The sequence below is a fragment of the Vipera berus genome (genome assembly GCF_964194415.1).
Source record: "Vipera berus genome assembly, chromosome: 2".
Lineage (NCBI taxonomy): Eukaryota > Metazoa > Chordata > Lepidosauria > Squamata > Viperidae > Vipera > Vipera berus.
In genome coordinates, this window is record NC_138203.1 from 122,169,207 (window position 1) to 122,313,385 (window position 144,179).

The window sequence follows — 144,179 nt, forward strand, 5'->3', positions numbered from 1 at the left end:
CCCAAGCAAAATGCCCTGGTCCATTCATACTGTTTTGTTTAGGAAACTCTCAATTGGTCTCTTTAAACATTAGTTTTCAGGCCTATTAGGCAGCACTGATAACATGCAAAGAATAAAAGAGGAGAGAATAGTAATTGCTTGCCAAGAACTAGGAGGGGACTCCATTTTTTAAAAAACTGTATAAAGGAAACAAATACAGTAGGATACCATTCCATGTGTTGCCTTGACAACAGAATTAAAAGGTGAATCATTTCTTATTAGACAAGTGGGGTTTGTACGATTCTGCATTTAACCATTATAACTTCCAGGGTCAAATATTGTATAGTTGCTTCTGCTATTTTGTAAGTCCAAATGAGTGTGGCAAATACAACCCCACATAAATCTGTATCGTCTTCTCTTGTCCGCTAGGCAGAGTTTGCTACGTTTATAGCAACATAAAGCCCAAGGTGACATATATAACTGTTCCTCTTTCCATTTTTTTTTCTCTCCAATCACCCTGCGAGGTGAACTGGGCTGGTTCAGTCATTCAGTCAGCTTCTGCTTCTGAGCAGGGACTAGAATCTTGGTCTCCCCGATGTGAATCTAACACCTTAACCGTTATAATATGCCAGCTCTCAACTCATTGCTTATGAGCAGTAAGACTATCAGTGGCTACTTATGATGGTTGTTTGTTGCCTCTTCATAGACTCATTGCCTATGAATGTCAGTTGCTAGGAAACAAAAGCAGGCGCTTGCTGTGTATTTGTTCCTAAATATGGACTCCCCACTGGTATCTAGATAATTGCTCAGGGAAGTGAATCCTGTCCTAGTTAGATTCCTTGTCTGATCTAACGTGGGTTTTCTTACCTTAATACCCAGACTTTAATACATTCTAGACTTCTTCCCAGAACAAGGTCCAAGGCAAGTTGGAATCTTCCATATTTGATAAATGTCTATTGTGACATTTTCTCTGCTAGATTGGTTAAAGGCCCGCGCCTAGTATATGTTTTCATGGGCAAATGTGACTGCAAGAATTCAATTCAGTCTGACAGAGAACAGTCCTAGGTATTCAAAGGTTGAGTCAGTATCTACTGTTTGCTCAAGGCAAAGAAATCTCAAAACAATTTCCAGCTTATAGAAAACTATTTGCTTCAGAGTAAAGCAATTATGATTCCTAGTAATCTCTGAGCCGCCTCAGAAAGTTCAAGAAGACTTCTCCGATACAGATTGTCTACCAGCTTTCCCTTGTAACTGTGGAACTACTGAGAGATGATGGTTACAAGAGTAAGCTGATCTGAACAAGGAGGATTAGCAATTTCAATGAACTAAGTAGGAGATCACTGGGCATGACCCAGAATCTCAACAGACAATGGCTGAATAGGGCACAGAATATGAAAAGGGGAAAAAAAACAGTCAGAGACCACCAACCGGCATTTGAAGCAGAACTTTTAATTCCCTTCCCTTGTCAAAGAGAAGTACTGGCAGTTGTGCACAACCACAATTTAAATCTTGAAAGGACTAAACAAGGATTTGGCTATAAACTGGCAAAGCAAGGAGTAGCGCCTGCCACTGGTTATTGGTTACCCACAGAGCTTCCATCTCAAGCCCTTCAAGGGGAAGGACAGAGAGACGAAAGAGACTGCCTGCCCTCCAGGAGAAGCAGCGGTTTCTCAAGCAGTGGATGGCAACAATATGCACTGGCAGTATCCACGTGCCGTATCTTGTTGATGGAGAAGAGGGCTTTTCTGGCAACCCTGGGGGAGGGCACGTTCAGTTCATGGGCATGAAGCTGGCATGCTGGTGAGAAAAATCAGTCGAGCCTCCAGCCAAGGAAAGAAAAAGACATTTGGTGGTGGTGGGGGGAAATGGTTGGAAATAATTACTGCTGCATGTAAACAGATCCACAGGAATCTCTTCCTTCCGAGGGCAACCCACCCACACTCATCCCTCCCACCCCATAAGACAGCCTCCTTGGCACCACCCCTGCCAACTAGTAAGTAAGAGGCAGAAGCATTACAAAGGGAGTTCAGGAGGGGCAGTGTTACACTCAGGCAGAGGGAAGAGCTTTAAGGTACAGAGATATGGAAGGGGCTGCCGGGGATGTGCTCATCTCCCCATTTCACCACCAGGATGTAGTCGCCTCTGTCCTTCAACAGGTAGGTGACGTTGTACAACCGGTTGCCCAAGTGCTTCACCACGATCTCCTCACATGGAGTCTTGGGGCCATGTACACCCACCAGCAGCATGTTGTTCCCTGGAGAGGAAGGAGGAGAGAACAAGTAGTCCTTACAAAGGTCATTTGCAACGGTTGGGCTGAGGGGATCATCCACTTGATTAGAGGGTTTAAAACAATTGGCTGGGTGAATCTACCTGGCTGCATTCACACATTATGAATAAACTTATATCCCACATAAACATGGTCCACAAATTACAGTAACTAGGTTCACACAAACCATTCAGCTAAAACCAAACCAATTACATAATAGCCCAGTACAATAACCAAGCTTGCTTGCAGGCCTTCCCATCCCAGTCTCTACTCAACTGAGCCTTCAAAAGCTAACCATACAAAAAATTGGGGTGTGGCTTTCTAAGAAGACCTAAAATATCAGTATACCTAATTGGAGCTATGGGATTTTCTACGCAGCTTCCCCACCCTACCGAGGCATTTACACCCACCTGCTTTGCTGCAATCGACGGTGAAAGAGTTCTTTTGGCCAAGAAAACCCTTGTTGAGGCCCAGCCCCTTGGCAACCACTTTGCTGGCATCTGAAGCAAATTTGGGTGCTGCTCCATCAGGTTTGGCTACTCCATCCATAAAGACTGAGGAAGTCTCATGGAGGCTGTGGCTGGGAACAAGGCGGGCCCCTACCAGGAAGAAGAGAAGAATTTAACCTTGGGATTTACAGCATATCCAGTCATATCAAGGCAATACGTTCTGCATCATCATTTTGATGGAAGCTCTAGTCTTTAGCAGAATGCAATAAGGTGACGCTACTGTTGTATTTCTACAAAAATTGGCTAGCTTCCCCAGCCTATGTCCCTTCGGATGGTTTAGGGCTTCCTCTAGAGACGATGGGAATTCAACAAGAAGTTAAAAAGTTGAAAAATACAGACATAAAATTAGTATTAAAAAGACTCTCTAAATAGATCACAGGCAACTTTTTTCCTCCCATTGTGCGATTACCTGTAATTTTAGCTTTGAAAGGACTGCCAGCAATGTGATATGGACCACCGAATTTGATGGAGATGAGGTAGCTGCCAGGTGCCATGGGTGTGTAGATGACTTTGTAGCCCTCTGAGCACTCTTGGCAGTCCATCTTCACCTTTGAGGGACCGTCAATAGTGACAGACAGTGCCCCAGGCCCAGCGTTTGTAGTGTTGACTATGAATTCAGCAGGGTGTCCTACAGATGAGAGGGAGAGAGAAAAAGAACAAATGAAACCAGATAGTTAGCTTTTACCAAAATCTCACGGTAGTCTTTGGCATTAGTCCAGGTTCCTTTTTACCTGTCACACCACCTTCCAAGCCAGGGCCATAGGCGGATACCATCCCTGGGTCTCCAGCTTGACCTATTTCCCCAACACGAATCTTGAAGGGACTGCCAGGTATGTGGCTTCCATTGAACTTGACATCAACCGAGTAGATGCCATTCTCACGGGGAATGAACCGCACTGCGTACTTATCTGCAGCAAGACAAGGGTGGAGAAATGGGCATCTTTAAAGGAGAGGAATGTTAATATGAGTACCATATACAGGAAAAGGAAAGGAGAGCTATCTAAATTTTTGCCTTTTCGTCTGTATCTGATGATACACTATGCTCCGTGTGAAGATCTTGCAATATATTCGAGTATATTAAATCAAACCTGAGTAGTATTTTAAGACAGTATAAAGCAGACATGTCAAACACAAGGCCCAGATCCGGCCTGCGAGGTGGTTTCATGTGGGCCGCAAAGCCATCCTGGAAACAGTGAGGGAACGGCCCCCACTGCCTTGTCCCTGGCCCAGAGACCCTCAGATCTGTCCCACTCCTGCCCAGGCCTCCATAGGCACCCTTGATGCGAACGACGTAGAGCTGGCCATGCCCACCCAGTAGGCCATACGCACTCTAGCCATGCCCACCCAGTAGGCCACGCCCACCCTGGCCATACCCACCCGGCCCCCTGAGGGCAACCGCAATGCTGATGCGGCCCTCAATGAAATTGAGTTTGACACCCCTGGTATAAAGGAAGATGCGCATATGTACTGTATGTGTAAAAATCCTTAAAATGCTAATTTAAAAGCAAGACAGAACAAACATGCTTGGAACAGGTTCAGGCTTTCACAAGTAAATTAACAAACTAGATGTGTTTACTGATTAGAAATAAAAGGGGCTTATAGGCAATTAAGCTTTCTCCATTCTCTGTCTTTGCAGGTCCCCAACCTGGGTTATTTGCAAAAAGACTACTTGCTTAATATGCAAATAGAACTGACAAAATTTAAACTGATGTCTTCCTGACCACAAAATTGTAAGAACTATAGCTCTAATATTTCTGAAGGGCACCAGTTGATCCAATTTGTTCTCATCAACTGCTTCTTTGGAGGTGCCACTTATTGGGAGTGGACGTTCATTCAGTGGAAATGTAGGTTGGATCAGAGGTGAAAGCTCTTCTTTCATGGCCATGAAAGTAATCTGCAGAGAAGGCAGGGACTTCACACAAAAGCCACGATTGTCAGATTTTAGCACTGCTTTGCAATTGTAGTTGTGTCTCCACATGTAGTCATAATATTCAACAATAGATTCTCAACCACTTGCAGCTTGCAGGTTACACGGCAGAAAATTCTGTACAGGCGAAGTACCAAGTCCTACGTCTCCTCACTTTAAAAGATGGGTAGATTCAACAGCATTTGACGTAAGAATCCACAAAACTGAAAATGAGTGTTAGTAGGTCGCAATTCACCCCTCGTTAGTTAACGTGGCAAAAAAAAAAGATCATGTATAGTTCACACAATCTTCTCAGTAAAAGTAATGACTGTGGAGTGGAGTTTGTCTCCCAATGTTGTTGAAGGCCAAGTATGATGAACTTACAGCTCAATATCTACACAGCAAGGAATCAAGAACAAAGCTTTGGTTTGAGAGGTTGTTTCGGGTTGCAAAAGCCACAGTTCAGCACTGGCTAAATCAGTGCTTGGACAGCTAGCATGATTTCTCACCTAGTGGCCATCGGTTATAGCAAGTATAGAAATCAGTGATATACAGCTGGGCATTAACTTTTAGCAACCACATAAATGCACTTGTAATGGCTACTATCTTACAAAATCTCCATATCCTTTTGTAAGTTCTTACAAAATTTCAGCCATTTCCTTTTAAATTTGGGGGATTGGCAGTTAGCTATTTGTGTTGTGAGTACTCACTTTACACTGCCATGAGTGAGCTGACCTATGTTGTCTTATAATTTGTAGGTAGTTGTGAGATGTGCTTGCTGCTTAAAATAATTAAGTCTTAGTAAGCGTACTCAGGGAATGCTCACCAGATGGGAATTGTGACAGATGGAGTTGGAGTTACCCCATAATTAGAGTTGGGACAGAAGCATTTTTTCTTATCCTGGATAGTTCAGGCCCTGGAAAGGAGATCTGTCTGCTAAAATCCTTAAGTAAGTGGCAGGGAGCCAAGAATCTGCCTTTGCTTTGGCTCTGGGCCCGTTTCTGTTCTTGCCTCCTGAAGCAGCCAATGTGAACTGGAGAACTAACAGCGTGGGAGACATTTTGTTGCCTTATCTGTGCGAAGCCCATCACGGGACCTTAGTAAAGTAGCTTGAAGATTACAAGTATTGCCAGTTGTTTTGTCTGCCTCTCTGTAGGGCTGGGTCAGCCCAACTCTATCACCACTCTTGCTCCAGCTGAGCTACTAGTGTTACAGACTGGAGGAAGGTAAACAAGTGCCTTTTCTCTGGATCTGAGTTGTGGCCTTCAGACTCAGAAAATGTCTGAGGGGACCTTGGACTGTAACAGTGGGCAGGAGTCCCTTTATCAGAGCAAGTTTTAAAGAGCCTTGGTGGAGCAGTGGGCTAATGCCTCCTTAAGTAACACCAGCTGCCTGCAATTAGTGCAGGTTCGAGTCCCACCAGGCTCAAGGTTGACTCAGCCTTCCATCCTTCCAAGGTAGGTAAAATGAGGACCCAGATTGTTGGGGGCAATAAGCTGACTTTGTAATAATGCCTCTTGGGGGGGGGGCTAATAAGCAGGCGTATACATAGAATGAAGGCTATTGCTAAGCACATTGATTTGTGCTTTAGATTGTAAGCCGCTCTGAGTCTTCGGAGAAGGGCGGGATATAAATGGGATTTTTTAAAAAAGGGGGTACAGCTGTTTTTTAACATCTACAGTGTGACAACAACTGATTAGAGCAACCTGTTTTTGACAGAACTAACCATAAAGACTGTGGTGACTCCAGTGTAACTTAGCTGGGTGAAGGGTTACATTACAGCAACTCTCATTCACTTACAAAGCTCTCCATCTGCTTCCAAGCCTTATTCAATGCAGACTGTTTCCTCTGAAAGTCTGTAATGGTGCAGGCTGAGCTACAACGGAGCACAATTACTTTGCGGCGCTGCTACAGCACCCCACACTGCAATACGCAGTTGTTTTCACCAGGATGCAGTTTACTTTTTTCCAAGTACATGGAAAAGTACTTTCAGCGTTAATCAAGTAGGCAATTTAGGTTTAAAAATGCTTCTACATTAATATTGTAGCACGTTTCAAAAGGCAACTGGATTTTCCTTGGTTTTTTTTTCTTTCCTTTGAAAATGTTTTGCTTCTCATCCAAAAAGCTTCTTCAGTTCAGAAGAAGAAATTCCAGGTGTCTTTTGGAAACAGCACCTTTGGGACAACCATGACCCAAACCTTATCGGCTTTTTAATAACAAGAATGGAACCTGGGATCTGGTCATGGAATGGTTCAACTTCTAACACAAACAAACATTTCTAGACTCCACTTTCTGGAGCTGGAGAAAAAGGCTTTGGTAGCCTTATCCTTTGCTTTAGAACTGGAGGCGAGATAAATGGGTCAGCCAGCCTTTTGTTCCAGCACGCTTAACCGGTCACTTTGCCAACACATAGGACACCAGAGCTCTTACCTTCATCAATTTCGGTGACATGGCATTCCTCCAAAGCCCCCGAGGGGCTATGCACCTTGGCATCAATCACACCCTTGGCCCCGTTCAAGCTGACAGCGAATGAGGCTGGCTGGTTCACTTTTAACCCTGACTCCTGGAAGCACAGAGCACATGAGACAGCAGAAAGGGCAAAGAGGGCCGTGGCATCCAGCTCCAAAGCCCTGCATTCCCCCTCCCCCACCCCTTCCCAGCAAACACAAGACAGGCTTCCACTTACCTGAGCCAGGTGGCTTAGAGAGGGAGAGCTCCCCTGGAAACTGGACATGGCACAAGCGGCAGGCAGGCAAGCAAAAGGGGGACAGTTTAGACAAGGGGAAGGCTGGGTAGCCTTTCAATATGGCAGATCAGCAGATGCAGCATGCCCAGGGGAGCTCTCCATCTTTAAACCTTGGCACGGAGCGCAGGACTGTTAGCAGCCTTTAAACGAGACACGAGAAAAACCCCAGAGCAGATCCCTGTGTGGCCAGGAAGTTGGCACCGTGACTATTCTGAGTGAGGCTGCCTTGAGGACCTCCTTCCCCCTGCAACTGACCAGACATTCAAGCCAGCTACCCCTCCGCCCCCAGGGCTGCAGGACAGATCCCTGGACACTTTCTCATCAGCCTGGATCTACTCTCTCTTCCTTTTTTTGTGGTGAAGGAACACCAACTCAGGAGAGCAACAGTGCCAACTCTACCCAACCAGCAGGGGGAGCAAGTGGGCGGTTTCTCCCAGTGCCTCACCTGAAGACTAGAAACAGTGAGTCGGCGGGCATCATCGGAGGTGGAGGTGGCGGGTACTATAAAGGGGCTGTCTGGGATGTGCTCGTCATTGAACTTCACTGAAACCTCATAGTCACCTGTCAGGAAAGGAGAACACAGAGGGGGGGAAAAAACCCCGTCAGGCACTAATTCAAAAGGGTGCAAGCTCCTGAAGGTGAATTAAACAGAATGTCTAGTTTAGCCAGTAGGAAGAAAAAGAAAGCTTGTGCCCCCAATGGCTGCTGCATGAAGACTTGTTTTGGAAAACGTTTAAATTCTAACACTTTAAAGATGTTGCATTTTAACTCTTTTAACTCGTCATCCTTTTTTAAATCAACAGGTTTTTTTTTTAAAAAAACACACTTTAGTAAAACAGAACAAAGTAAATGCTTCAGAGGGAAGAGTGGCTTGAGTTTTTGGGAAGCTGGGAATTGAAATTCCCTCCCAGATTCGCTCCGTGTGTCCATATGGAGAAGCTGTCACATATGTATTATTTGGCAGCCCTGGGTGCACAACTTGCAGCAGCATTTGGCATTTAATGGTTTGATTGAGATGACGCATTTTGACCGCTGCCAAAAAAATGTCAACACAAGGTCTCCAACAAGTTAGATCTCTCTATTTAAAAGGCATTTTTGAAGCTTTAGCATATGGTAGATCCCAACCATGGTATCTTCTTCAGCGCTACCTTGACAAGATTTATAGTAGGGTTAGAACAATGCTGCTTCCAGATAGAATATTTTGATTTAAGGCAAGCTCTTTGGTGTTTGTGGGGGGTGGGTGTGTCACCCTCTTTGGGATTCTTCCCCTCAGCAAGTCTTCCAGATGGTTGCTGCGCTGAACAGCTGCCAGTCTCTCTACCAAACAGAAAGTTCTTTTCAACTTTGGATGAAATGCTGCTCTGTTGGACTGCATTTGCCTGCTCTGCAGTTCACTGAGGGGTTTGCCAGAGCCTATTCCAAGGGAAGGTGCTAGAAAGGGCTCCCACATTCTCCCTTCTCCAGCCCCGACCTGGGAATATGCTGCATCACGAGATACAGTCAACCTAGACACCACTTCCTCCCATGAACTCTAGAACATCTCGGTTTTCACGTCCTACAAAAGCGAGAGAACATGCTATGACAGGGGTGACAATCTGTGGTCCTAGGGTTGGGTGGGGCTCCTCGTTTCCATTTTCAGGACCTTCTGGACATTGTTTTGGAACACAGCTTCCTGCGATTTGAAGTAGAGGCACTTGAAAAAATACAGTGTAATTTCTAAAATTAAAAAAGGAGACTTAAGACCCTCGAAACCTCTCTGACAAGTGTGCTATGACACTACTACCTTAAAAAAAATAAAGGCAGCCATCCCTGTACTATAGTGAGAATTAATACTGATTTCCTTTGCCCCAATAAACTTTTCCATTTGTTCAGCCTTTATTTTTCTACCACTTGAAAAGAATAGGATTTTCCTATCCTGCTTCTACAGATTCACAATCCCTTTTTTTTCCCCATCTTTAAGAGAAGAGGTCAACGCTTCACAATAAACTTGCCAGAAACCGTGATTATAATCTGCCAGAAGATCTTTAACTTTTCGCCTCCTCTCCATAAATGCACAAATCAGACCCTGGCCCGACTGAAGTTGCAGCTGACTTTAATCTATATTTAAATATTTAGCTCTATTGCAATCGTTTCTAGCTGAAGGCATGACTGTTCCACTTCCCCCACAATCACTTACCAGGCTCTTGCACAATATATGAAACTCCACATGAACCATCTTTCCGGTCCTCAAAAGCAATCTCTGCCTTACTAGGACCCTCCACAGCAATGGATAGACCACCGGCTCCTGCCTCCCTTGTCCAGATGCTAAAGTCAGCTGGGGAACAAGGCACACAGTTTTTATTACAAAACCATTACGGATCTGTAAATCCATGAAGTAGATGTGCTCCAAATACATTATGCAGTCTTTGCAAAGGGCAACCAAAATAATTCAAAAAACTTGAGTTGTCTGGAACTTCTTCATCAGATCTGAAGTTCCTATATGGCAATCCCACCAACTGGCAGTTTCCCCTTCCATGCTTCCTGTAATGGGATGTGAGAATCACTCTGAGGAACAGGAGGAAAAGCCGCAGCCAAAACAAAGATCATATAAAAGAAATCCCAATTCAAAACAGAAAATGTAGTTTGACAAAACATTCAAACTCAACCCTTCCTGGTTCTCGTTAGAATAAAGGCAGGGAGGGGGAAAGGAACATTTAGACTGGCAAGATTCCGTTGCTGTAACCCTATAATAAAAATTATGTTAGCATTTATAACTTTGGCTTCTTTCTGGCTTCCTCCTCTGGTCTATCTCAAAGAGCCGACAGTTCCTCACTGGAAAATGAGTTCCGGTAACTGTTGTATATCCTGCATAGCTTTGCATCTATTTGAAGCCTGACCCCTTTATCTGTGAGTTCAGGGATAAAGTCAAAGGAACTATGCTAGATAGAATGCAGTTCTGGGAAATTGCTTTCCGGCTGTTTCAATACCACCAGCATGATCGAAGCTCCATTCATGGACATGGATTTTTATACACTACACATAGGCCTTAAGCATTAATACCATCAGGAAAAGCAGAACAGAGCAATTTCTGCTAATCTGGAAACAACGCAGAGATCCTCCACTAACCCACCATCCATCACCATGTGACGCATTAGCTACGATGTAAAGGTGAGCATTACATTAACCTGCTTTCCTGCTCCCAAGATACTCACAATTTAAGCTCTTCCCCCAGTTGATAACCATACCTGGCACACCAGCTTCAGCTCTCTCCAAGCCTGGGCCACCTGCCCGGACTTTGTGTGCACCACCTTCACCAAGAGGGCCCACTGTGAACTGGAAGGGGCTTCCTGGCACGTGCTGTCCTTTATACTTGACGCTGACTGAGTGGATGCCCTTCTCAGTGGGCACAAAGCGGATGCAGTAGGTGTTGTTTTCTGCCTCCAAGATCTCTGCATCATGGGATTTGCCTGATGGGCTGGTCACCTGGGCAGTCATGTCCCTGATGTTGATTTCTGGGGAACACAGCACAAGAATCACATGGATGCAGAGTTGCACGGCTACCATTTTCCTACATGAAATATTGGTTCTAGCTAGTAAGGCTCCTTCCCACTATAGAACATGGAACGTATGCTGGATATACATTAAGCCAGAGTTTATTAAATTGGCCACATTAAATCAATCAATTGGCTAGTTAATGCTCATCATAAACCAGGGTTTGGAAATCAGAACTGTTGAATCCATTCAATATGCTCAGTCTTTTGCTGCTAAGACTTTTTGACGCCTGTCTGAAACTATCCAGGACTGAGCACTTAGTTCCGTACCAAATTCAGCATTTGCTCAAGCAAGCAGGAATATGTGGAACGGTTACAATGCTTCCTTTTGTCCTCAGAGGAGGTGTGGTGCCTTTGCAATAGCTCTCCATTCTCCCTGGATTAGTCTCCTGCGTAAACAGCCGTTCAGCCCTCTGCTTAGATGACTTCTCCTCCTTGACTTGCTTACCTGGGATTTTCAGACTCAGGTCACATTGGCTGCCAATATTGGAGACGGATGGGGCTTTGCGGCAGCGCGTGATCATTTGTTTCATTCTTCCCTCTCCTGTCACCTTCACAGAAAATGGGCTCCCTGCATCAGAAAACCAGACCTTTTGGTCACAAAAGAAGGGAAGCAAAACCTACCTGCTAATGGTAGTTTTAAATAGCCCCAAACTCTTCACAATCCAGTCAGTTCTTATGTAGCCTTTCAGGGGAGAAATTGATAATAAGATTTGGGCAGAAGCAGGATGGTATCAAGGCTATACTGCACAGAAGCATTAGCTGTCTTGCAACAACCTAGGACAGGAGTAGGCAACTTTGGCTCTTTTATGACTCATGGACTTCAACTCCCAGAATTCCTGAGTCAGCTACGCTGACTCAGGAATTCTGGGAGTTGAAGTCCATGAGTCATAAAAGAGCCGAGGTTGCCTACCCCTGACCTAGGAGATGTCGGTTAATATCCTGCTCTCCAGGATAGCAACAGCTTTTCTTTCAGCACTCAGCCTTGCTAAGTTGAATCATCATGCGCAAGTTGCCATATTTATTAGGTTATCAGTCCTGGAAGTGAAGAACTGAATAGGTCAACAAACCCCACAAAAAACCTTGTGACATAAAAGAATGTCCTTAAGGAAGCTAGCTATGCTACTTTTCACAATGTGGAATCTCAACTATATGCCTAGCTCTGCTTAAAGCATTCTCCAATCTGGTGCCTCCAAAGGATTTGGTTTGTGACTCTGTGGCATGACAAATTTAATGGTCAGGGGAGATGGGAGTTAATTTGACCTAAATCTAAAAAGCAGCAGATTGAGAAGAAGAACTAGAATTATACAAATTGTGGAGTCCTTGGTGCTCTCTGAGCTTGGTTGTTTTCTTGCAGACATTTCATTAGGAAGCCAGGTAACACTAGTTTGGTAATGAAATCTCTGCCAGAAAACCACCAAGCTCAGAGAACACCAAGGACTCCACAGTTTAACACTCTCTTAGTATCATACAAACTGACAAACCCCGAGGCATACAATCCCACTTGCTCATGCAACTCTTGCATGCAACTGTTCAAAACTAGATGTGTTTTGTAGGTAAGGATGTCCCATCATTTTGAATTCCTATTTCTCTACTTAATCCAAAAGCAAGCACTGGAAAATAATGTCCACTTTGACTTTCAGCTACTGCCTTTTACAGTATAGCAGAAGTCCTGGAATGGATTGGCGCTGTCTAAATGAGCTAGACTACAACCCCCCCCCCCCTAATTCAGCTAGTCTGGGAAATGCTGATTTGAGGAAAGTGCCTGGGAGACAAAGAGGAAGAATGATATTGGCAGGTATATGAATCTGTGGCAGCTTCATAAACCAGGGGTCCCCAGCCACCAGGCCATGGCCCTTTTGGAACCAGGCCGAACAAGCAGTGGGCAAGTGGATGAGCATACGCAGCTCTGTTGGTGTGAGAGGTATGTGCAAATGGCACAGGTGAGCACATGAGCCCAATGCTTGCGCTGAGCCATCCCCTCTCCCCACACACTCCTGCTGCTGCCACTGCCGGCGGTCTACAAAGCTGGAAAGTTGGGGACCGCTGGCATAAACTAAGTGATAATTTTCCAAGTAATGTTTTTGCACTCCCTTGACAATGGGAAATTTCACTGTTGACTTTTACAAACAGTTTATCTATTTGGAATCCAACTCTTACAACAACTTGTACAACAATCCAGATTTTAAAGATATTTCTGTCCGATCCTTATTGGAACCATCTTTCAGGGCACCCTGAGCCCGTTTTTGGACCCACTTTTGCTCCCTTGGTCCCATGTAACTCAACAAGGACAGATGGCGAACTCACCTGGCACGTGCTGATCTGCAAATTTAATGTTGATGATGTAGTTGCCAGGCTCTGTTGGGCAATAGGTGACTTTGCAAGTCCCATCTTCCAGGTCTTCTGTATTGATATCAACCTTACTGGGACCTTCAATGGATAAGCTCAGACCACCATAGCCTAAAGAAAGATCCATTTATTACGAGAAGCTATTGGATACATCTGAGCACCTCGTTATTGTGGTATAAATATGCATGTTTAAGAACAATACGGCAAGTGGTATGTACAATTTATGCTAATGCTGCATAATTTCCATTTAATTACTCACAAAAGTGAAGCGTATAGGTCACTTCAGTCTTGTCTGCATGAAACCTTTCCTTTCCTGGAGACACTTCACTGAGAAAATCTTATTTTTTTTACTTTTCAGACGTTAGCACTTAATTCTAGCAACAGAACACTAAGCTAGGGTTGTTCTTAGTTCAATCTAAGCCTTCTTTTAAATCAGGTAGTTGGAATGCCATACAAGTAGTCCCCAACTGACAACAGTTCATTTAGTGGCGGTTCTAAGTTACAACGGCACTGAACAAAGTGACTTATGACGGTTTTTCACTTATGACTGTTGCAGCATCCCCGTGGTCATGTGATCAAAATTCAGATGCTTGGCAACTGGTTCATATTTATGATGGTTGCAGTGTCCCAGGGCAATGTGATCACCTTTTGCAACTGTCTGACAAGCAGTCAGTGCAGAAGCCAGATTCAATTAACGACTGTGTTACTAACAACTGTAGAGATTTACTTAACAACTGTGGCAAGAAAAGTCATGAAATGGGGCAAAATTCACTTAACTAATGTTTTTTTTTTATTTTTTTATTTTAATTCCATTTATATCCCGCCCTTCTCCGAAGACTCAGGGCGGCTTACAAGCTTAGCAGTAGCCTTCATTCTATGTATATGCCTGCTTATTAGGGCTTTCGCACACACCCCAAGCGGCATTATTACAAAGTCAGCTTAATTGCCCCCAACAATCTGGGTCCTCATGTCTTGCTAAGCAACAGAAATTTTGGGCTCAATTGCGGTGGTAAGTTGAGGACCACCTTTATAAGACCTTCTTAACCATTCCAAGCCGGCTAGTATCCTGATAGAGCTAAAGGAAGGAAAATGGCACAAGAGCTTTCCAGAACCTTCTGTCTTAGCTTAGCAAGCTCCAAAAATGAAATCTGCCCCGCGTGGATCAGGAACTCCATGTTCTGTACCAGCCTACTACCGGCCCTGCAGAAAAGGCAGGGACAACCCCTTTACAAGAAGGCAAGAGGCTGGAACTAAGCCTGCCAAATTTATGGACACAAAACAGAGCAAACAGAGCAAAACAAAACACAAACCATGAAACAGGAGCTATTCAAACGGTTGCCTTCAGCAAACCAGCCCTCCCACACATTCCCCTTTTAAACAGTTCAGGGCGTGGCTTCTCTCTGCCTCCTTCCGAGGTGCCCCATTGCCTTCCTCTGTTTACTCCTGCTTGACTGCCTCCTGCATCGGGCGTCCTGGAACAGGGCCAGCTGTGGGTCATCTTCATCCACACTGTCAGGCTCACACAGCTGGGTCTGCGTCGTAACCAGATGGGAGGGGCCTAGATGAGGGCTCTGCGGAGCCTCAAGGCTATCCTCAGCAAGCTCTCCAACACCCCCTCCTCCTCCTCTGAATCGTCCGACCCAACTGCCGAACACACAGGCTGACCCTGAATCACAACACTCCATCCTATTTGCTTTTCCTCTGTAGGTTGCTTTTTAGATTAGCCTACCTCAACGTGGCACCCTTCAAATGTGCTGGATTACCATCTGCTACCATTTCCAGCCAACACAGTGACAATAAAAGTTGTGAACGTCAAATTAAAAAAAAAACCTAACAATGTAACTTAAGACATTTCACAGGCTGTAATTAAAACTTCCTTTGTGTACCTGCATCCCTGGTATCAATGATGAACTCTGAAGGTTCAAAGGTCCGGCCCTCACTGAGTCCTGGGCCAGAGACCCTGACACGGCTGGCATCTCCAATTTCTGACTGGCTGATCATCACTGTGATAGGGCTGTTGGGGATGTGCAGCCCATTTTTCTTGATGTTCACAATGTGCTCCCCGATTTCCTTGGGGACGAATGAAATTCCTACAGAGACATTTGCAAGAGATAGAAGAAGGAGATAATCCGTTAAGCCTCTCCAACTATCTTTTTCTACCCACGAATTCTGCCAATTGGCTCAGAGATAGGGTAAAAAGGGGCAGTTCTGGGCACTCACCAACATGTCCATTGCGTAGGCGTTTGAGCAGACAAGGCTCCTCACGACCAGAAGGTGGGATCACTGTGGCTGTCAGCTGGCTCAAGTCTGTCTCGGTGATGTTCAAGGGAATATCAGCTGATGAGCCCACTTTGAGATGGGACATGCGCATTGTATCATCACCTGTTGAAGCAGAAGCAGACAAAAGAGCCTTCAGTGTAAGCCAGCTAGCTGCCTAGCCCACCTCACACCAGAGCAGTCTCAGATCTCACCAGTAATCTTGGCGGTGAAAGGACTTCCTGGGATATGCTTGTCATTGTATTTCACCAGGATGTTGTAGTCTCCGGGCAGAACTGGGAGATAGGACACTGTACAGGTGCCATCCTGGTTATCAGTGCATCCAATCTCTGCCTTAGAGGGGCCTTCAATGGCCAAAGAGAGGCCCCCTGCAAACATCAGAAGGTCAAATACCGAAGACAGATTAGCCCTGACAAGCTCAATACCCAAGTTGTCTGAAGGAATCCCAATAAGTGATTTGTACAATGTAGGTATATATTTGTTGCATTAAGTCCTCCCAAGGAAAAGATACAGACAGAAGTAGGAACAGTTCTGGTGGGGGGAGCATATGTCAGAGCTTACCTTCTCCAGCATCTTTTGTGTTGACTGTGAAGACAGCTGGCTTGTTGACCACACCATGGGTGAGTCCGGGACCGTAAGCTGTCACATGGCCACTGTTAACAAAATCCACATAGAACTGAAGGGGACTACCTATTGAAACAGAAAGTGGTCATATCATTTAGCTATCACTCAGAACTCACAAATCCCACTCCTCCAGGATAACTGGGAACTCCACAGTCAGCAGTTTTACCTGGGATATGCATATTGTCGTAACGGATGTCCATCTCATGCAATCCAGCCTCAGTGGGGGCATAACGCACTGTCACTGTGCCATCCTTATTGTCAGTAATATCTGGCTTTGCCACCTTACCAGAGGGCATGCGTACCTCTCCTTTGGAAGGGGGATGGGAATAAAAACAAAAACAGTTTGGTGGCTTCAATTAGTCTGAATAGGAAACCATAGGGCCAGCATTGCATACTATTCTATTAGTATGGAATCAGTAAGACATTTGAACAAAACCTGACTTCTGTAGTCTAATGTAGCAACTCACAGGATATGAGCTAGGGCATTTGTCTGCACTAGACTAGAATTCCCTAGGAATTTTGCACGGACATTTTTGGACAGTGATGGTTTCAGAGGCCTAAAGCTAAACACTAAAATCCCCCTTCCATTCCCTGGGGATGTACAGGTACTCTGGACTGCAATTTCTGTTGTATCAGTTGGGAATGATGGCGACTGCATTCCAATATATCTGGAAGAGACAGGAAAAGCTGTGCTATTTGTGCTTGAAGTGATATCCTTAGCATCTCCCCTGCAGCTCCCAACAGATGGTTAGTCACTCAGCTTATTCAGTAGATACCAATGAAGTGAAAATTCTGGCTAAAGATGGGGACACAATTTTGGTGTCAAATCCAGGTCAGAGATGACACTTAACAACAGTTGCAATAAGCAGACCACTTTTCTGCAAAGTTCTAGGAGAAAAGTTAAGAACACCTGCAATTCCCTTAAAATAAAAGCTAACAATTGCCCGTATAATAGTAAATAACAGTTTGACCGAAGCATGTAATATTGAAAAGGGCACAAGGCAGGGGTGTCCGTTATCACCTCTATTATTTGTTTTAACATTGGAGATATTATTGATTAAAATACGGGATTCGGAAAAAATTAAGGGAATTCAAATAAGAGATCAGGATTACAGATTGAGGGCGTTTGCAGATGATCTGGTTGTCACGGTGACCCAGCCAGAAAAGTCTGTTGTAGGATTGATGGAGATAATAATGCAATATGGGAAAGTTTCCGGATTCAAGGTTAATATACAAAAAACTAAAATGTTGTCTAAGAACATGACAGTATCACAAAAGGCTGTTTTAGAAGGGTTAACTGGATTTGAAATTGTTAAAAGGGTTAAATATTTGGGGGTATATTTGTCACCCTCAAATGCAAAGTTATATAAAAATAATTATGAAAAGCTATGGGGAAAAGTTCAAAAAGAATTGGATAGCTGGAAAAAATTACAATTGTCTTTATTGGGAAGAATTGCAGCAGTGAAAATGAATGTCTTGCCGAAATTTTTATTTTTATTTCAAATGATACCTATTCTTAAAAAGGATTCAAACTTGGAGGAATGGCAAAAGGGTATTAATAAATTTGTCTGGGCAGGGAAAAGGCCACGAGTTAAATTTAAGATTATGCAGGACAAGCGTGAAAGAGGTGGTCTCAAAATGCCCAACTTTAAATTATACTATGAAGCTGCTGCTTTGTCAGCGATAAGTGATTGGATTAATTTAACACAAGGAAGATTATTAAATCTTGAAGGTCATGATTTGTTATTTGGCTGGCATGCATATTTACTGTATGATAAGAAGGTAGATAATGTGTTTAAGGTGCATATTTTAAGACATGCTCTGTTGCGAGTTTGGAAAAAGTATAGACATAAGTTAAACTATAAGATACCTTTATGGGCAATACCGAAACACGCAATAGAAAACATAAATGTTGGGTTTAAACATGATGTGACTACATATAAGGAAATTTTAAGTTTGGAAAGGAATGTATGGCATTTGAAGCCGTATAACCTTTTACGAGGAGAAAAGATTGTTCAAACCTGGTTTCAGTATGGGCAACTACAGGCCAGGTGGAAAGATGATCAGAAAATTGGTTTTTCAATGACTGATGGAAATGTGGTAAAGCAAATTAGAAATCAGGGTCAAGCACATATCAAACGGATATATCTTGCATTGATAGAAATTGATTCAGAGACAGAACTTGTTAAAGATTGCATGATAAAGTGGGCTCAGAATATTCAAGAAGTCATTACAATGGATACTTGGGAAAGGATTTGGGTGAGAAATGTAAAATTTACGCAAGCCCAAAATTTAAGAGAGAATTTTTATAAAATGTTTTATAGATGGCATTTAGATCCCAAAAAATTAGCAAGTATGTATCCGAACTACCAGCCTAAATGTTGGAGGTGTGGTGGTGAAGATGCAACGTATTTTCATATATGGTGGACCTGTAAAAAGGTTAAAGCTTTTTGGATTAAAATTTGGTGGAATATGCAGAAGATATTTAAGAGAAGGATAAAGTTTTCTCCGCAACTGTTCTTACTGGGTATTATTACTGATACTACTGTTGTGGACATTAAATTGATGTTGAATTTAATTACGGCAGCAAGACTTTTAGTAGGGCAATATTGGAAGAAGGAAGAACTGCCGACTATAGAAGAATGGACTTTAAAAGTTTCCAACCTGGCGGAAATGGCAAAGATTTCGGCGTACTTGAAGGACCATTCGCAACAGAGATATATTGTGGAGTGGAAAAAATGGATTGATTACATCCAGAATAAATATGGGACTAAAAAGTTTCATTTAGCATTTGAATAAGTATTGATGTGATATTTATATTGCTTGTAGTCATTTTACAAGAGCTAAAGTGCGGTAGATCTAATAGTTCATTGTTGTTAGCATATGGTAGTTTATGATTGTTTCTACTATTATACCTTGTATTTAGCTCTGGGAAGTCGGGGAGGGGGGAAGGGGAGGGGGGAGGGTTGGGTTGGGTTGGGAAGGGGGGTAGGTGGGTGGGGAGGGGTTGTTTTGTTAAAGATAAAATGTATTGAAAAACTTTTCAATAAAAAAAGCTAACAATTCTTTTCTGCATCTTTTAGTTATGAGGAATGCGAAAAAGAAAGTCGGACTTAAAACCTTCAACCCACCCATCTCCATAAATCTTCAACTTTTTCACAACTTTCAGCAGACATTGCCCATCAACATGTTAGCTGTAAAAGACAAGTTATTTAAAATAAAAATAGGGATGGGGAAGCTGAATTCTGCCTCATATTACATGTTGCATTCCCAGGCTGTTAATGCACACAACTTCCTTTAAGTCACATTTCCACATTACCTGTTATCTCTCCTTTTTTGATAGTGAAAGGAATAACCAAGTCGAAAGGCCGCAGTCCAGCATCCAGCCCGTTCACAGGACGATCTGTTGCCTGGAAAACAGAGGTGACCCACCATCCCAACAAGAGGAGTGAGAAACATGGAGAGCATGTTGAAAGAGAAAGGGCACTTACAAGATGACAAGACGGGATGAGAAGAAAAGGCAAGAATCCATAAAAAAGCAATGGAACATAGCTGACAAAGACAGACTCTGAAAAGCCCCTAGTCCCTCCTAAAATATCCTAAATGCTAGAATATGGTGGCTGGTAAACCAGGTGCACTGCTGAACACAAGTGAGCTGGACAATTTCTCTTTTCTTTAAAGTTCAGGGTTGCAAAGTCTGGATTTTGCAAGAGTGGGACCCTCATCACTTTTGGATGCAGGCTTCGAACCCAAGACATGACAAGCTTTTGCTATGGAGCTGAATGTTCTCTCTCCATAGCTTTCTATACCAATAGCTAATGAAACAATTAATTGGAAATCTTCAAAGACTTCAAAAGCTGGCAAGAACTAGAACTCGAAAGTCAGAACGGGATTTAGGATTTTTCCCCCAAATCAGAATTTCAGGCAACTGCATTACTTATTTCCCCTTTTGTTTTAAAAAAAGCACTGGAGCAAAGAGAAATTAATTCAGCTGTCTTGTCCATAGTTCGTTTCAAGACGCACCTGGCAATAGCATCCCCCAAGAGCATGACTATTCCTGCCCAGCTTTCTTTATGTACCCCCCCAAATTCTACTTCTCCTGCTCTTAGAGGAGTTAAGAGACCTCAGATTTTCCAAACCCCCGTGCTTTTAGCTGCCAGATTAGATACTCCTCAGAAGGGTTTAGCTTAGCTGCTGCTTATTCATGCTATACTCCTGTCCCTTTCTGCTATCTTGCTCTGTTTGGCTGGCATGCTTGCCTATGTCTGGCTTATATTCAGTTGGAATGCTAAGTACTGGGATCCAACCAGTGGACAACCAGACAGACACCAGCCATCAGCAAGCTTCCCCCCCCGACCCCCCCACCCCCACCCCAAAAAAGCCAGACCAGCATTTACTTATAGCTAGCCAGACTCCCAGCAGACACCCTAAACCAGGGATAGGCAACCTTGGCTCTTTTATGACTCGTGGACTTCAATTCCCAGAATTCCTGAGCCAGCATAACATAGCATAGCATAGCATAGCTGGCTCAGGAATTCTGGGAGTTGAAGTCCACGAGTCATAAAAGAGCCAAGGTTGCCTACCCCTGCCCTAAACAAAGAGGTGAATCACATTCATTCATATCCTGGAATAAGGATGATACCTAGCCTGACAGGGTAGGACCTGGAAGCCCTCCCTAGCAGAGGCCTTGACAAGAACGACACACAAAGCATGGATGGCATCTAGAGATGGAGGGATGTGACCTCAGACAAAGACACCCTGGGAAAAGCACCAAACCTGCCACATTCTGGAAGTTCTCCTACCCACTCTGGAATTCAAGCAGAGCAGAGCAGATATAGTGAAGGGGGAGTATGCTTGGGTGTGTGTGTGTGTGTGTGTGTGTGTGTGTGATGGTGCAAAGAAAAGTGTCCTCAAAGCCAATGTTTTGAGTTTCTTGCAAGCCACATGAGAAAGCCCCACTCCAAGAATACCACAGCTGCAGCACTGCCCTCTGTGTAAGCTCTTAAAGGAGTTTATGATAGGCAAAGCGTCTCCATTTCACTTCCACTTCTCATCACACCTTGCAGAATTAATAAATAAATAAATAGCTAGCTAGCTGGCCGTGTCTGTGGAGACAGACTGCTGGAAGAATGTTTCACGTTTGCAGAGACTGCCAAGAGAAATTAGCCAAGCCAGCAAACAAGCAGCAGCTACCCAAGAGGAAGTGACCCTAAATTATTCAACCGTTAGTTGAAAAGTTTAGGCCTCTCTAAAAGCAGCCCCATTTCTCCAAGGTTCATTAAAGCTTGGCAGAGGGGAAAAATAAGGAACGTTCAGCAGTTCGCTGGTTTTCTGAGGGTCACTGTTTTTATAGTTGCATTTAAAAGAAAAGAAAGCCCTATCTGTGCAATTGGTATTATAACCATATCCGGTTTGATTCTGGCTGTCGCTTGTGCTATGGAGGGAGACCATGATTCAGTGAAGGAGTGCCTGCTCTGCATGGTGAAGGTCCCACATTCAAGCCCCAATATCTCCAGGTAGAGGATCAGATAGCTACCAATAGGAAAGCCCAACCAACAGTGGCTCTCAAAAGATCTCAAACAAGATCGCAAGTGGACAATTTCATTCTTCTAAGTAACACGCAGAACAAATACATCCTGCACTTCGAATTTCAAGATTGTCTGTTTCTAGCTTCCCGGTGGAAAAAAATGAATTTCAAAAACAAATTCATCTGCTCTTGATGGCTGTATCTTCCCTGCGTCGTAACAGGGAGATACTGAATTCTACCCCACACCTTCTGCAGCTTGGTGGTGTTTCAAGGGACAATAGCTAATGCAGCTCCACATAGCATCTGCCCATATTCCCCATAACAGGACCATAATCTTTGGGTCTGAGTAATTCAGTTGTGCCGGTCTTGGGGAAAGGGCTGGCTCCTGACGCCATGATTTGAAGCAGCAACGTCAGCCCCAAGCAGTGCCAAGGCAAGCAAAGCAGCCATCTGAATTCCACGGGGCGGTTTCTCCACCCTCAGAATGCGCTGGGCTAGCTTTTCCTCTATGAAACTGAACTGTTACTGCCGGTCCCCAGGGCTGCTGTGCGCCAGGTGCGTATGCGTAGGGTGGGGCACGCATCGGCTGGGCCATCTGCTGGGGGGTCGTGCGCTCACCATCCAGGGCCTGTGGCAGGAACGGGGCAAGATGGTTAGAACAGATCGACGGAAAAGCCAGGTCCAAGCCACGCTGTCATTGTTGCACTTCCGTTTCAGAGCTCAGACACAGAAAATGGACAACGGTTCTTCTTTGGAGTTGGAGAACCATCCCCAAGGAAGATACCTTAATCGCTCGCTGCTTAGGAGACCTTGTTTGCAAAGGGCAAAATGACTCAGTGCTTGCCGTTTGATCACAGGGTTTGGACTTGTCTCAATTGATGCTAATCTCTGAGATTCCACTCTTCCCAACAGCCAACAGCCCCCATGCCAAAACATAATACTGCTCTTCAAAAGAAAGAAAGGGGGGGAGGGAAGAAGGAAAGAACTCATCGCAAAGGACTCGGGTTTGATCTTGCCGCTACCCAAGTGAGAGCTAGAAGCTGGTTTTTAAAAGAACTATCCCACTACCTGCAATAGCAAATGGCATACAGAATGAGGACAGCCAAGGAACGTGAGGGAGGACATGAGAAAGGAGCAGTCACTCGGCTCTGCCCCCTGAAGCCACACGCTTCAATCCTTTTTATTTAAAGAGGAGGACAACCCAAACTGTCCAAAGTGTTGTGATTCAGGGTCAGCCTGTGGGTTCGGCAGTTGGGTTGGACGACTCAGAGGAGGAGGAGGGGGGTGTTGAAGAGCTTGCTGAGGGGGTTGGAGAGCTTGCTGATGAGAGCCCTCAGCCAGGCCCCTCCCACCTGGTCACGACGCAGACCCAGCTGTGTGAGCCTGACAGCGTGGATGAAGATGACCCACAGCTGGCCCTGTTCAAGGACACCCGACGCAGGAGGCAGTCAATCAGGAGTAAACAGAGGAAGGCAATGGGGCACCTCGGAAGGAGGCAGAGAGAAGCCACGGCCTGAACTGTATAAAAGGGGAATGCGTGGGAGGGCTGGTTTGCTGAAGGCAACCATTTGAATAGCTCCTGTTTCATAGCTCCTGTTTCATGGTTGGTGTCTTGTTTTGCTCTGTTTTATGTTAATAAATTTGGCAGGCTTAGTTCTAGACTCTTGCCTTCTTGTAAAGGGGTTGTCCCTGCTTTTTCTGCAGGGCCGGTAGCAGGCTGGTACAGAACACAAAGTTGATGGCAGCACCTGGCTGACCTTGGCAGATCTCTGAATCCCAAGTAGGGCCAAGCTCGGTTAGCACTTGTATGGGGGACCACTAGGAAATTCCAGTGCTGTATGTTAGATCGTAAATTGGAAAAAATGGGAAGAAACTAATGGCAAGCAAATTTGGTATTGTCGCCAAAAGAGGGGGGAAAAAAGTCTACTGGGACATGTCCAGGAAGTCATCAGGCATCCAGTTTGATTTAAGGGAGGCTTTACTTTTCCTAAGACCTAGATCCTTAAAAAAAAACCTTCATTGATTGCCAGCCCAAAATAATGATCTCACCGCAACATGTGTTATATAACAAAGTACCAATTTACATTTGGAGAAGAGGTGGCTGCCTGAAATTACATAGTATAAACTTAGCAGGAAAGTTTCTCCATTTGCTCACGCACTGAGAGAGATTAAAATAGAAAAGTTAAGTTTTCTTTCTTTTTAAAGATTTTCAGTGCTGCTCCTGAATTTTGAGGGTTGACAAGAAACGTCTGGGCATCTTTTCTGTGCAGATGGGTTTAATATTCAGATTTGTTTTTTCTCAGAGGACTGCACCACCTGTTTGTTGGATCCGTGCCCCTCCTGGCTAGCTTATGCGGCTCGGGAGGGAACACGAGGCTGGTTCCATGCAGTAATAACTGCTTCTTTGAAGGAGGGTGTCTTCCCTGCCGCCCTGAAGGAGGCGGTGGTGAGACCCCTCCTCAAGAAGCCTGCTTTGGACCCGGCTGTTTTAAACAACTATCGTCCAGTCTCCAACCTTCGCTTTCTGGCGAAGGTTGTTGAGAGTGTGGTGGCGCATCAGCTCCCTATGTTCCTGGAGGAAACTGATTATCTGGACCCGTACCAATCGGGCTTCAGGCCCGGACACAGCACGGAGACGGCATTGGTCGCACTGGTGAATGATCTCTGGAGGGCTAGGGACAGGGGCTGCTCCTCTGTCCTGGTCCTATTAGATCTCTCAGCGGCTTTTGATACCATCGACCATGGTATCCTGCTGCGACGTCTCAGGGGGTTGGGAGTGGGAGGCACCGTTTTACGGTGGTTCTCCTCCTACCTCCAGGGCCGCTCGCAGTCGGTGTTGACAGGAGGGCAGAGATCCGCCCCGAGGTCTCTCGTTTGTGGAGTTCCTCAGGGGTCGGTTCTCTCGCCTCTCCTGTTCAACATCTACATGAAGCCGCTGGGTGAGATCATTCGTGGTTTTGGGGTGGGGTATCACCAGTACGCTGATGATACCCAACTTTTTCTTTCCACCCCAAACCAACCCAGTGATGCCCTCTCCGTGATGTCCCGGTGCCTGGAGGCGGTTCGGGTCTGGATGGGGAGAAACAGGCTTCGTCTCAATCCCGCCAAGACTGAGTGGCTCTGCATATTGGCGTCTCGGGTTAACCATGTTATTCCACCTCTAACGATGGGGGGTGAGGTGTTGCCCCCCGTTGATAGGGCTCGCAACTTAGGCGTCCTCCTGGATTCACGGCTCAATTTTGAAGATCATATAGGAGCCGTGACCAGGGGGGCTTTTGCACAGGTTCGCCTGGTGCGCCAGTTGCGTCCCTATTTGGACCGAGACGCCCTACGCACAGTCACTCATGCGCTTGTGACCTCCCGTTTGGACTACTGTAACGCTCTCTACATGGGGCTGCCCTTGAAGACCACTCGGAGGCTTCAACTGGTGCAGAATGCGGCCGCGCGAGTTGTAATGGGGGTTTCCCGATACTCCCATGTAACACCTCTACTCCGCGAGCTGCATTGGCTTCCGGTTGCCCTCCGGGTGAAATTCAAGGTGCTGGTTATCACCTATAAAGCCCTACATGGCCTGGGTCCGGGTTATTTGAGGGAACACCTGCTGCCGGCATCAAACGCCCTTCGCCCAGTGCGCTCCCACAGGGAGGGTCTGCTCAGGGTTCCGCCGGTGAGAGATTGCCGGCGGGTGACACCCAGGGATAGGGCCTTCTCTGTGGGAGCGCCTGCCCTCTGGAACCAGCTGCCGGTGGAGCTGAGGACTGCCCCCGACCTCCGATCATTCCGCCGGGGCCTGAAGACCTGGCTCTTCGAGCTCTCGGGCCCAGACTGAGGAGGAATTTTTAATTTGGGGTTCTTTTTTAACTGACTACAGGGTTAATTTAATTTCTTTTTTAATTTGGTTCTTAATTTTTGTATTTTGGATTTTTAATTCCCTGTAAACCGCCCTGAGTCCTCAGGGAATAGGGCGGTATATAAATACAATTAAATAAATAAATAAATAAATAAATAAATCCAAAATGCATAGCTATAGACAGACATGAAAAGAGGTGGGATTTTTTTTTTTGCGGGGAGAGGGGGGGGATGGCGAGGCAATAGTGGGTCAACGAAATCACACTGTAATTGGGATAACCAAGTTGGGATAATGAACTGCTGGTTGTCATCACAGTAAAGAGCTCCCTTGGCAACTGGGAATCAATTGGCCAAGTAGAAAACATGGAGAGGTCACTGTGTGTCCTTCGGTAAGTCTTCTCCCCACCTGCCAGATGCCTTCAACCACTTCCATCACCCCTACCATGCGCCATGCTGGCTGGAAATGAGCGGAGCTGTTGGCCAGCAAATCTGTTGGCCAGCCAATCTGTGAGCATCAGCTTGGGAGAAGGCTACCTCGGGTCAGCTGGCCTCATTCTGGCACCACAAGTTGGCAGTAAGATGCAGATCATGGACCAGCAGGGAGGGAGTGGCTGAGAGCTAACACGCGACACTTAAAAGTTTGTGTTGGAGGAAGCTTGCAAAGGGAGGTGCTGCAAATGCAACACCAAAGGGAAAAATTAACAATTAAGTCCCTAGGTTTCTGTATCCGTGAAATGGAAAATCTGTGCTCCAAAGGGGACCCTCCGGCTTGCTGAGCAAGGTGGGGAAGGAAAAGGAAAAGAGTTTATGGCTTTCCACCAAATCCAAACTTCCTTGAGTCAGGGACTCTTGGCTTGTTTGTTTCTAGACACACGAGAAAGGAGGAGGAGGAGGAGGAGGAGGAGGAGGAGGCGGAGGAGGAGGAGGAAAGGCCCTGCCTGCTTCAACACCCCTCCCTTTCCCCTCCTTTCATTGAGATGAGCCAGGAGGCTCCTTTTGTATTGGAACCTGGAAAGCCTGACAAACATTTGAACAGGAAGACACGGTGTCCAAAAGTCAAACAATGAGTCATTGGTTAAAGGCGGATAAATTGCGGATTACAGTTTTGAGTTACTGACTTGCTTTTAACTGTCAGATGCCACTTCAAAAGGGGGGAAAAGCTGGGGGGAAACTCTCTTCTTCACCCACCCCTTTGTCAGGTGTTTCCAAGAGAAAACATTCTGAAATGCCATCCCTAAACCTAGAAACTGAAGCAATGCGCTTGCCAACGTGGATCTGCCGTCTTGATATATATATATATATTTTAAAAAAGTTTCTAGCCCTCAGATATGTGGTGTAGCAAAATTGGATGAGTTTAAGTAACCTTTTCAGAAACCAGCTGCAAAGAACATAGATACTGCATTAATTTATAGCTCCTCCCTTTTTAATTAAGTAGAATCACATCTCAAGATGTCCTGCTGTTTTTTGCATAGAAAATACATTCTCTTTGGATCTTGTGAATACAAAAGAAAACCAAAGGGAGCCAGGAGGTTCAGTGGCTGCACTGCAGCTGGAGGGCAGTCTTTGTGGAAGGGAAAACACCTTCCCTCTGACCACTTATCCCCCACCCCCAGCCAACAGCAAGAAAACAGGCTTAGCAGCAGCCAGAGGTTCATCCAGCTGAAACGCACCCCGGGATTCAGATCTGAGCTCAGCGCTGGGAAGGAAGGGAGAGCCGTTTGTCTAAGATGTCAGATTTAAAGAGAAATGCCTGATCTTCACAGTGTGAACAAGTAGCTTTGTCTCTATCGTACCGCCCTCTTTTCCAATAATCACCCAATAATTTGATTATTTATTGCACGATTATACTGTTCAGAAACAAGAGTTGATTTGTACCAGTTTTACTTGTTAACCAATTAGCTTTACATACTCCCCCCACCTCCCACTCAGTTTTTAAATGCAGGCACCAGCTGCTTCCTACTTTTATTTACGGGAGGGGGTGAAAAGGAAGGGGGAGAAGGAAACAGGGGCAGCCATTTCATCAGAGATTTTGGACGGATTTGCACACAACTTGCTTCTGCTTGTACAGCATCTTTCAGGTGACTCTTTGGCCACCAGAGACACCAGTCTGTTGGAAGCACCTGAAAGATGATTGCACTTTGTCTGCACAGGAGGCAGCGTATTCCCCACAAAAGCTACCACAGTAGAGTCTATGGAGGCCACCGATAAGATGATTTCTCCCACATCGGGGTAAAACTCACCGTAACCTGGAACGGGCTGTTGGGAATATGCTCTCCTCCAAAGCGTACACAGATGACGTATTTGCCTGGCTGAGGTGCCGTGTAGAAGATGTCAAAGGTCCCGTCCTCATTTTCTACCACGTCAACATCTACCTCTGTGCCATCTGGTGTGCACACCGTGCAGGTCACCTTGCCTTTTCCAGCAGCCTTGGCGTCCACAGTGATGACAGTTTCTTCACCAATCTGGATGGTGGGACCGATGCCAGCTCCTAGCAAAAGAAAGAATCGTGGGAAATGGAGAACTTGATCCCAACCCACACCCAAACCTTTCTTCCCTTCGTCCACTCCAAATCTGCTAACTCTAAGCCTCTTCAGCAAACGGGGGCCCTTCAAATTGTGCTTGGAGGCCAACTCTGGAAGCTCTTATCACCATCTGTCTGAAATATAATCTGCTGAGGAAGTTTGGATCAACCTGTAATTAAAGGGCCGGTTCACAAATAGATAAAAAAGAATAATGAATTATCAGACTGGGATAACTCAGTGCAGGTCAGATGAGAACACCTTCAATGGAGTGCTCCCTAATATTCACAACAGAATAACTTCTGCGTAAGCAGAACTAGAAGTAATTCCTTCACCGCTTGGCTGTTACAACCATGGCCATGTCAGCAAACACATCTAATGGTATACCAGAAACTCTTTTAGTAAAACCGCTACGTTTAGAAGGGAACACGAACCAAATGGCTGAAACTGGGCCCAACCTCAACTCAGTTCTATATAAATGAAGATTGCTTCCCATTCCTTACTGCCAGAAGCTTTGGCCCAGTCCTCTCTTTATGCATCTCACTAGCTTGCTCCCAGTTCTCCATGCGCTTCATGCAAGGAGGAAGCTGTTGAGGTGTCAAAGAAGAGCTACTGTAAGGCGTCAATTGCTATTTGCGTAGGGGTGGAGGGAAAATAGAAGTTAAGAACCCTACCAAACTCACAGAAGAGGCTGAAAGCTAGATCAGAAACACACTTGATACTTCATATCAGCCCCCAGGACTAAATCAGACAACTTAACATTGAGAAATAGAGCAAATAGTTAAGAGTTATTATAGTAATCAAAGCTATGGTCAGTCCCCATCAGTAGCAGATTCTTGAAGCAAGGGAACAGTTTTGCATGACTGGGATCTATCAAAGTTTTTGGGAGAATCCATTTGCCCTGGAAAATAAGCCCCAACTTAACATGGGAAGTATGAGGAGTACCATAGATAAAAAGTGCTTTTCTGAATTCTGGATAATAACTTCTACATGGCGATTAGCTTTTTTATTAAGAGAAAACCTTAGCTGAAATTCCAGTTGGCAGCCCACTCTCTATGAACTTCAATTCTCAAGGTGCTGAAGTGAGGTGAATGAAATGAGGAAGTTCCGTTACTACTAACATCCCTTGATCTATTGTTTTAGCTGTTTTTATATATTTTTAATGTTTTTAATATTTGTTAATAATACCGTAAAGATTTTGGATATTTACTGTTTTAGGTTTGTGCCCAGAGTCACTTGCTCATGAAATAGAGGGGTTATATAAATTAGATAAATTGCTTCAATTTTCAGCTATTTTCTTTTCAATCTGTTGCTTTCTGCTAGAACAGGAGTCTTCAAACTTGGCCCTTTGATGACTTGTGGACTTCAACTCCCAGAATTCCTCAGCCAGCATGCCTGGCTGAGGAATTCTGGGAGTTGAAGTCCACAAGTCATCAAAGGGCGAAGTTTGAAGACCCCTGTAGCTAGAACACTGAATTCACAAGTTAAGCAAAGTCATCAAGACTTCCATAGCGGTCTGTGCTTCTTTTTTGGGAATCCAGAATTAATCTTATTTGGCAGGGTAAACATTTTTCAGTATTGGCAAGGGATGTTGACAAGGAAAATGCCTGAATTCATGTACTGCCAGTTTGGCATGCACAAGCGAAGCTACGGGAGTGCTTTCCCTGCTCAGATTACTTGGTGAAGTCCATCAGTTATAGAAATGCCAAAAAGATGTGTGTCACTATCTGGCAAAATAGGTCCATGCTAAAGACCTGTGCATCCCTGGCAATTTATACCTCTTCTTCGGATTTCAAGATCAGCAACTTTTTCTCTCGTATTAAGAGAATCCAATAATTTACCTGTTTTAAATTTTTAGGCTTCCACACATGTCACTGAAGTACAATTCCCAGTATCTATTGGCCAAACTGGTAGAAATTGTAGTTCAGAAGCATCTGGAACACCACACTTTCCCCTGCCCCTGGAGATCTATGTTCCTATGCTTGATGAAGTAAAGGAATGTATAGTTTAACATGTCCAACTAGTTGCCTCTGGAAAGCTACAGAATGGACAAGAAGAGAAGAAGCAACCTCTGCTTCATGTCACCTAGTGATGACTACTTCAGGCAGTCCTTGACTTACAATCAGTCGCTTAGTGACCACAACTGACCCAAGAGGGGACTTACAATCTAGATTCAAAGTTCTAACAATTGGGACCCTCCACGGTCATGTGGCCAAACTTTGGGCACTCAGCAACATGGTCGCTTGCAGCATCCAGTGGTCATGTAACCATATTCTACAATGTTTCTGCAGAAAACCAGCACATATTTCCTTAACTGCAGTGATTTATTTAATGACCGTTGCAAAAAAGGTCATAAAATTGGGATAGTCACAACATACGACTGTAATGGGCAGGCTCCATTACAGTCATATGTCAAGGACTTACTTACATACAGCTGTCATTATTAGCATATATGACAGCCTTATCTTTCAGGAATTACCATAATACTTTTTCTGAGCCACCGAAGTTGGAGGTTGCCACTACATATTATGCAAACTACTACTATAATTTTGAATTATGTGCTCTGTGAAGGACTACTGTGGTTGCTTTTAAGCATCTTCACCCAGCTAGCTTCATTTCAGGAACTTAAAATTCTTGTATTTGCAGAAAGAGAGGAAAGAAACTTTCCTGGTATGAAAACAAATCTCCAGCAGTTCTTCAATTAACATGGGAAATCTTGTTAGCCACTTCTATAAATACAGTCTGTTCCCTGCTTCAAGACTTCTGCACCTTGACAATAGGCATCTTCCAGGACAAGGTGGTCCCACCAGCCACCCCAAAGCTTGCAACATCCCTGTCTATAGAGAGGAAACCTTCCCCCGAAAGGTTAGGAAACATGCATGGTGCCAATCCATTTATTTCTGATTACAAAGACACACCCTTCATGGAGCAAGCAAGAGGGTGACTTCAAGAGCACAGGGAAGGGAGGGGGGGATTACCTGGGGAATGGGAGGAGGGAGTTCCAGGACCACCATGCTGCAACATTACCCTGACATTTAGATCCACCTGCTTGTTTCTCAGCAGTTCACTAAGTTGGACACAGTCCAAGGCGTTTTTACACCTCACAAGGAAAGGTACGGTTGCCAACCAGGCAGAGCTGCTTGCCAGAGTTATAAGTAACCCTTAGTTGAACTCAGTGGTGGGATTCAAATATGCGAACAACCGGTTCGCTGTGTGGATGCCGCTTCCAGAAGTCCATTCTGGGCCTGGGCAACAAAAAAATTAGCTACCAGCTCTGCCGAAGTGGTGCAAACCAGCTGAATCCTACCACTGGTTGAACTACTGGAGGAAAACATCAGTAATCTCTGCTCAATATTTGTGACACATCTGGGCTAAGTGAAAAATATGATATAATCAGAGGTAGGGCTGATAGCTCAGATGTTCATGCAGTGCAGGATCCCTGGCTCAGTCCCTCATGTGTGAAGAGAGAAACAAACCCTGCATCAGGACACGAAGGTTATCTGCTCTGCTCAAGGCTTGAGAGTTACAACTGATTGCAGATAAAACGCTGTATTGGGAGCCCTTCTTACAGACTGGCATTTTCATAATATAGTAAAACCATTTATTTTCCCATTAATCCACCAGAGCTATGTCTATAAAAAAATACTCTTAACTGTTGACTGACTGATCAGTAGGACTGCAATTGAAGAGCCTACTTTTTTACGTTTCCAAGTCATACCATCCTAATGTTTTACTTAAGATGCTCCTTTACATGGCAAGGGAATCAATAAACGGCAGCTCTGTATTATTTCTGGCAAATGGCGCACCGACATTAATAGATTGATTGGACTGGTACTTTAAAACAGCCTCTTCCAGTTCAAACGGTGTCCTGCTGCCCAATCTCAAGCCAAGGTGGAGTCTAATGCAGGGGAGGGGGAAACCATGCTAGGAGGGAAAAACTGCAGAGGGAGCAAGCAGACGGAGGGGATGGGGGAGCCATCAGCAAGCTGCTTACCTAGCCCATGACCTCCAATCGACACTGAGGTGAAAGGGCAAAGAGCAAGGGTAATCAGAGTGAGACAAAAATCACACAAAACAGTGCACAATTAAAAAACACAGAAGAAACATGAATCCCGTTCCCCACGGTGATGAGCAGTGGAGCCGGAGGTGCCCGGCAAAAAGCAGTCTGTGTGGGGTGTGGCATTGATTCAGCGTGGCTTGCCCGCCCTCCAGCACCTTCCCTCGCCCTGAGACCCCTGGTCCGGATGAGCTCTCACCTGTCACCGTACACTTGCTGGCATCACCAGTTGGTAAAGCACGGATACGGTAGGGGGAGTAGGGAATCTCATCTCCACCATACTTGATGAGAATGGTGTAGCGGCCAGTCATGTCAGGAACATAAGACACTGTGTAGGTGCCATCTTGGTTGTCCCGGATGGTGGCCTTTTTGGGTTTGCCTTCAGGATCCTGAGCAAAGCACAAGGCAAGTAAGTGGGTTGATGTAGAGCAGGGGTGTCAAATTGCCGGCCCGCGGGCCAGACACGTCATCGGGAAACTGCGCCCATCCCATTGCCGGCAATGGTGAAAAAGCTCTGATACGTTGCGCGACGTCATGTGACATTGCAAGTTTGACATGTCTGATGTAGAGCCAGTGAAAGGCACTCAAGCTGTAGGTAAGGGTTCCCCAAAGTGGTCAGTATCGACTCATAAGGGTCAGTGAAACTACTGAAGGGGTCAATGTTACTACAAAACAGTGTGAAATCACAGCTGCCAATTCTTTAGCTGGTGTTGGCCTTCATATGCATGAAATTCTTGCCAAGAACCTAGGATATTGGTATAGTATTTGCAATACTATTGGTATAGTATTTGTGCAGATCCAAGAAGCAGGACCTTTTGTAAACGACAGATGGACATTTTGTCAATGTGCAGATTTTCTAAGTGCTATCCAAGATATTTTGGTATGGTACCCACTGTGCCGATAACCACTGGGATCACCATTATTATTATTATTTAAGATTTAATTTTTAATTCGATTCAGAGTCTGGGACTGGTAAAAACATGGTCACACAGTTAACCAGATATCTAGATTGGAACTAACATTTTTATCCACTTATCAAGTTCTTCCCAAGGATCTGGGATAGGGAGATGATGTTGTTTGATGGTATTAAAGGTGCTGTTGCAGGAGGCAAGTTGTTCCATGTAAAGCTGCCTTTTGCAATGGATTAATAATGATTTTGTCAGAGCCCATGGTATTATTACTATTATTACTATACTCATAGCTCTATTATTTATTATTTGAAGTAGTATTTATTATGTTATTTTCATATAGACTAAATGTCTAGGAGTCAATGAACAATCTGAAACTTCAAGAAGGGGTTGATGAGCTGAAGAGTTTGGGCACTCCTACTCTAGGTTGTTATCCTAAGCCTGAAATTACTAGATACTGCTATTAAATCAGCTGTTCTTTTTAAAGAGACAAGCACTAAAAACTCATTCACTTATTTGGGTTTAAGGAAATATCGGATTGTAATAAATAAATCAGGATGATTGTGTAGGAGCTGTGGTCATAACTAATTGAATCATACAACAGAGACCAACAAACATTTTGCAGAGCTCAGAGTCATCACTTTATAGTTTATGGTCCTTAGTTCAGGACTTGGAATAAAAATGGATAGTGTCAGACTCTCAATCTCATAAATATCATTTCTGATCAACAGCTTCAGATCTAGAAGTTGAAGTTGAACAAGGAAACATTAAAACTTAAGATTCTCAAACCCCCCCCCCAAAAAAAATCCCCAAACCCCAACATTCATGATATGTCCCAAGTATAAAACAGCATTTGCATCTTCTTAGGAGAGGTATCATTGGCAATATGAAACAGAAGATCATTGCAGGAGGCTGCAGCAAGGGATTTATGTCTTTGCCACCATTCAACTGGACAACCCTTTAGATGGGATTGCCTGGGAACCTCACAGTGCAGAATGCAGTTAGTTGTCTGCCTACTGGTGGGTGAGAACTGCTATTCATTCTGAAGGACACAGTTGTGCACATCTAGCAACAGCAATAACCCCCATCAAGAACTCTGTTTTTCTCTGTTTAGTCTCCCTGCAACCCCATCTCTGTGGCCTATTTCCACTTACCGTGATCTGTACAGCCAGCAAACCTTCTCCAGCATCCTTAGCGTCAATTGTAAACTCTACTGGCAAACTAGCTGGAACACCTGTAGTGTTGAGTCCGGGACCACTGGCCTTTACCTTGCTAGCATCATGAGTAGGTAGAACCTTAACCTTGAATGGGCTGGAGAAATACAAGAAAGAAGAAATGTGAGGGCTAAGTAGATATACGAGTTTATCAAAAAGTCTAAGGACGTCTGCTCTTCTAAGCTGCACAAATGCTCTTCAGCATCAGAAAGGACTGTAATTGTCCTATTTTACAATACAGTGTAAGTCTTCCCAAACTGACACCCATCCGAGAAGTCAGAATGGTACCCTCAGAATTTCAGCCATGTTGAATCAAGTTAGGAGAAGTTCACTCTGAATATATTGAGAATGCATCAGGTTGGAAAAAAAGCTGAAACTGGGACTGACTAAGGGCTGCCCTTTTCAAGGTAGAGGGAAGGACAAGATTCAGTGGGAGACCTTTTGGTCCAGCTTCAGCAGAAGCAACTGAGGACCCAGATTGTTGGGGGCAATTAAGCTGACTTTGTAATAATGCCGCTTGGGGTGTGTGTGAAAGCCCTAATAAGCAGGCATATACATAGAATGAAGGCTACTGCTAAGCTTGTAAGCCGCCCTGAGTCTTTGGAGAAGGGCGGGATATAAATGGAATTAAAATAAAATAAAATAAAATAAAAAATAAACAGGGGAAGCATTCCCCTGAGTATCTTTTGCCCTTAAAAAGATGGATGATGCAAACTGTTTTGGCTTTTTTCTTACATTACAAACCAAGGTAATGAAGGAATATGGAGCACTAGCTCAAGCAAACACCCTAGCGACTCTTCAGAGTTGCTAACTAGGCAATTTCTATTTTCTATGAGTTCTGTTACTATGGAATAAAACCCAGTTGATATTGTGTTATCACCAGGTCTGCCCTTTCTTCATGGTTGATTCCAAAGGCCTCAAAAACAACTGTTCACAGACTGTTCGCTATGTCACCCTAGAGTAAGTGTAAGCCACCATGTAAGGTATCCCAAAGGGTACAGAAGTTCTGCTCAGGCTCTCTGAGCTTCCACTTTTCAAATATGGTTCTTTGGGAGAAGAGAGGTCTGTTAATCGTTAAGCATCAGTAGTCTGTCCACGAAGGCCATGTTTCTGCATTTCTGCCACAGAGGCTTCTGTTCTTTGCCATCCACTAATCCACTCCTACCTGTGAGGCACCTCGTCGTCTCCATAGCGCACAGCAATGCTATACGGTCCTTCACGACTTGGTACGTAACTTGCAGTCTGAGTACCATCAGCATTATCCACTACATCTACAGGCTCAACTACTCCTGTAGGACAAGGGCAAGAGGTGAGGGATGAACCAAGCTCAAAGAAGATACTATATCTGTCCAGTCAGGAACAGATTTACTTACCCTTTGGACCTTGAACTTTAACCTCGAGGGGTGCCACACCTGCCTTGCTGGAGTCCACAGTAAAGGACTGAGGAACATTGGCTCTGACGACACCAGGAGTCAGGCCAGGGCCTGAACATTTTACCTTGGATGAATCCACCACGTCATGCACAGGCACTTTGAATGGGCTTCCTACAGAGAAGAAAGAAACCTAACCTGAGTCAAGGAGCTGCAACTTGGGAGTAAGCCTATGCTTCCTCTTATTTTTTTTAAAAAATGGTTGAGTTATCACCATCCATTGCTTACTGTGAAAGAGACACATTTGTAATCCTTATCTTCACAGCCTCCCTGCTATCCTTTATGCTTATCCCTCTGGCCTTTAAGGAAGGTTGGGAAATGTAGGCTTTAGCAAGTGACCAACCAATTTGGTGAATCTGAACATGTTCCAGCCATAGGGTGACAATACCTGCTACTAGTGACCAGCACCAAGATGTTACAGTAACTTGGATAGATGGCTTGTATTCAGCCCAGGATACCCCACACTGTACCCTCCTAATGCTATGCCAGGAATTAGAACCTCTTGCTCCACCCTTCCTGGTTTGCTAATTATTGCTTAGATAAGAGCAGCTGAAGTGCTCCAAAACCTAAACACAACTTATGGGCTGCTTTTTGCAGAAGCAACCAAGCTAAAGACACCCATGTTGTTAACCTTTTGGTCATGACTAGCTATCCCATAGTAGTGGCTTATACCTCTAGAAAGGATGGGAAACTAGTGGTGTAGTGCAGAGATTAAGTTGGAGGTTCTGAATTAGGGGAGTCCGGAGCCAACTCCCCATTCATCCACAAACACTGGGCCAACCACTGTTTTTCAACCCAATGGACCTCACAGGATTGTTGTTGTACAAATAAAATTAGGGAGATTCCCCACAAGTTGAATCTTCAGCTCCCAGAGAAGCAGCACGATATTAATGCAATAAATAACGAGGCAATAATCTTTAGGCCAAAGGCTAGATAGGGCCCACACGGCTTCTTCGTCCAGACTAAGATTTGGGTGGAATCTACATGCCCAGAATGGCGGAAGAGGAGACCTGGCTGCTTCTTCCATCATTGTTCATCACTACCTTTCTGCCCATATTGCAAGGATAGTGATTTCTTCTTTCTTTATACCAGGGTCATCCAACAACACTCAAAGGAATCGAGTCGCCTTCTCCACAGAGAGATTACTACTCCGTAGGGGCATAAAGCTTCAAGAGGGGAAGACTATTACTCAAGTAGTTATCAGATCATCCTACCAAAAGGCCCCCTTCTATCTCAGAATCGTTTCCCCAAACTAATCTGAGGATAGCCTAAAAAACTGCCAAGCTACAGCAGTGAATATGATGAGCTGTCAATAGCATTTAAGCCATGTTGCCCTCATGGCCCAGCTAGGTTCCCTATTGAATTTTTAGGGATTGCCACCACCAAGCCAGTTCAGTTAACCAAATTCTAACTTCTAATAAGCACTGCCAGCCCCAGCCTATTATCACTACATCCAACTCAAGTCATACCTGGCACTTGGTGGCCACCATATGTGACATTAAGGTTGTAGGTGCCAGGCTCATAGGGGATGTACTCCACAGAACAGCTGCCATCTTTGTTGTCAGTGCAGGACATTTTTGCTTCAGAGGGACCTTCAACTGCGAGGCCCAGACCACCAGTACCAGCACCCCTGTGGCAGAAAGATGGAACAATTGGGTCATGCATTCCAAAGAGGCCTCTGAGCTTTGAACCCAGCCTGCCATTATGGGGAGCGGGGAATTGCAGCTGCTATGAAAGGGAGAGGGAGGGGGGGAATGTAAAAGTTAAAACATTTCAGTAAGACTACATCAATCTGGGGGGATGGGTAGCCCCAACTTTCTATGTTCCAATTTGGAGCTAATGTAAAGTTTAGTGTGTCAGAAACCATGGACACCTGAAGGGTGTAGCTGTATCTTACTTGGATTTCATATATATATATATGTAGCTCTGCACCCCCCTTCATGGATTACTGCCTTGTCGTGGCGAAGGGGCTTGCGTAATTCAATGAAGCTATGAGCTATGCCGTGGAGGGCCACCCAAGACGGACAGGTCATAGCAGAGAGTTCTGACAAAACGTGATCCACTGGAGAAGGAAATGGCAACCCACTCCAGTATCTTTGCCATGAAAACCCTATGGACAGTACCAAAAGGCAAAACGATATGACGCTGGAAGATGAGCCCCTCAGGTCGGAAGGCGTCCAATATGCTACTGGGGAAGAGCAGAGGGCTAGTACTAGTAGCGCCAGAAAGAATGAAGCGACTGGGCCAAAGCCGAAAGGACGCTCAGCTGTGGATATGTCTGGTGGTGAAAGGAAAGTCCGATGCTGTAAAGATTTTTTCTCCATAGGAACCTGGAATGTAAGATCCATGAATCAAGGCAAGCTGGACGTGGTCAAACAAGAGATGACAAGACTGAACATCGACATCTTAGGTATCAGCGAACTAAAATGGACAGGAATGGGTGAATTTAATTCAGATGACCATCAGGTATACTACTGCGGGCAAGAATCCCTCAGAAGAAATGGAGTAGCCTTCATAGTCAATAAAAGAGTAGGAAAAGCAATACTGGGATACAATCCTCAAAATGACAGAATGATCTCAGTTCGAATCCAAGGCAAACCATTCAATATCACAGTAGTCCAAGTCTATGCCCCAACCACCGGTGCTGAAGAGGATGAAATTGATCGGTTCTATGAAGCCCTACAGCACCTTATAGAACTAACACCAAAAAATGATGTCCTTATCATCATGGGGGATTGGAATGCTAAAGTAGGAAGCCAAAAGATAACCGGAATAACAGGCAAGTTTGGCCTTGGAGTACAAAATGAAGCAGGGCACAGGCTGATAGAATTTTGTCAAGAGAATACGATGGTCATAGCAAACACTCTTTTCCAACAACCCAAGAGACGGCTCTACACATGGACATCACCAGACGGTCAACACAGAAATCAGATTGACTATATGCTCTGCAGCCAAAGATGGAGAACCTCTATACAGTCAGTAAAAACAAGACCAGGAGCTGACTGTGGCTCAGACCATGAGCTTCTTGTTGCAAAGTTTAGGCTTAAACTGAAGAAAGTTGGGAAAAGCACCAGGCCAGTCAGGTATGAATTAAATCATATCCCTGTTGAATATACAGTAGAGGTGACAAATAGATTTAAGGAATTAGATCTGATAGACAGGGTGCCTGAAGAACTATGGACAGAGGTTCGCAACATTGTACAAGAGGTAGCAACCAAAAACATCCCAAAGAAAAAGAAATGCAAGAAAGCAAAATGGCTGTCTGAGGAAGCTTTGCAAATAGCTGAGGAAAGGAGGGAAGCAAAAGGCAAGGGAGAAAAAGAAAGATACGCCCAATTGAATGCAGAATTCCAGAGAATAGCTAGAAGAGATAAGAATGCCTTCTTAAATGAACAGTGCAAAGAAATAGAAGAAAACAATAGAATAGGGAGGACCAGAGATCTTTTCAAGAAAATTGGAGAGATGAAGGGAACGTTCAATGCAAAAATGGGCATGATAAAGGACCAAAATGGCAGGGACCTAACAGAGGCAGAAGAGATTAAGAAGAGATGGCAAAATTACACAGAAGAACTATACAAGAATGAGCTTAACGTCCCTGATAATCACAATGAGGTGGTCACTGACCTCGAGCCAGACATCCTAGAATGTGAAGTGAAGTGGGCCTTAGAAAAGCTGAGCAACAACAAAGCTAGTGGAGGTGACAGTATTCCAGCTGAGCTATTCAAAATCTTAAAAGACGATGCAGTAAAAGTGCTACACTCAATTTGCCAGCAAATTTGGAAAACTCAACAGTGGCCACAGGATTGGAAAAGATCAGTTTACATTCCAATTCCAAAGAAAGGCAGTGCCAAAGAATGTTCAAACTATCGCACCATTGCACTCATTTCTCATGCTAGTAAAGTTATGCTTAAAATCCTACAAGCTAGACTCCAGCAGTATGTGGATCGAGAACTACCAGAAGTACAGGCAGGATTTCGAAGAGGCAGAGGAACTAGAGATCAAATAGCCAACATACGCTGGATCATGGAGAAAGCTAGAGAGTTCCAGAAAAACATCTACTTCTGCTTCATTGACTATGCTAAAGCCTTTGATTGTGTGGATCATAACAAACTGTGGCAAGTTCTTAAAGAGATGGGAGTACCAGAACATCTTATTTGTCTCTTGAGAAACCTATATGCGGGCCAAGAAGCAACAGTGAGAACTGGACACGGAACCACTGATTGGTTCCAAATTGGGAAAGGAGTCCGGCAAGGCTGTATACTGTCGCCTTGCCTATTTAACTTATATGCAGAGCACATCGTGAGAAAGGCAGGGCTAGATGAATCAAAAGTTGGAATTAAGATTGCTGGAAGAAATATCAACAACCTAAGATATGCAGATGATACCACTCTAATGGCAGAAAGTGAAGAGGAACTGAAGAGTCTCTTGTTGCGAGTGAAGAAGGAGAGTGCAAAAGTTGGGTTGAAACTAAACATTAAGAAAACCAAGATCATGGCATCCGGCCCTCTCAATTCCTGGCAAATAGATGGGGAAGAAATGGAGGTAGTGACAGATTTTATTTTCCTGGGCTCCAAGATCACTGCAGATGGGGACTGTAGTCAAGAAATTAAAAGACGCTTGCTCCTCGGGAGGAAAGCCATGGCAAATCTAGACAGCACACTAAAAAGCAGAGACATCACCCTGTCAACAAAAGTGCGTATAGTCAAGGCTATGGTCTTCCCAGTTGCAATGTATGGCAGTGAAAGTTGGACCATAAGAAAGGCTGAGCGCAAAAGAATTGAGGCCTTTGAACTCTGGTGCTGGAGAAGACTCCTGCGAGTCCCTTGGACTGCAAGGCGATCAAACCGGTCAGTCCTAGAGGAGATCAACCCTGACTGCTCTTTAGAAGGCCAGATCCTGAAGCTAAAACTCAAATACTTTGGCCACCTAATGAGGAGGAAGGACTCACTGGAGAAGAGCCTAATGCTGGGAAAGATTGAGGGCAATAGAAGAAGGGGACGACAGAGAATGAGGTGGCTGGATGGAGTCACTGAAGCAGTAGGCGTGAGCTTAAATGGACTCCAGAAGATGGTAGAGGACAGGAAAGCCTGGAGGAACATTGTCCATAGGGTCGCGATGGGTCGGACACGACTTCGCAACTAACAACAAGCTCTGCACCTCTGTTCAAAGCCTACTTGGGCTTATCTCTTATGGTTTTATTATTTGTCTTCTCAGCAATAGTATGTGCTTTCGAGCCTTCCAAATCCCACCACAAACTTGCATTTTAGTCTAAAGTGCTGTGCAATAATTTCAGGGGGAAGCATCAAAGTAGGTCAGACATGTCAAACACAAGGCCCGGGGGCCGGATCCGGCCCGCGAAGTGGTTTCATGTGGCCCGCGTAGCCATCCTGGAAACAGTGAGGGAACGGCCCCCACTGCCTTGGCCCTGGCCCAGAGACCCTTCTCCTGCCAGAGACCCTCAGATCTGTCCCACTCCTGCCCAGGCCCCCATAGGCACCCTCGATGCAAACGATGTAGAGCTGGCCACGCCCACCCAGTAGGCCATACGCACTCTAGCCACGCCCACCCAGTAGGCCACGCCCACCCTGGCCATACCCACCCGGCCCCTTGAGGGCAACCGTAATGCTGATGCGGCCCTCAATGAAATTGAGTTTGACACCCCTGAAGTAGGTGGTTTACGAAGAGCGTACAATCGTACTTCCAACACCATATATATAGTGCCCCAAGGCCTTTGGTATGGCTCCTAGAGCAAATCCAAAAACTTGATGCCAAACTGTAATTTTGGGGGAGATTACAGGGGAAAATTTTGCAAATCGCAAAATACAGAGAAGGGAGCGATGGTGCTATCTGTACTTGACTAATCGGATTCCCTCAGTGCCTGCCTTTCCTACCCACCTCACCCCTCCTCAGCCACATTCCACTGAAAGGCTAGATGCAACAAAAAAAAACGCACACACATTCTTGATCAACTTTACCATATGTCTTTTTGAAAGATGGGTAAAAGCAGCTAGCCGATACTAAGAGCTACCCTTGTCCATTCCTCCTTTTCAAATACTGCTGCATTCTCTCTTTCTAATTTTTACCTGGTCTCCACCGTGAATTTGTTGGGCTTGTTAGTAGTCCCACTTTGGATGCCGGGCCCATGCACTCTCACCCTTGCAGGGTTACACCCTTCGGTTACCGGTACCCGGAAAGGGCTACTTGGCACAGGGCTGCCATCATAGGTCACATCGACCGAGTGGACACCTAAAGGGGGACAAGAAAGGGTATATGGAAGGTTACGCCCCTAAGCACTTTGGGAGGTTACAAAACTGGATGCGCTTCCTTCATCTAACACCGAAGCACCCGATGTTGGTTCTCTGAGGTAGTCCAGGCAAGAGGCTGAGACTACTAACACTACTTTTATTCTAGGATTTCAATAACAGAATCTGGCAAGTCTGAAAGTATCTTTCCCCTCCTTTATTCCTGAAAAGTAAGGAGGGTCCCTTCTTGAGATGTTCGCTCTACCTCCTCTGCTCCTTCAGACTGTTGTCTAGGCTGTGACTCTTACTCCTGTCTCCCAAAATTATTCCTATATACTATTGCATCCTCTCATCTTCTTAAACGAAGCAACGAAGAAACGAGTTCCTTCTGCCCCAACCCATGTCAACCAGGACCTCACCCAACACCCTTAGAGATCTCTTTCCCTTAACTCACCGTCTTCATAGGGTGTATACTCCACTTTGTAGGTACCATCGCCATTGTCACGCACATAGCTCTCGGTAAGGTTTCCTGAAGGATTGGATACTCTTGTTTTGATGTGAGGGCCCCCGGTCTTAGTCAAGGCTCGAGCATCCACATTGAACTCAGTTGTGGCTTCGCGGAATACACCTGGAGAGAGCATCAGCAGCATCAATAAGGAAGGCCTTAAACCAAGGGTAGGCAACCTCGGCTCTTTTATGACTCATGGACTTCAACTCCCAGAATTCCAGCATAGCTGACTCAGGAATTCTGGGAGTTGAAGTCCATGAGTCATAAAAGAGCCGAGGTTGCCTACCCCTGCCTTAAACTCTCTACCCTGCCTGCTCAAACTCGTACCTCACTTGCATCTGACTTATGAACACTTTGGATCCCGTGTGACATCAGTACCACCAGGCAATCTATTTTAAGTTAGTACTCGTGGATCCAAACTGAAACTGACGTCACCCATAGCCTATTCTGTTTATCATTAAACATGATTAATCATCATTATCCTGCAGCTGAGAGTCAGTTTGATATAGTAGTTAAAAGGCTCGGTTACAAATTGGGAGACTCTGAATCGTAGTCCCATATTATTAGGCATGAAGCAAACTGGGAGACTCCGAATCGTAGTCCCATATTAGGCATGAAGCAAATTGGGTGACCTTGAGCCAGACACTCTCCCTCAGCCCTAGGAATCAGGCAAGGGCAAACCACTTCCCAAAATCTTTCTTTGAAAACTTCAGGGACTAATCTAGGCAGTTTCCAGCAGTCAAGACAAACTTGAAGGCATAATAATAATGATGAAAAATAATCCTGCAGCCAGGAAACACCAAGGATAGAGGATTCCCACACACGACAGCTTTCGTCCTCATATGCCAACTTTGCAGTACATTCTCAAGTCCTCTTATAATAAAACCTTAGGCTTATTTAAAAGGACTTGCCAACACCCAGTGTAACTAGCAACAAGCACATATATATCATGCATTTTAGTTTCTGGTCCATATGTGAATATGTTTTAGGAAAACAGCTAAAGTTTCCTGATATCCTTCTCTATGTAGGCAAGAAAGAGAATTAGTGCAACAATCAATGGCAGAAAACCATTAAGTGGTGCTCAAGATTATTAAGTGGTGCTCAAGAATTTGCTTTTACGGGTATTCTTCAATTAACCAAACACTCGATCAGCAACGATTCAAAGTTACAATGATGTTGAACAAGTAGTATTTATTTATTTATTTATTTACAAGTGGTCCTTTAAGTTCTGGTCAAGGCAATGTCCCCACAGTCGCGTGATTGTGATCCATGTTACAATGACGACATTGCACCATCCCATGGTCATACGGTCACAATTTGTGATCTTCACTGCCGGCATCCCGTAAGCAGTCAGTAGGGAAGCTGGCAGGAAGGAGTAAATGGTGACCATCAGTAAGTAGCATGGTTGTGTAATGTTGCACTTTGGGACCACATTCCTTAGCAATGGAAAGTACAATCCCAATTATTGTTGTTAACCAAAGACTAGCTATATTCTGCAGCCACAGGAAGTCAGGGGACACATTCATGAGATTCTCTATTCTGGCCTTAACCTAAAAACAACTCAGTATCTGAGTCCCAGTGCTTTGGATTATCCCCTGCCATCCTTACCTTTGCCTTCCACTCCGGGACCATAGACTTTCACGCCAGATGTATCCACCGCTGGCTCCACATTGAGCTTACTGGGGAAGTTTGGTATAGGCTGCCCCCCGTATTTAATGGTGATGGTGTAGATACCAGGGCAGAGCGGGATGTAAGTGATGGTGTAAGTGCCGTCGCCATTGTCCCGCACGTGGACTTCCGCCTGCGTGCCACTTTCAGAGATGATCTCAATGGTGAGCTCAGCGCTCCCAGCACTAGAGCAGTCCACACTGAACTCTCCCGCCTGCCCCACTGTGGCATGCTCCAGCCCTGGTCCAGAGCACTTCACTTTGGACGCGTCAAAGCCAGGCCCCACTTGGGCTTTGAAAGGAGAGCCTGGCACATGGGCGTCTGCAAAGAGGATATTGATGTTGTACTCCCCTGGTTCTGTGGGCAAGTAGGAGACTGAACAAGTGCCATCTCCATTGTCCAGGCATTCTATTTTGGCCTCGCAGGGGCCTTCCACGGTCAGGCCGAGGCCTCCGTTCCCAGCCCCCTTGGTATCAATGGTAAAAGGGGCAGGAATGCCAGCCAAGCCGCCCTTCAAGCCTGGTCCATAGGCCTTCACCTGGAGGGGAGGATGGGGAAGAGAAGACAAGTTGACTTAATTTGTAAGCAAAACCTTCTTCAACCCCCCCCCACAAACATTGGACTGTATCCCCTTCCAAAGACGATCCTTTGCTGCTATGCTATACCCAGAGAGAGAAATGCTTTATTACTTATAATTAATCCGTATATATAAATCCGAGCTGTGACATTTTGTATGTTGTTGCCCACCAACTGCAGTAATTTATTTATTTAAAACATTTACATAACTACCCATCTTGCACCAAACTCTGGGCAGTATCCCTCCCCACTCGCCATGCTGGCTGGGACTGCCACGAGCTGTAATTAAGCAACATTTGGCGGGGACACACATTTCTCACATCTGAAGGAGGTCATTGTAACGAGCAGGGGAAAATTCAAGTGCACGAAGCCTCTAAGTCTCCATCTACTTTCCAGGCTACATTTTGAGTTCCAAAGACAAGATTTTCTTGTCTGAAAATTACGCCTGTAAAAATCCATGAGACCCAGTCTGTGAATTGACCCAGCATCAAACCCTCACATACAGTGAGAGTCAAACACTGGCCTGAACCTCCAAATGATCGTTTGTGACATTACAGCTGCCTCTCCCATGTGTGTGACATACTCATACACGGAACTAGACCCAGGTTTATTCATCTGAATCCCACCCTTGCCTTTCCTAGGAATGGCTCAGGGCAATAAGCAGGGTCTGATCCCTCGACGCTGAGGATCATATTCCTCCCTAGGCTAGAATTCTATTGGCTGAATTCGGGTGAGACTGTATAATCTAATTTAGCAGAACAGGAGGTGCTTTAAATGAGGAGGAGAGAATGGACAACATCACCCATCGAGAACTGGGGCTCTCACCTTGGATGGATTGGTGGGAGGTACCGCCTCCACAGGGAAGGGACTGCCTGGGACAGGGACTCCATCATAGGTGACATCCACTTCATAGGGTCCTTCTTCTCGTGGAATGAACTTCACCACACTGTTGTCTGGGCTCAACCCTGGCTCTACCTTACAGGGCACAGGCTTACTGGATGGGCCTGTGATTTTGGCAGCCACCTTGCCTTGGCCTCCAGCGCCTTTAGATTTCACAGTGAACTCCTGGTCTTTGCCCACTTCCACTTCTGCAAGAAACAAGTGCACATCCTTGAAGATCAAATCTTGAACCGATAAAGGGCATCTTTTGCCCCGTTTTCCCCAGAACAAAGAGAGGATTCCGCCCACCTATCTCCTATCTTTTACAAATGCTTTGCCAAGACATCCGAGGCGACCCTTCTCTTCCTAGACAGTCATTTAGATACGCCTCTGTAGACCAAGGCATGGGGAAGGTGACTGTACTTTGCAGCTGGAGTTAAGCTGAGAGGAGGGAATGCTATTGTTGGCATGACTAATATTTCCTGGAGGGAAAAAAAACCCAACAAGGCAGCCTTGGAGCGCTTCCAGTCATTTTGCCCTGGCAAATGTCCAAGAAGGGAAAAGTTTTATTTAGGAACCACTAGGGAGGTTTCTAAAGGCATGCCTGTTCTTTAAGTATGTTTTCCATCACCCCATGGAACACTGGAACTATAGCTGAAGGAGGGGGTAGGCTGGAAACTGTAATCAATGTGTATGAGGATATAGAGTTTTGCTTTGGGCTAGGAGTCATCCCAATTCAAACTTACATTGATAGTGAACAGACCCAGAAGGAGGCAAATTGTTTGGATATACAATCATGCTGTACATCAGGGTTTCTCCACCTTTCCGGCTTTGTGGCTGAGTGGGGGGAGGGGGAAGGGAGGGAGAGGGGATGGTTCTGTGCAAGTGGCGGCACCCACGCACCACAGTTCCATCTGAGCAAACGGTGGGCACGCACACCTCTTGCACAAACGGAGCATGTGCACTACTCGCAGAAGTGGAGATGTGCGGTCACACTCTCACCCGCCGCTTCCGTGGCCTGGTTCCGAACGGCTCAAGGCCTGGTAGAGGGCCACGGCCCGGGGTTTGGGGACCCCTGCTGTATATGCATGCCCTCATAGCAAACACAGTGTGACTGGTGGAAGATGAAGGGATAATAATGGAACTTGACGGTGCCCATTATCACAATCATGTTCAGTTCACCCATACAATTCAACGGTGTATTCAAATATGTTTTAAGAGATGGTTCACAACTCTGGACTGGTCTGGAGCAAGAAGGTCTGGATGGCTAGGATGAAAATCACCATCACAGTTCAGGATAAATCTGATGGAAACTGACAGATGGGGTATGTACAAGAGAAACAGTTGAGTTAAACATATTGGCCACAATTTTGTATAATGTAATTTGGCCTTGAGAATCTCAAGCTTTCACTGATGGCAAAACCCCAAGGATGACTGCGTACCCACAGTCTATATTCTAGCAGAACTGCACCTTTTATGTAAAGCCATAAATATACTAGATTCTATTTTGTCGTTTGAATCGTGTCCTATGCAAACTTCCCAGAGGCCATCTGGTCCTGACAGAAAGCTGGAACAGGCAGGCTTCTTGGTCCAGTCCCAAAAGACAACTGTTAGCAGATGCTAGACAGCTGTGCACACTGGCTTTTTTTTGAACTCTCAATTCAGGCATGGTCTAAAAATGGATGTGGAACCCAAAGCCCTCCAGATGTTGTGAGGTGCAATTCTCATCCATGCTGTATCGGCAACAGTGTTAGACTTTCTGAAAATCATTGTGTTTTTTTCTTTTTTTAAAAAGAAACAACAAATGTCCAGCTTCCACAGCAGCTAAAAAAATCTTAGCCACATGCAGCACAATATTTCCAGAACTTGAGAGTACTCAGTTAAAAAAAAATCACAGCATCCAGAGAGTCGTGCTTGGTGTTACTCAGCACCCTTCCCTGTGATCAGGAGGCAAAAGCAAGCATAGAATTGAAGCAACTGGGATACGTACTGTCTCCAAGTCCAGAGATCTTGATCTTGCCGAGGTCCAGGGTGGGAGCTACTCCCACATTGAAAGGACTTTTGGGAATTTGGTCTCCCCCATATGTTACATTTACTCCAAGGTTACCCTGAAATACAAGAGGTACACTTATTACTGTGTGCATGGGCACCCTAGCCTGCTGTGCATTCTTCCCATTCTACGAGCCCGCATCCTTCCTACTGACTTCCCATCAAGACTCTTCCCAGAAGCCACTTTCCCCATTATTTAAGGCAGACATGTCAAACACAAGGCCCGGGGGCCGGATCCGGCCCGCGAAGTGGTTTCATGTGGCCCGCGAAGCCATCCTGGAAACAGTGAGGGAACAGCCCCCATTGCCTTGGCCCTGGCCCAGAGACCCTCCTTCTGCCAGAGACCCTCAGATCTGTCCCACTCCTGCCCAGGCCCCCATAGGCACTCTCGATGCCAACGATGTAGAGCTGGCCACGCCCACCCAGCAGGCCACACACACTCTAGCCACGCCCACCCAGTAGGCCATGCCCACCCGGCCCCTTGAGGGCAACCGCAATGCTGATGCGGCCCTCAATGAAATTGAGTTTGACACCCCTGATTTAAGGGAAGAAGGGACTAAGGCTGCCAAGTCCCACCCCCTGGCTGACTAGCGAGGTTTCACTAAAAAGCCTGGCTTTCCTAAGGTGGCAAATCTGTAGAAAGCTTCTAGTAGTTCGCTATTTAAGAAGACATCAGGTTTCAGATGAATCTCAAGAAAACCACCCTCTCCTTCTCATAACTTACCTGCTGCACAGGGGTGTATCTGACAGTATAGGTGTTATCGTGGTGATCAATTATTTCAGAGTCTCTTACGGCGTCTCCCTTGGCAGGGCCAGTGAACTGCACATCCAGCTTGGCCTTGCCTGCCGGCTTGGTGTTAACTGTGAAGTGGGTTGGCTTCCCCATCTCCACACCTGAGGAAGCAGGAGAAACTTTCAGAAGGGCAGGTAAACTTTCCAGGTTGGTAGGCATGCTTTCTGCTTTATTGATTTTTGCATCAAGAACTGCCACAGGGTAGAATACAGTTTTATTTTTTTCCCGGGCACTTTGGAAGATTAGATTAGATTAGATTAGATTAGATGATTATATTAGATGATTATATTATATTATAATATTATATTATATTATAATATTATATTATATTATAATATTATATGACGATTTTAAGCTCACAAGATTAAAAATCGTTCTAAAACTAGCACCCACCCACCTTGATCTATTTCAGTATTGCATGAGATGTTGCGTGAGAACCTCAGGAAGCTCATCCAACCACTGACAGGGAAATTATGCATCTTATCAAAATAAATTAAGAGTTTCTCTGGGACATTGCTGCTTAATACCAACATTTACAAAGCCCTTTGGTTTTTATCCACATTCAATAGGGTTGAGTTCTTTTCTTTCTGCAAGTCGTTGGATCAGGAGTTCCACACACAACCTCTATGGTCCCAGCTCCTATTTTGTAATGTACAACCTCTTGCAAAGCATATCCCCAACTCACCAGTCCTGTTGAGGCCAGGTCCCTCAGCTTTGACTTTGCTGGCATCATGCGAGGGTTCCACTTTGACTCTGATGGGGCTGGTGGGGGTGGCCTAGAGATCAAGAGGAAGCAGATGAAAAAGGGGAACAATCTCCAGGTGACTCTCCCACACCTCGCAATTTTGCAGTGGTTCCCTCTGAGAAATGGTCTCACCTGGTCAGCAAACAGCACCAAGATTGTGTAGCTTCCAGCACCCTGGGGGGTATACTTGACCGTGAAGGTGTCATTATCATTCCGAATAATGTCAAAATTGATGTCAGCCTCAGCTGGGCCCACCACACCAGGGGCACACTTGATGCCAATGCTCACATCACCTTTAAGAAGAGACAAGTCAGCACACGTGAGAGGCATCTAGGTGCGCTATTAAAACCTGCTCCTACAATTGTGACACAAATCCCAAATCCTGAAAGTGGACCAAAATATGCCCACATAGTTCTGCCCCTGAAATCTATCAACCTCCAGCTTCAATCTTTCATTCTAAAGGTTAGTTGAGGAGGATTGTTTCTCCAATGGCCAATCCTGGTCTTTTCTGGAGTGGCCATGAGGTAGGCCAATAAAGGCAAAGATGCAGGCCATCAATCCACACATGAAGTGTGCATAAAACTCAGGGTACCTTTTATAACATGCCTCTAAATCCTTATAGCTTTAGAAGAAATCAAGGATGAAGAAAAGCAAAGTTCTAGGGCGTGGGGAAGAAAACAAAGCAAGCCAAGAATTGTCTTGATGCTAATTCCTTTCTGTAACTTGTTCAAAGACACACAGTACACTATGAAAAGAGCAGCACAATTAAGGCATTATGCCAAGCAATTGGGGAGGAAGTTTAGTTACTGTTTGCCACAGAATACAAGTCAGGCACTGCTCTATCTCTGTACTCCACTGCACTTAGCAGTGAGAAAGGACAAATATTTTCCAGCCATGGGTTGCTTGTCCATTTGGAAGTTCTGAAACTGTCCTCCAGATGCTATGGGATTAAATCCCGGTATATCCATGGCTGGCCACGGTGGTCAGAGCCGATGGGAGCTATATCTTGGCAACATCTGAAGCAGCACAGCTTTCTCTCTCCCCTTCTCATTTTCATCACCTCCATCACTGGCTTTGTGAGACACCTAACCATGGGAGGGAGCAGGGGAGAGGAAAGCTAATTAAAGGGATTCCAAAGACACAACCTTCTCAGCACAAATAAGGCGATGAGCCGCAGCTGTTAGGATACAAAAGTCTTCAGAACTGGGCATCAGAAGTGGAGAAGCCAGTCTAAATGAAAGGGCTAGAAAGATTGTACAGCCTTGTCTTTTGTTCCCTTGGCTGCCAGAAGGAGAAAGGGAGGGGGAGCAGGAAACAAAAGTCATTTTTTACGTGCTGTCCTTCAGCCTTAAGTGCTTCTTAGAGCATTTTACAACACAAGCATTTATTCTTGGTTCCCCAATTAAGAATGAGCCGAAAATGTCCCTGCCCCCAATGCTTAATCAGGCCAATGTTGGTGTTCTTCAGAAGGCTAGCTTCTCAGAGCTAACTCTCGATCTGGCTTATGCTGGACTGGAAGGTGGGGTGGGCTGGGAGGGGGACGGGGGTGGCCCACTCCTCCTCTTCCTCCATTCCAGCAATACCAGACATTCCAAGGCATCCAGGATGGAAACGGCTCAACTCACCCTGCCCAGCCTCTGTGCAATCGACTGTAAAGTAGGTCGGTTCGTGAGCCTTTAAGCCCGTCTTTGCCACACCGGGACCATACACTTTCACTTTGTGGGGATGGCTGCCGGCTCCAACATTTACCTAGAGACACAAGAGTGCAAAATTTTGTCTTTGAACTTGGGGCTGGAGAAGGTGGGAGAAGATAAGTGCTCTCCCTAAAACTGGAATATGTATCTTAGAAAAGTTCCTGGAGTCCTCACAGCAAGAAGGTAACTTCTTTAGTGTTGGTGTTTGGGGATTTGTCTTAAACATCTCAAGAGGGTGAGCGTGCAGGCCATCAATAGAAAAAAAGGCGGGAAGCCCAGCATGTTGCAGCTGAAACAGATTTGTTTACAAGGGAAAACTGCTTTCTGTTCCTTGCCCAAAGTTTACTGCATTGGGTGGCTACATTACATCTAAATAATAGCAATGGCTTACAACTGGAACATTAAAAAAAAGAAACTGAAGGTTTATTTTGACTACTCAAGAAGCAGCTATTTGAACTAATGCAAGCAAGGCCAAAATTGGGGGGGGGGGGGGAAATCATCAAATGGTTCAAAGTGCAGATGATTCAAAGAAGAAGAAAGAATAGATCGTATACTAAGCTCATGCAAGAACATCACACAAAGTGATTATAAACAATGACCTAACACAATTCCAAAAATGATTCACTGGAATATCTGTACAAATTATGCATCAGTAATGAAAAATTGGTGGGCATATAGAAAAGGTACTTGAAAATGTACCAGTTAAAATATTGCAAGATTTCAGAATACAAACTGCTAATATCTTGGCACATAACACCGCAGATTTAATTATTGTTGAAACAAAGAAAGGGTGGATAATTGATGTGGCAATACCAGAGAATAGTAGAATAGAAGGCAAAGAATTGAAGAGCTCAAAGTACCAAGATCTGAAAAAATAATTTGAAAGATTATAGCAATACTAACTGTGGAGGTCCCAGTGGTTATCAGGACATTGGGTGCCATACCAAAAAAACGTGGATGACACTTAGAAAATCTGCATATTGCCAAGTACTTGGATACACACACATATTATCCTGATACACTATAACATCCTAGGTTCTTGGGAAGAACTTAATGCATATGAAGGCCAATGCTAGCTAAAGAACTGGCAGCTATGATGTCACATCGCTGTGTATAATAATGTATATAAAGCCATAACTGAAAAGGCAGCAACAGATCACAAATGAAGAAATGGTGGACCGCTGTGCAGAATCAATACAAAATCAAGTCGACTCATTACAAACAATGGCATTGACAGAGTAGTAGCAAGGCTGCACTGGAATATCTGCAAGAAATACTATTTGCCTGCAAGCAAGAAGTGGTGAAACCACAAAATAGACAAAATAATAGAAAATAAAGAAGCTAAAGCTCTGGGACTTTAGAATTCAAACATGCAAACATCTGGCATACAACACCCCAAACTTAATAACTATTGATAAGACAGACAAAAAAAAAGTCTGGATAGTGGACTTTGCAATACTTGGACACAGCAGAGTAGAAAGAGAAAGAACTGGAGGAAATCACAAAACATAAAGCCTGGCTAATAGAACTGTAGCAAAAGAAAGCAAAGACAGAACCAATAGTAACATTGAGTACAATTCCAAAACATCTGTAGTACCACCTGAACACCATCGGCATTGACAAAATCACCATCAGTCAATTGCAAAGGGCAGCTTTCCTTAAAACAGTTTACATCCTGCGACGATACCTTTTAAACAACATCTACCAGGTCCTTGGGAAGGACTCAATGGGTGGACAGAAATGCCAGATCCAGTCTAAACATCTGACTGACTTTGTGACTGATCATAATAATAAAGTAGTAGTAGTTAGTTGTTGTTTGGGAGGTAAACCTACAAGTGAAAAGACATATCTGGCTTCAGAGGGTTTTGTAGGGCACTCTGGGGCAGCCTTTTGCTTCCTGGGACCAAGATTAATGAAGTCCCATTTTGCCCTAATAATGTTGCTTATTAGTGCAAGGAACACTAACCCTGTAAGGACTGTTGGGAATATTGACTCCTCCCCATGACACCATCGCAGTGTGCTTCATTGGCTTCTTGGGCAAGTAGGAACAGTTATAGGTGCCATTGCCATTATCCTTCACTGAGACATCTACCGGCGATCCTTCGGAGTCCTGAGATAGAGAAATCAAAAATCATCTTTTCTGCAGGCCGATGTCTTTTACCACAATTTCTTTACCCTCCCCATCACAGAGAAAGCACTTCTCCAATTCCTTTTAAAGCAACTTTCCAAACAGGTACCCTCCAGATCCACTGGGGCTAACATTGGCAGAATTCCCAAATAGTTCTCATTTTCTTGTTACTTCCCACTCTTGTCTAAGAGTTAAAATCCCAATCTAGCCAGATACACTGGTTAGACACCAGGCTGGGGAAGGCATCTGTCAGCAATGGGGAATCCCGTGCCCATTGGCTATGTAAGCTATATCTCACCTGTACTTGCACTTTGAGAGGTGCCTTTCCACCACTCCTTGCATCTACCGTGAACTCTGCAGGCTTGTTGACTGCAACACCAGTCTTCTCCAGGCCTGGGCCCTGCGCTTTCACCTTGAGAGGAGTTGAAAGAGAACTGTTAACTGAAAAACCTTTGCTGACCGTCACAAGACACGCCCCCTTCCCCCCATACACATAAAAAAAGTCAATCAATTTTGCTGGGAGATTTTGGAAGATAGGATCAGCCAGAGAAGCAGAATTAAAAGTTGGATAAAGTCCTGAACAACTGGCATAAAAGACCTTCTGTTTCATTGTTTTCATTTGGAAGACCTGCTCAAGATTCCCTTCACAGATTTCCCCAACCAAGATGGCAAGAAACCTTGACTTATATATTATTTTTCCAAGGAAACAGTGACTTTAAACCTCATGTGCAGACACAGCTTTAAAAATACGTTCTTAAAGATGCATCTGCAAACCACACACACACACACAAACACACACACACCAGCCAGCCACAGATGTCCAAATGCCTGGCTATTAACTCTTCTCCTGCCACAGAAGCATCTGCATACAAAACTAAAGCCAGGATGCACAAAATGCAAACATAACCCTTATTCAGCACACCTCTCCGGCAAAGAAGTACTTGCCTTCTCAGGGTAGAAGTCCTTGGGAGCAGCCTTGATTTCTGCCATGAAGGGACTGAGTTTGATGTCTTCATTGTTGCAGAGCACATGGACTGCATATTCCCCTGGCTCCTGGGGCCAGTAGCGCACATCGCAGGAGCCATCTCCCTTGTCATCACACTCAATCTTTGCCTGGGAGGGACCCTCCACTGAGAAGCCTTCAAGGGATAGAGGGAGAGGATGAACCAGGTGCTTACACAGAACAGAGAAGGAAGATGACTTATGAGATACACCACCTCTAAGCAACAAGCAAAGCATACCAGGAACAAAGTTTTGAAGACAACGTATTTCCTGTGATATTCTTCTACTAATACAGCCATCCCCGATGCCTTCTGGGGGTTTTAGGCTAAGATTTCTCTAGTTTCACAGCACTACTGAAATTCAACATGCCTAGAAACCATGAGGTTGGGAAAAGTTGGGTCATACAAACCAAGATTCTCAAAATCGTCTATAAACTAATGACAAAAAAAAATAATCTACAAGCCTCCTGTCCTTAGAAGGAAATGTGATGAAATGAAATGCTTTGCAACAAAGAAAGTAAAGGGTTAGTTGGACACTTCCATGTAAATAAGGCAGGACAGATAGCTAAGGGAGAGGTAAGGGATGGATTAAAAATGAGAAAGGGAAAGGATCATTCTCTAGAAAAGAGAGAACGAGGGAGACAGAGATGGTCCAGTCCTTAGGAAAAAATATTGTGTGATAAGCACAGACAGAAATCTCAAGAGAAACCAATTTTATCCATATAACCTGTTTATACAAAATGATTTCATAAACAATCTCTAAATACAGATCATAGACACATAACCACTTATGGCTTAGGAGCCCCTAGTTAAAGCGGTGATCGTATCAATATAAAAATTCCAAATGTATTATTCTGGTATAGTGGCAGCGATGTATTAAAATTGTTGATTGATTCCCAAAATAAGCTAAGAAGGTATCCCCTCTGAACAAAAAAGTTCAGGTAGTCCCAAGACCAGGATGGTTTTGAAGGCTTCCTTCTGAATGGGATGGAGAAAGGAAAAAAAAAGTGCCCTCAAGTGCTTGCTTCCCCAAGAGTGGCAGCTGTGACACAAGTTAAATACTTATCTGAAAAGAAGCTTGGTCGGGGAGAGACACCCCCCCCAAGTTAGCAGCACTGCAAAATGCCAGTTTTGATAGCCATTGCTCTCTCCATATAATATCCAGTAAGGCCATGGATTACCTCAGTTAGTGGGAAAGCATTAAGGCAGAGAAAAGTCTGATCTCTCTGCAAAGATATTTTAAAGAGGTGAATTTTAAGTCATGTCCAGATAGCCACAGGAAGCCCACAGAATTCTTTATAGAGCAGCTGTGATTCTCATGAAAATCAACCATCCTCAAGGCAACTCATTATGTAGAATAACATAAGATGACAGCCCCCAATACTGAAATTATCCAATCATGCCTGTTGCAGAGAGACTGAATGAAGCAAAACTATTGCGGAGGGTAGAAAACAAGGAATTCTGCTACTGTAAAAACATAGGCCAAAGCAGTTACTTTTCCCTTACAAGGGAGGAAAGCTTTCAAATGATATTTGGATGAATTCCCTAGATTAAGGATGTATTGGATTTTTTAAATCCTTATAGCTAACCAGACACACTTGTGGGAAGTGAGAGGGAGAGGATGTAAGTCATATAAATAAATTGAACATGTAAATGCAAGATAGTAATGCAACACGGAAGACCACTTACCTAATGTGCCAACATCATCCCCAATGGCCTCTACTACGAAATCTGCCGACTTGCCCACGACACCACCTTCCAAACCTGGGCCCCAGGCTCGCACCTTCTGGTTTGTGCATTCTGTCCCAACTCTCACCTCAAATGGGCTACAAGTTAAAGAGGTAACTTTTTACGTTCTGCTTCATAATAAGTTATCCTGTAAAGAGACCCTACAGCAGTCTTTCCTAACCAGACTTCTCCTTTCTAGGAACTGAAGCTCAATACACCTGAACGCTGTCTGTTCAGACTTGCTCTAGTATAGTCTCAGTGGAAACTTATCTACCACAGTCTTCCATCAAGATGTAGAGCAAATGAATTACTGAATACTTCTGTCTGCCTCATTTTGGTCAGCAAATTCCAAAACTGAACACAAAGGTGCTTCCCCCCCCCCAAAAAAAAGGCAGCTGAACTTTGTTTTTCCTTGAAGACATTTCACTTCTCATCCAAGAAGAGAAACGTCTTCAAGGAAAACGAAGTCCAGTTGCCTTTGGAAAAAAAGCACCTTTGCGACAACCTGGATGACTGAGAATCTCAATAGACAAAACCGAACATAGTACTTACACCCTAAGTACCTTCACCAAAATCATGGTTATGTTCCATATAAGCAACCTTGCATACCCTGCTTGGCCCAGTTGTATATCACAGAACTTTATACCTTTCCTCTCTATAATCTCAGGAACCTGAACAGACACTTTTCAATAATAGTCGTATCTTTCTTGCCCCCATCTGGGTTTTTGCTTTCCATCTCACCTGCGGGGGATGTGGTGCCCTCCCCAAGTTATTGTGATAGTATAATTGCCAGGTACAGTTGGGTAGTATTCAAAACCATATACTCCATCACCCAGGTCCTTCTGCTTGACACGTTCTTCTAATCCTTCTGCAAAGAAAAGAGAGAGTATTGCCATGATCAAGTCAAGCCAGCCCTATAATTAGACACCATGAGGCAGCTTCCTCAGAGAGCTAATTTGTAGTGGCTGGAAAAAAAATCCCCAAGGGATTGTTGTCGGGTTTTTGTAGAAAGTGAGAAGCATTTCTGCATTTTTCTGATTTTTAGTTCTTATAAATTTGACTTCGGAGGAGGGGGAGAATTTGACAATGCACACCGCATAGGAGAAAGCCCAGTACAGTACTTGGAGATTTGGATCTGAATGCCCATGTGACCATGAAGTTGATTTAGTTGTGTTGACAACTGGCCTTGCATTTCTCAAGTTTGCCCTGAAACCTTCTCATTTCTTTGGAAAGAAAGAGTGGAATGTAAAAGAAGGAAGCATTCAGGTAATCGTCATTTAATGCCCAGTTACTTAGCAACTATGGAAAATTACAATAGGCCTTCTCCCAGACCTACTGTTTTTAGGCTGTGCTTCACCCCACCCCCACCCCCAAAGTCACATAATCGCATTCTAGGCGCTTAGCAACCATCTCACATTTACAGCTGTTTAGCATGTCCCATGGTCATGTGTCAACAATTTTTGGCATTTTTTACTAGTTTTCAGTTTTTACTACCAAAAAATGCCCAATGGGGAAAACAAACTCATTTAATGACTACAGTGTTTGCTTAACAACTGCTGCAAAAAAGGTAATTCACTGCTTAATGACCATCACAATTGTAATTCCAGACTCAATTATGTTCATAAGTCAAGGACTAACTGTACTACAAGTTGTCATTGAACAATACTATCATCTTACCCTTATTTATTTATTTAGCATATGGCATATTATACATACATATATTATAGCAATTTATATTAACATTTCATCTAGATTAATAAAACACAATAAAATATAAATGTTAAAAAGACCTATGTTCAAACACCAATGTCTAGGCCAGGGGTAGGCAACCTCGGCTCTTTTATGACTCATGGACTTCAACTCCCAGAATTCCTGAGTCAGCAATGCTGACTCAGGAATTCTGGGAGTTGAAGTCCATGAGTCATAAAAGGGCCGAGGTTGCCTACCCCTGGTCTAGGCCATCTAACCACTGAAGCACAGCATTGTTTATATTAAAAAAATCAGATACTGGACTGGTATGTGCCCTCAGCTTACAGCCGATCACGATGTGATCTACAGTTTGACATGGGATCCCAGTCACACTGAGGGCGGATACTGTGCCCCATTTATACAGTGTGTCCTGGCAGACGTCATGTGATATGAATCCTATTCAGGATTGTCCACTGCTGATGTGACAGTTCAAAGAGCTTGGCACCTTTTTTGTGAGGTCATCTCACCCTAACAGAAGGCGAAATTGGTGAGCATAAAACCCATCCTATCTTTCAATGCTGAAGAGGTATTTCATTAAATACCCTTATTTTTCTTACCCTAACTGAAGTAACTGAAGTCCTAGCTCTTTCTCCAGCCTCACAAATGGGCCTAGATCAAACAGGCCTGGCCCAGCTCACCTTCAGACACCAAAAGTGTAATCTACTATTTGGCAACAGCAACATTCCGGATGTCATTAACATTCCCCAATGTATCTTTGGGATCTTTGTAGGTAGGAGCCCCCAAGGGAAAAAAAACTGAAGCAGCCACACTCTCAAGATTTTTTTATCTTCCTGGATCAGGCTTTTCAAGGTTGCCTTAGGCAAAGTTGCCCAACCCTGCTTTGAATGCTTATGGTTTGAACTGAGGGTTACCGCTGTCAAATCCCGCATATCTCCAATGTGCAGGCCAATTACACTTGCCTTGTAGAAGGCCCAAGAATTTAACAAGTCCATAGACAAAAAACAATGAGGCTCCCTGACACTGTAGTTTTAGAAGAGATATATGGATTTATTGAGACTGGGTATTAATGACAAAAAAAACCCGAAAACACCCCCCACCTCAAGAAGCAAATTTCAAGTACTAATGTTCAATAGCTACATCTTACTTCATTCTCTAAAAGCTATTTTTTGCCTTCACTGGGTCTTTTTTGTAATAAATTAGCCTGTCTCCTTGTCTATCCTCTGCACCCACTCCACAACATGCAATGGCCAGGCTGAGACCTGTTTAAGGTATGTTGACATTAGACATTTTGTCTTTTGTTTCCTGGGTCCAAGCTGACTCACTAATTTTGAAACATTTCAGGATTAGAAGCATCCTGCCGGGAAGTGTGTTTTAAAGGGATACTCTACTTACAAGGGATAAAGGTTTAAGTTTCCTCTCCCGTGGGTCTTCCAGACATGCCAGGAGAGAATTAGGATCGTCAGAATCAATGCCCAATGTCAAGACGACACCAGACAACACACAAGTGAATTAAGCTTCGGTCAGCCATTCTTTCAGGATATAAAGTTTATTCCTCTATTTTGGATACTCATTTATACTAGCCTGCCCATGTTTAAAAAAAAGGGACTACTAGACACAGAAATTGAAAGCCTAGATAAGAACCAGAAATTTTATATACCTATCAAACCGCAACAACAAAACACAACAGATTCTCATCTGATTAATGTTTCATGGGCAACAACTCTTGTGCAGTAGTTCCATTGTGGACACATACCAGCTATTCAGTGTGATGAGTACCAAACATCAACCAAAGAGACAAGAAAGTACAACTCTTTGAACAAAAACAGCTCCAGCATTCCTTTGAACACTGGGAAAGTGCAATAAGGAGCTAACATCAGACATAGGATGAAATTGAACAGGTTTGTTTATACAGAATCTAAATCCATCCCCCCACACCAACCAACCCCCCCTCCTCATTCTTGTGAAATGCAAGCCACAATGGGAAAGAATACCTCTAGGGGACTTACTTGGGCCTTTGACTGTGACCTTGAGCTCACCGCTGCCAGCGCCCTTGGTGTACACCTTGAAGTCTGCAGTCTCTTTTACTCGGACCCCCTTGGGTTGCAGACCTCGACCTACCGCTCGGCAAGCATTGGGGTTGCATGCTGCAGCAGCAGCAGCAGCAGCAGCAGCAAAAGAAACGAGGAGGAACAAGAGTCAGTGGAATGCAATTCTCTAGAATCGAGTACCCTTCTACTAAATATATGCAGGTCCTTTCCATCATTAATATGCTGGGTACCCACATGAAAACGTGGGATTTTAAAGTTATAGGCTGCCCCCACAGACACAACAGGACGTGCCCTTCTGCCACATTTCCTCCACCCTCGTTTGCCATGTGAAATACCATTAGCCCCGGCTCCAGGCGTGCAGCAGCTGGGAGGAGATGAGGGTCAGCAGAGATCCAGGAAGATGGCTCTTCAGAGAAGAGAGGACAGAAGAGAGGAGAGCTGGCCAGCACAGGAGAAGGTAGGCAGAAAGGAGAGGACAGAGGTTAGCATAGAGTAGAGCTTTACCCTCTTCTGGCCAGAAAGAGGAACCCAAGCAGAGGCAGTGATGATAAGGACACAGTAAGGCCCACTATCAAGCCCAGGAGACTCACCTTGCCCCACAGTGACTGTGTACGGGCTGCGAGGGATGGGAATCCCACCAAAGGTAATGTAGATGGTGTAAGTGCCCTCCAAAGTGGGCTTGTAGGAGCAGCGATATGTGCTATTGCCTTTGTCTTCCAGTAGCTGTTCAACTGTTCCTTTCTTGCCAGCAGGATCTTGAATGATTACCTCAAGTTCTCCAACCCCAGCACCTGAGGCAGTAATAAGACAACTTACTGTAAATATCACGTGCACTGTACCTTGTTTAATCCTTCAATGCTGCATTGCATGGTGGGGGGAAAAAACCCGTTTATCAGTGGCACCTTGACAAAGCAAACTGGCCTGAACAATATAAGCTAATAGACCAACTCTAAAGGCACTTTCATTCTTTCCATATGAATGATTTCTATGTCCCTGGAAAACCCAGCTCCTAAAAGTAGACTTCCTTGCCTCCCACAGCCATTTGCATCTGAAATCACAGAAATGGGAAATATTCCGGTTTCCATTCTCTACGGAGCAATGTTTCATCAAGTATTATCGCTTGAACTTTTTCACCAACATACCCAAGCCTGCAGTTCTTTAAACCATCAAAATTACATAAATGCTTTCTCCATTAGCAATTATTACTTCAGGAAAACAGAATTTTCATCATTCTGCTCCCTCGTTACAAAACCATTTTGCCCTTTTAAATTAGTCTTCCTTAAGTGGTGCCCCCAGATCTATTGGGACTACAGTGCATTGCCCAGAATTCTCAACCAAGCACGGCAGTTATATTGCCAGCTCATCTAGAGGGCACTCAGTTGGGGAAGGCGATCTTAAAATCTCAACATCATCAATTTGGAGGAAGATGACAGCTGGAACTGCTAATTGACGCAAAGCATAGTTTAAATTTGAATTCTAGCAACTGAACAAACTATCAAACCCTATTCATGTGGGTGGAAGATCAAACTTCTTAGAACAGAGTTCAATTTATAGTACTCACACTGCTTCCTCTGCACACAATATGGCATTCTTATGTAAGTTATCTAGTAAAAACCTTTTGTTCTCCCTCTCTGTATATTTTGCTACAGACTTGGCTCTGGGCTTGTAGATACAAACCAAAAAGGGAAATAAGTGGGAAGAGTCCTGATAAATTTAGAATGTAAATGCTCTAGGGGTGTCAAAATGGCGGCCAATGCCCACTCTAGCTTCGCAAAGGCAAAAACGTCGCAATACGTTGTAACATGTCACGTGATGCGATCGAGTTTGACATCCGTGCTCTAAAAGAACCTTCAACTGGGATTTCCAAAGAATTTTATGAGCACTAGATACAACAAGCAATACACGTAAACTACTTACCAGCAGCTGTTAAAAGCTAGTCATCTTTAATGTCTGAAGACTTAAAGCTACTCGCTTCCTAACTATATGTAGAAAAAGCAACAATGAGAGATCTCTCATTTTGCGAAGGGCAACTAGGACAACAAATATTTTTTGTACAAGAAGAACAATGTGTTTCAAGATGGGCAAGTGAAAGAAAAAAACCTTTCCAAGAAGCTGATATTTTTGGATTGAGTTGAGAGTTTCAGAGCAACTGATATCATCCAAGCCCTGAATCACTGTTTGATTTTATATCATGCCAAGTTCAATAAGAACAGGCTGAGCAGTGTAAGATACTCAGCAACTTAAATGCTACAATAATTCATATTCTTTACTCTTTACAATGAAGATAGTGAGCTATTCTAGAGGCATCATGTTTCCCAATGGGAAGCCCCAGATTTGGATCTACACGACAAGAAATTCACTCGTGATATACTTGCTGGCATTCTCTGCAAATTCATGAAAGGACACTAAAATCCTTGAGCAGAGTCCTTTTTAACTGTTTCATCAGTATCAACTATTAAAACTTTCCTAGCTTGAGACTAGGAAACATTTGGTATTCCCTTTGGTAGTCAAGTTCTGAAACCGCATGGAAACCTGAGAGAGATACAGAATCATTATCTTCTTATAAACTTTCAACAAAGTACATTTTCACTGGTACAATTTCCTATCCAGGCTGCTATCTGCCTAGGATCCACCCCCTTCACTGACCAGCGGTAAAGATTTCAAAGTAGGTAGTCTTGTTGGCTATGTTGCCAGTGGGTTCGAGGCCAGGGCCTTGAGCAGTGACCTTGCTGGCATCACCATGGGATTTGTCCACATTCACCTCAAAAGGACTCTTGGCAATGTGCTGCCCAGCAAACAATACCGTCACCTGGAAGAAAAAGGAAGGAAGTCAGAGGAGGGGGCATTCAGAACGCTTTCAAGTGTTCTTTCATTTACTGCCACCATACTCATGATCCTCACCTTGTGGACACCTGTCACTTTAGGCACATACCACACTGAGAATGTCCGATTCTTGTCATTGTTAGCGATGACCTTAGCCTAGGAGATAAATATGACAAAGTTGAGTAGCCATTACATAGACCAGGGGTAGGCAACCTTTGCTCTTTTATGACTTGTGAACTTCAACTCCCAGAATTCCTGAGTCAATATGGCTGGTTGAGGAATTCTGGGTGTTGAAGTCCATAATTCATAAAAGAGCCAAGGTTGCCTACCCCTGACATAGACCAAACCGTTTCAACTTCCCACCTCAACTTCCCATGTCCACTCTTCCCAATATGCTTCTAAAAATACTTACTTCTTCACGATGGCCAGCTGGATCCTCTACATAAACCAGCACTTCTCCCTGACCAGCACTGATGGTTTCCACTGTGAACTCGGCCTTCCTCTTCACCATGTTTCCCGTGGGTTCAATACCTAAAATTAACAAGGATATAGAGAATGTGTGATCTGTCCTGGTTTTCTGCTTTCAATGGTGCCAGGGTAGCACTCTGGCCGAGACAGGAAGCGCTCCTGCAAAAAATTTTCCTGTGCATTTTCAAGTTATCTATGTCAGCTATCTCTACTTAGCTGCTTACCAGCTATGTACAGCTACATTTCCTATCCACCCCAACACTTCCAGAAGACAACATTAAAGAGGTCTGATCACTGTGTTAGCCTAAAGTCATAAACCATTGCTCACAGATGACAGTGGTTGAGTCCTTATAGACCATATAAGGCGAATGGAATGACTTACCGGGTACGTCTTAGTGTGATGTAAAAGCAACCAATTAGTCATCCAAAATTCCTACTTTAACAGCCAACCTATTTACTCACCAGTCTCCAAGATACGCAAGCAACACACACACACACACACACACAAAGTCCTTATCTTTGATTTGTGACTCACCTGGCCCATAGGCTCTGGCTTTCTTGGGATTGAGCTTTGGTCTGAGAGGAGCTCCTGGCTTTAGCTTGGCTTTAGGGAACTGAGAGAGGTATGTCATCACTGAGTGCTCATCCACGTTGGGATCTACAATCTCTTCTGGAGTGATCACCTACAGGAAACACAGAATTGCTGCAGAGATCTAACCCAAGGGTGTGCACCTCAAGGTGCAGCAGTTTATTTTTGGAATAAATACCAGAAATACACACCAACAGCCCTATCAACATTATCCACTGTCAAGCCCTGCTTCATGCAGAATCCTGTAGGGGACAGAATAAGTATTCTTTCCTTACCTGTGGGATGCCCAGCCAATCATCAGCCTGTTGCATAGCTTCACGAGCATTGTTGACAGGTTTGCTAGCATCCCATGAATCCCAGTCAGGGCACAAACCTGTTTTGAGAGATGCCCCAGGACTTCATTAGCCAGAAACAGTAAAAATATTTTCCTACAGAGACTTACAGCAGGGTGAATTATTTTATCTGTTCCTCTATTTTAGCAAACAGGCCAGTCTCAAGTCAGAAAATTCCCAGAGAGATGAGCACAAGCCACATGATGTACTATATACAAACATGGCATTTATCATATTTATATGGCTGCCCATCTCACAAGAGCTGCAAATTATGCAAAGTAATCAGCTAGCTCCATACTTTACTGTTAAGAACAACAATATCCGAACTCTGAGAAACATACAGTATAGTGCATTCATCTTGCTCAGAAGTATTCATGAATTATTATATTCCGAGCTAAAAAGCCTCTTGCCAGTAATAGGTTCCTATTCCTCCTTGAAAGGCAGATTTTAAATGATATTGGCCAAAATCGGTCTTCCTCATCCCAGGACTCTCCAAGAGGAGCATTGCTACATTTCCCATCATCTCCAACATTCATTGCCGAACCAGCAGTGTTAGGCCAGCAAATGTCCCAACTGGGAAAAGCTAAACTTGTTAGTAGTTTTACATATCAGTAGTACAATAAATATAGAAGTGATAGCCCGAGTGAAAAGTAACATGTAGACATCATTCATTTGCATTCTCTAAGCACCAAATAGGACAGACCCCTTCCCTACCTGGGGCACAGCTGTCAACCAGGGCTCCAAGAGCCCGCCCACTCTGCCAATCCTTGCTGAAGTTTGTGATAGGCAACTGGGGCAGTTTGTTTTGGATCCAGCCTAGCAATCGCTGTTTGGGAGTTTGTTTCTTGGTTTCTTCATCATCTTCCTCATCCCACATGGGCATGGAGATGGAATAATGCAGGATCAATGTCCAAATCAAGCCCAGAATCAGCTTCAGGTTCCCATCCACGATAGCTTTGCTGTCTGAGAAATTCAGAAATATAGATCAGCATTCACAGCAGAAGAGATTCGCCCAGATTTCCACCTCTAGAGTGCTAGCCACAGAAAATCCAAGTTCCACCACTATCCTGCCCCATATCAAGGAAATCTAATTTTTGTTTCATTTAAACTGCAGTTCTTGTTTAATAATAGAGTAAGGGAAAGACCAGTCTAGCCTCCCAGGTGTGGTGGGCTTCACAATTCTTTTTGGTTCCCCGCACAATAGAACTGCTGCCTATAAACAGATCATAGTTAAAAGATAACCTTTATTGTCATTTTTTATTGTGGGCACATTGGCACACATTAAAAATGAAATTAGATGATTGCTCTCAAAGTGTACACACACATAACACACATTTAAACGTGCTATGTACAACTGTATAAACCTCACATATAAATAACATATAAAAATAATCACTGTCCATCCACCACTAAGCCATGTTTAATGAAATACATTTGGAAGATTCACACAACCTACTAAATCATAGGTCGTGTTTACAAAACACAGTAGCTAGATTTTCACATCATATGCAATACCCAAGTGGCTTGGGCAAACAGAGTTGCCCAGACAATTCACATGCTCAGATGAATGTCATTTTCTAGAATATTGGCCTGTTTTGGAACACTTCCTATTTGTTTGCTTTTGCAAGTGGGGTCAACTAAATTAGCAAGAACAAAGATCTTGTTATCTGTGGCTTCATTATTATGTCTGATCCTCTAACCAGAAACGATATATTGAGCTATATAGTTTGCTTAGGGGAGTGATGGCAAACCTTTTAGAGACCGAGTGCCTGAACTGCAACCCAAACCCTACTTATGTATCATCGGGTGCCGAGTGGGCGTGGCCCATTGGATGGGCGTGTCTGTGGTGGTAACGACAGACTGGGTGGGGCTAAAAAGTTCAATCCATCAATTCCAACTTGCGTGCCCACAGAGGGCTCTGCGTGCCACCTGTGGCACCCGTGCCATAGGTTCGCCCCCACGGGCTTAGGCGATGCTCTAAACCAGGGGTCTTCAAACTTGGCCCTTTTATGATGTGTGGACTTCAACTCCCAGAATTCCTCAGCCAGCGACTGGGAGTTGAAGTCCACACATCATAAAAGGGCTAAGTTTGAAGACCCCTGCTCTAAACATTTAAGAAAGAGACAAAAATGGAAAATATAGATGAAGAAGTGGCTACCAGTAGCTTCTTAACAAAACTATAAACAAATGAATGCAACCTTTCAAATATGCAACAAAGCAGAATGAAACCTGGAAAGAAGTCTCTCCAGTACTGTGAGCAATAAGATTTGGAGAAAACACATACTGGTTCTCATTGCGGTGAAAAACCAAGGTCTTGAATGCATTGTTTCACTCATTCAAGACCTTGGTTTTTCACCCTAATGATCCAAGAGATAAAAATCAACCGCCAGTCAGTGCTTAATGTTGCCAAGGTTGAGAAACGCTGGTGTACACCATTCAGTACAGGAATATTTTAAAAAAGGGAAGAAGAAAAACTTTTAAGTTGGGTTCAGTAAAGGGATGGCTTTTTAGTAGACTCTCGAAACACCATAGCATAGAATATTGGGAAGAGAATATTCCAAAGAGAGACTGCATAGTATTCATAGAACCGCATTCATCTACATGCAGTTCCCATGCTATAGAACAGGGGTCTTCAAACTTGGCCCTTTTATGACTTGTGGACTTTCAACTCCCAGAATTCCTCAGTGTGCCTGGCTGAAGAAAGTTTAAAAGACCCCTGCTTTAGAACCTCCTCCAATAACAATCAGTGATTTGCCAGGTCTTTATGACTGAAGGGCTACCTGTCTTTCAAGTGACAATGATGTTTTTATTTCCAGAAATGTTTAGAACACCCTTCTGCTGATCCGTTAGGCAAAGCCGTTTTAAAAGCAAAATTGCACTGCTTATTGACATGGCTGTCTATATGCAAAATAATAGTATAGGTCAGACATGTCAAACCCACGATGTCACATGACGTTGCACGACGTATTGGAGCTTTTTCTCCATTGCCGGCAATGGGGTGGGCGTGGTTTCCTGGTGATGCGTCCGGCCTGCGGGCTGGCAGTTTGACACCCCTGGTATAGGTAGTTTTTGACTTACAATCATTCATATAGTGACTGTTCAAAGTTAAAACGGCACTGAAAATAGTAACTTATGACTGTTTTTCACACTTGCAGCATCCCCATCCATAGTCACATGATCAAAACTTGGATACTTGGCACATCGGCACATTTATGACAGTTGCACTGTCCTGGGTCATATGATCACCATTTGTAACTTTCTCAAACTCACTTAACAACTGCCTCACTTAGGAATGGAGATTTTGAGCTCAATTGTGATCGTAAGTTGAGGACTACCTGTATTGTAGGGATGCCTATTCTTTTCTCTTTTTTCTTTGTAAATCTTCATTTTGGAATAGGAGGTTTTTCCAAATCTAATTAAATAACCTAATACATATACAGAGTCCTTGAGTTATGATCGTAATGAGGTCTGCCCATCACGACTGTAACTCATTGATACATCATCAAAAGGGTCAATTACATTTTATGACCTTATCTGCAACAATCAAGTGAATCACTATGGTCATCAAGCAAATCGCCATAGTCATTAAGCATTTATAATGGGCACGGTTTTGCTGAAAACTAAGTCAATGCTGGGTTTTGGCAAAAACTGCCGTAAAATATGGTCGTGTGACCACGGGACACTGCTAATGGCTGTAAATGTGGCCCAGTTGCCAAGTGCCTGAAATGTGGTCATGTGATCATGGACGGGGCCTGTCAAAACTTTGAATCCAGGTCATAACTACTCCCAGGTAGGTCCATCAGTAATCCATGTTTAACCACCATTTGCAGTTGTGACAATGATAAAAGAGTATGTTTGTGACAATCCTCACATTTATAGCCTTCACATGATGGGTAAAGCAAAGGAGAGCTGAAGTAAGATCATTAACACGATCATGATTTCACTTAGCGACCAGTTTAACGACTGACAGTTCCAATTGTGGTCACTAAATGATGACTACCTGTATAGCATATTAATTTTCTGCCACATATTTTTATGCATAAAGAGCTAATTAGAGGAAGCACGTCTCATGTCCTGATTCTGGCGTACAGAATAACAGCTACATCCTAGATGCATCATGAAGGAAATAGTGCCTTAGAGACAAAGCAAGCGATGGAACTGCTAAGTTCATTTGGAAGGCTTGCACTATTTTTTAACCTGGACTCAGAGAAGCACTGCAGCTGTTTTTAAGCACCTCATGGAAAGAGTAAAGAGCTACCTCAGCACACCATTTTTCTTGATTGCTATCACTCAACAGCCCTGATCTGGCAATGCAACACAAGCTTGAGGCTGCTGTTACTGGCAGATCTTAAGAGAAAGAACAATAAATGGCACAAAATCTGCAGAATTAAGTCATGAATCAGTTTAATTTTGCAGAATTAAATGCATAAAGGGGAGACCTTCCTAACTCTCACCGAGCTTCTGAATTAATCATTTGCTTAGAGGGCTTGATTTTCTTTTAGCCAACTCCGTTTTGTTTTATGGTTTTTGAGGGTATCACAGATCTCACATTCCACATGTATTCCATGAAGTACAAGAGGCCTGGACTTAGATCAGGCATATATATATTCCTAGTTGATGTGACAAAAATCTTACAGAGTATCCACATATGTATATGGTGTAGCAATAGTATTGGGTCCAACATGAATAGTATTATACTTCAGCAAGCCCGACCTTCAGTACCCACTCAGAATACATTTTCCATCATTTTCATTTAGTAGGTTTTTTTTATGAATGTGTGCTGAGCAGAGTCACCAAGTTGGGGCAACTATTTAAATTGAATAAGTAACAACCCAGTCATTGACTAGGGATGGTGGGAATTTGCGGTCTGACATATCTTAAGGATGCTCATTGGGGAAGTATGGCCAAGGTCCATGCAGAAGCCTTCAATTAAAAACAGAATGTCATCCCATCCTTGTAAGGACCATTTCCAGCAACAGTTATTCTCTTCAAGGAGTCTTGTGGCACAATGAAATTTTAATGGATTCTGGCTTTCTTCATCCGTGTTCTCAGTGCCTTGAACTAAAATCCAGCTAATTAGTGTAAAAAAACCACGTGTTTGTCCCTACAATTCACTATTTTGGATCAGCAGAAACTATATAAGAACTATATGTATAACACTCTCGTATTATTCTTGGAAAATATGTAAATAAGCCCCCTGGCCAAATTGAGCTTTCCCTCCCAGCCACCCCAACCCATGCAGCCTTATGTGCTGCTGTTTAAGTGTCAGGGAATCAAGAGTTTGAATGTACTCAAGAGAACACCCAGCACTACTACGTCAAATAAGCATTTAACAAAAGGGCAGGAGGACAGAGAAGACTCAGGATTCAGAAGTCAGCATCCAAAGGAAAGGACAGTGAGATTTGCAAGCCCAACATCACTTTCCCAAATATAATAAATCCTCCACAGGTGTAAAGTCCCAAGCATCTCATTCTGCCCTGCCCAGAGAAGAGCTTGGATGGGAACCCCCCCACCCCCACAGAGATGTCCAGGAGATGCATGGCCATAGCTTTGACTTCTGCTGCAGATTCACACACACATTGGGCAGGGCTAAACAACCCATGCCTTCCTTCTTCACTAGTTCAGGGGAGAGGGGGACTAGATAGGAAGAAGGCAAGCGAAGAAACCCGTCTCCCCACCCAGCACTGCACCGCCCACCCAGCCACACACACTATCCTGCGCAGGCTGCTCCAGCATTTTTTAGCCTTATATGGAATGGCCGGCGGCTTCTCCATCCCAACAGGATCCTCCTTCCAGGGGGAGGGGAAAGAATAACCCTTCTGCAGGCTAGATTCAGCCCCTCCCTTCTGGCTGGTTCCCCTCCCCCCCATGCTTCCTGCCTCCCAAAGAGGAGGAGGAAAGGGCTTCCTAGCCCACCCACCTGTGTCTCCAAATCCAAACGGGAGAAAATGGACTAGCCAGCCTACATGCACTAATAGGGAAGGATGAAGGCCAATCCTGCATGCTCGTTCACTGCTTCCTTCCTTCCTATCCACCCTACCCACCAGCAGAGAGACATGCATACGTGCACCCACATGTACACCAGACCTAAGCTTCACTTTTATACAGCCTGCAGACACCCTTTCTGCCTCCACTTCTCAGCCACTGTGAGGCTGAGTCAGCGTCTGCAGTCCAGTGATTCAGTACATCAAAGTGCAAGGCTCAACTTCCCTTAATTCCCAGTTTACAACTTGTAGCAGGACCAGGGCCAGTTAGTAACAGAAAGGTTTCCCCGTTAAGTATCCCCATTCCTAATTTGGGAGAGAAGACAGTTTTCCTTCCCCCTCCCTATTCGAGCAGAAGACAACTTTAGAGCTGCTGACCCTGTTATGTTGCTTCATACAGTACATAGCAAATTGACTACAACAGCCCTCCAGAATGGTGGTGTTGGGCAAGCTCAAATGCAGATATAAACTGCTTCAGAGTGGTCTACCAAGGGTGTTCTTTCAACAGTGCTTTGTATATTTGTCACAAGGCTTCAAATTGCAAGTTTCACCTTCTCCCACCAGCAGCCACGACTAGTTCATCCATGCAAGCCTAATTGCCTGGTTTTGTTCTTCTTTATATTATTTCTTCAGTCTCATGAATTACAAATCAGTCTCTTTCAGAGCTAATCCTATATTACCCAATTTCATATATTTGCAAAGTCAGGGTCTTAATCAAATAGGGAATTAGCCTATTGTTTTAAAATTATATATTTAAAGTTATATTGTAAAATAGAGAGGTTTTAAAAAAAATAGGAACAGGAAAAGCACGAAGAAAAAACAACAACAACTCAGGAGGCATCCCAGACTCGAACCATTACAAAAATAGCACTTAACAACTCAACTTTCATCACTTATCAGGGGTGTCAAACTGCTGCCCGCGGGCCAGATGTATCACGCCAAAACCGCACCCACCCCATTGCCAGCAATGGGGAAAAAGTTGCGATACATCATGTCACGTGACATTGAAAGTTTTACACCCGTGACTTATGCTACATCCACACAATTTCACCATGAACTTCAAAAATCTGTGAAGAGTCATAGATTGAGCAGATATATGTGGCCCAGTTTCCGTCTCCTGCAGAACTAGGGTTGTGAACAGAGAATCGTTGGATAGATTATGGTCCTAACTTGCTGAGATAAGGTGCATTGTAGAACTGAGATTGTAACAGTACGGCTAAGCCGTGTCAAGAGAAGCCTTACAAAATCAAGCTCTCCTTAAGCAATGTATGGGAAGCTCGAGGTTTCCCAGAAATATTGCAGAGCCCTTTTCCTATACTAGACATTAAACCCACCCCTTCTTTGGCCCCAGCTATATTGAACTACACTAACTCAAGGGTGTCAAACTCAATTTCATTAAGGGCCACATCAGCATTGTGGTTGCCCTCGGGGGGGGGGGGGGTGGGTATGGCCAGGGTGCGTGGCCTACTGGGTGGGCATAGCCAGCTCTACATCATTGGCATCAAGGGTGCCTATGGGGGTCTGGGCAGGAGTGGGACAGATCTGGGGATCTCTGGCAGGAGGGTCTCTGGGCCAGGGCCAAGGCAGCGGGGACCGTTCCCTCACTGTTTCCAGGATGGCTTCGGGGGCCACATGAAACCACTTTGCGGGCCGGATCTGGCCCCGGGGCCTTGTGTTTGACATGTCTGATCTAACTGGTATGGACTTTGGAAAATATGGGTGGTATACTCCCATCACACTTCGGGTTAGGCTGCTCTAGAGTAGAAATGGAAAACAATGATCTCCCAAAAAGATATTGAACTTCCAGCCTTCCTAACCAATATGGTCACGAGTTGGAAATGTGGTCCAAGAGCCCCTATAAGCCACATTAAGCACCTTCCTCTATGTCATGGTGAAGAGGAAGCTCTATGGACCTTGCTCAGCATTAAATCTAGACAAGGGTAATATTTGATAAAGCGTTGTGTGTTAAGGGCACTTTCAGCAATCCTCCATATTCCTTTTCTCAGAATAGAGAGCAGTAGCCAAGGAGAACATTGATCATCTTGACTTAAAAAAACACTGGGGACATAGAAGGAAGCATAGCATATAGATAACAAGCCAGTTTCTTTTGGAGAAACAGAATATTCAAGGGCATTTATGCCAATAAGCTGTTCATTAGCTCTTTTGTCCAACTAAGTTCAGAATCTCCTGTACATCTTTTACAGCCTGGGCCAGAGCAAAGCTGCTCAGGATACACCTCCTCCACATTGCCGATCATGGGCACAGCCCAAACATTAAATGACTAATGAGTCAAATACTGCCTCCTTTTAATTGCTTGGAAAAATTCAGCATCATCCAGAAGCCAACTCCAGCAGAAGATAGAGGAGATGTAGCCACCTGCAGATGGCAGAGAGCAGCAGCAACCCCTTTTAATATCAATTTTTACATACAAGTCACCATAAACTAGTTTCCCCCCCCCCCATGTAGTCTAGAAGTGCAAGGCAAAACAGGCAGCCTGAGTGCAGTTTAGCCCGACTTCCTTCCACATATAAGGTTTATGGGAAGCTGCCAGTATTTTTAGGCATAGTCTTTCTCCCAGTGGCCCAGAGTAGTTGGGGGATCTATTTTAAGCTACAGCTTCTAGCCTCTTTGATATGACAAGATAGGAAATCTTGCCAAATATTAGTGGGCAGAAGAGTCGTCATTCTTTCCCACACTAGCTAAGACTCAATGGAATTGCAGCCCAGCAAGCATAGGATGGACCACAGACTTCCCACCCTGCAGTAAGGTCCAATGGTAAAGAAAGGGGGGAAAAAACATGCTTCAAGCCAATTCATTCCTTCTCTGGAATGCAGCCATGCCAATATTACAGGCTGAGATCCTATTGTGGCTGCAAGAGAGCAGCGTCAGGCCTCCAAGGGCTGCGTCAGGCCAAACTGGAGTACTGACCTTGTAGAAACACACCGAAAAAAGGCATTGCAGGTCTGACTAAAGGCTTTCCAGAGGCTATCAAGGCAGCCTCCAAACCTAGAGGCTCAGGCACATCTTTTCGCCCTGACCCGCCCTCTCTCTGTGGCTGCAAGTTTCTAACTTTGTTCCCCCCCCCCAGTCTGGCAGGAGGGAAGATCAAAGGGAAGTGGAGTGGGGGGGGGAAGGGGACTGGAAAAGAAAGGAGGGGGCAGCGCAAGGGGAAATCGACCATGGTTCTGGAATCAAAAGCAGATGAAGCGTGGAGCCCTCCTCCCAAACCTCACTCCGCCCGCCTCCACCAAGAAGTTAACGGGCCTTTCCCTAGCCCAGGGGTAGGCAACCTTGGCTCTTTTATGACTCGTGGACTTCAACTCCCAGAATTCCTGAGCCAGCAAGGCTGGCTCAGGAATTCTGGGAGTTGAAGTCCACGAGTCATAAAAGAGCCAAGGTTGCCTACCCCTGCCCTAGCCAAACGAGAGAGCCGAGGTGTGTGCCAGGCCAGAAAGGTTTAGAAACACAGGGATGAATTACTAAGACTGTCCGAGGAACCCAAGGCAAAGGGAGGCCGGCCCGGGAAGAAACTCATTATCTTCGGGGGTAATGAGGCTTGGGGGGGGGGGTTGATTGTGGGGTGGGGTGGGGCGGGAGGAAGGAGGAGGAAAAAGGCCTTCCCCTTAAAAAAAAGAAGAGAAAGGCAGAAACGGGAGTGGGCCACTGCCTTCTCACCACGCCCAGATGCGCCGTCGTAAGGCCAACCCCACCCCTTAAAAACAGGCCCCGGCCGAGCGAGTCCACTTCTCCAGAAAGCAGCAGCACCCCGTTTAGCAAGCCCCACGACACACACACACGCACACACACACACACACACCCCGGTAACATCCCGCCAGGCTGAGGATCACACACACACACACACACACACCCCGGTAACATCCCGCCAGGCTGAGGATCACACACACACACACACACACACACCCTAAGCGGGAGGGGCTCCAAAGCGCGCCCCTCCCCTCCGCACCTGGGCCTCGCCAACTGAGAACAACGCGATCCCTCCCCCCTCCGGGCCCGCCCCTCCCCACTTTTCCAGTCTTCACCGCGCTTCTAATGGGAAAACTTTTCCCGATGCTTCCAATGTCCTTTTCCCTGTCGCCGTATTTAATTCAGGGCCGGCTTACTCCCCACCCGTGACCGTCCCAAATACGTACGACCTCCCGGGCAAAAAAACCCCAAAACACACCTTTCCATCCCCCCTCCTCCCGCCCCCCCCTCCCTCAGGACTTACCGATAGAGACCAGCTTGATGTTCTCCCTCTCCAGGAACTCCAGAGCCACCGACACGTTCTCCAGCTGCATCTGCCGGAAGGTGGGACGCGTGTTGTATTTGCGCCCCATCTTCTTCTGGCTCAGCACTTCGAGCAGGGCAATGAGGCGCAGCCCGTCGCCCAGGTCCGCCTGCAAGTTGGCGATGCGCTTGTTGACGCATTTCAGGTGCTCGTTGCACCAACGCGTGAAGGTGTTCTGTTGGATTTTCTTCCAGGGCGCATCCTCTGCCAGGTCCTTCTCGGTGGCCGGCATCTCGGCAGCCGCCTCCCCCTGGGCACCGCCGGCACCACCTCCTCCTCCGCCGCCGCCGCCGCCGCCGCTGACTGCACCCGCTCCTGCGGCCTGATGGAGTCGCGCTTGAGACCCGCTCATTTTAACTGGGGCTTGAGGGTGGGTGGGACCCCGGCGCTTGGGTGGGTTGGGTCCGGGTTTAAAGGCGCAGGATCCTGCAGATTGGAAACAGAGGAGCGGGAGATCTTTAAGCCAGGCGGGGTCAGGAGCGGAAGGCGAGATTGATGGATGGGAGGGAGGTGTGGGGGGGCGTGTGCTGGGAAGGTACGGCCCCCTCCTCGAACAAGTAACTGCCCCGAGGCGAGCAAAGACAAAGAGGAACAAGGCTGGAAAGTTCATACACCTAGAGCTGCGAAGGAGGAAAAAAAAAGATGATTATCTCGAAATCAAATCACCACCCAGCAGCGTACAAAAAAAAAAAAAGCTGCAAGCCTGTGTCCCTACTACAGCGACCGACTTGGGATGCAGAGGAAAAAGTCGAAAGCAAAGATATTTTCCAATCCTGTACGCGCTCACATGCGAGTCAATTCTATGATAACCAAGCGGGTACTTTTGGTTAAACGTCATATCAGCCTTTCCCATGTTGTTATCTTCCCTTTAGCGCCAGACCGCTCTGGATGGGGATTTTGGGAAAGCGCCTGATTAGGCAAGAAGCTGGACGGGGTAACTTAAGATGTACCTACTGAAAAAACAGGAGTGGGCGGGACAGCCAGCGAGAGTATAGATTAGGAAGGACAATGCTGCAAAGGTTTTGGGAGAAGCCCAAACAGCCCCTTCTGTAACACTAAGGTTTGAAGGATGGTACACGCTGGGGTAGTGGGGGATGAGGAAGTAGGGGAGGAGAGGAAAAAAAGAGGCGGGAATTCCAGCCTGAGCTAGACAAGGTGACTCACGAGCCAGACGCTGATCCAGCCACCCCACCTTCGCTTTTTCTTCCACTCTGGGGAAACAGATGAAAGGGCAGGGGGAAAGAGGGTGGGATGGGGAAGGAATGGTAAATTTAGTCCTCCCCTCTCACCCTTCAAAGCAAATGATTCAGGGACTTTTGAAGGCCGGGAGATAGGGGGGAGGGGGAGGGAGAGAGAGAAGAGGGGGTCAAATTCTGAGGAATATGGCAGAACAGCCTGCCAGAAAAGCTTATTTTACTGTTCAGCTACAAAGCAGAGGTGAAATACAGCATCTACTGCCCTGCAATCTGTGGCTATGGTACACAGAGATACCCAAACTTGTCAGCTAGGGAAACAGGCTTGACACCAAGAGATCAAGCATTTAGGTGGGTTTGAGGCAGACCATTTCCTACCCCAAACCAGGAAAAGTGCTTGGGGGAACCCTTCTGGGCTAGTGCCTCTCCCAAATTCCTATACTAACTGACCAAATAGGAGCTACCTCATTTTTCTCTCTCTCATGAAACACCATTCCTGTCCTCACCTATCCCGCCCCCAGCAATGGAAACCCAATTCAGGTGTGAGCTGAAGAATCTACCTGTCTCAGTCTGGCTGTGTCTCCTTCAGCTGAGTCGAATATACCTAAGAAGAAGCAGCTGTCTTTCTTTCTGCCTTGCCCTCCCCTCCCTCTTTCCACAAGACTGCAATAGGGCCAGTCTCGTCTTGTCATCACCACCCTTCTCGCGGCTTTCTCTCACTTAGACACACAAATACATGCAATTAATCTCCAGGCAGGCAGACTAGCATAGCTAAGGGCAATGACTAAGGAACCTCACAGAAGAAGTATCTGGTTTTGTTCAGAGCTCTAATTGTGCAATAGGGTGCCTCTGAAAGTGTGTAGTCCTTTCAAGCACACACCCACGCATGCACAGATTAGTACAGCCTGCACATGCTGATCCCCCTCCAGATGTGATGAATGATAAGCTCCTGCATTCTCAAAAATCAGGGCCAATGGAATTCTGATATTTGTAGTTTTAACACATTTGAAGGTACCAACTTTTTTTTTGGGGGGGGGAGAGGACTGGATTGGAACATCCAGACTGTAACAGTGTCTTGACTTGCATGTTCAGTCACTATTGCTTGCAAAAAAACAACAACCCTGCAGCTCTGTGGCTAATGGTTGGCGCCTGAGGCCTGTCACTTATTTCCATGCCGCAAAAGATGAAAGCTTTTCTGGTAGATTGTATCCATTTAATTTGTTAAACATTTGGAGGGATTAGCATTTCCCACCAAAACATGTCTGAACCTGTGCCCACCAGAATGGAATAATGTTCTTTGGAGAGCAAAAATAAAAATGCCCAGGAGATACTAGCTTCAACCCAACGTTTTATTCTGATAAGAGCATTTCCAGGACTTTGGCAGGATTTTGACAGCCAACAAATTGTTAGTTGGCAAGAAAGTACAAGAACTGATTGTTGACTCAGCGACATTTTTGAAGAAAGAATGAAGTGCTGCCCAGGAATGCCCTCTATTGGTGTATATTTGGTTCTTCTACTTATTCTTTATATAGTCATGATTCAGCAAAGTGGCTGCGATGGGTTCATAGAAACCACACCCAACTTTCTGAGATCAGTTTTGAAATGTTTCATTTGGTGCAGCTTCTTTTTTCATCATTTCATCCTGGCACTTCCTTTAAGTGAAAGGACTGTATTGAAGGGTGGGTGGTGGTGGGCAAAGCAGACAAATTAATATATGGATTGGAAGCTAGAAAAATCATTAAATATATATTCCAGACTCAAAAGTGAGATCTTGTAAAGTAGGGAGACTGTCTAGCCTTCCAATTCTTCCAGATACCAGCTATATATTAGCTGGAGCTGACAAGATAGATTTGTTTTAGTCCAAGACATCTCTGCTTTAAAATTTGGATTTTTTTGCCTCCTGACATTAGAGATGTTACTCAGTGGAAACAGACACAGAAATCAGTGCACATCTAGTGGCATTTTTTTAATTATAATTTTCAAATGTCTGGTTACTAGAAAACTAAACTAACACCAGCATACTGCCATTGAAACAAATAGACCCTGGCAAACTTTGCTCTCCCTTCAGTCTTAGACTGATAATAATACTAATACTAACCAAGTGTAGAATAATAATCATTTGCTAGATGAAGTAATGCTAGGATTGAGGAAAAAAATTACAAAATACTGGGAATTGCAGATAAAGCTGAACGTTTTGGAAAAAAAGAAATCCGTTATTACACCAATTGCGACTAGAAACCTCAGAGCAATATCTAAATGACTCCCAGTATCTGGAAATGTTGCATTTGTCAGAACTGAACATTCTAATTTTACAAAAAAATTCATCCTGCTCAGATCTGCCTATATTCTTAGATGCTATCTTAATAATTAATTCTTGGGTCCTTGTCTTGAATTAAGTTTCCACCAGTCTTAGGCTGCGAATGTAATTATAGATTGCCCACACAATAGCTCAAGGCAACATACATACCTAATAGTCTTTTCTCCTTCTACTTTCCCCACAACAACAACCTTGTGGGCTGAGAGAAAGTGACTGGCCTAAAGTCACCCAGCCAGCTTTCTTGCCTAAGGAGGGACTAGAACTCAGTCTCTCAGTTTCTAAACTGGTGCCTTAACTACTAGACCAAATTAATAAACAATAATAAAGCAGTGGCAAACAAGGAATGGAGGCATCCGTTCCAGTTTTGCAGAAAAAGAACAAAACGTATTCATTTTTGAAGCCATTACATTTCCTGTCAAAATAATAATGGGGATGAATGAGTGAGCTCTGTCTTTGAGCCCAGAATAAACTAAGTTTCAAGCAAATAATTCATTCTTATCTTCTATAGTGCAGGAAAATCTAACATTAGTCATTATACAAGGTTGTTATCAATTATATTGAAATAATACAAAGCACATGGTATTTGCAATACAGTAGCAGCCTAAAGGCTCCTCTGTGTACTTACACATTATTATTTTTCCCCAACAGTAGAGAAGAAAATTAATCAAGGCAGGGAAAGCATCTGAAAACACTCCCTTTTGGTATTTATTATACCAAACAGGGAATTATTATACAGTACTTTGCTCACCTTTGTCTTTTATTCTCAACCTCTCTGAATACTTAGTGACTCTATGCATGCCTTCCCCACCCCCCACCCCCCTCAAAGGCCTGAGATAAAATCCACGCAGAGCTGATTTCTTGGCAGACAATAATTGCATTCAGGTCTTTCATTACTGCTAAGTGCTTATTGAGCATATTAAGTAATCAAGTGTTAATGTTTTCACATGATTGCAGGCCTATAAGATACTATTCCTATCCTGCAACTATGTATGGATATACATGTGCGTGCATGGGATGGAAGTGACATTAAAGTATTAGTGATTTGCTTGTTAGCTTTGTGTGAAGCCTGAAACAATGCTTGACAACTTTAAGACAAGTGGACTTCAAATCCCAGAATTGGCTAGCTGAGAAAATCTGGGAGTTGAAGCCCACCTGTTTTAAAGTTGCTATGGTTGGGAAATCCTGGGTTAGCCAAAACTTTTTTTTTGAAGTGCTCCTTTATTGTGGTTTCTCCTTCTAGACACCATAATGGAGTCACTCTCCTGCACTTAATCAACGAATTTACTGACTTTGCATGCTCAGAAGATATTCCTCTTGATATGAGGCAGCTGAACAAGGTGTTTTGACACTCCAACTGGAGGCATAGAGGCTGAGCATCTTGCTTCTCTAGGTGACAATGCCTCCTGACTCCAGCTACAGGTAGTCCTCAACTTACAACCACAACTGAGCCCAAAATTTCTGTTGTTAAAGCGAGATGTACAACCATTTTACAACCTTGCTTGCCACTTTTGTTAAGTGCATCTTTGCAGTTGTTAAGTTAGTAACACAGTTGTTAAGCGAATCTGGCTTTCCCACTGACTTTGCATGTCATGAAGGTCGCAAAAGGTGATCACATGACCCCGGGACATGGCAACCGTCATAAAGATGAGTCAGTTGCCAAGCGTCTGAATTTTGATCATGTGACCGCAGGGATGCTGCAATGGTCGTAAATATGAAAAATGGTCATGAGTCACTTTTTTTTAGTGCCATTGTAATTTTGAACGGTCACTAGATGAACTGTTAAGTCAAGGACTACCTGTATTGGAGTCAAGATGGCTTCAGAAAGGGCAGTGACACAGCTCCGCACAGGATACTATTGCCCAATAAGAAATGCTGAATTTCTGGTTGTAAATCAAAGATAAATATAGAGTAATATTATTAGTAAGATTATTGATAAGATACAATTATGTATAAATAATTGAATGCTTACCTCTGTTCAATCAGTTAATCATACTATAGGTAAAGGTAAAGGTTCCCCCGCACATGCGTGCTAGTCGTTTCTGACTCTAGGGGCCGGTGCTCATCTCCGTTTCAAAGCCGAAGAGCTAGCGCTTGTCCGAGGACGTCTCCGTGGTCATGTGGCCGGCATGACTAGACGCCAAAGGCGCACGGAACGCTGTTACCTTCCCACCGGAGTGGTCCCTATTTTTCTACTTGCATTTTTACGTGCTTTCGAACTGCTAGGTTGGCAGAAGCTGGGACGAGTAACAGGCGCTCACTCTGCTACGCGGCACTCGGGATTCGACCCGCCAAACTGCCGACCTTCTGATCGACAAGCTCAGCATCCTAACCCATCCTAACCCATCCTAACCCACTATAGATACTGTCAAAATATACTTAGGATAGGTCATAGTCGCTATTAAAACCATAGTTTAGCAAAATAACAGAGACTACAGTACTGGGGAGGAGTCGTCTTAGATTTGGCAGGTCCCTTTTAACGGATCATAAGCCTGCTACAAAAATATTATGATTATTATAGCATCTGGGTTTTAATGAGGGAGATGGAAAGAAAATACATGCATCACACCTAAAGGAGGACAAGTTTGTTTTCCTATCTCCCTCTGTATAGATCCAACTGTTTTTCTGTTTATGAGAGTCTGTGTGTATCATCGTGGGACCAAATATTCTGTGCAACATATTTTAGCAGTGCAATCCTATAAAAACAATCACACCTCCCACTGAGTTCTTTGGGAGGTAACACCAAATAAGCACATATTAAATGGTAAACTAAGTAGCAGCATACACATAATTTTGCAGCTGTGAATAGTTCAGACTTGGTTAAAGAATTGTTCCTTCCAATCAATGTGGAGGTGGTGATGATCCTGTAAGGGAAAGATTCAATTTCTATATTTATTGCTGGAACACCTAGCTATTTCCACAAATATACACTGGGAGTTGAAGTCCATGAGTCATAAAAGAGCCAAGGTTGCCTACCCCTGCCCTAGAGAGACTACTACTCAAATAAATTGGATTATGCAATTCCACATGCACACAGTCATTTGTCTGGATTTGGAGTATACATAGTACATGTAGAACTATGTGTGAATTTTACCTAAACAAAACATTGTCCTTTCTGTGATTATTTGAATAGAAGGATTGAAATGTATGGAAAAAAGCATTGTTTGGTCATCAGTGGCACAACTGCCATTTTAACAGATGGTGCAAAAAGCTCTGCCAACGGAATAAAAGGTAAATCTATAGAATCTGAAGTAGATTTAACAGAACAATATATCTATTCCCAATTACAATCTACTTTCTTTCTTAACTCTTGATTTTCTCCAAACAACTAAATGCAAGCCTTCGGGAATCAAGCACTTCCCATCAGTATAATTCTACCCTATCATGTGCATATCCCTACCCAATCCACTGTTTTTATGAAGAAAATAATCTAGATGTCCTGAAAATCTGTTTTTTCACGAAGCAGAGATCCATGCAGTAGTCTTTAACCTTTATGAAACTGGTGCCTTTGAATTATTATCCCCAAGCAACAGACTGTGGAAAACAATTATTATATTTCTATATTTTAAAACAGCTCACCTATTTATTTCTGTTCAATAAAAAGAATCCATCCAGAACATGATAGCAGCACTTTGCTCTTATTACCACCTACTTTTAAATCAATCTGCTACAGGTGTTTGGGAGCTTCAGGACAAAAGGGCACTTTGTTTTTTGGTGCAGTTGACTCCTGGCAACTGCAAATCCCTGCAATTTTTCTGGCAAGGTTTTTTAGAAGTGGTTTGGCCTTGCTTTCTGGGGGGGTGGGGAGAGGAACTGGCCCAAGGTTACGCAGGCTGGCTTCATGCCCAAGGTGGGATAGAACTCACAAACTCCTGGTTTCTAGTCTGATGCCTTAACCATTACACAAAGCTAGCCCACAGTTTAAATTATAATAAATAAAATTACTTCCACTAATGCTATGACCACTCAAAATCGTAGGAATAATTTTCTCATTGAAATGAATAACTTTAACTGGAGAACTTTCTGATGGATTCGACTCCCCAACACTTATGTTATCCTGTCCATAAAACCAAACATGTATCTGACAGCTGCCGTGCTATATTTTAAGGGCAAGGCCTTAAAATTTTGCCCTCACTTAAAAAGCTGCTTTTATTTGCATGGAGGCTTTTCCTGCTACCTACTTGTAGAAGAGTAGTTACACCCTGAAATATGGTCTCGTTGGAGTTCTCATAGAGTTCTAGGACAGTGTTTCTCAACCTCAGCAACTTTGAGATGCGTGGACTTCAATTCCCAGACTTCCGGCTGGGAAATTCCGGCATGCAGGCATGCTGGGTAGGGAACTCTGGGAGTTGAAGTCCACACATCTTAAAAGTTACTGAGATTGTGAAACTGTTCTGGAGAAGTGAGCTCCAGGCAACTATCTAAAATATGTGTCTTTCATAGCAGCCAAAGACATTTTGCTGCCTCTAACATTTGCAGTGTTGTTAAGAAATACAGAGGCCACTGGGGGTCCACATTTAGGTTGTGTGAAGCTTCTTTAATATTGAGAGTTGGAGTCTAACATCATTTCCTTTATTGCAAAAGAGTGTCAGCTGCCCTCTCAGATACAGAGTGACTCTTAAGAAGTCTGCTAATCTAAAAAACAGCTGAAGTTACTCTTGCAGCTGGGGCATTAGCACATGAGTGGGTATTGTGAGTAAAATATTCTCAGTTAAGCATAGAGGTCGAAGCAAAGCAGAGTTTTTCCCAACATCAGGTTTAAGTTCAATTAAAGAAAGTACTACTTTAATTAATTTAATTTAATTAGTACTACTTTTTCTTTTTCATTAGATTTCCCGCCTCAGGTTGCAGCATGTTTTTGCAGACCTTGGCTACAGTGGCTTGTGGGGCAGTGGGCTGTCATTCCTGCTCTGCTCCTGTGAGCCAACTTTCTTTATTTTAGTGTATCAGAAAGAGACAAGGACCATTCCCTGCATTGGGGTGGGAATTCAACAATAACATATAGAATAATGATTATTTCCCTCTGTCTGATTGCCAGGCAGTCCCCTCAGCAATTGGGAGTGTCTCTCATTCATGATGAATGGGGGAAAAATATGGCCTTGTGCTACAGAAAATAAACGCAGAGGAGTTTTCATTTCTCCCTCCTCCCGGACCATTGTGTTTGGAGGCAGTGGCAGCCGAGCAATTCGATTCTCTAAAAAAAAGGTGTGTCTGTGTGTGATTGGGAGGGATAGGATCTGTGTGTTATAAAAAAGATGGCTGCAGTTCCAAGGTTTCACCAATAGGTGGTAGGCTTGCCTCCTTTCCCAATGTGCCCCCCCCTTCTAAAGCTCCAAGCTTAGGGACCCGTCTTCATATTTTCCCCTTATTTGGAGAGCTTCATTTCTTTGGGTTTTTAAAATAACTAGACAGACCCTCCCCAGGGGCTTGGGGGTTGGGGATGGAGAAGTGGGCAAGAAGGCAGGACTGAAAGACGGCCAGAGAGGAAAGAGGCACAATCAATTTTATGTGTACATACAAAATGTATGTGTGGTTACAGCTAAGAAAGGGGAGATTTGATGGGGAGGGGATGGTGTGCATGAGAGAAGACCCTTGTCATGCTGCAAACATTGACACCCTAATTAATTAAGGGTGGGGCAAAGACGATGAGCTAGTCCTCAAATTTCAAGATAGGAAAAACAATTTAATTAATTTAATTTAACCTTTCTAGTTAATTTAACCTTCTGATTCTGTATTTAATTCCATGTTAGGAATCTCCATTTCCCTTATAAGCATAAAATAAAAGGGTGAGGGAAATGGCTGTGCTGGGCATGCATTGTTTTACTTTTAATTTCCTACCAGCATGTGGACATAATAATGTAGCTTATGGGTATTAAAGGGCAACTGATAGCCTTGAAAAATAACATTCCCTAGAGAGAAATGATTAAGAATTCTACATTTTTTCCTACCACAGATAAAGGCAAAGGACTATTTACACAAGCATTCTGAACCCATGATAGCCATGCTTTTAAGTCTCCCAAAGCAACTTTCTCTCACCCTACAATGAGGTTGCTTGGTACTGTATATAAAAACTGACTGCTTTCTTATCCATTTTAGGCAGGTCAGTTTGATTCAGTTCTTTGAGCCAGTGTGGTGGTATTTCCCAAAGCTAAAACAAGATATGGTTTACCTTTACCTACAGTAGAATAGCGAAACAGTGATTAAAATTGCAGGAATGATGCAATTTATTGCAAGTTATTTCAGGAAAGTGCCTCAAACTTAGGATGCCAGGGAGGATCCATTAGAGAGCACCTACATGCCTGGATTATCTCTGTTCAGGTTATGCAATAGAATTCTGCCCATATCCATGGCAGGTGGATTACCTAAAATAAATTGGGGCCTTGTTTCAGGCACAAAACAAGTCATAGGGTACCCCTTTCTGCAATTCCCCAACGCATAATGGTATAAAAAGTCATGCCCACTTTTCTTGTTACATTTTAATCTGACTTTACCTTCAGCCAATTCAGAGCAGCACGTAGGATCTGCCTTACTCTTTGGTTCTTAGAACAGGCCTGAGAGGTAGCAACTGCTTAGAGACACCTAATCAGCTTCCTGTCTGAATGGGGATTTGAATTTTGGCTTCAGTGATCTAAGCAAAGACTTCTTAAGCCTGCTTCCCCCCAAATGTTGGCTGGGGATTCTGAAAGCTGTCATTCCGATAGTTCTGGAAGGAACCAAACAGGGAAAACTACTTTACCTCACAATGGCACTTTCTCTCCTCTCTCTCTCTCTCGGAGGGAGGGAGGGAGAGAAGGAGAGAATAAAAGATAAAAATGCATCTGATGTTCACCAGAAGGCATCATCAAAGACTCCTGTGCAGGTGATCCAGTTTTTGCCACTGAATTACGTTTCTCAGGCCTATTAATGTGGCCAATAAGGCTTTACCTCACCAAAACTGAGGGTGGACCCATCCTGTTCCTGATGATCTTCAACAGAAAGCTAGAATGCCTTGGATAATATACAATGGTACCTTGGTACTCAACTGCTTTGGAACTCAACCTATTGGTACTCAACCCATTTGCATGTGAAAATTTTGTCCCAGTACTCATTTTTGTACTCATTGTGCCTCCCAGAACCAATTAATGATGAGTACTGAGGTACCATTGTAATTCAGAGTGGATTATAGATATCATGTTCATTGGAATTAGTGAGAATTGTCATTCAGTGTGTGTGAGGCCTGGGAGGTGGATTCCTTGAAATAATTTAAAGTAGCTAGAATGATTAGATGTCTTGAATTTTAAGATCTCAAACCCAGCTAACTATGGAATGCATTCCTTTCCAATTGGGCTGTGTGTGAGGGGGAGGGGGATAATCTCTATCATCTTCCTGCTCCTGTATTCTATGGTACTTGGCTATGTCACTTAGGGCTAATGGTGTTCAAAAGACTTAATGCACCTTTTTAAAATGTGCCACCCTCCAGGTACTACTATTTCCAGAATTCCCAGCCATCATTCACTTTAGTGGGACTTGGTATGAGGTAATCATGTTTGAATTGCAGTAGGATTTGTTTTTGAATACATATGCATCAGAGCCACAGATTTTCCTTGTATGGTAACTTGAATATGGTATTTGGAGAACTGGGAAAGGTAGGAACCAAGTTGTCCATAAGTACAGATTCACATAAAACACTTCTGTTTTTTTCTTTCATAACCCCACACGTTTTTGGTACATTTGTTAATGTGCAATAGGACTTTCACTTGGCCATTTAAGGAAAACCACTTTTCAAGTTTACTGGAATTGTGGCTTCTTGGATTCTGAGCAATGTTTACTGTCTCTCTATGAATTTCTATCTCTCAGCCTACCTTACTGTGAGGGGTTATTATAAGGGTAAGAAACATGAAGAATTTCCCACATGATATAGCAAGATGTTCACAGAGTGTGAATTTGCTTTGAAATATATCCCTCACCCTTGTCTTTCCCACACATTTCTAGCTGACAGTTGGTAAGTGGCACTTTGTGACTAATACTGTGATATATTGTGGGGAACATTTTGTGGGTGACATTTTTTCAGTCTCAGAAATTTTCTCAAGAGAATATATGATTGCCTTTGTATGGCCATATAGGAAAAAGCAATCAGAAATGTAGGCTTTATGTCATGCAATCAAGCACGATGGGCACATAATTAAAAATCACTTATAACAGATAAGTTTAGTTTGGTATAATTTAACACTCTTTTTGCAGTCCAGAATGATTAAAAAACTGTTCCAAATATTTATATCTCCTATCCATCAAGGACAGTGAAGATAAGCAATAGACAGTACTGACACAGGAAGACACAGTTGTTTTAAGGAATTTTGTGCAAACTCAGATGGGCAGGAGTACAGTTTCAACTGAATTTCGGGAGAAGTTTTGTGACAGATAACATCCAACCTAAGACTACTGTGATAGTGGTGGGGCAGCTATTTTCATTTTACTTGTTCAGCATCCACATCTCTTAGCTTTGTCTGATTTCAAAGCCATGCTTATCCAGTGGGGTAGAAATTGTAACCTCCTTTGCTGATTGCTAACTTTGTCTGTTGAGCAACATTCTCAGCTACTAATTCAGAGAGCAATCTTGCAACCGCATTACAACAATTATAGGCTCCCAAACTCCCAGCTAGTCTCCCCGGTTTGTTTTTCTAAACAGATACACATACAGTTCCAGACTGGCTATCCATGAGGAGAAGAGAATCTTTGATTTATCAGGGCATATGTGCTTAATCACCTGATTGATCCTATCACCCTACGGCAATTGTGGCATGCTACCGCATTCAGCAGGAGGCTCATTCATGTGGGTTTGACCACAAGTCCTGACTTTAACGTGTGATGTGATTTTCTAGCCCCTTGGCAAAATGATACAGATGGAACAGTGTGTGCAAGGACGTTTACGTTGCCATAGTCTTGAATGAACACTTTCCAATGCTTACATTTGCCCATAAAGAGAGGGAAGCAATCTGCCAATGCGCATACATATAAAGTTCTGGGATCCTGCTCTCTCCAGTGGGGACCAGGGAACTGTGAGCAGAGTGTTAAGGAAGAGAGGCAATATAAGCTCCAATCTCTCAACCTCTCGACTTTGACTTAGAAGCTGGAATCTCTTCTTATCCCCTCTTTCCACATTCACTCTTCCCAGAGCTCCAGTATCCTCTCTGCCTAGGTGCTAGTTATCCCACTGTCCCCCCTCATTACCCCTTCCTTCCTTCCCTCCCTCCTTCCTTCCCTTTTCTGTCAGCCCGCCTTTGCCTCATCCTTTCCCTTCGGTCCGCCATCCAGTCCCTACCTCTCTCGCCCCCGCGCTTCCCTTCCCATTCCGCTTCTCGCCCTCCTCCGTCCATCCCTGCTCCGCTTCCTCTTCCCGCGCCGTCTGCCTCTCCACATCCCAACCTTGCGGCGATCCCCGGTCCCCTCGCCCTTCCCCGTCCTCCGTCCCGTGGTCCCTTCTCACCTCTTCGGATCGACGGATCCTCCGGGATTGTGGCGTAGCCGTCTGCCCCGCCGCCACGGAGGGATGGAGGAGCGGACGGACGGACGGAACGTCTCGGGCCGGAGTTCGGCACGGAATGGCCGAGCGATGGGGGGTGGCGGGAGGACACCGGCCGGGCGGGCGGCTCAGCGAGCCTTAATTGGTAAAAGAGCAGAGTCGGCGGGAGGAAAGAGAGAGCAGGGAGGGGGCGACGGCAACAAATGGAGGGAGTCGCAGGGAGGAGGGAGACAGACGCCGCCCCCGGGATGATCTCAGACCAAGACAAATCCGGGGTAGAAAACCTCCCTCCCGGAGAGGTCCTGCCCCTCATCCGAAGTAATGGAGGGGGGAGTTGCGATAACCCTTCCAGGGGGCGCCAACTCTAATTAGAGACTGGGCAGGTCGGTAAATTAACCACAGCTCCACCCAGGACTTCCCAGGAGCTGGGGATACAAGGGATGGTGGTGGTGGTGATGGGGAAACAGCAAAGGTGAAACCAGGTAACCAGATTATGGTTATATGAAGGCTCCTGAAAGGCCAGAAGAGCAGAAAAGATCAGATCCTGGGGCACGAACTGCAAGCAACTGGTCAGGTCTTGAACAGACCAGCTCGCTTCATTTCAATCAAGCTTGCATGGGACAACTGCTCGGTGACCAGCCCCATGTTTGTAAATAGGACAAGATTTTCTTCACCAAGCACCCAAGCATCTCATCTTGGATGAGAAGACTCCAATCTACAGACCTTCTTCCTTGGTCTAAATATGGGGAAAGTTTATAATCTCCTCTGCATGACCCATTGACCTTGCCTGACCTTCCTGACAAGGGCAAAGAGTTACAGCTTGATTGCCCCACTTGGCCAGTATGAACTCAGGAATTCTTTGGCTTAATCATGATGCCCCCAACATTCTTGCCTTGGGATGACTCATTTGCACAGGAAAGGGGTGAGAAGAACAACAGATGAGAAATGTGTAGACCAGAGTAGAAACTGGGAGACCAGAAATAAGTAATAGGAAATGGGGTTGCGAGATGGATGATAAGTTGCAGCTGAGGCAACCATAACCGGAGCTGTTGAGTGCTGTCTTAGTTGATAAAGGCTTGGCACAGAACCTCTGCTAGCTTAAATATTCTTTGGACCAAATAAGGCAACAATATTGATATCAGAAAAACAGCCATTGCATGTTAAAAGGGTGAAAGTAGCCTTACCATACAATATATAGTTGAACACGCATATACTGAAGTCAGCATGCTTGAGCTTATGACACTGCTACAGAGTATTATTATGTACGTATGCACACTGGTTGGTATTTCTATATGGGTGTTTTCAGATTACAATTAGGTGCGTGGCTTTTATTTATTCATTAAATTTATATTCCATCTTCCCACAACATAGTACTCCGAACATCTGCAAAAAAACACCCTCCTAAAGTACCCCTATTAGACTGGAACAGTGTTTCTCAACCTTGGTCACTTGAAGATGGGTGGACTTCAATTCCCAGAATTCCTCAGCCAGCCAAGCTGGTCTGATTCTGAATGAGGCAGTTTCCTAACTGAGTATGTAATAAATCCACTCAATTCCAGTAGACTGTGCCCACTTCATGTGTCAGGCTTCCCATCTGCCATTCCCATCTGCCATTCCATCGATTTTGCCACTGGAGGTGAACAATAAAATGAAACGTATGCATAAAATGAAGCATCCAACATCGAAGGTAACTGACTGATAATCTGAATCTTATTTTAATGTTAGCGGCACGATAGTGTCCTCCCATTAAGTTATCTAATTATCTGTGGCTTATCCTGACATCCCATTAACCATGGCAAAAAGAGTTTCTCTAACTTTTTTTTTACAGGACATATATCTCTAATCCTCAGCTATTACAGAATCAGTTTAAATCCATGTTTACCTGTTCCTGTTTTATAGCAGTGTTCCCCCTCATCTTCTGATATATCACACCATATAAATGAACTATAACAGCTCATTAATGATGCTGGAGAGGATGCAGTCAGCAGCCATTTTAGGCTGCTGCAACTACGTTCCCTTTCTTCTGCTCAATGGGCACTTCCCTCCATGGCCACTTTAGCTCATGCTGCCTGAGAGACCAGACGCCCAGTTGACTGCATAATGTGTCTCTCAATATTACCCAGTTTCTTAAATGCACAATTTTACTGCTCTTTCTGGAAGAGCACTAGTCTTGTCTTCAACAATAACCCTAATAAAAGAACATTTAATTTAAACATTCACTTTAAATCAACCAGATTTAAAGTAGGAGAGAGTGATAGATTCTGCCAAGTGTTTATTAATACTTGTTAATGAATGTATTGCCAGTCTTCCACTGCTTCTTTCTGGCTGTATTATCTAAATAAATAAATAAATAAATATAAATAAATAAATAAATAAATAAATAAATAAATAAATAAATAATAAATAAATAAATAAATAAACCTTTATTGTCAAAGTACAACATGTGTACATTGAGATTAGCTGAGCCTCTCCCCGTGCTCCCTCCCCCCAACACACAGTGACAACAAACCCTCCATCCTACCACACCATGTGAACCAACTACACCACACACCGGCCTCCCAAGTCAATTCTGCATAAGTTCACAGAGATTATATCCCATTCAAAAGCCTAACAGCCCATGGATAAAAGCTGTTTTTCAGCCTGTTGGTACAGCTGGCTATACTCCTATATCTCCTACCCGATGGTAGGAGAGTAAAGAGATACCATCCAGGGTGTGAGTCTATTGATTACCAGTGGTTGATGTCATTTTTTTTTATTCCCATGCCATTTGGGGTGTTACGCAGGCCACATCTTGCACCTCCTTATTGCTGCCAGATTGCCATTTCCTTGCCGTATTTACAGGTACTCCTAGCTTACAAATTAATTCTCTCATTTAACTCACTTAATTCAGAGTTATATAATGTAAAAGAACACACCTTTGTATCTAATCCTTGTATTTACAACTATCACAACGTCCCATGGTCACGTAATCACCATTTGCTTCACAACCAGCTTCCAACAAGCAGAATTAATGGAGAATGCGGAAGTAAAATTGCAAGTCGTGGTCACATGATCTCTCGCTTAATGACCGAATGGGAAGTGACATAGGTCTATCACAGTCATGGGATTTTCTGTTAAGTGACTGGGAAACTTAGCTATGGAGTTGCCAACTGTGGTCACTAAGGGATACATGGGAACTGGGTTGAAACTGACAGGAGTTCTTTCTTCTTGTGGGCCAGGTGAAAGGTCACAAGCAGAACACAGAGGTACAGAAAAAAATAGATGCTACTAGCCATGACTACTTGCAACCAACCTTGCCATTCCCTTGCGACACTTGCCAGTGTTTCCTTCCCCTTCACTCTACATGTGACTGATTAATCACACATACACAGCAAGGGCCATAGGAAGAAGCACGAGGAAGTTCTTCCACTGTTCCTTAGGAATGTTGAGTGGTTTTTACCATAGCTGTTTCATTTACATGGAATTAGTATTCTTCAGAATAGCAACAGCAATTCAAGGGCCAATTCAAGCAATTTGGAAGGTGTCTTTAAAGCCTCCATCCAACTACACAGCAGTTGTGTACACCTGTTCATTCAAAATCAAAGATAGATTTTGATAATTGCTTTCCCCGCTGGGCAGAATTGACTAACCTGTTGGTGGAGCGATTCTCATCACTATGGCCGTCCTACGTGCAAAGGCCCTGAAAAGTCACTGATGCAGAGTGAGATCTGTGAATGTATTTGTGGATCTTTCCCTTATTGTCAGAAGACATCTTCAGCCAGGCAGGCTCCAAATGTGGTTGTAAGTTGAGGATTGTTTGTAGTGGCAATATGTTAATATGGATATCACAGACAAAGTAACTGAGCCAGAATTACTTGCCCGAAGGCTGTCAAGAATTGCACAGTTAAATTGGATTCTGAATTTCAGACTATAAGCTGCAAATCCAACTGCAGGCTTAGCAGCTCACCAGTCAGTTTAAAGGAATGTAGGCATGCAAGAGCGTAAATGGTACAAAGTGTGATTGGTAACATTCTTTGCCACTACCAGCATGACCATATTTGCATGCTGGGAATGGCTTGAAGAATATTTTAGAGTCACACTGGCAGACTTTACTGTAGTCCCACGTTATTGGCTACATAAATCAGTTTGAGATGGCTCGCCCCTGTCCTTCGGTTTAAGCTACCCTTAAGCTTTTCTCTATGTCACCGCCAGTTTGAGAATGGAAAAGATGATCGTGTGTTGAATAAAGGAGGAGGGGAGAGAGAGGAGGCTGCATTTGGAAGATGGACATCCAGTTCAGGTATTTCTGCCCCATAAATGATCTACCTCCAAATTGCTTTCTCTTTGAAATTATTTGGAGCAATAATTTAAAGGTAATATTTTACTAATCTTTTAGCAACAAAAAAATTAACGGAGCTGCAGTGATTGAAAAACTCCTCTTTTTCACAGTACTGAGCATAAACATCAAACATCGATTCTCACCGGCTCAAGGTTGACTCGGCCTTCCATCCTCCCCAGGTCAGTAAAATGAGGACCCAGATTGTTTGGGGGGCAATATGCTGGCTCTGTAAACTGCTTAGAGAGGGCTGTAAAGCACTGTGAAGTGGTATAGAAGTCTAAGTGCGATTGCTACTGCTTTTGCTAAACTGTGCCTTGATCTTCCATATCGCCCTCAGATACACTCCTACATTCTTCTAGTATAGATAGCAATGACAGCAAAAACAACCTAGGGTAAAGACATTAGAGCAAGTCTTCTGGCTTGACGTTTCTAAATGAGGACTTGGAGACTCCCTAGCATCTACCTGAGATCAGCTTCCATTCCACTGGGGATGCCACTCAAGCTGTTCTAGGTCACCTCTATACATCAGAGCCTGAAGAAATACACGAAGAAGGCCCTTCCCAGCTTCATACTTGCCATCTTTTACTAAAACGAGGAAAGGCTCTATTCTGGCAGCGAGAGAAACAAGGAATGTTAAATGAGGAATCTTAAGCTGACTTTCAGAACGGTGAAGGGAACCATCCCAGCCCTCCACACCCCTTCTAATACTCTGGGGTGGGGAGGTAACAATTGTGATCCGAATGGAAAAGAGACAGAAATTCACAGCCCGGAGGAAGGTCTTCTTGTACATGCATATCTCTGCTATACTAAGTTTTTAACCATAGAGCAGTTGTGTTGGCCTGTCATTATTTCACATTGTGGCATGTTAACAGGTACGTTGTTTGCCTGGGCTGGGCCAAAGGCATAGTTTTATATACTTGACAGCTCCCTGAGCTGAGAGGGGAGCAGAGCAAGTAAGGGCTTATGGATCACATTCAGACTATAATCACTCGTGCATAAGTCAGCTTTCTTCCCCTGCACACAGAGTCAGATCTCTAACCTAAAATGCTCAGGCAGGAGAGAGCCAATCAACTCTCAGGGCTCTGCAGGGATGGCCTAAACTTCCTGGCGAACTGCCAAGCGTGTTCGCCCCGGCAGAGGGAACACTGCCAGTAGTTTTCGCCCCAAACCTACAGCCTTTTAAGGTGTGTGGAAGAAATTAGAGAAGAATCTCCATAGAAAGAGAATGACCTAAAATTAACTAACCAACCCAAGTGCACAGAATTGTGGCCAAGCCTTCAAGGCCTCTAGAGTCCACAATTTACACAAAGTAAAGGGTGTGGTTAGGGGGTGAGATTTGACTTGATATTCTGCTTTGGATCTTGATCTCATCTTACTTAATCACAATAATCAAAACTAATAAAGTGAAAAGCATATGAACAATGCAAAAGAATAGCCAGAACGGACATGCACAGTTCTGTTACTGACCTGCTAGCCTGGTTTGCTGATATCAATGTGCAGTATTTTTTTCTGGATTGCCAATGTGTAACACAAGAGTGAATGGCTATTTTGAGGCCGAGGGACTTGTTTCTTAGTGCTTCGTGTCAGGAACTGCTCTGTGGGGCAGGACCAGGAAGAAAACTCAGTAGACCAGCGAAAAGTGGAAGCTAATCAATTGGGATTTTTTTTTAAAAAAATGACTTAATGAAATATGTGAAGCCAACAAAACTTTTTTGTTGCTTTTTCCCCCCTGAGGCAATTGCAGTACTTACCTTAATGCCAAATCAAAGATGCTGCAGCTACTGCTTTCCACTTCTAATTTCCTATTCCTTCCTGTTGCCTTCTTCTGTGGATTTCTGCTTTCCACCAACCCAGAACTGACGGGTTCCAGCTACTTCTGCAAAGTAAAGTGAGAAAGTCAAAATAAGCCCATCCACTTTCTTTCTTCTTTTTGCTATAGGGTTGAATGTTAGCTGCCAACAAAAAAATTCCCCTTGTCAAATGACAGAAACTTTTAGAAGCTTTTCTCAACTTTTAGTTTTATGTATTTATTTCCCACCTTTATTATTTTGAGAAATATCTCAAAGTGGCTGACACAATTAATACACCTTTCTCCTATTTTCCCCACAATAACCCTGTGAGGTGAGTTGGGCTGAGAAAAAGGCACCCAGCTGGCTTTCATACCTAAGGCAAGACTAGAACTCACTGTCTCCCAGTTCCTAGCCTGCCTTAACCACCAGACCAAATAGGTTCTGTTCATGCCTCCAGATGTATATTAGATTTATGTCCTATCTTTCATCTAAGAAATAAGGTCCTTTTCTATAAGAGTTCTAACAGATGTGTTGTGGTTTCAGTTGGAACTCTAGATAGAAGGAAAAGCCGAATATTTCCCTGTGGGAGGCTGCAAATACAGAATTACAACTGCCTGACATTTTTGCAATAGTATAATTGCACCCATATGGTCACTCATGAGATGGCCAGTAGTGACCAAAATTGTATTTTTGGCATCCAGCAGAAAAAATGAACACCAACACAGACAGGTTTCTTCTCTCATTGAATTTGACATTAGGATTCTCTACAGGTAGTCCAAAAGTTACATCCACAATTGAGCCCAAAATTTATGTTGCTAAGTGAGCAATTTGTTAAGTGAAGTTTTGCCCCATTTTACAACTTTTCTTGCCACATTTGTTAAGTGAGTCACTGCAGTTGTTAAATTAGTAACACACTTGTTAAGTGAATCTGGCTTCCCCATTGACTTTGCTTGTCAGAAGGTTGCCAAAGGTGATCACATGACCCCACGACACTGCAAGCATCATAAATCTGAGCCAGTTGTCAAGCATCTGAATGTAAATTACATGATCCTGGGGAATGCTGCAACACGCCTGTGTGAAAAAATACTCATAAGTCACTTTCTCAGTGCCGTTGTAACTTTGAACAGTCACTAAGTGAACTATTTTAAGTTGAGGACTATCTGTATTTCATTTCAAATGTTATTCCTTAACTCCCCTTTATTTATAATTTAATACTTATTCAATATATTAGCTATGTTTCAACTAAGTTGATTTTCAAGATGCTGAAAACTTAAAACGATTTTAAATGCTTCTCGTTTTTGGGCATAGTAGTGATCCAACCATTGCATGTGTTCTTTTTTGTAACTTAAAACATTGGTTTTACTATTGTTTTCAGTAAAGTGGTGGTGACCCTTTAATACTGCTAACACAGCAAAGCAGTGGGCAATCAACTAATGCTAAAAGAGCTTAACACAGCTAGCAGTCTGTGATGTAAGCCTTGCATAATCACATTGCATGGTACTAGCTGCACACTGTGGAATGATTAATGGACATCAGTTTTTTTACTTTATTATTAGGTAAATTTTTAGATATGTACAAACCTAAGGTCATTCAGTTAAACTGTGTAATGTCATGTCTCTTAGCTGGGTTCAGCTCCTGATTACTAGTTACTCATGAACACATCCATGCTATAGTAGTGATTTGCCTTTGCTTTCTTCTGATATTTTTTTTCTTAATTGTACTGCTTAATCTATGGCCCTGGTGGTGATCCCATGGTCTCCCATTAACTCCATTCCTTATTTTTTTTTATGAGAACAGTCAGTGTTGGGTAAGTATTGCTGGGTTTGTGCAGTAGGAGATAATCGGAAGCTATTCACAAATGGCTGGGTTCACTCATTGTGAGGAGTTGTCATTTTATATGTTTGGGTTTGATTTAGCATGTGAACACTGCCTTTGAGATTTTTAACTATGGTGTAGGGTGCGAGACCATGTTGGGATATGTTGGTTTGGATTTTTTTTTAATCTCAGTGTTCAGAGCTATGAAATCATGACCAAATGTGTAGTTACTATCATCAGGAACAGATTTATTTTTTTCAGCCAGTTTGGTCTGGGGTTCAGTATCACGGTTAGGATAATCTTGCTTCTTATTTTTGACTCCCCAAAGAACAAAATTGCCTGCCCAATAGTCTGTAGTTCTGCTGCAGAATTAAGGAAATGTAGCCTTGGAAGAGTGAGATTTATAAAACTAATTGTCAATATCCCACCCCATTGTATTTATTTATTATTTATTTGGGAAATTTATATAGCCCTAATAAGCAGGCATATACATAGAATGAAGGCTACTGCTAAGCTTGTAAGCCGCCCTGAGTCTTCAGAGAAGGGCGGGATATAAATGGAATTAAAATAAAATAAAAAATATTGCCGCCTACTCATGGCAACTCAAAGTGGCTTACAGGAAATAAAAATACAACATAAAAGAAAACCAATAAAATAAAAATAATAAAAGCCATAACACACACTCATACCAGCCATTTAATGGGCTCCATCCCGCTCTAGAACCAGGTCTTCAGAACCTTCCGAAAGAGTGTCACAGAGTGAAGGCCAGTCTAATGTCTGGAGGGATGATGTTCCAGAGGGAGGGAGCCACCACGGAGAAGGCCCTTCTTCTGGGTCCCGCCAGATGTATCTTCTTAGGGGACGGGACCTGCAACATTCCTTGCCTCCCTGCTCTAGTGGGTTGAGTGGAGGTGACTGATAAGAGATGATCCCTCAGATAATGCAGTGTACCCCATTGTGTGAACCCAGCTCATTGTAATCTACTCAGCAACCCACAGAAAGAAAACAGTAGCTTGCTGCAATCAGTTTAACTATTTTAAATTCCCTGCCGCAGTATATGGGAATATATGGTGCTTTAGATCAATGTTTTATAAACTTGGCAACTTCTAGGTGTATGACTTCAACTCCCAGAATTCTCATCTATGGCCATGATGGCTATGGAATTCTGGGATAGGAAGTCCACACATCAGGAAATTTGCCAAGGTTGGGAAACTGTGGTTTAGATGATTCTGAAAAAAAAAATCAATCCAGCCAACTCCAGAAGAAAGTCAAACCTCCCATGGCTGTTAATAATCTCCCTATGAGCCTAGCCATGTGGTGATCCTTTGGGCTGGTCTCAATTCTTGGAGGCCCTGCATACTTCCCCCTCTCTGACTTGTGGAGAATATCGTTAACAAACCGCGGGGCTAGGGAGGAAGGGAAAGAGCAGTCCATTTGTGCCCCATGTCCGGACAGGATGTCAGGGCTCCTTGTTAAGAGACGTATCACACAAAGGTCGACCTGCGGTTGAATGTCTAGATTGAAAGGCTAAAAAAAAAAATTCCTTGCCCTGGAGGAAGCAGATTGCAAGGAATGGGAGGGCAAAGTGGGGAAGGAGAAGTCTGGGACACACCCTGCTGCATCTGACTGAGGGAAACACATTTTGTGTGTGTGCCCCTATTGCTCCCTGCCCCATCCCCCTCTCGTGGGCCCTGCTATGAATGGCCAAAGGGCCTTCTTTCTGTATTTTTAGAGGTTTGGTGCCAGCTTTCCATACAGGTCTTCTGCCTGGGCCTGTACGAAGCAACCATGAGCTGTAGCAAGTGAGTTCACTGCATGACTGCACAGACGACTGCACTTTCAAGCAAAGTTCAGCAGGGTTGAAGGTGACTGGAAAAGGGGCTGACTCCAGTTCTACTTACGCTGCAGTGACGCTGCAATAGCTGAGCTTCCCAATTTGAACAGACTGCAATGCTTTCCGTTTTTGTCATCAGCCTTTGCTAACAACTGGGAGGTAAGGAAGGCCAGTTCATCTTAGAAAAGCTGGAAATTGACTGTTCTCAAACTTGAAAGGTGAGAGGGGCCATCTCTTACAAGAGTGTGCAGGATCAGCCATTTTGCTGCCTTAGACAATGGGAACCACGCTTTCCCTTCGCTGTGCCCATTCCATGCATCAAACTGATCATGGTCTTATTTACACTCTGGTTACAGTTGTAGTTCACTTTTTCTCCAGAGGTTTAACCTGGGATTCACGGTCTTCCTCTTTTCTCATCCATATTTTAACTTCACAGCAACCCTGAGAGATCAGCCCCTGCCATTTCTTTACCGGTGCAGGATATGCTTTGCCAGATGCAGTTGCTTTTTCTACTAATGGCAGTGCTGGCCTTGGGGAAATAGGAAATAGTTAGGGTCCTTGAGCTAGGAGGCCCACTGAAAAATGTAAGAAGCAGCAAGGCAAAGCAGTGATTCCGGAGAACAATGACCCTTGTATAGCAGGCAGAGTGTTGGTAATTAATAAATACTGGTTTAGCAAGTGATACAGCTTGGCTAACTTGCATGAGTAATCTTGAGTAGAGAATTCTGAAGCAAAGGAACAGTTTGCTGCACACGAGGCTTACAAGAACATTGGCCTGTTCTCCCTTCAGTTCTTAAAACCATGAAGGAGAAGAGGTGCTCCAGACAGGCCTCCAACAGTTGGCCAAAGCAACTTTGACAACAGCTCTTCTTAAGTGCAATTGTAGAATGGGAAGTGGATTCCTATGAGTGAAAGGGTGAAAGGAATAGGCTGGAGAGCATCAACAGGCTCCGTCTCTTTCAGTTCTGCTTCACTGCTAATGCAGAGCCTGCCGAGCAGCTTGAAGAGTTGTTGGATCTCCAGCAGGCCTTGGGCGTTGGCTTTGGCCCAGAGGAACTGAGAGCCGGATGCTCAAGACCAGGCTTGGCTTATTGCCTGATGATGATAGCAACAACGGGGTGAGCAGGGCAGCCAGGCCCTCCCACTCCCCCGCCTCCCACCCAGAGCCATTACCTCAGCCCCTCAGGAATCTGGCCTTGCAAGGATGAAAGCTGCTGGTGGGAGGCGGTGGAATGAGAGATTAGGAGAGAGAGGGATGGAGATAGACCCAAGAGTCATTGAGAATTCCCAGCTGGGTGGGAGATGGTGTCTCTTCCTTAGAATGGGAGCCCTGCGAGACGGAACTGCTGGGTCCCTTCTCCAGGGCCGCTGTATGAGAGGGAGCATACAGTGGGGTGGTCTTGTTGAAATAAAGTTGGGGGGGTTGGCTACATTTCAGGATTTCTTTCCCCTTATTTCAGAAAGAGCATTACATCAAAGCCAAGAGAGGCAGCACTTCTGGCTCTGAAAAGAAGGGCAGGCAAGCATGACTTCAGGGACAGATGTATTGTAAGAGAGCCTGCCAACTCCTCATGTCCCTGAATGGCTTCCTTTCTTGCTCGGAAGATTGCAGCATCAATAGAAGAGACTTCCTATTAATGGGATGGGTTGTTGCCTTGGGGTCAAGAAGGGAGTTGAGCAATGGGCACTTGGAAGGGAAGGGTGGGGCAGCCAGTCAGCTGTGCTTCTGCTCTTGCTTGCTTGTGGGATGGGGTTAGAGATCCAAGGCTAATGTTAGCTGGCATTAAAAAATGCAGCCACACTAGGAAGAAATAAATATCCATAAATCATACACAACTGAGGGAGTGAAAAGCCCCCAGAGTTATTGGTCAGATATAGACCTGCCTCTTTCACAAGGCCATCATTGCCTAATTCCTAGCTTTACAGAAAAGGGAGCTGAGCTTTCCCCCCCTCAGAGATAGGAACAGGAGTGTGAAGCCAGAATGGGGGTGGGGTAGGCAAAGCGCCAATCTATTCAGGCCTGTTCCTGGCTGATGGAAGCAGGGAGGGAGGGCACTGGAATCTCTCCCCTATAAGGCAGCCACTCCAGTTTAGGGCTGTGTTTACACTCAGCTTAGGTGACTCAGCTCCAGGCCTGCATTCCTGAACTCTGAAATGGGGTGGATGAGATGGGCAAGTCTGGAGTTGAAAAGCTTGAAGGGAATCAGAGGAGTGGGCTTCCAAAAGCAATCAACCACCATTGTTTTTTTTAGGGAGAGAACAAAGAATTAAGAGCCAAGAAGAACTATATTATAACTTGATGACCTAGAAAAGGGTTAAGGGTACAAGGGATATTTAAACTGCATAGCTGCAATAGAAAACAGATTCTCATAGTGTTTCGGCGCCCTCTGCTGGCTAAATCAGAGACGTTGCTTTCCTTGCTACTTCTGTTGAGTGTCAGATAACAAAGAATACTTCATTCTTATCTGCTGTGTCAGTTTCAGATTTTCTGGATGAAGGAGCATTGATACTATTGCTTTACGATGATTTTTAAAAATCCAATTGTACTACGTTTTATATTCACAATTATGCTTTATGTGTGTATTATTTCACCAATATTTTCTAACTCCAACTTTGAAGCTATAAATTATACTTTGCATTTACTCTATCCAAAACGACATTTGCTTATAGCAAACAATTATTGCATAGGTTAAAAAAAGAACACTGGAGAAGGTGTGAAATAAGCCACCATTTGAATCCTATTGTTCATTCACAATACACCAAATTAAGCTAGTGTCCTGACTGCCAATCCATTCAGTAGGTAAAAGGGCATAAAGGTAAGGTAAAGGTTCCCCTGCACATGCGTGCTAGTCTTTTCCAACTCTAGGGGCCGGTGCTCATCTCCGTTTCAAAGCCAAAGAGCCAGCGCTTGTCCGAGGACTTCTCCGTGGTCATGTGGCTGGCATGACTAGATGCCAAAGGCGCACGGAACGCTGTTACCTTCCCACCGTAGCGGCCCCTATTTTTCTACTTGCATTTTTACATGCTTTCGAACTGCTAGGTTGGCAGAAGCTGGGACGAGTAACAGGCGCTCACTCTGTTACGCGGCACTCGGGATTTGACCCGCCAAACTGCTGACCTTCTGATCGACAAGCTCAGCGTCCTAACCCACTGAGCCACCGCATACATACAAGCAAAACTGCACCATCTCCCATATTTCACATTTTAAAAATTAAGACCAAATTAGATCCATTCCTTCTTTTCTGGAGTTAGTGGAATTGTACCTTGGAGAATACTGTGCCAAGTGAGACAATCTAGTACTGTGGTGGCGAACCTATGGCACGCATGCCACAGGTGGCACACAGAGCCCTCTCTGTGGGCATGCGCACCGTCACCCCAGTCCTAGGCCTTCAGCTGGGTTTTATAAAACCTTTTCGCTTTAGGCCTCCTCTGCCGTGTGCAAAAAAAAAAAAAGATTCAATCAATTTCAACTTCTCAGGGAAAAAAAAAGATCTCGCAAAGTTGGAATTTTATTGAACTTTTTAGTTCCACTCAGTCTGCCGTTACCACCGCAGCCACGCCCACCCAATAGGCCACGCCCACCCAATGGGCCATGCCCACCCAGCACCCGACGATACATAAGTGGGTTTTGGGTTGCAGTTTAGGCACTCAGTCTCTAAAAGGTTCACCATCACTGACTAGTAAATGTAACTAGACTGAAAAAGAAGTAGGTATTAAGTCTGAACAATTTGCATGGGTAATATCTACATAAATGCAGGGCTTTTTTCCTCATAGAACGCTCAGAACGGAGTTCCGGCACCTTTTTTGGATGGAACCTTGTAGGGTAGGCAAGGTGGGTTGTATGACATGTGTGAGTTCCGGCACCTTTTTCTTTGACAAAAAAAGCACTGCATAAATGTATATAGATTTGCTGAAATTTATATTCTTCAAGTATTATATAGCATATTGCTTTTAAGTAGAGGATCCTTATAAACTCTGACCCTAAATATTCTCCCCACACCCAGGAGTACTTCTCCAAATTCCTCCACACCCCTTCTTCATTCCTGCGACTTCCTTGTGCTAGAATTTTAACCGCTAATTTGAAATACATTTTACGTCTAACATATTTTGATTATAAACATCATCCTTAGAAATGTTCTGTCTTAAGCCAGCAGTCCACAACCTTTGAGGCTTGGACTTTCGGGGGGGGGGGGGAGAGAACCAGGCTGCACAAGCAGTGGGCAGGCATGCATCCACGTGCATGCACCTCAACTCGTGCAGGCCAGTGTACTTGCGTATGCACACACAGCTCAACTGCAAGCTGAATACTTGAGCTGTAAGCACATGCACACTGGTCTGCTCACGTGAATTGAGCTGCGCATGTGCACTGGCCCGTAGCCTGGTTGTGAATAGGCCACAGCCCAGTAGTGGGTTGCGGCCGGAGGTTGGGGACCTCTTGTCTTAAGCTTTCTGATTGCCTGGTAATTAGCACAGCCATTTAAGAAGAGAAAATGGGGACTCTACTTGAGGACTACTACCAATGTCCTATTTTTAGTTTTGATCTTGGGCTAAAAATATCAATTAGTTAAGCTCCATGAAACAACATGGCAATGTCCCTAAATCCTGAGCATCCATATCTATTTGCAACTGTTTTAGAAATCAAAACGTAGAAATCTCTGCTATCCATCAGAAGTTATGCTATGCAATATTCCTGGGAAACTGGTCCACCATTAAAGGCAGACATCATAAGCTAATATGGGATCCTATTTGTTAACTGTAGAAAAAGCTAAAGCACTTACCGCATTTTTCTGTGTCACAATTTCTACTGGAGTGTCAAGCATGTATTAAAATATATTGCATTTCCCTACTCAAAATCGGTAGAGAATGAAATGTGGCTCAGAGTAGAGCTAGCCCAGTCTAGGGCTTTTCTTTCTTTATTCAGATTCCACCTCTCCAAACATTTTATAATTCCTGCCTGAAGAACCTATGAGATCAACCAAGGCAGTAGCTTAATGTGTAATGTAAAGTCCATCATCATTCCCACTTTCCTACATCTAATCAATTATATCCTTTTCTCCAGATTGTAGCTTAGGGTCAGGAGAGAGAAATCTTCACAACAAATTTGTACACTCTCTATTCAATTTGTTGCTATGCTCCATCCACCCTGAAATGTTAGAGCTCCGTGGGTTTGTAAAGACTTTGAAGATTCTGTAAATTTCCAACTCTAGGGGCCGGTGCTCATCTCCGTTTCAAAGCCAAAGAGCCAGCGCTTGTCCAAGGACGTCTCTGTGGTCATGTGGCCGGCATGACTAGACACCAAATGTGCGCAGAACGCTGTTACCTTCCCACCGTAGTGGTCCCTATTTTTCTACTTGCATTTTTACATGCTTTCGAACTGCTAGGTTGGCAGAAGCTGGAAAGAGTAACAGGCGCTCACTCTGTTATGCGGCACTCGGGTTAGACCCACCAAACTGCTGACCATTTGGTCGACAAGCTCAGCGTCCTAACCCACTGAGCCACCGCATCCCTTAAACCAGACATGTCAAACACAAGGCCCGGGGGAGGCCCCGAGTGTCTTTCAGACTCTGTTGAAGTGATGGCTCTATCTTTTCATCAAAATGTTCCCGCCAATTCTCTTTACACTTTACATGTCCTTCTCTCCTAACTGGCCATCGTACCTTCCCCAAATTTCATTCCCTAAAGCAGACATGTCAAACACAAGGCCCGGGGGCCGGATCCGGCCCGCGAAGTGGTTTCATGCGGCCCACGAAGCCATCCTGGAAACAGTGAGGGAACGGCCCCCACTGCCTTGGCCCCGGCCCAGAGACCCTCCTTCCGCCAGAGACCCTCAGATCTGTCCCACTCCTGCCCAGGCCCCCATAGGCACCCTTGATGCGAACGATGTAGAGCTGGCCACGCCCACCCAGTAGGTCATACGCACTCTAGTCACGCCCACCCAGTAGGCCACGCCCACCCTGGCCATACCCACCCGGCCCCCTGAGGGCAACCACAATACTGATGTGGCCCTCAATGAAATTGAGTTTGACACCCCTGCCTTAAACTATAAAGTTACAGTAGTACAATTATCAATCGTCCTGTATACACCCATACAAACAAAAATCTTGCTTCTAAATGTTCTGCTAGCTAGAACAAATTACCCATAGTGGTACCCAGGATTATCGGTTAAGAATCATGTCTTGAGGGGCACTCTGCAGTACTTGGAGCATTTAAAATCTTAAATGTAAAGTCAAGTGTACAGGATTCAGATTATATCAGTTAAGCTGATGACCATTAATGGCAAACAAGAGAAAGGATATTTTGATAATATTTTTATGTGAGGTATTACACGGCCATTTTCCTTAGCAGGAAGAATACTTTTAAGCAGAAGACTGTGAAGCATCTGTCCTCTCCCTGTAACTTGTTAATTGTAGAAACTGTATTTAAAAGTAAATAATAATAATAATAATAATAATAATAATAATAATAATAATAATAATAATAATAATAATAATAATAATAATAATAATAATAATAATAATAATAATTTAATTTCTATACCGCCCTTTTGGACTCAGGGCAGTGTACAGGGCAAATACAATAAAAATACAATATTCAAAAGTTAAAAAGAAATTAAATAGTGCAGCCCAATAACAATAAAAATACAATTAATATTAATATTAAAATACCCCAAACAATTCCTTAAATGGAAAAAAAATCCTACAGGCTGATCCAAGAGAATTGCCATGAGATGATATAAAAAGAGCAACATACCTTTAGGGAGGGCAGTACAGAAGCCATTATATGTATTGATTGCATCTCTTTATGGGCATTCTATTTTATTTATATATTAGGCAAATATAAACAGTATCACACCACTGAAGGTTTCCTAAAGACCAGCATATCTCAAAAATTTTAGATCATTTTCCTCTTGCATAAAGTATTTCTAACCCACACCACCAATTTGTCAGCTGTCTTCCAGCTGCATTTAAACCAAGATTTATAAACCACGTTTACAATTCCAACAAACCAAGATGGACAAAACAAATTGCTTAGAAAAATGAACCCCAAACATGCTCTATTCTTCAGATGAGCAAGTTAAAACATTTAAAAAAAACCTAGAGGGATTGCCTCATTGCCTCATTAGAATTCATGTTCAACACAGAGTCCAAGCTGATGAAAATGTAAGCAACTTTATGAACATGCAGTATGGCAAATTGATCAAAATTTCAGAGGCTTTCTGCAATTAACTATAGCCTTTTAATCACCTAGGACAATGTCACCAGCCTGATATATTGACAGGACAGAAAAAGAATAGAGGGGAACAGTTTATTGTCTTCTCACACTCAAATGGGGTCTCTGTTTGATCACATTGGCCCCATGATATTCACCTTCCTTCAAGTCATTTACCCAAATGCTCCACTGCTCTAAGATCATAGAAAACCAAGGGAGTCTGCTTATCCATCCAAGAGAAGGCAATTAGGAGCAATTATGTCAATTGTCCAAGTAATCTCCCTGTTCTACAGTTCAACTGGAGTTTCAACAGAATTATACTCCAGAAGCAGGAAAATTCTCCAGGGCATTTGAAATGCTTTTCAATCCATTAACTGCGCTGTTTTAATCCTGCAAAGGTCTCAACAAATCAAACCGTTAGGAGGTAATGATCTCTTTAGATCAGATTGGGAATTCTAGAAATTGTCTTTCAAGGGATTTGGCAAAAACGGATCTTCAGCCATACGGAAATAATCTGGCATGTAGTTTAAAGGGATAGTGGTAAAAGCCTATTCCACAAGCTATAGGGATGCAAATATACAAAAAAGGGAGAAGTGCCTTTTTGATCCAACTAGTGCTATTTGGAAACTAGAAAGAGAGTTCAACACGTTTAAGGAAAAAAACAACAACCAAGAAGTGTGAGTGAGAATATTCATCCTAAAGGAGACAGACTTTATTTTCTAAATTTTCAAAAAAGACTTCAGGAAATATATTTACATTTGAAAAACAAAAACACCTCAGGCTCTCATTCACATCCCAGGAAGGGACATTTTTTCCTTCATCCAGGCATAACCTACAATTTGCAGTCCTTTCATCTTCAGGATCCCTGAGAGTCTTTGAGGATGGCCTTGTATTTCTTCTGCAGTTCTTCAAGCTTTGAGGCTGAAAAAGTAAAAGATCAGCTTGCTAGAGGGAAAGGTGAAGGTGCTTGGGAGGCCCCGAGTGTCTTTCAGACTCTGTTGAAGTGATGGCTCTATCTCTTCATCAAAATGTTCCCGCCAATTCTCTTTACACTTTACATGTCCTTCTCTCCTAACTGGCCATCGTACCTTCCCCAAATTTCATTCCCTAAAGCAGACATGTCAAACACAAGGCCCGGGGGCCGGATCCGGCCCGCGAAGTGGTTTCATGCGGCCCGTGAAGCCATCCTGGAAACAGTGAGGGAACGACCTCCAATGCCCTAGCCCTGGCCCAGAGACCCTCCTTCCGCCAGAGACCCTCAGATCTGTCCCACTCCTGCCCAGGCCCCCATAGGCACCCTCGATGCGAACGATGTAGAGCTGGCCACGCCCACCCAGTAGGCCATACGCACTCTAGCCACACCCACCCAGTAGGCCATACGCACTTTAGCCATGCCCACCCAGTAGGCCACGCCCACCCTGGCCATACCCACCCACCCCCTGAGGGCAACCGCAATGCTGATGCGGCCCTCAATGAAATTGAGTTTGACACCCCTGCTCTAAAGAAAAGACCTCCCCCTCCCCAGGATTAAGGTGGGTTAGTTAAGAAAGCACTCCATTCATAATTCACACCTCCTCACACGCAAAGGGGCATCAGAAAGGGAGTTTCACAAAGAGTAGTATAGGAAGAGGAGCTGACATTTATAGAAAAGAGAAGGCCACAGGAAACCCAAGGCTTACTTAATGTGGCTGCAGTGCTTCCATTCCAGAACATCTTCTGTTCATGCCGACACTGTACTGTCTCCATAATACATTCTGAGGTTTCTGTCACCTGGGCTAGCCCTTGCAGCTCCTGAAGACAGGAATATTTAAAAAACAAAAAAACAAAAACAAAAAACAACAACAACAACAGGCAGCTCCTTTAGTGGCATATTATCATCTCCAACTATTCAAGACTTTGTGCTCCAGATATCGATAGCTGTGATGAAATGAGGCAGGAAAGAGGGGAGCGAAAAGCCCATTCTGAAGTTTTTTTTTAAAAAAAGGTAAAAAATGGGAGGAATTGTGTAATAAAAACAAAACCACGAAGCACCGGAAAGCTGACAAATATATTATATTATAGGCTTCATGGGTTAGAAGACATTTCTATTGGATGGCCCCTCAGTGTGCCATTATGTACAGAGGGCAGACTTACATAGGAAGAAATAAATTCCTGAGTTTAGCAACCTGACTGCTGCCTCTTGTATTTTACAAACTTTTTGGTTTACTGCACACCTCATTTCATCTTTGTGTGCACACAAGCTTGCCCTCTTTCTTTTATTAAAGATAGGCTCTAAATGTCAAGCACTTTTGTCGCCAAAGTCAAAGGTGTCATAAATGTCATGTTTAAACAAAGCTATTCTAGATGGTAAAACACACAGGTGCAGGCAGCTACCATTGTTACAACTGCATCTGAATGTGAACATATTAGAAATATGAATGCTGCTCTTTAGCATGAAACTGAGCCCCTACTTGTTCAGAAGGTAAAAGTAAAGGTTTCCTCTGTCCAGTCATGTCTGAGTGGGTGATGCTCATCTCCGTTTCTTAGCCGGGGGAACCAGCAATGTCTTGAAGACACCTCTCTGGCCACGTGGCCAGCAGGACTATACGCTGAGGCACATGGAATGCTGTTCATAAGGTAGGGAATCACTATTTGTCTTGTACCAGTTTCAGCCCTTCCAGACACAATATAATATCTTTACTGTCATGTCATTTTTGAGAAAAAGGGAGACGAAAAAAAGCTAAAAACTGAATTAAATTCATCAGTTTGATATCTAATCTCTTTTTAATTTTTGTATTCTTGTCTTTTAGTATGTATTGCCCTGTTCACCGCCCTGAGTCCTTCGGGAGAAGGGCGGTATACAAATAAAATTATTATTATTATTATTATTATTATTATTATTATTATTATTATTATTATTATTATTATTATTATTATTATTATTATTATTATTGGATTGGTACAGAAAATAGCAGGACAAATTTCTGTGATCAGTGACCTATAAAGCCCTAAATGGCATGGGCCCGGATTATCTAAGGGAGCACCTGCTGCCAGCGTCAATTTCCCATCGTCCTGTGCGCTCCCACAGGGAGGGCCTCCTCAGGGTCCCGCCTGTCAAGGATTGCCGACGGGCGATCCCCAGGGGGAGGGCATTCTCTGTGGGCACGCCTGCCCTATGGAATCAACTGCCAACGGAACTCCGGACTGCCCCCGACCTTCGTTCATTTCGCCGGGACCTAAAAACCTGGCTCTTTGAGCTATCTGGTCTGGACTGAGGGGTTTAATGTTTTTAAATTGTGATTTTAATTTTTGCGGCTAGACTTAATTTAATTCTATTTTAATTTTATATTGGATTGTTTTTAAATTTTGCCTTGTAAACCGCCCTGAGTCCTTTGGGAATAGGGCGGTATATAAACCAAATAAATAAATAAATAAATAAATAAATAAATAAATAAATAAATAAATAAATAAATAAATAAATAAATAAATAAACACAAGGAGCCAATATCTAGACCAAAGGAAAATTGATGAATCAACCCTGTCCTTGTGAAATATGCTTAGTGAATAAGCAATTGTTTTCTTTTTTTCAGTAGTTTATAATATAAAATACAAAAATACGAAAGAAAGTAGTGATGAAAATAGGGGAGGGAAAAGAGGAAAAAGAAAGAAAAGGCACTGACTTTGGACTCCACTTGATGCAGTAAAGTAAGAGCATCAAACCTGAACTTTTTACTTTTACATAATAGTATAAACTAGCCATTTATATAACAAACCTATCCAACTGGCAAAACCCACAATCAAAGTTTTGTTTTTTCCACCTCAAGCACAAAGTCAATAAGCAATTGATTTCTAATAGACTTGAAACTGGAGCTATGAATACAACTAGGTCTTGATTGGTGTGGATAATGAATTCTATGAAATGGTTGCATCGTTCAAATTAGCGCTATTCAGTGATATTTCTGTGGAAAATAGGATTCGTTCCATCTCAGCCAAAATAGGCAATGAAAAATTTTGAACATAAAAATTATGTATTAATGCATATTAGTGAAATATGGATTGACAATTGCAGTCAGTATGAATACTGTTAAAAGATGCTGTTTCTATCCTTGCAGTACTTCTACATCTTGTTGATGTTTGCAAACCACAAAAAGCTGATGCAATTTAATTTTTTATTTCCCCTGTGTATGTTATAATATTGTATGCTACAGATTCAGGCATTCCAACATTTCATTCTATTTTGGCATTGCTATGACCAGTTTCACGTGGTTCAATTACTTCAAGTTTGTTCTAATGTAATAATTAGCCTCTTCTTTTTGAGCTTGCATTGTTTTCCTCTGATGGAATCTTCCTTTTTTCTCCATTTTGTACACATAAAGATTTAACTATAGCTCCAACTGCAACTGTGTGCAATAAACACATATTAGCTGAATTTTCAGTCGGATTACATGCAATCTGGTATCAATTTACAATTTGCTCTAAATTGAATATTGTATTATCCTGAACTTGGCAATAATCACAACTTGGCTATGTATGAAAGACTAACTTAAAAACAAAATTTGAAATTATTGTTGTTTTAACACTTCAACAAAAAACTATGAGTAAGGCTAGTAGAAGATTTAGGAAAGGGAACTACTCCATGCAAATGGCTAAGCGGGTAGAACTAAGAGAAAGGTAGACATTTGTGCATTTAAATATATTAGACTTAAAAAGGCAGGTGCATTTACCTAACATCAGGAAGGATGAAAACATTATGCTTGCCTTTCTATAATGTATCTTCTCCTGAAGTTTCAGATAAAGAATTCCAGTAGATGGTATTCTAATGATAAGGAATGTGACTAGGGTAACTAAGATGTAACGAAAGAAAAACCTTTGAAATGTAAACCATTCCATTGCTTCCTTTTGAGACATTTGGATGTTTTAGGACTAGACTGGTAGCTTTTTGCTGCCATCTGATGACCTGTGAAGATAGGTTTTTGATTTCCCAAAAGAAATAAGCCTGAACTATACTGATTCTCTTCCTCCTCTGTCACCAGACCAAACATAAGAGGCCCACCATAGCCCCAGAAGAGTTCCTTCTGCTGAGATGAAGTGGCTCCAAAGTGACTATCTTCAGTTGGCACAAGAACTATCTTGTGCGTCTCTCTAGCCTTCCCCCTCACCTGCCGATTTCCTGGGATCTGGGATGGAGCTATATCTGCAGACTAAGATGCTACAGTCAGATACAGATTTACTGACTCAGAGAGAAAAAGAGTAGTGTCAAAATCTCTTGGGATGGTTGCTAGGAAACTAACTAGCATTTCCTATTTTTATTACCATACTTCCCCAAACACAAAGCCAGAAGCCATGACTGAAAACTTAAAGGACATTTCCCCCCCCTACATTGCCAGAGTTTCCATATAGGCTCTCAAATTCTGTCCGCCCATTCACATGCCCCAAGCTCACCTGCATACACAGCAGCAGTTTGTGGTGCACAGCTTGGAAGAAGGGGCCACAAGGACTCAGTTCAGGAGCAGGACGCTCACAATGCTTCTGCAGCTCATTCTCATATACTTGTTCAAAGGCTGTGAGCAGCTGGCTGTAGTCAGAAACTATCAGCTTGAGGGACTGAAGAGCCGTGGCACTGCTGTTGGATGGATCGGCACCAGTGGGACTCCCCTGGAGGAAAGAACACTATTTTCCCCAACCCCACCCCAAAAAAAACCACAGTGAAAAAGACCTGAATTGAAGAAAAGAGGGAATTAACTGTTTGAGGATAAGATATATCCAGTAAAAGCCATCCATTCATGGCAGCAGTGGTAATAAACAGATAATTAATGCCAATAACCATTTTTATTATATTTATATGCTGCCTTTATTATTTTTATAAATAACTCAAGGTGGCAGACATACCTAATATTCTTTTCTCCTCCTATTTTCCTCACCACAACAACCCTATGAAGTGGGATGGGCTGAGAAAAAAGTAACTGGCCAAAGTCACCCAGCCGGCTTTTAGGCCTAAAACGTGACTAGAACTCATAGTCTCCTGGTTTCTAGGTCACCACCTTTAAAGGTAAAGGTAAAGGTTCCCCCGCACATGCGTGCTAGTCGTTTCCGACTCTAGGGGCTGGTGCTCATCTCCGTTTCAAAGCCGAAGAGCCAGCGCTTGTCCGAGGACGTCTCCGTGGTCATGTGGCCGGCATGACTAGACGCCAAAGGCGCACGGAACGCTGTTACCTTCCCACCGGAGTGGTCCCTATTTTTCTACTTGCATTTTTACGTGCTTTCGAACTGCTAGGTTGGCAGAAGCTGGGACGAGTAACAGGCGCTCACTCTGTTACACGGCACTCGGGATTCGACCCGCCAAACTGCCGACCTTCTGATCGACAAGCTCAGAGTCCTAACCCACTGAGCCACCGCATCCCTTCACCACCTTTATCGCTACACAAAACTACTTTTCTGGCTTCTTGTTCTGCTTGTCTTGAAATCCCAAGCATCACCTTCCTGACTCCCTATGAAAAATTGAATGTAATAGCTCTTTACTGCAATTTAGCCAGGATACCTCGGTTACAATTAAAAAATACATACACGTGGTACCCATTACAGCAAGCAGAGGCAGATGGCTACAATACCTATATAGTAAAAAGGGGAAAGTAGAGGCACTGTTTTTAATAATAGGACCAGAGCAGTGAGAGCCTCAATAAAAGTGGTAGGCAAGGCAGAAGAGGGAAGGAAAAAAGAATTAAGGGCAATGCAGTTTGCTAACCCTAACTAGTCTTTCCATGGGAAGGACTACTTGGGGCTAGCAACTTTTCAATATTATTTTCTTGACATTTTTTGATATGAAAACTTACTAATAGGCATCTACCTAACACAATTTAAGTAATTACTATGTTATAAAACTGATACAGATCATCAGTCTCATAAAATCAGATATTCCTTTCTGTAAATATTCTGTGATGAGCCTATACAATTGGTAAAATGAAATATCATACTGTGCTCATAACTGCAGTAGTGGGACAAATAAACTGGAGGGGAGTCAGAAAGACACTTCCAACTCACCTTTCCCACTGTAAAACATATGCCCCTTGTTTGATATAGCAGGTTTGCAAATTGCTGACCTGTGCTCTTAGATTTTCCAAGGCTGCGGCAGTCTTCTCCAGCGCCTCTGAAGCCTCCAAGAGAGTTTGCTCATGAGAAGTCATTGACAGCAGGACCCTTTTATACACAGACAAGAAAGTGGGTAGCAAGAGTTCATGGTTTCATCATGATAGACAGGAAACCATGGCAGTGGCGTAGCATGGGTTGTCAGCACCCGGGGCAATTTGCGCCCCCTAACCCGGTGACGTCATGGCACCGCCGAAAAGACGCGCCCCGCAGCGGCGTAGACTTTCCAAGAAGAGTCGCGCGCATGCGGGATGCTTCCGGGTCCCTCTCGAGGGCGGCTGGGCGGGGCTCCGACCTGCAAGAGCCGCTGCATTCAAGCTCGCACGTGAGCCCCGCTAAATAAAGCCATGCATGCGCACGAAGCTAGGCCAGCCGGCCGGCGGGTCCGTCTTCGCTCGGCCAAGCCTGCCGGGGCGCCTGCGGGGCGCTTGCGGTTGGCCTGAGCCTGGGCGGAGAGTTGGGCGCTTCTATTTATTTTATTCAGTTTATGTGGCCGCCCATCTCACCTGCCGGACTCGTTTCGCTTTGCAAGAAAGAGCAGCTCGAGAGCGGAGCCAAGCCGACTCTGTGCAGCCCTTGGGGCTCCCTGAGCAGCTCAGTGCGAGCGCGCCCCCCCAGATGTTGCGCCCGGTGCGGCCGGCCCCCCCTGCACCCCCCACGCTACGCCACTGAACCATGGGGAAAAGGACTGGATGCCAACGGAAAAGCAGATCTCATTTTTATATGAGTCCTTTCTTCTATTCAACACCTCTGGGCCCCCCATAATTCTACAATAAGCTGAGGTGAAGGACTTCTTGACACTCTACTTTCCATAACTTAACAGCAAGCACAAGAACCTTACCTTTTCTGTTGTCCTTCTTCACCCAAAAGGAGATGCTTTATATCTGAGCTCCAGGGATGACACTCTGGATTCAGCACTGTCTGCAGATCAGGGCTAGAGAAAACCTGCTTTATGAATTCTTCATTCTTCCTAGCTATTTCTTTGAAAGATTCCTCTGTGCTGCAAGAGAATGCTGGGGAATTATAAAATGCAGGCTGCAAGGCAGTCTAACCTAGGAAGTAAAATTGGGATTGATACAAAGGGAAGAAGGGGTCTAAAAATCAAAGAGACGTGATCTGTCCCCATTAAAAGAGAAATGCATTTGATGGGAATAAAACATGGCCCCAGAGCACTTGTTTAAGATCAGCCATCTGAGCAAGTGCTCTAATTGCAGAAAAGAGGGGCAAACAGGTAGGTATGTTTTAGCTACACACATAGGGTCTGTGCCTGGGCACCAGTAATATAAAATGATGTGTTTTAAGATTCCATCATTATCATCTAATTCCTGTACTTCCCTCTTTCTTTCTTTCTTTCTTTCTTTCTTTCTTTCTTTCTTTCTTTCTTTCTTTCTTTCTTTCTTTCTTTCTTTCTTTCTTTCTTTCTTTCTTTCTTTCTTTCTTTTTCTCTTTCTCTCTCTCTCTCTCTCTTTCTTTCCTTCTTTCTTTCTTATCCCAAATATTTACGGTACTCCAAAATCCACACTTAAAAAATACGAACTCACAATTTTGGACATTTCCAGGACAAAGTATCTAGGGTGGCATGCGGATTTCATCCCAAAATCTGAATCAGCATGTCACTGTAATGGCAGAATTCCATACCTTTTGCCAACAGTAACAATTCCGCCCTACTCAGCAATGGCAGCGATATTCAACGTCACATTATCTATTTTAGCACACAAGAGCTGCAAAGCTTAGGGAATGCTAATTGTGGGGAGGGGTACCTTGACCCTCCCCCTCACCTGGAATAACTACTGGAGTCCGATTTAGAGTCTGATAGCAGGAAGTTAGTTTGAGTTGGAATGACAGCCACCAGCTGTTGCAGGAAGTGGAGCTGCTTCTTAACAGAGGCCTTTCCCTGTGGGGGACACAAAAAAGCATACAAAGTCTCAGCATCTTTCCTTCCTGTCTGGTGACATAATCAGGCCTCCCTCATGGATATGCTCAGCTGCTGATATTCAGGATAAAGTGTCTGAGCAGGCCCCATGTTAAAAGGGAATAGAAGAAAAAATGTCCAAGGCCTAGAAAGGAAATTCCATAAAGAGAAACAGCACACATTTCATTTCAATCCTTTACTCATCGCATAACCTGGACTTTTAGTTAGATAAAATGTTACTATGGGGGTGGGGTGGGGGGAAGAAAACAGCTTGTCGTATCTAGTCAGTTAAACTGCAGGAAAGAGAAGAGTATAAGAATATCCGTCACAGCAGGCGACAAGGAGTCCTTTCGCCGCAACCTCAAAACTTTCCTTTTTCATCAGGCTGACCTGGATTGACGACGGGTTTTTAAAATGTTTTAATTTTTAATTGTTTAGTTAATTTATTTTGGGGCTGTTTATTTAATTTCTTTTAACTTTTGTATTGTTGTTTTTATTGTTGTTAGCCGCCCTGAGTCCTTCGGGAGATAGGGCGGCATATAAGTCCCAAAAATAAATAAATAAATAAAATCTGCAATGAAGGGTAAGGAAATGGCATAAAATGGCCATGGAAGTGACAGGAGGCTGCTTTTGCAAATGTTTTCCTGGTGCTTACCTTGATGAGATCCAAATCATCAGCTCGACAAAGCATCAGGTCATATCCCAGCTTCGCCATTCCTGTCAGGATAGGAGGAAGTTTAGCCACACAGATGCCGGGGGTTTCCAGAGAGTTATATTTGCTCTGGAACAACAAGTTTCCAGTTCTCATGAACAATGCAGTTCACGAAGCCCTTTTACAAATGTTCCCAGTTTTCCCTACTTGCCAATGGAAGCAGATATACAAAGGGAGACCTATGAAACATTTGGCAATTCAATTTCTGTGGCTCTGCTTTTCTTTTTTTTTTCTTTTCTTAATCAGCCATGCACCTGATGACTTTCCAGCCCAGATTTACCCACTCTGCTTTGAGGACAGAGAGAGTAAAGGGGGAGAGCCTGAGATTTTAATACCATACACACTTATATTCCAATGTTAACAAAGCTTTAAAAAAACAGCAACAGTACTTTGATAGGTTTTTACACTTCTCCATCTGTAGAATGACATCAGCATGGTTGGCTCCATTCAGGTGCCAAGAGATGGCACAAGTCAGGTATGAGACCAGGACTGGGAAGGGCTATGGAAGCTGAACCAAACCTACAAAACAAAGGTACTGTATTCTATTTTGTTTACTTTCCCCTAATTCCTAATGACCATTGCATAGCCAAAAATGAAAGGTTGGCCCAGAGTGGAGGGAAACTCTTCCTGGAAAGCAACATTATTATTTTTTTTACAGCAGATTAGTGCAAGACTTGGCTAGCACATGTAATTTTGTCTTTGGTCCTGCTATCCATTTTTATAGAGACACAGAGAAGTTTGATACCAGGGCGAGATGCCTGGTTCTTTCCGTGCCCGCTCAGAAGCAACTCTACAAAAATAAATAAATCATCATCTGGTCCTTCTTGTACAATTCCCTGTACGCTAAAACTCACAGTCAAGTATTGAAGTGGGGTTTGAATCAGTGTCAGGGCACTTGTTTTGCCCATTAAGAGTCCCCAATTCATTTCCCAGTGTCTCCTATTCAAGAGACAAGATAGCAACAAATGACTGGGGGGTAGGGGGAAAGCAAAAGACAATTATGTTTTAGACTAAATGCATGTTACCAGTTTTGGGCCAAGAATTATACGTATAGACATAAAAGTCGACGGCCTCAGAACAAAAGAACACCTAGTACTGCACTAAGTGCTATTAATATGACTGCTCTCTTCCTCTCCCTTTTCTTTCGTATTAAACATATGAAATATCACAATTTGGTCACAACTTTTAAAGGGTCCCTGAGAATTCCATGATCTTACGTGATCTGATAGGCAAGCTTTTTTAAAAAATAAAATAAAAAAAGAGTTTCATAAACACAAAAGCAATCCATCAGTGCACATAACATCTGCCTGGGAAAAAGAAAGGGCTGTTTTCAATTGCTGAAGACAGGCATGGATTAAAATATGATTTCTAGCTTGCAAGCATTAGACAAAGGAAAATATGACAACATAATAAATTACGAGTTGATCCATTTTTATGCAGCTTCTCAAATTATGAAGATTATGGATTAATCCAAGTCACATGCTACAGACTGAAAACTTAAACCATGTTCCTTGGCAAAACCCCTACACTTTTAGATTTAAAAAGTAATTCACACAGACGTGTTTATGTCCGTTGGCTTAGTTCTCTGACCCCATTGAGGAGAGGACTTCAGAACAATCAGTGTTTTGGTCCAAAAGTTCAGATTTTGCTTGGAATATTGGAAGCTTGATGGACTGAAACATGGACTGATGGAATGCCAACTAAGATGTGACTCATTTCCTGGAAACCGAGCAATTGATTTGCAGTGCATCTATATGCCAACAGAAACGCCACAAATGTTAGCTAGCAGTACAAAAGTTGCTTTTTCTTTTTTCTTTTAACAGTGAAGTTGCCAGTATCCCCATATATTAACGATGATTTTAAGAAGCAAAAAGCATCCTTCTTTTGTTCTTAATATGTGTCTCTTTTTTTGTTAACATGTTTCTTTAACAATATTATTCTTAATTACTTTGAACAACTCCATAATGTATTTATAAGCAATGACTTCATATTACCTATAAGGACATGCTGCAAAATTATATTTATTTCCTTATTAAATTTCTATACCACCCATCTCGCCTAAGTGACTCTGGGTGGTTTATAATAGCATAATAAAACTATATAAACAGATGACTAAAAGCACAATTAAAAACAAAATTAACAACTAGGTTAAAATATACAAGTTAAAAGTAAAAATCAGTGTTAACAAAATGAATGAAATGAAATAAAAAGATAATTCAGTTTGTTTCTTTTGGAGACATTTACTTTTCAAGACCTCACTATTCTTACTATTCCATTATCATCTAGCCTCCAAATGTGATTGTTTAACTAGAAGATTAGAGAGATATGAATGTAACTATTCATATATAAACCCAGTTCTACAATCAATCATACTAACAAGTCTAAAAACAGAAACTAGGAAATGGCTAGACAAAGAAATGCAGGCTTGGTTTTCAATTCTTTGAATGGAATTTTATGGGATACACTAACAAAATGCAGTCTAGGACATAATTAACAGTTTTCCCATTTGAGCTCAGAGGAAACTTTAGATCCCTCCACCAGCAGAAATGCATCTTACTAATAATTTCCATAGAGATAAGTAACATGAGCAGTAATTGAAATTATATGGTTTCCAGACAGGACAAAATTGTACACTGTACAGCCATTTACAGAACAACAGAATAACAGAGTTGGAAGGGACTTTGGGAGTCTTCTAGTCCACTGGTCGGCAACCCGCAGCTCTGGAGCTGCATGCGGCTCTTTCAGCCTTCTCCTGAGGCTCCCAGTCCTCCTCCGCCGTTTGCAGAGAGAGAGAGAGACAGAGACAGAGAGAGGCACTTGCGCTTTCCTTCTCTCTCTCTCTCTCTCTCTCTCTAAGCAAACAATCTGGGCTCTGGCTGGCTGCTCCACGCTTCCTCCTCCTCCTCCACAAGTAAACTGCATGCAAAAATCCCACAAGATCTACCAGCAGCGCTTTCGCTCCTACAGTAAGTCAGCCTATGTCTGTGCACACGCAGACTTAAAAAATGGAGGCTTCCAAACCTGACACACATACACATGTGGATGTCTGCTACAGTCCCCATATAGCATCTACACAGTCGTCTGCCCACAGACAGGCATCCTGCGAGCGTCCCCACTTTCCTTGGTGGCTGCTGACGATTTATATGCGGGGAAGAAACTGGTCGTTGCAAAAATAGGAAAAAAGGGGGAAAAGTGGGCATGACTATTTAAAGACACCCCCCCTTTTCTTTTCCTTCCTCCTTTGGCAGGAAATCTTGGCTGCTCCTCGCGGTCCCTGCCTGCCAGCTGCTGCATTCGACTTTTCTTTCATTTGCTTGGCGGACTGGGGAGAAAGGCGCTCCCCCACTTCTTTCCACTCCCACCGTGGCGATTTCTGAGACCGGGGAGCAGCTGCCTGCTGGGCAAGCCCCGAAAGCTTTCTTCCTCTCCCCGATCTTGCCTTACTTGCTCGTCCTCTGATGTATGCGTCTGCTGGGTTTCCTCAAACTCCCCCCCCCAATTTTATTTTAATCCCACCACCTCCTCCCTCTTTCGCAAAGTTGACATTCCGAGGACTCGGACCTCGCTTCGCTCCCGGAGTGACTTGGTAAAGGTTAAAGGAGAGGCTGCCTGCTCCCACCTCCCGCGGAGCAGAACTGCTGCTTCCTCACCCTCCCAGCAAAAGAACCCCAGAGAGCTGGAAGACGTCCTTTCTCCCACTTTCCGCTTCTCATCCTCTCTTTTCCGAGCACCCCTTACAGAAAACAGTGGGGTGAGACTGCAAACTCCTCTCCATCTTCCCCCTTTCCCACCACCAGTTCTGGGTCTGTGGATTCTGGCCAGGGTTTCCTCCATTCGTCAGCCAGAGGAGGAACGGAGCATCCCTCCCAGAGCGAGCCAGAAGCCTCAACTCTGGCCTCCCACAGCAGGCTGAGATAGGCGAGCCCAAGCAGCCATCTGTTGCCACCTCGGAAGATTTGCCGCAGCAGCTCCTTCTTCCCGTCGGCCTCCTCCTCTGCTCCCTCCGAACCTTTGCGCCAAAAGGCGGAAAGAAGAAAGTCCCAGAGAGGGAGAGCGTGGGGCAGGGGAAGAGCAGTCTTTTCTGAGGGGAGAAGCCAGGATGACAGAGCCGTCCATACCAGAGCTGGACAGGGGCAGGGCCGGTGTATGTCTCGCCCTAGGCTTCACACAAGAATCACCATGAATGATTGGCCCTGAGCCCGGGCACCCCGCCCCCTGGAAAAAGCGCAGCCAGGAAGTCCCTTTCCCAGGCTGGCCCCATCTGAGGTGCACGTGGCCACATGGGGCAGCCCCAGGATCCCCAGCTCATGCTACCGCTGGCCGGGAAGGCACCTTGGAGTCCTGGCTGCCATGAATGCAATTGGTCCGCTCCTCTCCCATCACCCGGAAGAGGTAAATAATTAGTCCCCAGTGCTGGTTTTCCCCACACGCAGCAGCAAGGGAGAGAGAAAGGGCGAGAGAGAGAACTGATGCACAGCAGCCTCTATTTGTTTTTAATTAAACTCTTCAATTAAGCCCCCCTGTCCCGTGCGCATGCGCATGCACATTTTACGGCTCCCAGTGTTTTCTTTTGTGAGGGAAATGGGTCCAAGTGGCTCTTTGAGTGTTTCAGGTTGCTGACCCCTGTTCTAGTCTAACCATTGAACTGTGGTGGTGCAGTGGTTAGAATGCAGTACTGCAGGCTACTTCTGCTGACTGCCAGCTGCCGGCAATTCAGCAGTTCGAATCTCACTGGCTAAAGGTTGATTCACCCTTCCAACCTCCCGAGGTAGGTAAAATGAGGATGCAGATTGTTGGGGGCAATATGCTGACTCTGTAAAACCCCTTAGGGCTGTAAAGCACTGTGAAGTGGTATATAAGTCTAGGTGCTATTGCTATTATTTCTATCAATAATTCAAGGTGGCAAACACGTACTCTAAAGGTTGAGTCATGGCAAGTGGCCCAAACTTTGCTAATCTGAGATGTTTCATTGCTCATCCAAGCAACTTCACCAGTCAGAGCAAAATTAGTTAGGCAGAGAGTCAGAGAGTTGTCGGAATGTACCAACACTTGCCACACCAACTTCAGGGGTTTCTCCTCAAAATGCATTGCAATATGTCAGTGAAGACTCAATCATCCAGGCCAAAGGTGTCTAGGTTGAATCATGCCAAATGGACCAAACTTTGTTAATCTAAGATATTTCGTTGCTCATTTAAGCAACTTTATCAAATCTTCATATACATAATACTCCTTTCTCCTATTTTCCCCACAACAACCTTGTGAGGTGGGTTGAAATGAGAAATAGAGAGACTGGCCCAAGATCACTCAACTGACTTTCAGGTCTAAAGCAGGACTAGAACTCATAGTCTCCTGGTTTCTAGCCTATTGCTTTGTCCACTAGACTAAACTGGCTCTCCCACTTTGCAATTTCCCGTTTAGCTTCATCTCTTTTCCATACACATTGTGATGCTATACGCAGATACAAAAGTATGTCACAGTGTCTTTTTGACAAAAGGCTTTGATCCTGCATACTATGAATTTGAGTCTATATATAGTCCTATTCTGTCCTCCTCCCCACACCCAGCCCAAGAACCCACAAACACATCAACAGTTTTCCCAACTGACAGAATGATACCGATTAACCCATTTAATATGACCACTCGATATACAGTATACCTTTTATCTTTAAATCTGATTGGGATTCTTTATTGAGAGATGAAAACTGCTCTCGAAGAGGTGGGTACACACTGCAAGGGAATGCAAAATAAACTTTCAGAGCCTTGTCAGAATATTGTAAACACTTCACATAAATGCAAGTAATTTGAATTATTCAGAGATAAAGATGTTGAAAGAATACAAAGTACCTCTGCCTTTCCAAAGAGCAATACCTAACCATTTAAGACATCTGTTCTTGAATAGCTGCTTATAGTGATTACGATTATTTCCTATAATGATTTCAAAACAAGTTACTGTAAAATCTGGCCCCAGTTGTGGATTTTCAATCTAGCAAGGGGGAAACCCTTAACATAGAATGAAGAGAGCAATCAGAGGAAGCAACCATGATTGTGAGATTGGCCAGAACAAAGGGACACAGGCAATTGTTATATATATCCCTAGAAGAGAAACTATTAAAAATATTCAATTTTTAAAAATTTGGATCCCATCAAACCATTATAAACCATACAGTGTCCAGGGAGAACTTATGCAGGCAGAATCTCCTTTAATTTTATATATTTCTACCAGGCAAAAAAGGCATCCTGTCTCTTTAATAATTTGAATACTTTGGTACTATTTAAACTCCTCTATTTGTCATATTCTCTTCTTGCCATTTCTTACCAAAAGAGACTTTAAATATCAACTATTTAAAAATACACATAAATGGGCTCAGAGGTAACCAAGGTACAAAACTCTAGTTCTTCTTTATTTCATTTACAAAAGTTGGGAGATATTGGGTTTAGGACACAGGAGAAAACTAATATTTGCCAGCAGTTTCTAAATTGAAGGGCCCAGTCCAACATGGCTGCTTATGCCAGAAATGGCCCTCTCATGGACTATGTAGGTTTCCACTTCCAATTGGATTGGAGGGGAAATGTGCATATCTTGCTGGGATTATCAAGCCCATTGGTCAGTTTAGGAAGGCAGGTTTTGGCACCTCACTGTCCAAATATGGTAATGCTAAAATCTTGTTCAAATCAGGCTCAAATGATGGACACTGACATATAGGTAGTCCTCGGGGTTAAGATGACAATTCGGATCAGAATTTTCATCACTAAACAATGTGCAATATAAAGCGCAATGTCACATGACCAAATCGCTTAGTGAAAGCCATTCCAGCAGTTCTGGTTGCCATTATCAAATTTATTTGCCATCAGTTTTATGGTTTGAAGCGACTCTATTAAGCAAAGGTCTCATATTATTGTAATTTCCAACTTCCTGCTCCTCCCCTTTGATTTCATAACACGAGGACTACTGGTATAGGTTTCTTGACAATATTATAGAAATGGTTGGCATTGCCCAGACATTTTTCCATTTTCCAGTCTAACCAATAGTCATCTCCCATCCAAATAACAATCAAATCTGACCCACATAGCTTTTCAAGATCAGGTGGGGTTAGCTAGATGCGGTCACCTAGCTGGACCCAATGAAGTGAAAATTACTGTAAATTCTTTTTGATTAGCTACTCTTAATTTCAGCAAAATGTTTTCTGCAATGTGATTTTATGCCACGGTTAATCTCTACACTTATTACAACTTCCTAATTAACTTTTTGCTAACATATATAATCAAAGGAAAGTAAGTTTCAAAGGGCACACTTGTCATTTGATCAGAACTGAAAATGGGACACCTGTATGAAATGAAACTAACACCACCCATAAGGGTAAGTCAAATCATATAATTAGCTTTTAGAATCACAAAGAAAGAAGCACTAATGGTTTCAAGAGCTGTTTCTTTTTCTACTAATAAGAAATTAATCTTGCTTGTCAAGAAAAGAAAATGCTAAAATTGCAGTCTTATGATCTCTAGCAGAGTATCTTAAGAGCTGCAGGATTTTTCAGTCCCTGTCCTGCCCAAGACTGCAGAGAATTCTTTTATCAGCAAAGAAATCTGCTATCAGAAACTTTCTCCTTTACCTCCCAGCACTGGAAAGGCTAAAAATAGGGATGGCAAACAAGGGGCTATGGATTTATTGGATGCAATGCCTCTTCAACTCTATGGTCATGTTTTTCCAAAAGGAATAATTTATTATTTGCATTTAGAGGATGACAAATCTCCAGATTCTGGACATGTTATATTTTAAAAGTAAGAAATAATAAAATGAAGAGAAAAAAAGAGAAGAATTCTCTGTAAAGAAAACAAACCAGCAGACCAAAAAATTGACTGGGGTTCAATAGATCACATATGAAAAATCTCAATCCAGAGAGCCTGAACAATTACAGCCACCAATTCTTGAGCCTGAGTCTGTTCCTCCCAATTCAGACCTGAACAGACCTGGGTATTGAGACAGGACCGTAACAACATCACTTGGATGGCCTAGGGGTGTCAAACTGCTGGCCCGCAGGCCAGACGCATCATCAGGAAGCCGCGCCCACCCCATTGCCGGCAATGGCAAAATAGTCCCGATACGTCTTGCGACGTCACATGACGTTGCGAGTTTGACATGTCTGGTAGGGTCAAGATATACAACTGAATATCTTCTGTATATTAATGATACTGGACTCTGAATTGGTGGATGACCTTATACAGGGGTTTTGTGGAGATATTAAACAAGGCAGGCTATAAAGATTTTTTTTCTCTGCCTTCAGAAGAAAGTGAAGGAGAAAAAAAAATCTACTTCTCTTCCCCCCACTTCTGAGCTGATTCTGTCAGATTTTTAGATTTCACTGAGACTGCACAAGACATTCTGACAGTACTGTTAGAATGATCGCATCAGGGAATAAGGCTCCAACTGTAGTGCTCATTACCTGACACAAATCCATTCCAATATGTCCAAACGATGGGATGAAGGGCTGAACAGCAATTTCTCCATGTCTTCAGCATCTGATAGGTAGACACCCTCTAATGCAGGGCAGCCCAATTCCTGAGGATAATGAAAAATAAAATCAGGAATATTCATTTTCGTTCTATGCATCCCTCTATACTTTTCCTTGAATCCTGCTAGGATCTCCAACCATGAAAAATATTTAGTTTTCTCACCCTCCCTTCCCACAGACCTATTTTAAGAAAAGAAATTCTTTGCATTTTCTACTGTTTAAACATATGCAGTATTGTAAATGTTAAATGCTTATGTATATAGTAAATGTATAGGCAACCCTCCCATTCTGCATTCACTGGCTGTTTGCCATGTCTCAGCTTCAGTTAAGATTCAAGCTGACTGAGGCATGACTTTTAATCATGTCAGCAGGGCAATCATTCCCAAATGCCTCGCTTTTTGCTAGACATTTTTTAATGAGAACAAAAAATTGGGAATAAAGGCTGAGAAAAGAGACAGACATCTCCTTGGCAGAATTAACTGACTGGAATACAGTATTCAGAGATCTGCAGGGAGAGTTCAGGAAAAATTGACGGAGGCAAATCTGTTTGTTCAAGTTTTTATTGTTTTAAACTTTCTATCTGCTTCCCAGAGACATATGTTGAATGGGTAGTCATATAAATGAATATTGTTGATAGTATAGATAAAAATGTTTAGCTGGAACGATTGTAAAAGATTTATTTTTATTTTGACTTATATATTCAAGCCTAATATTTTGTCTCTGTTACTTATTTTCTCTATTCAATATCATAACTATGTGCTTTACGCAACCAGGAACCTCTTCACAGCAGACCAACATCATCTAGAGATCTGCCTAGCCCTAGAGCCTTATCATCTTTTAAAAAAATATTTTACTGTGAAAAATCCTCTTAAATTATGACCTATGATTTAAATAGCACTATACTGTAACTCTTTGCCATTGAATGTTTTGGCATATGACTATTAAATCTAAAAAAAGGATTTTTACATACTTTTTCTCTTTAAAAAATTGATTTTATTTATCTCCAGTGAGATTAGTCTTATCTCCCAAAAGAGTGGCAGAGGATGGACTTTTGGTCTCCATTCTATCCTGCCAGAAGGTGGCAATATATATATATCTCCTCAGCCAGCATGAACAGAAGGCAAAGAACGGAAGGCAAAGCCAAGCTTTGAAGACCTAGATGGCTTCTAGGAGAGGTTTAAGACTTTCCAACCTATAAGCTTAGTGATACTGATATAGTTTCTCACGTATATTTGTGTGGTAATTCTTTATATATAAAAAAGTGTAGGGTATAGAGGGAATCTTCCATGTCACCATCACATTTATTGATGTTAACTCATGATGGGTAAATGTGGAAGTCATTCAGCCTAAAATCTTCCAGCACTACTCCAATGCCATTAACTTTTTCTGGAATGAGTTTACACCTACAGTATTGCATTCACCCCACATCTGTTTTCCAGATTTGTTAACATCATACAGATTTTTGCTTCCTAGGTATTTTGAAAGGACAGATGAATTGCTCTCTAGGGTTCAATTTGTATTACAACCATTAGAAATCTTTCAGTATATATAGTCAGGCTATAAAGGTAGCAACATTAGTAATCCAAAAACTCAGAAAACAAATATATACTGTTCTGAAATGTGAGGTCAACTTTATTCTATTGTGAGGTCAACTTTATTCTATTTATACTGAGTTGAAGTACTTTGTTGTATTCTAACAGATGCATACAAATAAGCAAGCTATTTTTTCTGAAGCACAATCTTGTAGTAGGGAATGCATTTAGGGTAAACAAAGAAATAGAATTTGGAAAGATACTACAAATACATGTAAAGTTCCAGAGGTTTCTAAAGAAATCTTAAACTTTAATAGTAATAGTAATAATGATGATGATGATGATGGAAGGGACTTTGGAGGTCATCTAGTCCAACCCCCTGCTCAGGCAGGAAACCCTATCCCATTTGATGAAGTGCAAGTCTATATTAAATAAAAATTCAAGAATTCTAGGAAAGGTCATGATGTCCTCCATACAACATCTATTCTCTTTTTCAAATATAAGCAGCCACACTGAGTTTTCACATCCAAACTCCAATATTTTTCTTGTATTTTTTTTATTTGGAAGAAAGTCTCTGTTAGGATGCTGTATGTACAATGAAACTCAACATTTTACTTCTAAATAAATATGCAGAGGATCAGGCTCTAAGCCTGTTTTTTTATGAAGCAAATCTCATCACATTCAGTGGAATGCAAGAGTTATTGCAGAATAAATATACCAAAGACAGTAATATAAGTACCTTAGGCAAAGAAATTAGCTCTTTTATCCCACATGGATTATCAACGTATGTCATAACTTAGAGTAGAATGATACTTAAACCAGCACCCAGTTTTCATAACCAAGATGCGTACAACCAAAAATAATTGCGCCCACCACTGCTCCACATAAGCAGTATTTCGTGGTATACTGCCTCCGAACGAGGAGGTTCTAAACGCCATCACCATCAATAAACACTTGTGAATAAATCTGACCTTTTAAAGCAATCTCCAGGAAGCAAATTAGAGACGACCATTTTCCAGAGGATCTTTAAAAAGCCAAGAACACTAGTGAGCATTTTGAAAACTCATCTAGTCCACATACTTGTTTGAACTTGACATCTAAACATAAAAACAGCAGCCTTCCTGCTCGCGTCTAACGATCGGCATTCAAAAGGACACTGTCACTCCACATCACGCTAAAGAACCACCAATACACAACCATGTCCTAGATACATTTATTGCATTTGTACCATTTTGCTTTTTCCTGTAACTCGACATAATCAGATTTTTTACGGGCTGCACAGAGGGCGACTCCTGCCCGCTACCCTTCTCCCAAAAGCAGGTAGCCTTACCCCACACCAAGGTGACATGGAGCAATATTCCTTCCCGCCCCTGCCCACCCCCTACTCCTTCTACGTGAACAATTGGTTCTCGCCCACCCCTCCGCTCTCCAAAGAACAAACCACCTTTAGCCGCTCATAGATAGCAATAACGCCGCTGACCGCCATCTTCCCGCGCAGGGACTAGACCCCGCCCACACCCCGCTTTTATTGGTTGGTCGACTCGGCAGCCTCGAAGCTGATAGGAAAGAATGGAATACAGGATACATTTATCTCTCCCGCCCCCGGGTGAGAGTAGGTCCCGAGTTCTGTTGGAAGGGAAATGCCTCCTTTTGTTGAGAGGTTATTGTTTTGATTATGGAATCTGAGATTCTGGAGAAGAGCAGGCAGCTCCTAAGGATCTCAAGAGAGCGGGATAGCAAACCTAGGTAGGAGGTGAGACCGGATCCTTCATGACTGCAAGCTAATTTTCTCCAGCCCAGTTTCCGTTAGAATGCATTCAGACGTGCAAGAGAAACCAGTTCCCGGATGATAACGGCGCACATAATGTGCGCGCAGAAAATGGGACAGACAGCAGTGAACAATCGGTTCACTTATATTCGTAAGCGCACAGTTTGTGTCTATTCTGAACGGGCTGATAACTGTACAACAGAAGTAGACCCACTACAGTGTCCCCCCACCCACCCTCGCCACCCCCCAATTACTGAACTACAATTCGTCATTATTATTTACCAGGACCATGCTAGCTAATGTTGCTTGTAATTGTAATTATGCAACTCAGGAAAAAAATCCATATATATATATATATATATATATATATATATATATATATATATATATATATATATATATATATATATATATATATATATATATATATATATATATATATATATATATATATATATAACTCAGGAAAAAAATCCATATATATATATATATATATATATATTGCTGACTTGCAATGGGATTCATTAATGCCCAGCAGAGGGCACATCAAGCACACCAGTGCAGCATAATATCTAATTTCAACATCTTTCTTAAATGGCGGATTTAAGATACAGTATTGTAAGTGGTGTGCAAAGCTTAAACAGGCTTTAGCATTTATTCAGCAACAACTAAGACCCTCAGGAAGTTACTGTAGGAATTCCTCTTCAAAATGAAAAGTACCACTTAAAGTCAGGATAAGCATGCTGCTAGTCCCTTCTAAATATAGTATTGCCATCTGCCATCTGCTAAATAAATAAATTGCCATCTGATGGGATCTAGGAAGCGAGCCTTTCCGTGGCAGCCCCTGTCTTATGGAACACTTTGCCCCCCAAAAAATGGCAGGCCTCTACCCTCCTAGCTTTCCAAAAAGCTTGGAAGACCTGGCTTTCCCCCCAAGCGCTGGGATAAGAGACTGTATGACTTGGCGCCAGGTTTTTGTTTTTAATGTGTTGAGTTCTGTAGGTTTGCCATCGTTTTTATGTTCTTCTTTTACTTCTGGGTGTGAGTTGCCAGAGTTGGCTATATGGAGGCTGCTATATAAATATTTTAAATAAATAAATAGAATAATAATAATAATAATAATAATAATAATAATAATAATAATAATAATAATAATAATAATAATAATAATAATAATAATTTTATTTATATACCGCCCTTCTCCCAAAGGACTCAGGGCGGTGAACAGGGCAAGCATAAAAAAAATACAATACAAAAGTTAAAAAGGATTAAATATATGCCCAACTAAAAACAGTAATTACAAATATTAAAATAGCAAGTAAAAACCCCACCCATTCCCCGTCAGGCCAGGCCGGCTTGTTCGAATAGGAATGTCTTTAGATCGCGACGGAAGGAGCGAAGGTCAGGCGCCATCCGGAGCTCAACCGGTAACCGATTCCATAGCTCCGGGGCGCCCACAGAGAAGGACCTCCCCCTGGTGCAATCAGATTGTGAGAATGAACTGGGTTTGTACAACTAAGCCATGTCTTGTTGAAGTCACCCAATTGAACCACAAACTAGAAAATAGCAGTTTAATTTAGTAAGCTGTTTAACTCAGCCAAAATATTCTTTATCAATTTTGTTCTTTTTCCTAACAAATGACTGGTGTTGTCATCAATGTTTAAAAATTCTATGAAGTATCCTTTTGTATAGGGAAATTCATTTAATATGATTGTTTGTACATGTGCTGCCTCATATAAATACAGAAGGAAGGTGGAAGTATTGTAAGTGAAAGTTTAACAGCAATGAAATGAAAACAAAAATTCACTTTCCAAAAGGAAATAGATGCAAGGGCATATTTTTTCAAAAACTAATGTTATTTCTTAGTAGGATGTTTATATAATTGATTATGGTGGAGTATAAATCTGATAAATAAACAGGCTTAAAATAACCACATAATTTATCTGCATGTAACATTTATACCAATATATAAAATAATGCAAAAACAGAATATAATCTAAAATAATAATTATTATACCTAAATGTAATTGAACTTTTAAGCTCCTGGAATAGAGGCGGGACTAATGCAAAGTTTTAGAATTAATCATGAACATCAAAGCATGCCATTTTCAATTATATATAAATACTAAACAAAAGATCTAGCTCGATAATAAACACTACTGTGATCTTGGTTTATCTTAGAAATGTATGCAGGGTTAATCCTAATTTGTACTGGGATGGGTGGGGGCAATCAGAAAACTTTCAATCTGGGAAGCCCAAAAAGTTTATGGAAGAAGGCAATGACAAGAAAATTGAACAATTTGCCAAGAAGATTACGTGCAGACATCCACAAAGCCTCTCTAGGATCTTGATTGGAAGGAAACTTTTAAAGAGCATAGCAATGGTGTTAGATCAGGCAGCTCTTTCCCCTATAATTTACAGGATAGTTTGACTTCTTCCTTCCCTTCTTTTTAAACAGGGTTGCAGCTGGTCATAAAAAAAAATCCTAGTGGGGTTGAATGGCTTTTCTAAAACCTGTAACTGCAAAAATCCCCAGGGAATGCTTCCCAGTATGATTGGCAAGCGATACCGCTACTTGCAATGGACTGAATGGAGATCAGACTCTTATTAAAAGCTGGTAAACATTTGACACCCCGAGTACTGTGATTCTTTTACCTATATACCATTTGTCTTGGGCCTTTCCATCCCCACTCCCTTTTCCCATCAGACAACTTTTTTAATTTACGGTAACTGCTTTCATCTCACATATCCCAGGGTAAATTGTTGTTGCTGGGCAGCCCGTGAATTGTGGGGCCAACCCTGTGCCTATGGAGTGGTAGTAATATAATGGACTAACCAAGCTGGAAGGGAGGGGAGAATCCAACCCCCCCCCAGTTGCAGTAGAGAGGAAATGAAAAGTCAAATAACTTGGGAATGACTTTCAGTCTAGACGAAGTGCTTGGCAGGGTTACCTGTGACTCAAAAGAGTCTGCAGAAATAAGGAATGGCAGAGAATATTAATGGAAGGGGGCAGGGAGAAAGGAAGCATGCCAATCAGGAATTCCATGAGGAGCAAGATCCTAAGGAATCCACAGGCGAAGGGTCACTAAAAGGAAAAAAATCAGCTAGCAAGGGCTCAGTTTGACCAAAGAGAAGATGCCTTTCACAAACAACATTCTCTAATATAAGCTGCATTCAGCCTCACTGTCTTCTGAACCGGGGCCTGCAGGGGCTTGGCTTAGAGAGGAAGTGAATAAAATATACAAAACTCTCTGCCTGCTTTTAAAAAAAAGGGGTGTGGGGTGGGTGGGTTACAAGACAAAAGCTGTATGGAAAGCGGAAATTTCCACATAAAGTACATTTAGGCGTTGGGCTGATAAATAGGCCTCTGCTGATGATATGATGAGAGTAATGAATAATATTAATTAATTTTTAATTACCACTTCATATGTTGTATTGCTGAATTTAGGCACTGATGGCAAGGTTGAGCCAAGTCCTACATGATCTAGGTCAGGGGTAGGCAACCATGGCTCTTTTATGACTCGTGGACTTCAACTCCCAGAATTCCTGAGCCAGCATGGCTGGCTCAGGAATTCTGGGAATTGAAGTCCAGGAGTCAAAAGAGCCAAGGTTGCCTACCACTGATCTGGGTGCAATTGTATCTTTACCTTTCGTAGGTTGCAACGTCGTCTAAAAAGTGTTTCCTTGTATTGCATCTTGAGAGCTTTTTGCACTATTGTAACAAATGCTTTCCTTTAGTTGTTTTAAAGAAGGCACAACTGGAGTTCTAGTCAATGGTTTGGAAAAACAGAAATAGAAATGCCTAGTTTATGGGTTGTAGATAAAGACTATATTCTTGCCATGGCAGAAAAAGGCTAGTTAACCCTCTAGTTCAGACATGTCAAACACAAGGCCCGGGGGCCGGATTCGGCCCGCGAAGTGGTTTCATGTGGCCCCTGAAGCCATCCTGGAAACAGTGAGGGAACGGCCCCCGCTGCCTTGGCCCTGGCCCAGAGACCCTCCTCCTGCCAGAGACCCTCAGATCTGTCCCACTCCCACCCAGGCCCCCATAGGCACCCTTGAAGCCAATGATGTAGAGCTGGCCACGCCCACCCAGTAGGCCATACAAGTCTAGCCATGCCCACCCAGTAGGCCACGCCCACCCTGGCCACACCCACCCGGCCCCCTGAGGGCAACCGCAATGCTGATGCGGCCCTCAATGAAATGTGAGTTTGACACCTAGTTTTTCCTGGACATGTTTTATTTTTATTTATTTATTTTTTTATTTTAATTCCATTTATATCCCGCCCTTCTCCGAAGACTCAGGGCGGCTTACAAGCTTAGCAGTAGCCTTCATTCTATGTATATACCTGCTTATTAGGGCTTTCACACACACCCCATTATTACAAAGTCAGCTTAATTGCCCCCAACAATCTGGGTCCTCATTTTACCTACCTCGGAAGGATGGAAGGCTGAGTCAACCTTGAGCCTGGTGGGATGCGAACCTGCACTAATTGCAGGCAGCTGGTGTTACTTAAGGAGGCATTAGCCCACTGCTCCACCAAGGCTCTTTTTACTTTTTTTATGTTCTATCGGGCATTAAAATTTTGGGATTTGTAAAAATATCTGGATTTCCCAGTGGGTACCTTGTAGGATACTAAATATTCAAAATAACACAGTAAATAATTAGAAGTACAAAACAATACCTTTGAAAGTAAAGTTGCAATGTGTGCATTATTAACAGGTTTGAGGAAAAGGACAAGCCTGTAGTGAATTCCACATGTTCCAATATCTCAGGGATTGCCACAAAGAAGATGGGGGAGTCAAGCTATTCTCCAAAGCACCTGAAGGCAGGACAAGAAGCAATGGATGGAAACTAATCAAGGAGAGAAGCAACCTGGAATTAAGGAGAAATTTCCTGACAATTAGAACAATTCATCAGTGGAACAGCTTCCCTGCAGAAGTTCTGAATGCTCCAACACTGGAAGTTTTTAAAAAGAGACTGGACAGCCATTTGTCTGAAATGGTATAGGGTTTCCTGCCTGATCAGGGGGTTGGACTGAAGGCCTCCACGGTCCCTTCCAACTGTGTTATTCTGTTATGTGCAGTCTAGCTTATTGGGCAGATGCTATTGACCTGCAATATTTTTCAGTTAGCAAAAAGCTACATTGGTATGAAGTTTTTAGTCTCCTCAGCCAATATCCATCACACCTCTGTTCCCAGTTGCCTGATTTAGACACCTTAAGTCTGTCTTTGGACAATGCTGGAATAGGGAAGAAAACTACCTTAATATTAGTTCTTCACTTTCCCTTTTATATTGCTTCGGGTGTCGAGGGAGATACCAGGTTCTGGCTCTTGCTCTTCTGGGGTCCTCAACCATTGTTAACTGATGTTGTTGTAGTATAGTTATTAGTGTAGTTATATTAGGTCTGCTAAAGACAATTTAAGGCTGTCTCACTCCTTGGCTACATAAAGAATAAAAGATGTGCCCAGAGCACGTTTGCCTCATAGTTAAGTGTATGGGGAGGGGAAGGGCTCTTAAACTGTTGGAATACTGTCAACTTCTGCTCTTGTCCCCAAAAACAACACTGGGAAAGAGGCAAGCTTGCCAAAAGACATCTTCAGTTTAGAAATGTTCTAATCCCAGGGAAATAAATTTGGCCCCACTAAGATTTTTCCCTTGCTCTCTGTTCTGCAGGTGACTTTCCTTACCCTCTCCCCTGCTCCTGGGTTTCCCTGAAAATAAGACTTGGTCTTATATATTTTTTTTGCCTCCAAAAGAGGCACCAAGTCTTATTTTCGGGGGATGTCTTACCTGCTTACCTTAGGATCGCCGCAGCCAGGCCTCCCGACATCTGTCGGACTGCTGCCTAACTTCTCCTGCACCTGCTTGTGGCTGCACACCACTTGGCACATCGCACCGGTGCTGCTGCTCACGGAAGGAGGCTGCGTGGCTTGTCACGCCCTGCCACGAGCTGCAGCTGTGGCGCGATTGGTGCGATGAGACACGTGGCATACTGTTGCAAGCGGTGGCAGCAGCATGATTGGCATGACGAGCCACATGGTCTCCTGCCGTGAGCAGCAGCACCGGCACGATCGGCACAATGAGCCACGTGGCCTTCTGCTGTGAGTGGCAGCAGCACAATGTGCTACGTGGCGTGCGGCCGCAAGTGGCCGCAGAAGAACTTGGGCAGCAGCGTGACAGGTGTTGGTGCATGGGAGGCCTGGCTGCAGCGGTCCTAAGGTAAGGGGGGGTGGGGCATGTGGGGCAACTCTGCCTCCCCACCCTAGCTTGACTTTTATGTGTGCACCTCACCCCAAAACTGGGACTAATTTTGGGGGTGGGGTTTATATTAGGTGCACACATAAATTTCATACTAGGTGTAATTTTTGGGATAGATCTTATTTTGGGGGAAACCCAGTAGTAAGGAGCTAGAACATAGAATCATAGGGCTGGAAGGTCTTCTAGTCCAACCTCCTGCCCAAAGCAGGAGACCTTATACCAAGAAACATGGTGGCACAGTGGTTAGAATGCAGTATTACAGACTAACTCTGTCAACTGCCAGCAGTTCGATCCTGACCAGCTGAAGGTTGACTCAGCCTTCCATTCTTCCAAGGTTGGTAAAATAAGAACTCAGATTGTTGGGGGGCATTATGCTGACTCTGTAAACCACTTAGAGAGGGCTGTAAAGCACTATGAAGTGGTATATACTGTAAGTCTAAGTGCTATTACTATTACTAAGTGCCATCCTGGTTGTCCAGTCTATTTTTGAAAACCTCCAGTAATGGAGCACCCAAACTTTGGGAGGCAAGCTATTCTATTGATTAATTTTTCTCACTGTCAGAAAATTTCTCCTTACTTCTAGGTTGGACCTCTCTTTAACAAGATTCCACCTATTACTTTTTGTCCTGCCCTTTGGTGCTTTGGAGAATGAATTAATCCCCTCAAGTACCAGAACACAGTTATCATGTCCCCCCAAATCCTGCTCTTCGATAGGCTAAACATACCTAGCCCCCTCAACCATTCATCATATGATTAAGCCTCCAGACCCTTTGACATTTTTGTTGCTCTTCTCTGCACACTTTCTAGGGCCTCACATCTTTTTTTGTTTCAGGGTGACCAAAACTGTATGCATTATTCCAAGTGTGGCTTGGCCAGTTCCATTTGGCTCTTTGTGTGCCATGTGGTTTGATATGGAGAGCCTCCTATGCTGTGGGAATACCTGGTGCTCATGTCAGCACCATAGGCCTAATAGTGGACAGTCAGAAGTGTTACACCAGTGAGTTGCTGCTGTGCTAACTGGTTGAATGAGTTGAGCAGAGTTGGATTAGGGTGGGACTTAATCCATATATACAAGAATGCAACTGAATGGTCACTAGGCACTGATCTAATCCATAAAGCAAAATCTGCTACGTATAGGAACTTGTATAGAAGAAAAGATACTTCAGTTCCGCATAATTTTTACACTTCAAATTTGTCTTTTTAGTTTGAGCAAAAATTTCCCATAGTAACTAATGTTGCTTCAGATCTGGTAAAGCAAAACAACCCCTCTTCTTTTTCTAAGAAGTTCAGCGATGATCTAAATTAGCTAATCTTGTAAATTTCCCCTTCATGTATTTTTCATAAATTAATAACCCATTTCCCTGTCCTGAAATATGCAGATTTTCTAAATTATTCTCTTTAAAGACCCAGCCTGAAACATAGGGGAACATCAAATAGATTATCCCTACTCTTCTTGGCAGAGAAAATTTAATTTTCAGCTAGCCCATTCAATTACCTATGGAGTTACATCATCAGGATAGTTTGTTGTGATTTACCTAAAGCCAGGCAAGCTAACGAAGCACTAATGGCTGTTTTATATGTTACAATAGCAATGGTACTATTATAGCATGTTAGTGTGACTGGACAAGCAACTTTACAACAGCTTTGCACTACTTTGTTTTAGTAACTCTACACTCCTTTTAGGTAACAATGGTTCCTAGGGCATTATTGAGAGACAAAGAAAGTTCTGTGCTCAAAACCAAGCTCTAATTTGTATTTCATTATTGATATTTCTCCTGGTTTTCCCCATTTGTAAGAATAAACATTTCTTAATTAAATGTCAAAATGTCCCTAATGCTTTCTTTTTCTCTTCCAGTGACATGACAAGCTAAAAGCCATGTCAGCAGAAATAAATTGGCCCGTGACTCATTGCTTTCAGTAGAATTTACTTCCACATAAGCAAGCCTAGGCTGAGAGATGTTACACCTTGTACACGTTTACAGAGTAATTACACAAAGTTAACTTAAATCTGAGTCGAACTGCTTGGTATTTCTTTAAAAAAATCTATTACTTGTATCGTATCATGCAGCTGTTTAACAAGTGATTTAGGGTAACAGAGTCTTGTGGATGCTTCCCATATAGTATCTCCTAGCGTGACTGGTCAAAGGACATTGTGTAGCTCTTTGTGTGTGTGCAATTGTTTGTGCATGACTTTTTGATGGAAAAGGAGAAAGAGGGAGGAAGTGGTAGGAAAGCATGGAAAGATTACAAAGTATGACACACTCTGGGTCACCCCTCTTCACTCTCCACCCTATTCTGTTAAGGAAGAAGTGCATTTTCCCCATCAACGTTTTTTCTGGAAGCACAAATAGAGTCAGTATAATAAAGCCATAGCAGGCATAGCATTTCCCACTGTTACCACAATTCATTCTGAAGGGATAAAAACCAGATTCCTTGGGTTGCTGGAATAAAGCAGTCTCGACTAACTTCCTGAGAAACGTAACCAAAGAGGCCCATTATGTTTCATTGGAGAATTGCATAAGATTTACTGGCAGAACAGCCTTTTGTGCAGTGATGCTGGGCAGTTGTGGAATCCAGTGATTAAATCACATATTATACTTATCTATAATGTGGTTACTTAAACCCAGCCACTGAAGTTTGTGAATCATGGTTTATGGTGGCGGTGAACAGTTTGACTAACCTTTGACACAGTAACACTTGACTGCCTTCTAGAATTGATGTTATGGGTTTCATTAGACATCCCTCTGGAATATGTATCAACATATATTTTTATTCCCCTAAGTTGTGGCTTTATCATGTAGCATGATTTCAACCATGATTTAATCAACAGATCATGGTTAAGAAAACTGGCTTAGAACAATATACTTTCTTTCCAGTATAGGAGTGGAAAACACGATAGAAAGAAAAATGAAAAATGTTTTAAAAGCAGCCTTGTCCATACAGTAGTAATGTGCTTCAGTTGCCTTTTGATTCTAAAACAGAGCAGATGAAGCCACACAGTTTCCAATCCAGGCCAGCCAAGGTGACACTGTATCTCTTTGACACGCAAAATATCACAGGCTGGGTTCATCTACTGAACTCAATCATGGCTTGTTTTAATTCTAGTTTGTAGAATAAGCCATACTGGCTGGATTCAGACATCATGCTAGGACAAAGTGATGCAAACGGTGACCTTCCCAGCTGGCTTCTAACAAGCAAAGTTAATGAGGGAAGCTGTATTTGCCTAACGACCCTGTGATTTGCCTAACAATTGCAGTGATTCACTTAAAAACTATAGGAGAAAAGGTTGTAAAATAAGGCAAAACTCACTTAAGAACTGCTGTGCTTAGCACGGAAATTCTGATCCTGATTGTGGTTGTAAGTCAAAGACTATCTATAAATAGTAGCGGTGTCTTCAAAGATAATCTCATACATAGCAATTACAGTATTGTATTTTGGATTATACTAAAGCAGTGTTTCTCAACCTTGGCAATTTTAAGATGTGTGGGCCAACTTCCAGAATTCCCAAGCCTAAGGTTGAAAAATACTGTGCTGGAACATAGCGTAGCCTTTCCCCCCACATGGATCCTCCAGTTGCACTGGGACTGCAATTCCCAGAACTCTTAGTCAATATGGCATTGTTGAATAGGAACTCTGGGAGTTGCAGTCTCAACAGCATTTACTGTATGCGAAAGACTGGCATAAAGAATAATAGGCTATTTCTGTCCACAATCGGAGAACGGATGCTGCATGCTACTAATATTCCACAATGATCCCAAGGCAGGGCTGACTGCCAAGCTACAAATTTGATATTCAGGGCAGGTTAATATTTTCAAGCGTGTCTGTATCCCTAAGAAACATTATGCTCAAAATTGGGGTAGCATGAGGTGGGGGAGAGGTGTAATGAATATTATTAGTAATGCCATCCTCCACTCCAAGCTTATAGTACTGTTGTGGAATATCATCACTTGGCCCTGTGGTGATATCACCACAACTGGCCCTGTGATGCAGCCAGAACAATCTTGAACTGAACACACTCAAAACTGTAGAGATGATAATAGATTTTGGGAGAAGCCCTCCTTCCTATTCTACCACCTCTCACAATACTAGACAACACAGTATCAACAGTAGAGACCTTCACGTTTCTAAGTTCTATAATATCTCAGTATGAACACCTAACATCAAAAAAGCACAACAAAGGATGTTCTTCAGAAAGCTCAGACTGCCCAAGGAGCTGCTGCTACAGTTCTACAAAGGAATTATTGAATCTGTCATTTGCACCTCTGTAACTATCTGCTTTGGCACAGCAATCAAACGAGACAGACACAGACTTCAATGGATAGTTAGGACTGCAGAAAAAATAATTGCAACCAGCCTGCCTTCCATTGAGGATCTATATACTGCATGAGTCAGAAAGAGGGCTGTGAAAATATCTACAAACCCCTCACATCCTGGACATAAAGTATTTCAACTTCTTCCCTCAAGACGATGTTATAGGGCATCACATGCCAAAACATCTAGACATAAGGATAGTTTCCCCCCCCCATGCCATCACTATGCTAAACAACTAATTCCAACAACACTGTCTTATGCCTGCATGTCAAATCACCTAGTAGGGCTGTACTACTATTAGCCTGCTCATCTTTCCTATTACCTATATCCTTAGCTTCTTATGACTATAACTTTGTTATTTGTATCTTATGATTTATGTTGATTGCTTTTATTAGTATCCTATTATGACTTACATTGATTGCTTATTTAGTATCCTATGACTGTCACTGAGTGTTGTATCTTATGATGTATGATGATTGTATTTTATTATGATGATCATAATTTATCACTTGTTGCTTGTATGTACACTGAGAGCTTATGCACTGGAGACAAATTCCTTGTGTATCCAATCACACTTGGCCAATAAAAAATTCTGTTCTGTTCTGTTCTTTGAAGTATGTTTACTTCTGGTCCAGGACTTTTGTCTAAATAGAACACCCCAATTAAATTAGGAGCTAGAAATAAAATGTAGAGTTATAATTAAGTAATAGCAATGTCATCTTGGTGCTCAGTGAAATTTATGTAACGAATGGTGCACATTTCTCAGTAGAAGATTTTCCTACAAGAAATGCTGTCAAAACCAGACTGAAATTGGTCAATTTTTAAGTATTTATCCCTAAAATGGAACATACATTTGCCATCAGCCAATGATCTCTGACTCAGAAGACTAAGAACTGAGCATGCAAATGGTAGAATATGCTCACACGGCACCTTGGCTATAATTGTAAGAACGGTGCTTGAAACCCTTTTAAGAAATATGGCCAGATATATTCTAGGCACATATATCCTAAAAATAGGATGCTTGAGATTTTATCCCCAAAGTGCTTTGCAAGTGGGTCACAGAGAGCCTCTGGAATTCCTTAACAATGCTCAGCACTACATCTGAATCTCACTAACACATATTAGTAAAGCCACTGGAAAGCAACTCTTCCAATTTTTAGTCTAGTCAGATGGTCCAGAAGGATACCAAGGTGATTACTATCCATGGATGCTGGATAATCCATGAGAGTCAAAAGGATCAGTCGTCTTCTATGGATCTATTTGTTAGAATCATTGGCCAGAAAGATCAGAGTGGATTCATTTAGAAATGGAACCTTAAACCATCTTAGAACAATATGTTTCATCAAACAGGCCCAGAGTCACCAGCACTAACAAATGCTCAGTCACAACAATAAATGGAAGACAGTGATAGCCAGAAATCTAGATAATTATAATTGGGAGTGACCAGGAAATAAGAAGGCTGTAGGGTAAGTTAGTAAGTGAAATGGCAAATATTTGTACTGCTGTCAAGAAAATTGAGAAACCACCAGCAGCCAAACTCAACGATGAAGAATTTTTATAGGAATGGTGGGGAATCTGTGGCTTCATTGGCTGTTGATGAACTCCATTGGCTATGCTGCCAGGAGCTTCTGGAAGCCATACGTCTGGGGAGTCATTCTAGATTCTTGAATTCTCCAATCACTTGCCTGTATGAGTTTTGGAACTGCTATTTCTGCTTTTGGTCATTATCTGGGGAGCATCGCAGCAAACAAGCCGGTTGTTCTCTTTGCTCAAAAACAGGCCAAGGAGTAAATACTTAGGATTCCCACAGTGAAACAATTGCATAAGAAGCTTTCTGGGTTTTATTTGACCATGTCACCACAATGTCCCTTTTACAAAAATGTGGTTGTTAAAATCATGCCAGTGCTATGTAGTAGCCGGTAGACATTGCCATTTCTTTCTATGTTGTAAAATGTCTTATATCCTTAAGAACAACCATATTTGCAGTATCATTCAGATGTCCAGTTATTTCCCAATGTATCTTCTTTCCTTAATCGTTCTGTTGACAATGTGTCCAATGCATTCTTATTCTATATTACAATATTCTTTTCCCATCTTCAGAGTATATTCAAAGGTGTTATATTTACCGTAGACAGGTGATCCCAGAGGAAGGAGAGGAGGCAAACAGCTTGCATTCTTTTTTATTCTTTCTTTACAAGATGAGAAAGAGAATGGTGAGGATTAATCTCAGGACTGACACATTCTCAGATGAAACGTGAAGTACACGAGAAGACAACAATGGAGCAGCTAGAAGGACAATTGTTGATTAGTTGGTATGTATAGTAAGGAAAAGAAGTAAGAGAATATAGCACATTATGAGGAAATGTGGACATTGCAGTACTAATCTGAATGAGTGTTATGTTGTAACAGCACTGGCTTTGGATGGCAATATGAGCTGGCCTTCTGCACTAATCTAGATATCCAGCTCCTATTGAGTGGAATATGATGCCAGAATATGATCCTCTGCAAAGGAATGGTTTCTCCCACTTTCTTCCTGTTCTACCTCACCATGCAATTGTATACTGTCTTGTATGGCTCCCTAATTATACAGGAGTAGCATTATATAGGTATGGTTAGAAGAGACAGATGGGTTTTAACTTTAAGAAATGTTTTCTATTTATGTCCATAGGATTTAAGTTAATTTTGCCTGGCTTGATGCAATTTACAAATATTGCAATACAAGTCATGTAAGATGCTGGTCTAGCATGTCTGAAGGTACCAAGAGGAAGGATGTTGCTTGAGATGCTGCCTGTCTTAAGAAAACCTAGGATACAAATTCACAGGGGATTCATACAGCTTTGTACATTTCTCTATTTATCCTTGGGCCAATATAAGAGTGGGTTCTCAGACTGATAAGGTTAAGCAACAGTTAGGTTAACCACGTAACATAGAATCATAGGGCTGGAAGGGGACCTTGGAGGTCTTCTAGTCCAGTGATGGCAAACCTTTTAGAGACCGAGTGCCCAAACCATAACCCAAAACACACTTATTTATCGCAAAGTGCCCGGGCTGCATCAGCATTGTGGTGCCCTCAGGGAGAGCAGGGAGGCACCTCTGAGTGCCGCCTCTGGCATGCAAAAACTGGGGGCGCAAAAATGGCTAGTGAGTATCACGCAGGCACTCGCCCCACCCCATTTGCAGCATGTGTGTGCTCACAGCCCCGTGCATGCATGTATGCATGTAAAATGCTTCTCCCTCCCTTTTCTTCCAGTCCACCAATCGACAGTGGTTGGTGACCTCTGCTCCACCACCTCTACTCAAGCTTGGTATTTGGCCGCTTCGTCTCCTTTGTGCTGGGCGGGGCTCCTGCTCCGGGCGGCGTTGGTAGCCTGATGGACCTGCTGGTGGCAGCAGTAGCGCGCGTGCCAACAGAGAGTGCTGCCTCTGGCACACGTGCCATAGGTTCGCCACCACTGTTCTAGTCCAACCCCCTGCTCAAGGCAGGATCCTTACACTGAAGACCTGGCTCTTTGAGCTCTCCGGCCCAGGCTGAGAATTTTTAACTGAGGTTTTTAGTTAAGGGATAATTTAATCTTTTTAAATTGTTTTTTAACTTTTGTATTTCGTACTGTTTGATTTTAAATACCCTGTAAACCGCCCTGAGTCCCTCGGGAAAGGGCGGTATATAAATTTAATAAAATTAAAAATTAAATTAAATTAAATTACACTGAATAATTTTTCCTTATTATCCGTGAGCTGCCCCACTTCAGAGCACTGTTATGAGAAAAAGACAAAAAAGCTTTCACCCGTATGTTCTACTTATCTTTTTGGGTTAAAATGTCAGTGCAACAGTGTCATTTTGGCTGCTTTTCTACATGATATTGGGGATTTGGCTATGTAGACCTCAAGGGGTTCAGAGTTTCAAGTATGGGAGGGGGGTTAAAGCAGAAGAGTCCTGTTGTATAGCTCACATCTCCCGGACCTTTGATCAATTAATAGGCAGGCATTTATATGGAGATATACTGCTTCTAAATTGAAAATTAGTTCATGTGTTGGAACTCTCGAATGACCAATCTTCCATTTCGATAAATCTTGCTAAAGAGAACTGTATGCATGTTGGTCTCAAAAGACCAACACTCATGTTTGCCTCCTTTGTTTACAATTTGGCTGACTTACCCAAAATCCAGAATGCTAGCTTCTGCTCTGTCTTTGATGGAGAAGAGATTGCATTTGTCTCCTGATGCCTTATCTTACAACACAACCTTGAAAAAACAACAACAACAATAAAGCTGAGAATCCAGAATGTCCTAGCCTGAGCCTTGGGGCAATGTCTAATGCCATGAATTTATTTCGACAAAAATTACATTGGAGCATTTTAAAACAGCTCTTTCAAGAGGCATTGTAATGGGAACCAGCTGCCAGAGCTATGGGAAAGATGGTTTCTATCAGAAGAACAGGGTCAGGTTGAATGAAAAACAGGAAAGGGGTGGGAACTGGCTCTAAAGCCTTCTGGAACAAAGCACGATAATAAAGATTAGCTCATTATTAATTCACCTTCCCATCGTACTTCAGATCTGTCTTACTGTCTTTGAGACAAATATTCCTCCAAGGACTAGTTGCTGTCAGCAAGAGCCATGGGTTCAGAAGGTAGGGCTGTCCTTCAGAAAACCTAGGAGAAAACTTACAAAGGCTTCTCCCCCAGGCTATGGAGCTCAGAGTTGTTGATTTGGCCTGCCCTAATTAAGAGAACTGGTCTAATTTATGCTTATTAAACAAAATGGAACGCGGCTGCCAATTGAATTGAGTCTTTCTCTGTATTTTGTGAATTCATTCTCTATTCCAACTGTATATAAAAAAGTACATTTTGGGGATAGGTATCTATATTATATGCTAGGGAAAGTTGTATGGAGAAATAAATGCAAATGTCCTGGCATCTTTTTATATTCCCGGCCAGTACAATGGAAGAAGGTCAAGGAAAGGCATTTACAGATGAATATTTGAATAGATGCAGAATAGAGAGAGACTGGGTTCACACAAACATGCTAAATCATAAGCAATGGTTTTACAAAATATGGCCAATTTAGCCCCAAAGTGGCCTATATTCATACAACACCTTATATTGAAATCTGGTTTCTATCCAACCTTGCACAGTCTAGATTCATTGGGATACAACTCCCATTTTTCACAGCCCACATGCCCATTGACAGGCGTAATCCAAGATTTCTAGAAGGCATCAGATTGTAGAACAGTTGTATAAATAAGCTTCTACTTGGCCATTTTATTGTTACATGTATTTGATCATAAAGTTATTGAACAAGTTAGCCATTTTGCTATCAGTTAGATATGCAGCCAAATAAATTCACAGTTAAGAACAGTTACGGATTGTCAGGTTCCTAATAATACTACTGTTAAGTAGTTTGCTAATTACTAGCCCGGAATATTAAGCTCGCTAATAACACTTAATGACTGTGCTGTGCTAAGCTACTGTTTGCTTAACCACACAATTGGATCACAGAATCATAAATAAGCAACCCATATTATGGTTTGGCAAATATGTCAGTCCAGTCAAAGAAGTTGAGCATTACTGAAATCATGAGCTTGGCTCAGAATAAAAGTTAAACAAACTTTTTTTTTAAAAAAAAACTTTTTTTAAAAAAATTCTTGCTTTTTATAGACCTGCAGCCTTGTCAAATGGAACTTGCCAAAACTCACTTCAAAATAAAGATACATACAACTGAGCTATACAATTCAAATATAAACTTTAAAAGGGTTTTTTTTCCTGTTAAGCAAGACAAATTATTTCCAAGAATAGGTAGTTTTTGTGACTAGATAAATTATACAGATTAAGCTAATACTACAGCTTATGTTACTTTGCAGAATAGATGTGTTTACTAATCACAATATAAATGACTTTTTTCTAGTGTACAAGGTGAACAAGGATCACTGGAGGTACCAAAATCTACCCTGACTGAAGAGGATCTTAGCAAGTTTCTAAGATCAGCAGGTACTGCCTTAGTTCACATATCACACTATATTTTAACTATTTTTTTTATAAACCACAGTTGGCTAAATTCCCTCATCAAGCTAAACTATAACCCAGAGTTTCTAAGGCAGATTATATTATGGTTCAGTGACATATCTGAAACTCAACTGCAGGAACTTAAAACTTGCATTATCTCTCTTTTTCTGAAATGAAAAAGCCCAGATCCCTTAAATTCTCTGTCCAATGATGGATCGCACAATTTTCTTGCATTCTGTGGAACTATAACATATATGTTGAACTAATTCTAATTTTTCAGTACTGTGCCTTCTGAAGACTGGACTAAAGAACACACACACACACACATGCACAGTAAGCCATTTTTTTTCCTCCAAGTTCTCCATATAATTGTAGGAGTACGGTTGAAGATTGCTTTGTCATGGGTATGTTTTAATTCTTTCTTTTTGCAGTGTCATGGCTTTAATGTGCTGTGCCTACTAATCTTCAGTGATTTGTACCTTCCTAGTAGCATCCCCATCTTAATCCTGGCATAAAGTTCAACTTCTGTGGTTGAGGATGAGTAAGAAGCCTTTTAAAAAGCACGTTGCAAACCTTTGGCAGCTGTGTGACCACCTCCTCCAAAGATTTGTTCTTTTTTCTCCCAGACACAAACTTTGCTCTACACACATGCACACAAGCCAGCAATTAGGAAACAGAGGAAGGGAAAAAAGCAGGCTTCCTCAGTCAGCTGATTCTGAGCTTTAGATTTTGGAGTCATCAGAAGAATTGGAATCCAAGATTGGGAATGTTTAAAAGTCAGTAACTGGATATGATGAAAGGCAGAATTTCTTAAAGTGTGGTCTGAGGACTTGTGGAGGTACCCCAAGAACCTCTCACGGGTCCACAAAATCAGAATTATTTGCCAGATGTTGAAGTTGTCTACAAAAATTTAAAGCAATGTCAGGCTTCTCATTATTGTTTTTATTTGTTAAAAAATATAAGGCTTTTTCATGAAAAATATGTATGTATTTATGTTAATACCAAATGGTTTAATATTATCTTTACATAATTCAATAAGCATTTTACAATTTATTTTTTTAATACAGTAAATGTTTAATAAAATGTAACTCATGCAAACAAAAGTTCTGTCTCCACAATTTTTAAAAGTGTGAAAGCACTGAGAGCAAAAAGTTTAAGAAACACTGATGTAAGTGTATCACAACCTCTGCAACTTGTAAGATGTGTGGACTTCAACTCCCAGAATTTCCCAGCAGAATTCTGGGAGTTGAAGTCCATTCATCTTCAAGTGGCCAAGGTTGAAAAACACTGCCTTAAAGGTAACGATTGCTACCATCCCATTAGGATCTAATTAGGACACATGTGTATGTGTAAAAAATCTTTTCCCTATATTCCTGACAAAAATTCACGGGGCAATTGTTCTGCAAGGCAAAGATAATAGAGCTCCCTAAATCTAATGTCAAACTTGTTCATTTCATTCATGTATAGCTTGGAATGACATATTGTGCTGAACCATGTTGAGTATAATTATGGTGTCTGAATCAATCATAGCTGGCTGGGTTTCCACAACATGCAAAGCTAGAGTTTACAAACTGTAATGGTTAAGTCCCCATAGCACATTAAGCCAAAACCAAACTAATCCTATTAGGATTTATGGTGTTTACAAGGACAGCCATAACATGGAGACAGTTGAATATCATATTACTGAGTCCTTTACAGAAAGCCAGAAATATATAATATTTATTTTGGCTAAGGGCCTCTTTTGGATTAGAATAATTTCCTGAAGATGGCAGTCCATATACAGGTTCAATCAGTAGAAATCTATAATTCATTTAGATATAAATTAAACTTAATTGAAATTAATATGACTACTTCCACAAACTAATAGTTTTCCCCTTCTTTTACAAATTGATGACAACCTTTGGAAGATGCCACACTCTAGGACCAGATGCAGCCTTTGTGCCGAAGATGAAGGTCCTCATTTTAAGGCTTTAGCTTTTTTATTTCGATTTATATTGTGTAAATTCAACTATTGTGGTTTCTAAACTATGGTTTAACATCCACTGCTAGGTGCCAATTTTGGCTTATTTGACAAACTATAGTTAAACTGTTGACCCAGAATTAGGGGACAGTATAGGAAATATCAATTGTGAATGTGC

General features: G+C 43.2%; 2 protein-coding genes across 6 annotated transcripts; both read right to left on the minus strand.

The window, feature by feature from the left end:
* Nucleotides 1-1,408: 1,408 nt before the first annotated feature.
* On the minus strand, nt 1,409-87,079 carry FLNA (filamin A). Of its 4 annotated transcripts, XM_081320609.1 has the most exons (48): nt 86,914-87,079; nt 73,884-74,369; nt 64,386-64,634; nt 63,615-63,712; nt 63,286-63,433; nt 62,695-62,813; nt 62,361-62,438; nt 62,106-62,268; nt 60,050-60,250; nt 59,418-59,555; nt 56,443-56,569; nt 55,663-55,799; nt 53,918-54,111; nt 53,271-53,384; nt 52,811-52,954; nt 50,776-50,899; nt 49,283-49,443; nt 49,091-49,181; nt 48,337-48,506; nt 47,554-47,671; nt 45,510-45,772; nt 44,049-44,646; nt 42,387-42,560; nt 41,774-41,936; nt 37,160-37,320; nt 35,634-35,804; nt 35,426-35,549; nt 34,201-34,357; nt 32,338-32,527; nt 32,076-32,099; nt 27,803-28,050; nt 22,234-22,341; nt 19,506-19,596; nt 16,353-16,493; nt 16,124-16,252; nt 15,757-15,930; nt 15,506-15,667; nt 15,172-15,375; nt 13,244-13,396; nt 11,385-11,507; nt 10,631-10,897; nt 9,583-9,720; nt 7,852-7,967; nt 7,091-7,223; nt 3,486-3,662; nt 3,164-3,382; nt 2,656-2,844; nt 1,409-2,233 (listed from the first exon to the last, which is right to left on the minus strand). In XM_081320609.1, the coding sequence occupies exons 2-48, from the start codon at nt 74,293-74,295 to the stop codon at nt 2,046-2,048; spliced, it is 7,971 nt and encodes a 2,656-aa protein (XP_081176735.1). In that variant the 5' UTR covers nt 74,296-74,369; nt 86,914-87,079; the 3' UTR covers nt 1,409-2,045. The 4 variants fall into 4 exon arrangements, with proteins under 4 accessions (XP_081176735.1, XP_081176736.1, XP_081176737.1 ...); XM_081320610.1 differs by lacking the exon at nt 32,076-32,099; XM_081320611.1 differs by lacking the exon at nt 22,234-22,341.
* A 17,512-nt stretch (nt 87,080-104,591) lies between these two features.
* Nucleotides 104,592-125,201, minus strand: HAUS7 (HAUS augmin like complex subunit 7). Of its 2 annotated transcripts, XM_081316548.1 has the most exons (11): nt 125,147-125,193; nt 124,674-124,726; nt 122,102-122,217; nt 119,317-119,387; nt 113,605-113,666; nt 112,816-112,931; nt 111,879-112,037; nt 110,992-111,088; nt 109,337-109,564; nt 105,595-105,706; nt 104,592-104,836 (listed from the first exon to the last, which is right to left on the minus strand). In XM_081316548.1, exons 3-11 carry the CDS (start codon nt 122,164-122,166, stop codon nt 104,772-104,774), a joined length of 975 nt encoding a protein of 324 aa, XP_081172674.1. In that variant the 5' UTR covers nt 122,167-122,217; nt 124,674-124,726; nt 125,147-125,193; the 3' UTR covers nt 104,592-104,771. The 2 variants fall into 2 exon arrangements, with proteins under 2 accessions (XP_081172674.1, XP_081172673.1); XM_081316547.1 differs by lacking the exon at nt 124,674-124,726 and having other exon boundaries at nt 125,147-125,201.
* Nucleotides 125,202-144,179: the final 18,978 nt, after the last annotated feature.

Coding starts and splice junctions, on each gene's coding strand:
- HAUS7 (XM_081316547.1), bottom strand. CDS start 125,188: ATGGCGGTCAGCGGCGTTATTGCTATCTATGAGCGGCTAAAG. Junction 112,932..113,604: donor ATGATTTGGATCTCATCAAG/GTAAGCACCAGG, acceptor TGTCCCCCACAG/GGAAAGGCCTCTGTTAAGAA. Junction 104,837..105,594: donor AAGCACTGCAGCCACATTAA/GTAAGCCTTGGG, acceptor TTACTTTTTCAG/CCTCAAAGCTTGAAGAACTG.
- FLNA (XM_081320609.1), bottom strand. CDS start 74,295: ATGAGCGGGTCTCAAGCGCGACTCCATCAGGCCGCAGGAGCGGGTGCA. Junction 64,635..73,883: donor CATCAAGCTGGTCTCTATCG/GTAAGTCCTGAG, acceptor TGAATTTCTCAG/ACAGCAAAGCTATCGTGGAT. Junction 32,528..34,200: donor TGCTGGCTGTACAGATCACG/GTAAGTGGAAAT, acceptor TGCTTTGCTCAG/GATCCTGAAGGCAAACCCAA.